At 38.6% G+C, this 111,320-nt stretch overlaps 1 protein-coding gene across 1 annotated transcript; it reads left to right on the forward strand.

Annotated features, from left to right (window-relative positions):
- Positions 1 to 37,189: 37,189 nt before the first annotated feature.
- On the forward strand, positions 37,190 to 109,920 carry LOC149781815 (cytochrome P450 4F6-like). Its single transcript, XM_089935987.1, has 11 exons — positions 37,190 to 37,352; positions 74,628 to 74,775; positions 79,764 to 79,945; positions 80,623 to 80,747; positions 85,837 to 85,899; positions 88,846 to 88,969; positions 89,882 to 90,011; positions 95,139 to 95,268; positions 97,714 to 97,992; positions 105,017 to 105,082; positions 109,667 to 109,920. Exons 1-11 carry the CDS (start codon positions 37,194 to 37,196, stop codon positions 109,764 to 109,766), a joined length of 1,506 nt encoding a protein of 501 aa, XP_089792113.1. The 5' UTR covers positions 37,190 to 37,193; the 3' UTR covers positions 109,767 to 109,920.
- Positions 109,921 to 111,320: the final 1,400 nt, after the last annotated feature.

The following is a 111,320-nucleotide window of genomic DNA, read 5'->3' on the forward strand; positions in this document are numbered from 1 at the left end:
AGGTTGTTTGTTAGGTATAGTCGGATGTTGACTAGATGTTATTTGTGTTCTCGAGGTGGGTGGAGTGCTAACTGGCTAGGTCTGCATTTCTTGCTCCCGCTACTGTTGCGTATATTGCTTCCCTCCACACCGAGTTCTGGGCCTAATTCTTTTAATTTCGTTGTACCCGAACTTACATTATCCATATTATCACCAACAAAAAAACCGCACAAACCTAAAAGAAACACTCACTCACTTTTTTACAGAACATTACTATTTTTTAAAATTTTGATAAGCGATGGAAACGAAGGACTTAGAGTCGCACTTTCTAACCAAGATAAAGAAATCATGTGCTGATAGACTCACTTCTGTATTTTTTCTTCTAACTGACTAACATATCATAGGCAATGGAATGTTATTTCTTTTCGAGAGCATGGGGTAGCCCTGAATTTTTTTTGAACTTGAAGCTATGGCGGTCGCTTAGGTTATAAGATGGCGACCTCCTCTGACGACAGGCTTTCTCACAGGATAAGGTCTGCTTCTTCGGAAAAGAGAAGAAGAACTCTTTGGTGTCGATACAACTGTTGACAAAGCCTCTGTCAGGTTCATGCTGCTGCTGTTGCTGCTGTCTCTGCTGTTTATGAAGTCTGTACTTCTCCATCCATTCTTCTTTCTCCTTCTTGAATTCCTCCTTGAAGAGCTCTTCTATCAGGTCTTCAGTGACTTTTAGCATTCTCACATTTTCTATCTCTTCTGGCTTCGGTATCAGACTGTGTCTGACCCTATGCAAATTCACGTAGGCTTCGTTGAGCTTAGCTAGTTTGGAGCACATCTTCGTAGGAGGATGAGTTAACAATGGATGGTTAGACTGGAAACTTCCCCGGTTCTTAAAGTCAAAGCGCGGACGTGAAGGAAAACATTACTATACGGTTTTCGAGCCGGAACGTTCAAATAGTGTTATGGGAGGGATAGAGAGAAGTCAAAGAGCATGAATCAACATTCCTATAGCCAAACAAACCACAAAGGCATTTTTTTTCTTCAAAACACAACATTTTTTTATTCATACTAAAAAACAACTCTAACATTTTTTTTAACAATAATCCAACATGATAACATCAAACATTTTTTCAAATACCTAACATTTTTTCTCAATTGACAATCTACTTTAAACAGGGCTGACAACGTTGTGAATGAAATTGTGATTTCCACTGTTGGAAATCATTAGGCCATTGATGGACACTACGTTTCCTAGTTAGAGACAAAAGATAAGCATAATGGTCACAAAACCATCGATCTACTTTCACCTCGTTTCTAGCAGAAGAACGAGGATCGAAATGAGTCACTAAATGTTCTAAGGAATAGCCTAGGCTGCGATGATGCAGAAAATACACACAGTATTGTCCACACACGAAGGAATATGTGCCTTGTTATTTCACATTATTGAATCGGGTGGTCTGAGCATTTCTTCTCATAAAGTCGATGATATCGTCTTCCAAAGGGGGCAATCCGTACGAATCGAAATATTCCACACATCCTTCTTGAGGAAAGTAGACGGCTACCCAGTGGGTTCCTGGGAGATGACTGTCGTCCGTGTTGATGACATAAGCTTGATGGTCTTGAGGTTTGCGATGAGGGAGTTCATCTTTAGCACAGACGACAGGATTCCAAGAAGCCGTATACGAACTGTGGTTCAAAAGGTAATAAAGTTCCCAGGTATCCATTTTTTTTTCTTCTTCACAGGTAATGATAAGTGATCAATTCGATCCTGACTTTTTGCTTGAAAATGTCTGACAAGTAACCGTTTCTTCGCCTTGTCTCCCAACTCTGATCCAACAGAGCTTCGATGCGATGGATCTCTTGAGTGGTTAATGGAGGACAATAATGTTCACGCAAGCCTTTATACCACTATTGTAACACGTCTTCTTCTGAGATGAGACTCCAAGCTTCGTCCAGATATTCGTCCAATTTTTCTTCTTGACTCAGCATCAGGCATTTATCGTGTTGAATTTCACTGGGATGATCGTTATGACATCCATAGCAATCTTTCTTGATCAGTTCCTTAATTTTTTTCTGTCAAGACTATAGCATAACAGGAAACTAAATGTGATTCTTGTTCTGGCCATCTAGACTTCATCATGATGACTTCTTCGTCTTTGTCTTGGGGTTCTTCTTCCTCAGGATCTTCACATTCCATGTCCAAAAAATTCCTACTATACAAACATTGATAAAAGTCTTCCATGACTTCTAATAGTCTAGAATGACTTCTCTCAAACTGTTGGTTTATATCGTATTGTCCAATTCAGCATACAGGATGACGTTCACCGTATTATCTGCGCGTAGATTTTCTGCAAACTGAAATTACACACGCATCTGGCCGGATTTTATAGGGTGAAAATGTCCCTCCTCGCTGTCTTGACTTACAATTCGTTAGAGAACCGTTTTCGAAAATGGAGTTTCACTGTAACTTTCCCTTTGGAGAATGGAATATTTTGTCCCAGATCTCCTTTTGTAGCAATGTTGACAGTGTCTAAATACGACTTACTGACGGGCAAATAGTGAGGATGTACAAATTCACGGTGTACGTGATAGGTGTTTGCACCTTCCTGGTCATTGTTTGTGGTACTATCCACTTTGAAAGGAATGACACGCAGTAACGGAACAGAGGTGTGTCCCACCACGTTGTACTCCACCACATCGGAATACACAAAGATCAAATTAAGTCCTTGGTTCAGTTCTACCGGGTTTCCAAAAGCTCTGTAAAAATCCATATTACTTTTGATCTTGGGGCTCATATTGTTTGCGACCATTTCTGCATGTCCACCCAAAATTTCAAACAAACTACCATTGAACCTGAGGGACAATGTGTCCGTATCTTGAAATTTGATCACGAGACGATGAGCCACTTTATGGCACTCAATCTTCACACTTTTTTTGGCTCTGTTCAGTGTTTTGCCAAAGGCTAAGTTGAACCTGTCCGCAATAGTGTCCACCAAATGTTCACCACTAAAATAATAACCTGAAGGAATTTTCAAGGTGTAGATAATGAAGGCTGGATTGCTGGCTGGTCTTGTGTCCCCTAAAAACCCGATTTTGTTGATTTCTTCCTCCAATTGGGCATTCAGGATTTCCACCTCGAAAGTGTTTTGCTTTTCGGTGATGTTTTTGATTTGTGTTGGGTGAATGATTTCCACTAAAGCCACTTCCCAATGGGCTTCGTGATCTAGCTGGATGGTCTGAGGTAATTTGACCGTGTAACAGCACAACGTGTTCTTGGGAAACACCTCCATGGAACTGTCACTGGGTAAGGTTAAGTAAAATTGGTTGTTATTGCTCATAATTCCAGAGTTTTGTGGCTCTCCGAGGCGATACTGGAAGTTAGAGGAGTGTCTCCGCCCAAAATGGGGTTGTTGTTGTTGTTGTTGTGCTTGTTGTTGTTCGACTGGTGACTGGCACTGGCACTGGACACTAGGTTCCCGTGGTTCCCGTTCGAGGAGAATTTCAGGGAGGGATTAGGAAGCAGGTAACCGATGTAACTGCTCAATACAATGGTCCACAAGTGTTTGTCTCCTTGTTGCAAACCCAAATTGGCAATGGATGCACCGATGACACAATACACCACGAAGGTTTGGCAGAAAAAGACGATTTGCGTTTTAGGCACACGTTTTCCATACCATACCCACAAGGGTTGTGTTTGTAAATCTTGCAGAGAAGAATTGGGTGAAGGAGTGATCGCAGTAGCTGAATCTGTGTGAAAGGGCATGATGGTCACTTCTTTTTATAGTGCGAAGCGTCGATGCAAGAATCAAAACTGGGTGGATATCCTTTCCAACGTACTTTGACTTCTTTGACACGTCGTTTGCCCACTTTACGGTTTCTGCGTTTGACAATGCCTTTGATGTCGTACACGTCGTCTTTTCTGGTGACACGACTTGATTTGAAATAAGTACGGGCTAGCGTTTTGTTGAGTACTTAACACCCATGGCTGTCTTTTTGAGCACCTTTTTAAGCACCTTTTTTCCTCCTTTACTACGCTCGGACAGAAAAATGAGTGTGTGGTGAGACTATTCCCACTCATGTTTAAAGCCTTTCAGTCAGGTTGTTAAGGACTAGTTAGTCCTACACCTGAGTGGCTAAATTTAAAAGTAGTCTGTGAGTACATAAAAGCCTGGGGATGAGGCTCTCTTTCCTTCCCCAGGAGTAATTAAAAATCACGCGGTGCGTTATTAAACCAGTGATATATGCTCCATTAGAGCGAAAATCACTTTAATTCAAGTAAGCAAGCAAGCAAGTTCGGGTACCGTCTCTAGCACTCTTGATGACACCAACTGTCTGGGTTATTTTCTTTCTTGCAAGCCCCTATGTTCCACTTCTGTTTGTGATAATAACTTGTGATACTTCACATTTTCTAAAGTGGAAATCTTTACAAGCCGTACAAAATACAAAACTTATATGACTTTGGCTTTTGACACTTGCACAGACTCTTCACTTTATAAGTGTCACGAGAAAATTGTATATCCAATTTTTACCATTTTCAAAAACACGCACGCACTTGCAGCTTGACCAGAAATATGTACATCTTGTTTTGTGGATAAGTCACAGACAAGTCCAAGCATATATAGGTGATTATGAACGTTAGGAATATCCCCTCATTTTTTTCAGAAATATCAAAGCTTGTATGTGCATTTTCCCTTTTCCACTCTATATTAGTGCTTAGATTTGTTCAAAAAAAATGAGAAAAGAAACGAAACAATTTTGAAGAAAAAAAAACTGAATTTTGAATTCAGGTTTCTCTCTGTTTATAATTTTTTTTCAAGTTGATGGTGCATGACAGAGTACGTTCGCCTACCTTTCCAAAGTGAGAGCCATTTCTTCACATGTCACTGCCTTTGTTAAATTCGGCTTCATTGGTTAGTTATCGTTAATCTTTAATTTTTTTATGCATTTCTTTTTGATAGAAGATTTAAGGCTTTCTAGTGTTGTAACGGTATTTATGTTGTTTAGTCTGTTGATGAAATTATCTATAGCAAAGTGCTTAAGATTTTTTCAGGCTTTTTTATTATTTCAAGCCCTACAAAAGGAGACCAAGTTTGTCTTCAAAGAGGATTGAAGCTCTAAATTACACGGGCGTGAAGGAAAACATTGTTATGTTCATTTTAATCATGCTTGCCGTATCTCTTTGTGTTTTAGAGATCATATTTCTTCTTAAGTAAATACACGCATCAATAGACCCCAAATTTATTAGTTTGAAAAAAAAAGATAACATGCCCCTCAATACTGTAACACATCTGTTCTGACTTTACCGATGTGAGTTTGAGTGTTTATGTTAAAATGCTTAAGTGAGATATAAAAAAAATAGTCAGCTTGAAAACGCGAACCAATACTGTGACGCTCAGTATTTTGATGTGGTAAGAAGAAATGGTACAACACACACAAAGAGGGCTTGTAAGTTCACATTTCAGTCTGTCTGCACTGTAATGGTAACAACGCAAGAACATAGGGATTATTATGCCACACAGTCCTAGAACAAAACAATGCATCACCATCATCATTCATACGCAGCAGGTCCCTGTATATAAGGAGAGTGTCTTAGCGTCAGAGTATTCATTCCACTCTCAAACGATCAAGAAGATGGAAGAGTCAGCAGAGATCGACCTGCTGGTCAAATATTTGCTAAAAGTCGTACGAAAGCATAATTCACATGCGAAAGTGGCAACAAAACTTACTCTTTTGGTCGTTGATTTGATGAGAGTCATACGAAAGTGTGTGCTAATGAAGTTTGCTATATCTGCAAAGGTAAATGGGTATTTGTCTCCAAAATACCTGCTTCGTCTAAGAAAGAGAGACAAAAGTCAAGATACCTAATATCGTTGTCAGGAGAAAGGACACTGAAATTCAGAGTGCCCTACGAGAAAAGAGAAGAAACAGAAACAAGACGAAACAGAAAAGAGGGATTCAGAAGAAGAAGAAGAAGAAATTGAAGATGATGAAGAACTTGTGCCAGTAAAGACATGGAAATGGAAAAATTGACAATGTGAGCCGATGCGTTGGCCCTGATGTGAAATTTCATACTACCTTCTAAAAGAGAATAGACCAGAAAGAAAACGTAAGTGTCTCTTGGTCTTGACATTGTATAATAAGGATGGCGTGTTTTGTTTTTACTCACACTTTATGAAATTGTGCTCTTTCACCTCTCTCTATCCCTCTGGATCATGTTTTAGTTAGAATTGAAATGGAAGGATGTTTTCCTTCACGCACGCTCTTTAGGCATGCAAGTCCGTAAACAATAGTCAGTCTATTCATCCATCATTTTGTGTCTTGATGTTTCCTAAAGCACACACTGATGCCATAAAATAACGGGTTAAATGGGTTTTGTAGTGTTGGGAGTGGGGGTGGGGGTGGGGTGTAGGTGTTTGGCAGAGTTGGTCATTGCAGGTGAGGGCTTAGGTGCTTTCAAAAAACTTTTTCTTCTTCACTCTGTGTTGATGGAATATAATGGGTTATTTTCTTCACTCTCTGTTGATAGTATATATATAAAGGGTTATTTCTTCACTCCGTGTGGATAGTGTATAATGGTTTTCTTCTTCCCTCTGTGGTGTGCGTGTGTGTGTGTGTGTGTGTGTGTGTGTGTGTGTGGTGTGTGTGTGTGTGTTAGCGTACGTTGTGTAGATCGTATATTTGGTTGTTTTTTTCTTCCTCCCGAGTGTGGATAGTATATTTGGGGTTTGTATGCGTTAGCGACCTTGTGTGGATAGTTTATTTGGGGTTTGTATGCGTTCGCGTACGTTTGTGTGGATAGTTTATTTGGGGTTTGTATTATCTCCCCTCTGTGTTGATAGTATATTTGGGGTTTGTTTTTTCCTCTTCCCTCTGTGTGTGTGTGTGTGTGCGTGTGTCTGCGCGCGTATGTTGTGTGTATTGGTCTCTGTTTGTCCCTATAAAACTCACTTTATCCCTATCAGATACACTCTACCTACCTACCTACAGTAGCGCGTATTCAGGTCAGCTGGAAATTTTGAGACTATAAATATCGACTTGGGGATTTCCACATTTTGTAGCTATACATATATACTAGAATTCATAAACAGGAACGTCACTCAAGCTGAGGCTATAAAAAGATAGTGGGATTTTCCAAAGGAAAAACCCACAAGTTGGAGCTATAAATAGATAGTGGGATTTCATAGGAATTTCAGCTGATTATAGATACATAGGTATTTATCTACGATCGTCACAGAAGTTGATATTGTAAGTAGTTACTAATTTTATCCATTTTATAGTGTGTGTGTGTGTGTGTGTTTGTTCGCGTACGTTGTGTAGATCGTATATTTGGTTGTTTTTTTTCTTCCTCCCGAGTGTGGATAGTATATTTGGGGTTTGTTTTTTCCTCTTCCCTCTGTGTGTGTGTGTGTGAGTCTGCGCGTGTGTGTGTGTGTGTGTGTGTATTGGTGTCTGTTTGTCCCTATAAAACTCATTTTATCCCTATCAGATACACTCTACCTACCTACCTACAGTAGCGCGTATTCAGGTCAGCCACTTGCAACACTGTTGCCATTTATCCCCTAGTGTTCAGTACAGTGACGTCACTGACGCTGGAAATTTTGAGACTATAAATATCGACTTGGGGATTTCCACATTTTGTAGCTATATATATATACTAGAATTCATAAACAGGAACGTCACTCAAGCTGAGGCTATGAAAAGATAGTGAAATTTTCCAAAGGAAAAACCCACAAGTTGGAGCTATAAATAGATAGTGGGATTTCATAGGAATTTCAGCTGATTATAGATACATAAGTATTTATCCACGATCGTCACAGAAGTTGATATTGTAAGTAGTTACTAATTTTATCCATTTTATAGTGTGTGTGTGTGTGTTTTTGTTCGCGTACGTTGTGTAGATCGTATATTTGGTTGTTTTTTTTTCTTCCTCCCGAGTGTGGATAGTATATTTGGGGTTTGTTTTTTCCTCTTCCCTCTGTGTGTGTGTGTGTGTGTGCGTGTGTCTGCGCGCGTATGTTGTGTGTGTGTGTGTGTATTGGTCTCTGTCCCTATAAAACTCACTTTATCCCTATCAGATACACTCTACCTACCTACCTACAGTAGCGCGTATTCAGGTCAGCCACTTGCAACACTGTTGCCATTTATCCCCTAGTGTTCAGTACAGTGACGTCACTGACGCTGGAAATTTTGAGACTATAAATATCGACTTGGGGATTTCCACATTTTGTAGCTATACATATATACTAGAATTCATAAACAGGAACGTCACTCAAGCTGAGGCTATAAAAAGATAGTGGGATTTTCCAAAGGAAAAACCCACAAGTTGGAGCTATAAATAGATAGTGGGATTTCATAGGAATTTCAGCTGATTATAGATACATAGGTATTTATCTACGATCGTCACAGAAGTTGATATTGTAAGTAGTTACTAATTTTATCCATTTTAGTCTAAACCATTGTAACTTAATTTTCGGGGATATGTTTATTTTCCTTTAAATTCTGGTTACAATTTCGTCATTTTAACGTTACTTTTAGTCACATCCATTTTGTCGTTGAGCATTTCCTTGATTATAGCTATTTATAGCATCATTACAATTATGCAAATTTTTGAACACCCCAGCAAGATTTCAGGTCTTCGTAATGCTTTATATATAAATCCCACGCTTGTACTAGTGTATGTATGTTTCTGTCTCTGTTGTGTTTGACCCTCTACCATCATTGTCCCTAGATAGTCCCACCATGTTCAATTCCCCTTGGCGCTATACAGATCCACCATGTTCAATTTCCATATGTTAAATTTCCTTGAGGCTATATCCCCCAGGGGTTTCCGTAATGTTAAATTTCCCATTGTCCCTAGACAGTCCCACGATCTATTCCCCATGTTAAATTTCCCATTGTCCCTAGACAGTCCCACGATCTATTCCCCATGTTAAATTCCCATTGTCCCTAGACAGACCCACACTATAGTCCCCTGTTCCATTCCCCTTGTCCCTAGAGAAGCCCAAACTCTATTCCTCATGTTAATTTCCCTTGTTCCTAAACAAGCCCAAACTCTATGTTAAATTCCCATTGTCCCTAAAGTGGCCCAGCGTTTTTCTCCATGTTAAATTTCCATTGTCCCTATAGTGGCCCAAGGGGGGTCTGTAATGCTAATTCCCATTGTCCCTATGGTGGCCCACTTTACTACTACTGTCAGTGATCATCGTCAACTATGACAGCGTCAATTTATCTTCTAAGTCAATCAAAGAGAGCAACCGTTGTTCTTGTTTCAGCGATGGAGTCATTGTTTCCATCTACAACAAAAGTTTTGTTCGTTTTACTTTACCGGCATTGACCTCAGCAGTACGCCATATTGCATCATTGTCGGTGGTTTTTCTCACAAGTACTACGTTGATTTTCGCCAAATATAACGGTTCTAACATTTCTACAGAATCCAAATATATGTGATCGTGGATTCACACATGAAAATTCTTCATCTCCGTTCAGCATTGATCGACGTGATTCGAATCACAAGTTGATATTTTCATTAATCCATGAAACTCCAGTTGCAGCTGCAGTTTTACGATGCTAAGCTCGGATTGATCAGTGGTATCATTTGCAAACATCATTGACGGACCAGCTGACCTCAAGTAATCATCGCTGTATCTTATAAGGCTATGTTTCGTCGTTGACGTTGTTATGGTATATTTCATTGTTTGTTTTTTTACGTCGATGCTATTCGCGGCACTGTTAAATAATGTCACGACGCCATTATTAACGAAACCAACTCGATCACCAACTCCGTATGGTGTATTATCTTGTTTCAAGTCTACCATCGATCTCAATTAGTGCTTCAGCAGGTAAGAACTATCTGCTTGTATCCTGAATTTGCTGATCAATTTTTCCACGCATGTACATTACACGAGAATCTGTTTTGAATAATATTGATTATCACGCACCGATTCATCTTTGAGAACTGGCGTATCTATTTGAAATGCGGGATCAGATACAAGCTTAAACATTTTATTGTAGCAGTTATTATCTAACATGAAGCAGCAGAGGGGGCGAATCGGACATTTTGTCCAATCGTTATTTGGTTTAATTAATACTTTCTGCACTCAGCGGATCCGGTGTCGTCAGCGCCTGGTAAAAAAAAAAACGACGTCGTCGTCGGGGGGATCGTCCAATCGTCATTTGGTTTAATTAATACCTTCTGCGCGCCGATCCCAGCGTCGTCAGCGTCTGGTAAAAAAGCGCGACGACCGCGTCGATGTCATCGCCCCCTCTGCTGCTTACAATGAAAATTATTTACAACTAACCGAATATTTGGTCAAGTCCGATACGATATCGTGTCCGAGGGTCATGTAAATTTATCGTTACAAATCCATGTGGGGTCGACTGAGCATGACTAAAAAAGTTTCGGGAAACATTAAAATCCATGTCACCGCCGCACCATGTCTGCCAAATATTTCGTAGCGTGTGTGTATCAACGCCGTTGAATACAGCAAGAATATTACAGTTATCTCTGATTACTTTTGGAATCTGAGTGTATCGTTGAGTGACATATATCACGTCAGTGTTTTTATGCCTGCCTCTGGAAAATATTCTAGCTGGGTTTTTTTGATTGTCTAACATAACATCATCGTACACGACTAGATTGTTAACGTCGCCATCAATATCATCGATGCCTGGTGCATCATTGATATCCGTAATAAACTTAATAACATTTTTTTCAGCGATCGCTGATGCATTCTCGTTAAAATCTTTCAACACCTCGTAGCATCGTTGATCATCTACGCTAGGAGCAACCAAATACAACTTATCCCACTTCATCCATCTCATTATTAAATTGAGTAACAATTGCGTCTTGCCGGATCCAGATGGTCCGATGATAATCATCAGGATCGAGTTTGGTAACGCTGCAACATGCTTAACTGGTTCTCTTGTTTTAGTCGCCGAAAAATCAATTATATTCATATCTCTATACATAAATTATGGATCTATATTGTGTGAAGTGTAGAGTACGTACTGGCACAAATGATATGACAACCGCTACAACAAGAAATAACAGATCGGCACTACTGGTAAGTGTGTACAATGCGGTATAAATAAATTTAGATTTATTTCTATTAGACCCGGAGATGTTTAAAAAAAAGCGAGGAGGTGACATCGCAGCCAAGTTATCAAAACTCCCCGGAACCCCGTGGGCAAAGTATCCAGGAGAAAAACACCTCCCAGGATATAGCTACTGTGGCCCCGGAACGCGATTAGATATCAGACTCGATGATCAAAATCAGCCCAAACCCGGTGAGTATCCAATAAACGCTATCGATAAGGCGTGTCATGCTCATGATGTTGCTTACTACAAAAGTAGCGATCTGCAACAGCGTCATATCGCGGATGTAAAATTAATTCACGCGTTAAATGCTATTCCTGATAAATCCTTTAAGGAAAAATTGGCCTCATGGTTGGTAAAATCGGCTATGAAAGGTAAATTAATGATTGGAAGCGGAGCTTCTCGCGCTGGTAATTGAAAACGCTAGCGTTTATAATAACAACATGGAATCCATCTATTATTCTCCAAGAGGATACTGGAGGAGAAGGCCGCAATTGATAAACTCGCAAGCGCTATAAAAGTAACGAGGGCCGTTGCGGCTAATTGGTTATCCAAACAGGCTATATGGCAAATCTATCTACCACCGCCTAAACAAATCAACTTCTCGCGCTTTGATGTCAGCGTACCTAATGAAGTTCATCAGGCTGATATACTATTTTTGCCGCATGACAACGGTTACAAATACGCGCTAACCGTAGTTGATGTTGCGAGTCGATACAAACAAGCGGAGCCGTTAAAAACAAAGTCAGCAACTGAAGTAGCCGATGCGTTTGAGCGGATTTATCGAAGAGGCCCTCTGCGCTGGCCAAATCTATTACAAGTTGATCCTGGTAGTGAATTTCGCGGCGCTGTTTTATCAACGCTGAAATATCATAGCGTCGCGGTACGACGAGGTCATACTGCGCTACATCGTGATCAGGTAATTGTTGAACGATTCAATCGGACTCTCGCTGAACGGTTATTTGGATATCAATACGCGAAGGAATTCATCCAAGAAAAACGATCTCGTGAATGGGTCAAAAGGTTGCCAGGCGTAATTGCCGCGTTAAATAACGAGATTACCCGAGCAATCAACATGAAGCCCAGCGACGCGATTAAAAAAAAGTATATACCCGGAAGATCAAAAATAAATAGCGTTTCCAAGCCGATTCTCGGCGATGTCACCGTGAGATATCTGTATGAACCAGGAGAGCTTGAAGGCGGTAAAAAAAGAGCTACTGATCCTATTTGGAGTGTTACCACACATAACATATCAACGATAACACGATCAACTGATAGACCACCGATCTATAGACTGGATTCATCTGCCCCACAGCGGGGGTTTACACGCGAGCAACTACAAGTGATACCTGACGATACTCAATTACCCCCGCGTGGTCTTAACTAGCGCCGTTGCGTCTATTGCACTCAAGACAGGTCAACCTCACATTGTTTTTGACATGACCGAGACTGTTATCGATCCTGTCCACGGTAAATTGGCGAGCGTCTTTATCCGAATAACGCCAACGCATTACACAATTACAACTCGCGCAGTGATTATTCTGTTGTTGTCGTAACGCAATTATTAATTCGGCATCAATATCAAAACGCCGCTGTTTTTTTTTATCCTGTTGGCGGTAACCCGAGAGTTTTCTATCAATGACGCTTGCATCGATGATGTCGTTGGTGACTTTGTCGCCGGCTTCGTCGGTGGCTTCGTCAATAACAATTCTTCGAAGCTGATTTATCCTCCGTACTCTGGACACTGCAAGATAGACTAGATTTGACCATTCGATGCGATTATCAACCATCCAAACAATTGTATCCGTGATAGTCAGTCCCTGCGAGGAATGTATTGTCGTTGCGTATCCTAGCGTCCACGGGGATTTATCAGCACGTAGCGCGTCCTCGACGACGCTGATATCAACGAGCACGATATCATTCAGCACGAGAATTTGTTTTTTTGTCCCCGACGCTGTCGGGCCTGGAATTTCAACTTCAATGTTTTGCCGCCGTGTATCCGCGGGTCTATAACACAGCGGCACTGGGCGCGTTGGAAACTTTTCCTTATGCAACGTAAACAACTTCCGCTGAAGTGTGTCTCTGACTATCTTTCTACTCGCTACAATCAAATCGTTTGGTCTCCATGTTTCCCAAAATTCATTCATTGGAGTTTCGGGAATCACCTCGCGGATTATTTCACATTGAATTCTATCCGGCTGTAATCTGATTAATTTCTTAACCTCGCGCAGTTGTTCATCAAGTGCTCGGTAATCAGTATCGGTTTCTTCATAATAGTCCACAAAACCCTTTAACCAATCATGTGGACCCTCGCCGACAAATGGTGGTGGTTGGCCATGGTCCCCGCACATTATCACCGCTGTATTCGCGCGCAGTAACCAATCAAGAAACATTTGTAAAACATCTAACGAAACAGTACATATCTCATCCCAGATGATAACCTCAGGAATAAATTTTTCACCCATTCGATCAGGAGTCCACTCACCACCGCTGTATCGAAAAAAGCTGTGATAAGTAACGGCGTCAACATTTCGTTGTTTTATCTCTCGCGCTAGTCTATGGGTCGGTGTAAGCACGATTATGCTTGCCCGCGTTCGAAATAATTCAATTGCCCGAGTCGTTTTTCCCGACCCGCCACAGCCGCTTAAATAAACTGTTTTGTGCCTACAAATTGGATCAGAACACGGTGGTGCATTAGACCATTCTGATAGATTATCACCGCGTAGGTAATTGTTTTCAACGGTGACATCTGCTGACGGGGAATAATCGCGTCGTATTTCTTTTTTAATTCTCCATGTACCCCAACTCTCGTCCGGACTAGTAAACTTGGCTACGTTTTCCTTATACTTTACGTCAATATAAAATGAATCAACGGCTACTCTAACCGCGGTGTCGGGAAATCTATTTATCATCGAAAATAAATTGATAGCGGCGTAACCCAGCATAGACGCCCTCAAATGCGGGTATGCTGGGCTGTCTCCATCGCTGTAAGTAACAACTGTACCCAACCTTGTTCCATTGGACAAGAAAGCTGTTTTGCAGTTCACGTATCTATTTTTCGCCACTGCGTCCTTGATTACGAAATCATATTCTGCGTCATCTATAATCAGCCGTGAGCAATATCGTTTGTAATCGCAGTTTTTTCCACCTTGTGTGAACTTACCAATTATTCTTCTGCCGAGATCTTTTGCCTCTCTGTTTCGTTGGTTGAATATCCTCCTGGACCATTCGATGATATATTCCTCGTCGGCATCAATGTGTTTTCTGGACTCGTCAATTATGCTATCTAGACGCTCCGGTTCTGGTAACCAGACTTCAGTCTGCGCCCGGTATGATATAATCGCGTCACTGACAATCAACGAAACTAGCATTTTACAATCAATCATATACCGTAACAGCGCTATTGGCAACCACTTCTTTTCAGACATGTGTCTACCGATCCAAATATAACAACAGCGATGAAGTCCTGCCGCGAACTCAAATGATACTATGCGAGCAAATCCGGTTAAATCAAAATCAGGCAGTGGTCCATTAATAGCAACACGAGTCATTTCATGTCTGGGGTGTCCAAATCGTTTAAAGTACCCAGCGGCGGATCCATACCCGAGAAAACTCGCTGGATAACAGGCAACCATATCAACCGAGATCATAGCGTCGCGGTTGTATCCAGTGTTCCATAGTCCACCGTGATAGTATTCCAAACAACTGGATTGTACATCCGGTAGAAATTCCTTGCGTGTTGGACTCCACGCATTTTTCCTTGCTGCAACATAAGCCGCAACCGATGGAATCGTAAAACAATTTGTTAGCAGTTGTTCATCATGCTCTTCAAATTCCATGGCGGTTTTTTTCATCTTGTTGTGAAACGCTTCAGTGCGATATAATTCACTGTTTGGTCTTACAAACTGATCAAAGGTATCCGCATCGTTTTCAGCGCTGCGAAGTAACCACACTGACACAGGGTCGTTTTTACACAAACAAGCAATAGCATCAAATAGTTTCCTCTCCGCGAGAAAACCGTCCTCTTCCAGGAATTCCCTCGGGATATGCTTTACTGTTCTATCCCGTGGAAATATTGTGATCGCGGGCGTCCACGCGTGTTCATTATGATCAATAATTTTAAATGGGGCTCCCTTTGATTTGTACTTTGATTCGTGTAATACTTCACCGGTTATCGTTGTAACGGTTATTGGAAATCTCAGCGACGTTTCTAATCTCGCTATGTCGCTGATGGTTGCTCCTCGCTCGCGCACTGTCTCCTCCCACTGGTTGATTTTGCTACGTCGTAAATCAGTCAATTTGTTTCCTCGACATGCATTTGTAAAATGCTCTATTATTCGTTCTGCTACACAATTTATCCCCGTTGACTGTTTCATTGGCGCTAGTTTTCCGATATCAGGTTTCTTATTTAACGGGTATATTCCATAAACAACTGCTGTTTCAGGATACGCTCGTTCATAGTATGGTCTGTCAATTCCGGTTAACAGCCCCGGCTTGGAGTCGCGGCTAATAATGACTGTTTTCTTGTCGCTGAGAACTGGTTCAAATTTATCACGTATGATCCAATTACCTGATTCCACCCGGACAATAAATTTTACTCTGAAGAAATACTTGCTGGAGCCAAGTTGTGATATTATCGTTGCCGCGCGTTTGTCGTTCATGGTAGCATCAACAACACCATCAATTCGAAATGTTGACCAACTATGAGATGCACCATCACGCTTGAATTCATTGATACAATCACGGATTTTATTTAACAGGGTTTTATCGTTTATTAATGCTTTTGGTGCGTCTTTGAGGACTCTATCGAGATTAAACCTAACATTTTTCCAGGATTTAATTGCTGCTAATCTCTCGAACTCCTCCATATAATTAAAACAAGTATTTAAATAAAAGGATATAGTATAATGAATAAATGCAAATGGTTGATGATTGGGTCGACAACCCCGTGAAATAAATCATGTAGAGGTGAATTCTGCGGGTATCATTTACAAAGCGTTCGTAATGGTTCAAATGGCCCCCTCCCGTGCTTGGTTTGCCACGTTGGTGTAAGAGGAAAATCGCAGTTGTGTATCAATTGTGGCGGCAAACGATACAGGGAACTAAAACGCTATTATGACAAACGAATAAAAAACGCCGTCATCGACCCCACCGCTGACTTCGTCAAGGACAAAATCATCAAAACTCCTCAAGACTACATTGAAAGGTTTATAATTAAACCAAATAATGAATTAGACAAGTAGTATTATTATACAAATGGACCAAGAATTTCAGCCGCATCCTGTGCTTGTTAATTACGAGGCATCTCGCGACGGCGTTGTTAGAAACCGTAGACTAAAAAAACCAGTTGGTACCGTAAATAATCACGGATACTTGCAATTTACTGCGGGAGGAAAAAGCTATTATGTTCACAGGATGGTATTTGAAGTATTCAACGGATTAATCGAGAATGGGTTTGTGATTGATCACATTGATGGATGTCCTCAAAATAACAGACTGTGTAATCTGCAAGCTATCTCGCAAAGTCAGAATACCAAAAAAGGCGGAACTGGTAAATACTCAAAGAAAGCAAAGAGTGTAAAATCATTTGATACAACAACGCACGAAGAAAAAACTTTTCAGTCGATGAATGAAGCCAGTAGATATTTTGATATTTGTATGCCCGCAGTACGATTTGTTGCAGAAAATATAACTAAAACAGCGATCTCAAAAAAGACCGGACACAGAATTCGATTTTCATATTATCTGAATGGGCATCAAGGGAGATAACTCGTTTTGTGATAGCGTCGCATGACAAGAGTTACGTCCCTTGAAGTCCAATTAATGTTACGATTAATTAGTCATTTTACGATGAAAACTAATGAAATACACGCTGTTATCTAATAGCTGTATTCTTTTTTTTAATGTTTTATTCAAATATTTGGTTTCATTTAAACGCTGTGAAACACCATTAATAAGTATTCAAGGATTTAACGATTCAAGGGAATTCAAATTAACACACACCTTGTGACTGACGCGGTTGTACTAGTCACCTTATACATAAGACGACTCGTTATAAGCCTGGGGCTTTCGAAAGCCAATTCAACTAATCAAAACTAACCCACGCTCTTGACCCGGGCGTGTGGTTGTCTTTTGTTCACAATCATGCAACCGGGTTAATTTAATTGGGTTGCTTTTGATTGGTTGAATTGGCCGTAGAGTTCCGCCCCGCCGTTTTATGTTTGTGCCGTCCTATCATATCCGTACATGTAGTGATGTCTCCCCAAGCATATCTTCTGGGCGGTCTACGATGACGTTTGTCACCCTAGGCCTCCCTCCCGGAGATGTATGTTTCGGGGTTCCCTTGGGCTCAGATGGATGCGAAGGCACCCAAGGGGTTCCAAGATGTGAATGTCCTTAATTAAGTAACCGATGGGCCTCTCTGACGTCATAGGGCGCCAGCGGGGTTGCCAAACGGTATTGGTGCCGTCCAATCATAATACTCTCTGTTAACACGAAGATGCGGTGGCAACTTTGTGTTATACGAGTCCATAATCACGCACATATTTCTCTGGGCAAACTGTTCATAGAGTTCATTTTTTTAATTTAAAAACAAGATGTTTATAAGAATATGAATATCGAAGACATTAATAATATATTAGCCGAGATTTCAAAATTAAAAAATCAAGGAATAGATAGATGGTCTCAACAGCGAAAAAATATTATCCGATTATTAGATTATTAACGAACAATCGAAACGGGGGCGTTTTACCCTGGCCCGCGAGTACTTTTTTATAAAACGATTACAACATACGACTAATGAAAACCTGTACCACAATGACGTAAATGCATTCATTGGACTATTCACTGCCGTTGAAATAATACGAAAAAAACTCGGACGTGTTTATGAACGACGCCGGGAGATTTCTAGTAAGATCAAAAACATTAGAAGGATTATAGACGAAAACTCCGTGGAGCCCCCGATGGCACATTAAATGTATACATATTTCCCCCCGCCACACTCGGCGAGAAATTAGAAATTGCGGAGCAATTGCAATAATAGTAGGTGAATCACTTACTACTCGGCTAGCCAGAGAGCGGCTAGCGGCGCTTAAAAAGTTCATACCGTTACGAGACAGGGTCCGAGAACAACTTCAAACGCGGCAACAACTACAAACTGATTTTACTGTTGGAAGTGAACAATTCTTTGCTCCGATAACGAGTGCAACCAAGGATGTGAAAACAGCGATATACGGGGATATTCCCGACGAAGAAAGAAAGAAAAAAGCGCCACTGCTTGGCGTACTTGAAAAGATAGCGGCTCAGACCGAACAAACAAAAAGGTCTTTAGAAACACTTCCTGCGGAAATAGCGGTTGCTACAACACGGAGGCCACCACCACTCGCTATAACCGAACCACAAGAACCTTATGTTACAATGGCCGATGAAGAAGAACTAGGTGCTACTGCAAGAGAACCAGAAGAAGAAATACCCGAAGAAATACCGGAAGAAATACAGAAAGAGGGGAATATACCCCGTAATGTACTTAAAAAGTCCGCAATAGATAAAATTAGAGCCATCGACAGCGATGAAAAATTAATTGATTTTGTTGTTACAACATCACCTAAGAGCCCTCGAGATGAGCATATCAATGAAGGTTACAAGAAAAAAATAACCTCGACGGAGAACTGGGCAAGAATAGTGTATTTAGCAAGTAGATATAAAGACGAAATACCACGTCGTGGTGATCCCAATTACGACGCATTCCTCGAGAAAGTAAAAAGTACAAAACCAAAAAAAGGAAAAGGATACAGCGGTGTGGTTGAAAACGCTTGTCCTGGTAGTGTTCTCAGTGATATATCACGGCTGGAAGTACTAATCGGAGGAAAACGAGCCGGAAATAACTCTCCGGAAATAATCAATGAGGCCGCCGATATTTGCAAGCGGTTATTTGCAGGCGGTATCATGGACATTAATGCATATCGAACGCTCATAGACGAGCTCGTGGATGATTAATTGGAAAACTGGTGTTTTTATAATAAAGATGATCATACACTACAACCATGATAAACCAGTACTCGTCTACGTGGTAAACTCGCGATTGCCTGTTTACCGCGCGTACTATGGAGATGGTCTCAGTAATACCATTGCGGGGTTATTTACAAGAATGGCTCCAAAAGTAGCGCCGTTAGCCAAACAATTAGGAATGAAGGCTATTGATGTTATTCGTGATAGGGGTATTAGTGCTATTGGAGATGTTGCCGGAAAGGCGTTTTCTGCAGCAAAGGACAAACTAATGTCGTTGGTGAGAAAAAGAAAACAGAAACCACCGGTGATGCCATCAACGACAGTGATGCCTGCAAATGTCAGCAGGGTAATAAATAACGCGATGGAAAAAAAACTAGAGTCGATGGCTTCGCCATTGGCGACTCCGCCGTCCACCGATGCAACAACCAGCGCTATCATGAACGCGATAGCTGGAAGTGGCCTTAAACAGAATTCAAAGAATTTACGACGAAAACGACGTTGATGAATTGCAATTGAAAACACTCACATGATAATAATAAAATGTTTGCGCGAACCGCTGATCCCGCGTTTGATATGGACGCTCCGGTGCGCAGGGATGATTCTGTCCGTGATTATCAATTTTATTCCTATCATGCAACACAACCCAACCTACGATCGCGAATTGAACTTCAAGTCCAAGATACCAGTAAATACTTTTTGCCGTGTGAAGCGTTTATCGAAATCGAAGGGGAACTTGTAACAAATGCTGCCGATAATGCACCGTACGCAGATGACCCTCGTGTTCGAGTTGGTTTTGTCAACAACGGTATCATGGCGTTATTTGAGAGTGCCAGATATCTTATTGACGGGCGAGAAATTGAATCAATAGAACGCGAGGTTGATGTTGCAACGACGATAATTGGGTTAGCGAGATATTCCGATGATTATACAAGATCGGCGGGCCCATCTATGATGTTCGCGAAGGATACCGCTAATAACGCTGATCATCTTCAGTACATTAACGTGCTGACACCACAAGATACTTCAGTTGCTAATCAAGCTGAAGCAGCTAACCCAGACCGCAGGGCAAGACCAGGCGCTGATTTCAATATTATAAAAAGTGTTAACGGTAATTTTAATCTAGGCTTTGCAACACGAGTAGGGATGTTGCAAGGACCACGCCGAAAGTTTTCATGCGCGATTCCACTCCATCACATATTCGGATTTTGCAGAAATGTCAGAAAAGTTATCTATGGGGCTAAGCATACAATCGCGCTAACGCGAAGGGGCGATGATAACAATGCAATATGGCATGCTGCTGGCGTCGATAACGGTAAAGTCGTTTTAACTAAAATAGCATTGTGGATGCTGGTGTTGACTCCATCAGTTACCACGGAGGCACGATTGTTATCATTTATGGAATAGGGAGGGAAATCGTTGTTGAGTTGGCTAGCGGTAACAACTGATGCTAAAGAGGATAATGTTGCTGATACATTTACATGGCACTTGGCATCAAAACAAGGCGTTTCAGCCCCGCGTCATATATTCATAGCGCTACAGAGTAGGGATCGATTGGGTAATCAAGAACGCAGCCATATGATATTTGATCAATTAGGAGTTAAGGATGTTTCGCTGAGAATAAACGGACAACAGGAACCATCCGAGGATATACAGCTTAATTACGACAACAACCATATCGCACGTGTGTACCATCGATTGCTGTCATATATGGGTCGTGATCAAAACGTCGACACTGGTTTGCAAATATCACAACTTGATTTTAAAAACCTGTATCCGATTTATTACTTTTCGTTGGAACATCTTGATTTAACGAGACAATCCGTCGTTGATATACACTTCCGAGCTCGTATAAACCCGAGTGGTGCCGATTATAGAGCGGTTCCTGTCATTCTCAGCGATAAATCAATGCTGCTAGAAGGTGTTGGTGGACGAATGAGAATCGTTGATGCGCCAGTGGAAAACATGTAATTGAAAACACAAACGCGTTTACAATAAAATGTCGTATAGTGTTGTCGGCGTTACACTAACTGATGGTCAAGTCAAGAAATTACGATCAAAGTCGGCTAAACAATGCGGGACCACAATAACGCTAAAGCCGTCGCAGATGGCAGGTGGTAATTATAAAATATCGTTGACGGCGCGTCAAATAAAACATTTCAATGATGCAATGAAGAATAAAAAGGGTATTCAAATAGATTTTTCGGCCGCAGCGATTAAAAACATGGAAAAGACCGGTGGGATATTTCCGCTGTTAGCTGCGATTCCAGCGTTGATTGCCGCGGCCGCACCAGCAGTGGCTAAGGCGGCGGTGTTGGGGGCCGTTGGAACCGCGGCGGGGATGGCATTGAAGAAGGCAACCGGAAGAGGCTATAAAAAAAAGAAACAAGGACGATCCGTGGCCGGAAAGGGTCTAAGACTACCGGGAACCCCGTATTCATGGTACTCGGGAAAGGGTCTAAGACTACCGGGAACCGTTTATTAACGCAAGAGTCAATGACTCCTATGTCTAATTTTGATTTAATAGATGCCGCCGACGCGTTAGCGATAAAAAACTTCAGAGGTGTTTTTATGAGGGATCAATTACCGGCGGCACCAAGGAATATTGAAACCGGCATAATTAACCTCGATGGGTCCTCCGGAGCGGGGACTCATTGGGTTGCATACGCGATTGATCCGCGTGCGATCGTCTATTTTGATTCATACGGGTTAGCCCCGCCGAACGAGTTCATGCGGTATATCCGGGCGTGTTCAGCCCCGGTTTTTTATTCCACGCTGCCAACACAGCAATTAAGTGACCCACCGATATGCGGCCGTGAGGTATTGAACGTACTCGCGGCGATTTCATCATCGCGGAAACCACCTCATGTGGTTGTAAACGAATACACTAGTGGGGTCGTAGAGGCCCGGCGGGTTAATTAAAAACACCGTTTTTTTTTACAATAACGATGATTGATATTTGGGGGCGACCGGTTTCGGCGCTGAGAGAATCCACGGAAACGCCCGCCACCGATGACATAAAAAAACTAATCGAGGATGAAATCGCCGATACGTTAAATTTAACCAGTGTTGATCCGGGCGAAATAGTTGTATTTCAAGACCGCCAGGGTAAATTAAAATCCAGTAATGTGTCGCTGGATGACGTTTTAACACGACAGCGTAATGCCGCCGAGAACACTATCGCGTTGTATACCGGCGACGGACGACTCAAACCGGGTGAACATCTATCGACGATAACGAATAGGGTAACATTAATCCAGGACGGTTTTACAAGGTTAGATAGATCGGTGACCGAACTCGACGCGCAGGTGAAAAAATCTGTCACCGATATACAACTCACTACCGCTAGTTATTTTGGGACCCCGACGGTAACCGAACCGAATCTTGCGGGGATAAAAACTACTATTTCGGAGTTTACAACGCTGTCGGGCCAATTTTACGCGTTACGAAAAAATGTTAACAGGGTCGATGACGCCGTTGATAAATTCTTTGGTAGAAAAAATGTCAAGCCGGATGAAATTACAACAACTATAAATGATATCACTGCGTATGGACAGGAAATAAGAACAATCAAAACTGATGTTGCAGCGAACAAAGGAAATATAGACGCGCATACAGGGAAAATAGGAACGATCAAAACTGATGTTGAAGCGAACAAGAATAATATAGACGCGCATACAGGGGAAATAAAAACAATCAAAACTGATGTTGAAGCGAACAAGAATAATATAGACGCGCATGGAGGGGAAATAAGAACAATCAAAACTGATGTTGAAGCGAACAAAAAAAGTACAGACGGGAATACACAGGAAATAGGAACGATCAAAACTGATGTTGCAGCGAACAAAAAAAGTATAGACGCGTATGGAGGGGAAATAAGAACAATCAAAACTGATGTTGCAGCGAACAAAAAAATATAGACGCGTATGGAGGGGAAATAAGAACAATCAAAACTGATGTTGCAGCGAACAAAAAAAGTATAGACGGGTATACACAGGAAATAAAAACAATCAAAACTGATGTTGCAGCGAACAAAATAAGTATGGACGTGTATGAAGGGGAAATAGTAACGCTCAAAACTAATGTTGAAGCGAACAAAAAAAATGTAGACGCGCATACACAGGAAATAGTAACGCTCAAAACTGATGTTGAAGCGAACAAAAAAAGTATAGACGAGCATAAATATGAAATAGGAATAATCAAACTTGATGTTGCAGAGAGCAAAAGGAATGCAGACGTGTATGGGAGGAAAATAGGTGCACTCGTTACTAATACTGCAGTGAACAAAAAAAATATAGACGGGCATACACAGGAAATAGAAACGATCAAAACTGATGTTGCAGCGAACAAAAAAAGTATAGACGGGCATACACAGGAAATAGGAGCAATTAAACTTGATATTACAGTGAGCAAGGCGAATACAGACGTGTATTGGAGGGAAATAAATGCACTCATTACTAATATTGCAGCGAACAAAAAAGTATAGACGGGCATACACAGGAAATAGGAACGATCAAAACTGATGTTGAAGTGAACAAAAAAAAATGTACACGCGTATAGAGGGGAAATAGGAACGATCAAAACTAATGTTGCAGCGAACAAAAAAAAGTATAGATGCGCATACATATGAAATAGGACCAATCAAACTTGATGTTGCAGCGATTAAAGACAAACTACCTAGAATGACGGAGCAACTCGAAAAAATGAAAACACCTCATGGGAGCATCGGCAATAGCGTATACACGGTTCAACACGGATCATTCGATTGGACTCCTACGCATAATACAGTAAATATCACCGCAATTGTTAAGGGCATTTATCGATTGACATTGATTTCGGCGATGCAGTTCAGTATATCATCGTCGAGTTCATCCGGGTTTAACAATACAATATCAACAATCGTTGACAAAAATGCAACCGAGTGGTTTATAATTAAAGCCGTTGATAGCGGTCTATTTAGGACAAACATCACATGGTATGCGGAATTTGTAGTGAATCTAAGTGAGTAATTGAAAACAATAGTTCTTTTAGAATAGAAATGACCACCAAGGTAATTGAATCAGAGGTATCACCGACGTCACATCAATATCGATTCGATACCGTAAAAGAGTTCTCCGCGAACTTGAAAACGCTTTCCGAACAATACCGCGCAAAAATAAAAAAATACCGCCGAAAAATAACCACCATCGACGTGGCCGTGTACTCGGTGTCCGGTATAGTAGCTGGTACCGGTGTCATTTTATCCACGGTGACCATGATGGCCCCGATCGCTGTTCCAATCGCTATCTCCGCGGCGACAACAATTGCTGGAGTCGCCAACGCAATCACTAAAAAGATATCATCGTGTTTTCAGAAAAAACTCAACGAGTATACAGTAAAACATCAAATAATATCCGACGCGTACTCGAAATTATCCGGGTTAATCTCGTTGTCGATCGATAATTCGTTCATATCCGATGTTGAATTCTCCACGATGGTCCAGTTGTATGGCTCCGCGATGTCAAAAATCGAAAATTTTCAACTGGAAGCCGGAAGCCACGTCGCTGAAACCACTTCAATGGGCTTAAAACATCCTCCTAAAAACAAGCAGGTTGTTAATATTCGGTGTCGAAATTAAACACTAAAAACAACGAATAATAATAATGTCGCTAAACCCCGAAGGGTTTCAATTACTTCAACGGATCGCGGAAAACACCACTCCGGTACAAACAAGTATGATATCGATAACGTCGACGAAGCCAGAATTCAGTGTAAACTTCCCATCATTTGTTCCAGTGAAGGAAATAGCGCTGGCAAAATTGCGAGTATATCACAGTTGGCCTAATATCCGAGCGGACGCATTTAACGGACAACAACCTAATAACTCGCTGGTTTTTGCATGGACAAATAAGCCCGATGGGACCCCAGACTGGAAGGAGGTTACAATACCAACTGGGTCATACCAAATAGAACAAATCAATAAAGAATTTCAACGCAGGATAAAATCGATCACAGGAAAAGAATCAAAAATCGCTATTACGGTTCATGAACCGACGTTATCGTCGACGATTGAAATAAGCACACCGGGGTATATGGTTGATATTTATAACAGTTCAATAAGAACCATACTAGGATGGCCTAAGAATCCACCTCATGAAATCTCCGCGGACTTACGAACGAATGCGCAATCATATCATGAAATTAATCCCAGTTATCGAGATGATTTGTCTATTACAAAAAACACGTTATTACCCAGCAGGTTTATATTTCAAAACAGGAATACCATGCAATGGTATTTTCCGTATAAGGAAACTCCTGAATTATCCGCCGTGGTCACAGTTAGTTTAAATGATATCACTGATGCGTTTGCCGAGATTAATCGTAATTACCGATCACAACTAGAACAGCTACGGAAAACAAAAACACGAAAACACGTTGAGGTGTTAAATCAACTTATATCAGACATGGAATATATTAATGAACGAATCGTTAAAACAATATCCGCCAACAGCGATGATAATAAACAAAAATTCCTAACCGAGTATAATATCACAGAAGCCAATTTACCCGATTTCAAGTTTCCAGGATACAACGCACCAGAACTAAGAAAATCTCTTAATGATTTTCTCGCCCCATCAACTATCCTCAGACACGATAACGGAGAGGATGGTAGGTATATTGCTCCATACAACGTAAATATTACGTCTGTGATAGCAATCAATCTAGTGTGTGATGTTATCGAAGGGAGTTACCAGGTGAATACCAAGCAATCAAATCAGGCTCAACAGGGGTATATCCTTTATTCGTTTTCACCAACAGCCCCTCCGGGATTTTTAATCGTTGAGAGTCCGATTAATCCGGTCTATATGCGATGCCATAATCGGTTTTTAACGAGAATTAATTTCAGACTTACCGATCAGTCAAATAACCTAATTGATCTACAAGAGGAAGAGTTTGTGATCACTCTGTTTGTAAGATCATTGTAAGCAGCAGAGGGGGCGGTGACATCGACGCGGTCGTCGCGCTTTTTTACCGGACGCTGACGACGCTGGGATCGGCGCTCAGAAGGTATTAATTAAACCAAATGACGATTGGACGATCCCCCCGACGACGACGTCGTTTTATTTTTACCGGGCGCTGACGACACCGGATCCGCTGAGTGCAGAAAGTATTAATTAAACCAAATAACGATTGGACAAAATGTCCGATTCGCCCCCTCTGCTGCTCATGAAGACCACTTCCCGCTATTAGACTTATATTTCGAGCCTTTTCACCAGCTAATTATTTTCAATCGATCATATGCAACTTGATTTATTTATTTTACTGACATTTGACGGCATCACTTCGGTGCTTGCCAGTTTTACTAGCTGAGGTCGGACCGCTGACAGTCTGCGTATTAATCGTGCTAGTCTATCCTTGATGGCTGAGAATGCTTTGCTAGCAACATCACCAACAACACAAATACCATTATCACGAACAACGTCAATAGCTTTAATTCCCAGTTGCTTTGCATTCGATATTTCTTTAGGGGTTTTCCTTCTGAATAGACCGTGAATAACATAACCGAGTCCATCACCGTAGATCGTTTTATAGGATGGTAATCGTGAATTTATCACCCTGACCACTACAGGTCCACGTTGAGCACGATGTATGATCATCTTATTTTCTTATCAATGATTTAATTATATACCCTCAATCACTGCGGTAATTATGAACGATTTCATCAATAAGGGACCGATACACATTAATGTACATGATACAGCCTGTAAATAATCTCTGACAAAGAGCAGCTGCTTCATTAATGATTTCTGAGGAATTATTACAGGTTCGTCTTCCACTAATAATAATTTCTAGTCTATCAACATCAACATCGGCAAGGACGTTATTGGGACATGAAGTAATAATACTACTTCCTGAGTCTTTGCTTTTTCCTCTCTTCTTTTAACGATGATTTCCTTTCTTGTGTATCTTTTTCAAGTTGCTGATTTTTTCTTCTTCTTTTTGTCTCCTTTCTTTCATAAGTCATTCAATATACTCATCTATTACTTGGTTAAACCATTTAACATCTTCTTCAGATCTGATCTGTGAAGTATCAGTAGCGACGCGATACACATTATTAAGCCAATCGGCTGATTTTAGAGTTTTAAAATAATCGGGTTTTACATACATATCTCTATCACAATATCCAACGTGGCAATATTAATTAGTTGGTCTGTGTCACTGAAAGCGGCAATAACTTCCGGCGTAAATTTATCAATAAGGTTAGGTCTGACGTTTGGCGGAGGTTGAGACTCGGGTTGTGGTCGAACTTCGGATTATGGTTGAGCCAGTTGCCGTGGTGGTGGTCGAGTTGCTCGAAGACGGCTAACAATATCAACAGGTAATGTCTCAACAGCTCTTTGTGCTGCCTCATTTGCTGTAATTATTTTCTTGGTTGGTTCGACAATTGGTTTAAAGAACTGTTCTGCACCTTCTGTAAATTTCACTTGGGACTCCTGACGCGCTTGTAGTCGTTGCTTGACAAAATCACGGACACGGAGCTGTGATTCCATGTTTAGCGTAGTATTGATATAATAATGAATTGATTACACCACCTAACCGCATCACTAAAAGGGTGACGACCAACAGTGAGTGCCTCGGTTTGGTAATACAAACGTTGAGACAAAATTGCACTAACCCAGTTAGATGTCTCGGTTTAACGCTCTGTTCATGTTTTTGGTAAACTCACAATTTCACGAAATAACTGCTCCAGAAACTGGCCTGTTCACCCTCCCTGCTGATTTCGATCAGACTTTTTTAAAGACATATTTTATTCAGATGCTGGATGAGTTTGATTATGAACAAGCTCTGCACATATTAATGAAGTGGTACTCTTGTATGGGATTGACGAGGCTTCTTAACAGTCCGAAAAAAGTATTTCCAATCGGATTTGCTTCACATTTCGCAAATAAGATTATGTTATCATTATTGTAGACAGGTTCAATATTAAATAAGATCTGCCTTGCTTAACGAGATACTCTACATCTGACTCTCTTTGCTTGTTATCTCGCTATACCAAGAGACTATATTACTGACCCTTTTTCTTTGGAAACTGGTAAATAGGTTTATATCAAGGTGTAGTTTAGTCTGGTCCCTGACCTCTCTCCACTACGTTACTCTTCGCTATGAGGGTCAGGTAACGGCTTCCGTCATGTTGAAATTGCGCAATGTACATCGAAGTTAAGCACACATTTTGATCAGCATGGCTCACCCCTACTCCTACATTTGATGATGATGATGTAATGATGATGTTCGTGCATCGGTTGCAATGAGGACCATGCAATGTCATCATTCACTAGGGGTGGGTATGGAGACGGCTGATCAGTCTGATGAGGTCCCGGAAGAGTCTACTGCAGTGGGGACATGGATGTACAGGTTGTTGACTGTGAGTTGCGCAACTGCTGTTAATGGATTTGCACAGATCATGTTTCTTAGCTTCTTTCACCAGTTATTTCTACTCAAAGGCTGCCGCACCGGCATAAACTTGACTGCGTGAAGCAGATCGATCAGCAGCTATAGTTTCCCAGTAGTCAGGATCACAGCCTAAGTTCTTCAGCGACGCCTTGATGGTTGCCTTGCTGTAGATCTCCATAGAAGACCTTCAAAGTAGACGTTCTAGCAGCATGCGCATAATATGGCCAGCTCATTGGAGTTGTGCCTTGCACGGCGTGGCGTGGACACTTGTCATGCCAGATTGGGTGAGTACTTCTGTGTTCGGTACGTTGTCCTGCCATCTGATTTTCATTAGTTTTCTCGGGCAGCTCATATGGTAGTGATTCAGTTTTTTTAACATAGCGGCTGTACATAGACCAGGCCTCGCAAGCATGGAGGATGTTAAGGAGAACAACCGCTGCGTAGATTTTGAGGTTGGGGCAAGCCTTATCCTCTCTTGTCCCATACATTTGAATGAAGTCTGACTAATGCTATGCTGGCTTTGGCAATCCAGGTGTTGACCTCATCGTCTATGTGGACTTCTTGTGAGAGGTTGCTGCCGTGGTATGTGAACCTGTCTACATTTTTGAGCTTTTCGACATTGACAGTGATGGAGGGTTCCAGGTAATATTCTTCGGGAGCAGGTTGATGCAGAATCTTGATCTGACTGGTGAGTCCGAATTTGGTACATGCTATGGAAAACGGTCCATGTTCTGTTTCATGCCTTGCTCTGTGCTGAAGTTGAGGGCACAGCCATTTGCAAAAAGGAGGTCGCGAATGTTCTTAACTTGGACTTCCGATTTGGTTTGAAGCCTCCTCACGTTGAACAACTTTCAAATGGTAGTGGCAGGATTGTCGATTGCCTATGCGTTTGTAAATGTGGATTATGGATGCATCTTTGAATTCTCGTCAAACCAGTCTTGGAGCTTTCGTGCAGTGATGCCAAGGGTTTCAAATTCAGTAGAGTAAACCATCGTTGGAATCAGAGTCTGGTTTTCAGCTGGCTGGTTAGATCTTCAGACAGACCATGCTCAGAATTGTAGACTTTCAGCCTAGAGACATTGAGTCGCTTTGGGACTTTAATTCCCTGTGGACGTCTGGAAGGTTGAATTCTAAGATTCATATTGAAAATCAGTTGCCTGGGGTAGGTGCCAATGCTTAGACCGTACGTTGTTTTATTACGGTTAGGCAGATGGAAGAATGTGTTTGTGATCGTGATTTCATACGGTGCGCACATCCTCAAGAGCAGATGACAATTTCTGTTGCAGTTGCCAATGTCTACCAGAAACGCCTTTACACAAGATGTGGTTAAAATCACCAGTAAAGATCAGCTTGTCTGACTTTGGTACCGGAGGAATCAGAGCTTCCTGATCCTGATAGAACTTGTCTTTGGCTTCCTCCGAGTTGGTCATGGTTTGTGCATAAGCAGTAATGAGTGTGGCCTGCTTGTTTTGGTAAGATGGAGAGCTTATTCACCAAACTCGACGGCGAAACCGACTACAGACTCATGCCATTCAGGTTTATCCAGCTCTAACTTTAGTTTACTCGGCCAAGAGAGTTTCACTCAGGTCTGCTATCCCTATCTTATAGCGAGCACGTTCTCTTGCAATTTGAGCAGTTCTTCTCTCCGGCGGTCTTTCAGCCTCTGTACGATCCATTAGAGTGTATATGTTCCACGCACCAAGAGTGAGTGCAGCCTTTCGGGTTTTCTTTGTGTTTTGACTGCAAGAATGAGATTCCCTCCAGCCGCGATAAGCTGGTAGGGGCAGTTGAATCATGCTATTTTGGGGGGCACATTTTCTAGCCCCTTCCTTAGGCTACGGAATTAAGCAACGCTTTCTTAAAGAGGTGTGCTTAGTCTCTAAGACGGCTGCCACGATCCATTTCTACTTCAGGTCAATGGAAGACGACCCTATGGCCTGAGCCACCTGCGTGCAGGTCGGCCACTACGGCTGCCAGTGCATCCATACCTGCCGAGTCACAATCTTGCCCATTGTCGCAGGACTTGGGCACGGATGATGAGGATGACATGAATGACTTGCGCTTGACTTAGTTTACAGTGAGGGTGTGTTGCGGTGTCTCAGACTCACTCTTTCGTCCAGGACCGACTTTCTCAAGTGGCAAGACGTAGTCAAGACGGATGGAATGGAGACTGAATGCAGTGGATGACCAATGCGACCGTCATATCTTTCTGCGCTCTTAAAGCTTTACAACGCTGGGTTCGCCTTCCTGCCCGTTGACTATCTGTTGGTTCTTCCGCGCAGTCCGCCGGGTCCATTCTACACATTCAAGGAGTGACAATCCCTGGTTCACAGAGGGTTTGCGACCCGTCTGTTACCCTCAACCTGGTTTAGTCGGCCAGTCGAAGCCGTTGCCTGTGGTGTTGACGCTTCTTAGAGCCACAGGTGAGAGTTGAGCGCCAAGTGGGGACCGAACGTGGACTAGCTACCCCCAAGAGAGTACGACTACTACCTCCACCAGAGGTACTACCTCTCCACGAGAGTCTCTTACACCACAGTCCTGTATGTAGGACCTCGACGCTTATATTTCTATTTTGGGCGCCAGGAGCTTACGGCCTTACTAACGCGCTGTGTAGCGTGTTTCGATGTCGACTAAGATCGTAACTAAAGTAAAATTGTCAAGAATTTCTCATACAACTGGCATCCAATAAGACGCTTTTCTACAAAGTGAAGTCATAATGATTTGGTCAGACTTTACTTACTCTGATGTCTTTTCTCTAATAAATTCAAATTCAAACAATAGAAATAGACCTGTTTGAATGTTTCGTCTGCCTAAATTTCAGTTGGCTGGAAATCAACGAAAGCCGGGAAGGCCGAAATCGGGTTAGGTTGAAATAGTATTATTTAACGAAACGAACAAAAATATATTATGCCTTTTTGAATTGTAAGCACTGTTTCGTTTCGTTCAAGAAATGTATCCTGTACATGAACCTACTTGAACATACTTCGTCATGTTTCGACTATTTCGGCATTTCAACAAATTCAAATGTATGTCAACGGAACATGAAAACGCGTCCATTTGCTCATGTCAGAATTTGATTCAACCAGGATATAAACAGCCATATTGGCTGCCAAATGTGAGGTATTCCTGAAATTTTGATTACCCGTTCCGATGTCATCTGACATCAGAACACGTAATACAAGGCCTTTATTTGGGTAGTAAGACGTAACACTATAACATAAATAGCATGTAATACGTATTACACGTAGTCTCACAAAATGAAATATGCTCGCATGGAAGTGGTAAAAGGTATGTCCTATGAACTTTGTGCAGCATTTTAATTTACGAAGCACTCGTATGAGAGGCGGAATGTAAATATCATCTTACTCGACCACGTACATAACTAGGCATGACTTAGTCTTTTTATACTGATTTTATTTTTTGCAACCGTAAAGTTCGATAGTTTGACATCTATCCACGCCTTAAGACATCCGTGATTCTTAAAATATTACTAAGTTTTGAAAAACAACGTTAATACGTCTAGGACAATTTTTGACAAATGCATGATTAATATTTTGTGCTCTTATGTATGATGACGTTGAGCTTTTAAGTTCTATATTTAGAATGTGTTAAAATATAGTTTTGACCTCATCTTTAATATTTACAGCAAAGTTCTTGCAACCTGCATTTCCTAGATTTCACCCTCTGTCCACCTCACTTGTACAATATATATATATATATATATATATATATATATATATATATATATATATATATATATATATATATATATATATATATATATATATATATATATATATATATATATATCTGTGTGTGTGTGTGTGTGTGTGTGTGCAGGTGGCCTGAAGATGGAGGGAATGCCAACATTCTTCCAAAATTCTTCAAAGACATCTAATCATTCAGAACATAATTTGTGTATGCAATCATTTTATATTACGTTATTAATACCATAACTGGTGAATAAAATCATTTTAAATTAGATTATGGGTAGTTATATGGCACATGCATTCAGTTATTTTTTTATGGATTGATTGATTTTAACCATGCAAATACGTAGCATTGATTTTAATAACGATGTGTATTATTTGACACTGATGACTCATAGAAAAGGTTTAGGTAACACTTTAGCTTATTTGCAAGTTTAGGCTGCATATTCACACCAAACATTTTTTTACAATAAAAATAATATTGTCCAATGGCTGTGTTGTTTATTTTATACTTATTACTATTAATTTGAATATTACAAGTATAACACTGGAATTTTACATGTTAACTGTATAAAATATTAAAACCCATTCTGCAACTGGCTAATTAAGTGTACATAAGAGGAGAAATTAGGTGGATAAATATGTTAAATATTTGGAAGTTATTGTTGTAAAAATTGTTATTAATATAAAATTGCTTTTCTTTTGGTTAACTACGATTACACAGTAAGAAGGGTTTAGAGCTTAGATACAATACTTGTCAGTTGACAAAGATTATACAGTAAGAAGGGTTTAGAGCTTAGATACAATGATTGTCGGTTGACAAGATTATACAGTAAGAAGGGTTTAGAGCTTAGATATAATAATTGTCAGTTGACAAAGATTATACAGTAAGAAGGGTTTAGAGCTTAGATACAATAATTGTCAGTTGACAAAGATTATACAGTAAGAGGGGTTTAGAGCTTAGATACAATAATTGTCAGTTGACAAAGATTATACAGTAAGAAGGGTTTAGAGCTTAGATACAATAATTGTCAGCTGACAAACATTATACAGTAAGAAGGGTTTAGAGCTTAGATACAATAATTGTCAGTTGACAAAGATTATACAGAAAGAAGGGTTTAGAGTTTAGACACAAAAATTGTCAGTTGATAAATGACAGCCATCATACCTCAACACGTGATGATGATATTTTGGATTGCTGAAGCCACTAATGATGGTAAATGAAAGTTAAGTTAAACTTCTTGAACAGTATTGCAGAACTCAGATACATTCTATTTTACGTTTGGATGTCAGGCATGTACACCTTCCATAGTTACTCTGAAGTATGTTGATAGTGAAATACCAATAGTGGACTAGGAAGAAGAGCTAGCATCCCATAGCAGTAAATACACGGTTTTGGGGCAAGTAGAATATCTCAAAAACGACTTGGATGACAACTACTTTCAGTTTCATCAGCCTGTTTAGTAAACACTGTTTTGCATAACTGTCATCTAGGAAAAGGGCTTGTATTTGCACTGTGAGCACATGGTGTCACAATGTCAATGACATGAAAATTGCCGGTATAAATTTGGAATTGGGTGCATAAACTTCTGCTATGAACTGTCATTGACGTCTTTGGTCTAGTGGATAATATTCTTATGCTTTTGTTTTAATACAAATATATGGACCTTTTGGACCTCACTTGCGTATTTTATTCTTTATGATATTTTAAATACTAGGCCGCTGATTGCGGCATTAAATTTGCACATAAAAACTGGACCCTGCCCTGAGCACATGTTGCACCGTTTTATGTTTTCGAAAGGAGAGCACATCAGTAAGAAGGAAAATAACTCGTACGACCTTAATATGAGCCGGACTAATACATGTACAGCTCTATGTATGCCTTACGTTAAACTAACTGGACATAGAACATAAGTAATTTTACTATATGTTCTCTACATTTGTTTCCCATTAGTGAACTTTCCACTGTGTGACAATCAATACAAATCATATGTTAATCTAATATACCTTCAAAGATGACTTCACGGTGAAGTTCTTGTCATAGGTTGACCTGCATATTTTTTGAGAGGCTGGACTGTCAACAGAGCAGCAGGTACACTGAACATATTTCACTTCCGGATCATCATCAAGGCTTTATTACTCACTGTTCACTGTCGACGAAATACACACTGAACACCACACCCTGAGCTCATATTCTCAAGAACAAACAATTACCTCTAAATTCCTACCAAAAATGCATAAATATAACTCTTCTGTCACCACCAAAACGAAAGACGAAAACAATGTTCTAAAAATATACTAGAACTACATTCGTGGGTACTGAACTGAAAGTACTAATTGTGACCTGATTCCAATTATGGCGATATAATTGTTCGCCAATAACTTTGAGAACAGAGGAGGATGCAGCTATAACTATGGTATTGAGAATTTTTAGATCACCATCAACGACACAAGACATTAGATACATTTTAATTTCCAAGGTATTCATTCTTTTTACAGGCAATAAGTCATGAATTCATATTTGACTTTTCCAATGAAAACATCTGACACATTTCGATGAATGGGCTCTCTCCAAACTATATTTCAAGGAGCTCGCTGCATTTCATTTCGAGATAAATAAGTGTACGTAAGGAATGGTCACATAAGGTATTCATACAACGGAAACAACCAGATATGTGCTCTTGCCTTTCTTCCGTATGTCAGATTGTCGAGGCACGCTCGTAAACGGTAAGAATCCATGCTGCTGCTGATCCGTTTGTTATTTAAGTACAAATATAATTCTCTGAACAACGAATAAATGCAATTGTTGATGGTAGCTACCATGACAACGGCGCCTGGAATGGTTTTGCCCTTTTGAGAACTTTTTGACTTTCACGTTCAATTGATAGCTTTTCAGATCGATGTAGTCGTCAGCTGTCCTTATACTTTAAATCTGATAGGGACTGAACTTGTCAAATACGACGCAGGATGATGAACTACCCCTTGGAATTATTGTATCGTCATCATCGTGGTTGGCAAGTTGAAAGAAATGCAGACAAGTTAAAAGAAACACAGGGACGTGTAAATGACAGGAAATTTATATACACTTTTATAGGACCAGTAGTAAAACAAATTTATCGAAACCTCAAATAGTCGGGAAAGATTGGTTTTAAACTGATGAGTAAATAAGCATGATGTGTTTGAGTAGCATCGTCATACGCATAATGCAGTGAAGGTGTTCCGAACTGTTTTAATAATACATGCACTTGTGAAATATCTCCTAGACATTTAAACAATACAACAATGGTTCCTAACCTGTGAGCTACGGACCTGCAATTAACAACGGGTGTATTACAAGGGAGCCAAAAGTAGAACTATTTGCAATTTGGGGACATCGCAAAATATTCTGAAGGGATCATCTTACTCGAAATGGTTTGGAATCACTGCAAAACTACATAATGGGTGTACAGACTGATTGATATAATACATTTTGTATAATATAAAATGTAGCAGCATAACAATGCAGCTATAACCAAAGTCTAATCTCTTCTTCAAACATGCCACCGAAGAGGATTGTTTTGTACAAATAAAACGGATTCCCCTTGGCTTTCGTGGATTAATGTTTAAGCCGATTGCAGTTCTTTGTTACACTATACGATAAGTTGTGGTGGAATATCAGCCAAATATGATTTGTGTCGATCAAACGTTTGACAAATTTGATTTTGTCTGAACCACTCGGTCGAGCTAATAACATGTTAAGGGATGGCGAGGATACGAGACCTCCTACTATGACGATATAACTGTTCGCCAATCACTTTGAGAACAGAGGAGGATGCAGCCATCACTATGATACTGAGAATGTTTAGATGACCATCAACTACACAATACATTTTATACATTTGATGCATGTTTAATTTTTTAAAAGATGTAACCCCCAAAATATTTACATTTCATGAATTAAAACACTAAAACAAATAATGCATGGATGACTTCCCACATCAACAAGGCACAAATTAAAATGACTCTCAATCTATTTGTGTCCCTTCAAATCTGTTTACATCCTCTGGTGCTGTTCAAGTCTCTGTGAAATTCATTGTCTCCAATTTTTCAGGGAATGTCATTTCTTCCTCATTCTTTCATATTTGCACAATTGTACTACATTCATCATGCATTTGTAATAGTTCTTCCTCTGTTTCAAGTTTTATACCACTGCTTTTAACATGCACTGATTCTGGTTTCTTTCCTTGATTAGTGACACAAAATGTCTTTGGCATAGTCAGTGCACAGGCATTACATTAAAGCCTTTTCCAGTCACGTACATCTTTCCAGTCGTAAATATGTTGGTTCAACCAACTAGTTATACACGCGTCTTGGTAAATATGGAGCGATGGCACAGCTAGACGAATGCCTTCTTCTCACGGAGTTTCTTCTGTTTCAGAGATAATATATCCAAATCTTTCTTGTATAGTGGTAAATTCCCTTGTGTCGGAGTTTCTTACCGTGGTTTTTCAAGGTTTATGTTCCACCAGTGATAAATATCTCGCGATCAGAAATGGGGTTAAACCCAAAACAACGACAACTAGTATATTAATTGTGAGCACAGTTGCTGTAACAAGTTATTAAATTAACATTATTGAAGACAAAATTTGATGAAGCTCCTATACTGTTTACACTTTACAGTTTTAAGTTAATAATTTAAGCAGTCTATATTACTTAATATGCAGACATTCAAAGATAGAATCTATCAATCCTTCCATACATTCGTACGTCCGTCTGTCCATTTATTTATGTACTCTTCTATTAGGCAAATATAATGCATAGTCTGGTCTAAATTTGTGATCAGGATTTATAGCATTTACTGCATTGTCCAAATTTTATTAAATTGCGAAAAACCTGCGTTCATCCTTTTGTACAGTGAAGTATGCTATATAGGCACAAAGCTGGTTATCAATCACAATTGTATTCAACACTTTTCTGAACTAACCAAGCGAGCTGCCATGTCTAGCTTGGCGTTAAATGCCCTTATCGTTGGTGTCCTAAGCTATATTTTCTACAAAATCGTCGCTTTTATCGTATGGTATAACAATTTACGACGGATATTCAAAGATTGTCCTGGACCCAAGGATGGACACTGGCTTCTGGGAAACATGCACAAGGTATTATCTCTTTCTCTCTCTCTAAATTGGTTGTTCGGTTCTTGACCTAGAGCAAATATCTGTAAGGGATTGAACATTTCTCTATTTAGGGGAGGGGGAATATGCGTGGGAAGGTTGATATTCGAGTAAGGCGACAGCTTTAGGCCCCCACTCCAGTTGATAAAGTAATTGGCATACTACATACAATAGCATCACAGGCCTCGTGCAAGCGTGTTTTTTTTTTTTTTGGGCCTAGCAAACTGGTTGTATTCCGACCACTTAGGTCGTTGATCGACAACATCATGATTGAAGCCGACTACAGAGTACCTAACTACGATACGGAAAGCAGTCAATCGTTTGTCTTGCAACAAGTTTCGTTATTCAAAATAATTTGAGTTCTTCTTACTGAAAAGTGATTTTATTATTACTATGTACGCAGAGGGTACATCGGACCGTGTTGTGGCTTATTCCGACCTATCATATATATAATACCGACCACCATATATGAATCATACATATACCAGTTTCATCTATAAAAGACAAAGATTTTGTTTATCTTGGCAGATTTAAAAGCTTTAATTTTTATTTTAAAAATATTTCAGATAGAGAGATTGCAGATAGAAAGCGATATTGTTATACAGATAAGTGTGGATATTCTTATATAGATAATTGTGGATGTTGTTATATAGATAATTGTGGATGTTGTTATAGAGATAATTGTGGATGTTGTTATAGAGATAATTGTGGAGAGGAGTGACATTTTTTGTTATTTAGATTTATATCTGTGCTTTGTATTTATTTGTTTTTTTTATTATTACTTACTTCTTTTTTTTTCTTCTTCAAAGTTCAATACAAACTAATCCTAATTATTCATTTTCTTTAAGCGTGTGTTCTTGGCCGGAATTGCCCTCTTACGATAAATATCCTGGGGTAAATCCGACCACCATAAAGAACATTGCATACTATTGTTGTTTGCCATAAAATGGTACATTTTTTATGAATGCCGCTTCTGAACTCGCGCGGAACAGAGAATATTGCTGCGATTACGTCATTTTGTCACGCGATGCCCACGTCACTAGGGAACATCTTTATTAATCTGCATACGCATGTGCACAAAAATAAAAGCGAAGAACACAGCAAATTATTTGCAAATATTTGTTGGAAACAGCAGGACGTACATCCACGGTCGGAATTACCCTACTGGTCGGAATATGACCATGTTAACCCTAAGTATCAGGCCTGGGCATGATGAAGGGCCTGGAATCGTTCTTTCGTCTTGTTTCATATTTACCTCAATATAATTCATTTTTTATCAACTAATGTAATATACATAATAAATCCCAAATTCCGCATATACATATTATATGGTCGGTCTTTTACCTACATGATTCACACTGTTTTTGTTTTCTTTTTTCTGTCTCATATATTGAAAACAAGCAAATATAAGTTTATACATGTACTTTACAAAAAGAGATAATTAAAAAGACAAATGGAAGAAATAGCAAGAAAGAAATTGTCAAGGAAAATAAAGAAATTAAATAAAATGAATCTTGGAAGAAAGAGGAAAGGTTGACCAAAAAACAAAACAAAATAAAAGATGAAAGATAAAAGGCTTAATTGATCAGGACCGAGCAAGCAAACATTGTTATATTTATCATCCCAGTTTTCGGCATATTTTGAATGTGGCTTTGAGAAGACTGGAGTTCCTACAGTAACGTCTTAGACAAATCACACACTCTTATTTTTTCCCCCCTCATCGTGTTTCTATACAACAACTGTTCTTGCGGTAAGCCCCGATGCTGGGGCAAGAAAGAGGACCAAATAAAACAAACAATTAAAACAGGTGGTCTTCGAGTCAAGAATGAAAACTGAGGAAAACAAAGTATAAAGTATTGTAGGCATTTTACACGATTCATTTACATGAAAAGATGCAATAAACTGAGATATTGGTGACGATGACAGTCGGAATTTTAAGAGGATACAATATCTAGCACTAAAGCTAATAACCTAAATGGGTCCCATTCAAGTCTATGCAAACTGCATACGTACATACATCTATTGAAGCTCGAGTTATCATTAGTGGCGAGCAATGAGTTAGGAATAGCACAAGGAGTTGAGTTTACATAAAATAATTGCGTTTACACTAAGTAGCTGAATTTACACAAAATAATTGCGTTTACACTAAGTAGCTGAATTTACACAAAATAATTGCGTTTACACTAAGTAGCTGAATTTACACGAAGTCACTGAATTTGAAGTAGTTACATTTGCACTAAATAGTTGAATTTAGATTAAATTGTTGAATTTACACTGAGTGGTTGAATTTCTGATTTCAATAGGAATAGTCGTCCGTAATTTTGGACCTGAAACAGGGCGATATTTATTGAAACAGGACGAGCGAGATCATGGAATAAGATGATACTGTTTGGAAAATAAATGTTAGTCAAGGTCATATATTCGCTGTTTAATAGATAAAATATACAATCAGGTATAAGGCCATTGAAAGTATTATACAGCGTGCAGCCTTTGTGCAATGCAAAACGTTCGCAAACGGCAGTCGATTTGATATCGACCACACACACATCCAGTTTATGTGAAAAAATATCAGTTTTTGTAATTATTTGGCAGCTTATTTTTTGCTATTTATCTCTTATAAGTTTCGGATGTACTGCAGTTGTTCCCAAAAATACAACCATAATCTACGATATATAAAATATATCTGTCACGATATAGCTTAAGAATATTTTCAGCAACGTACTAATTGAAAATAATTTTCATTAGTATAGTCCCTTTATTTGGTGGACCACTCAGTGTGGCAGTTTATAGCGATGTCTAGCACTGGTGTATCATGCCGCATTCTTGTAGCACCATCTCCCACCCAGTCCATTATCCTGACACCAGGCCGACCAGTTCTATCACCAACCTCTTAATGCTGATCGCCAAGTGAAGCAGCTGCCAGTATCCTTTGTTTTTATAAGCTGCTGGTGGGACTCAGCCGGAGTTCGAACCCTCATACGATTGGTATGTTATGACCGACCATGGCCACCGGAGCACTTCTAGCATTTGATAGATTAACGTGTACTTTTTTAACGCACGACATTTTATGAACAGATTCAATACCGGTCTGAAAACGGTAATCAACAGCTGATGTACAGCTGCCGGAATAGTGGATGGTTGTGTCATCAACGAATATACTAAACTTTGAGTATTTAAAACGAAAGGATAGATCACTTAGAACATTAGAAAAAGGACAGGCCCTGAAACCGATCCTTGTGTGATGCCTCGCTTACTTGTTCTAATGCTGATGGTTGGTTTCTAATAATAGCACACTGAGACCTGTTTGTTAGATAAGACTCGAGCAAAGAGTGTGCCATAGTTGAAATTGATAGACTGCTAATTTCGTCAAATGAATATCGTGCTCGGCAATAATTAAAGCCAATCCCAGTTGTTACATTATCAATGTTGTTGTTGTTGTTGTTGTAGGGTTTAGCGCCATTTTCAGCACGCGATAGGCTATACATGGCTTCCAGTATTAATGGTGGAGGAAGAACCCGGGAAATCCCCGGAAAGAACCACCGACCCACAAGAAGCTACTGGCAAGCTTTCTCACATACCCACATTGGCCGAATCCGAGACTCGAACCTACGCAGACAGAGGTGAGATGGCAGTGATCCGTAACGGAGAGTGCTTTAGACCACATGGCTACACTGGGCCCCTACATTATCAATGTACCATTCCGGTTGTTAGGCATATTTGATTTACTTGTATCTGATTTAATACATATTTATTTCAATTTGATTGTTTGTTAGTTTTTTTTATTCCATGCTATAGTAATGTAAATTTATTCTCTAGAGATGATACTCTTTTCAGAAAATAGTTTGACCTTGACTGTTAGTTTATAAACACCAGGTGTTGACCTAAATCCTGACATTGTTTCAAAATTTAAAGCGTCCACGTAAACAAATTCTATTCATTTTAAAATGTTTGGTTTTTCTCGAGGTCATGATGAAATTTCGGGTTTAAGATGCAAACATTTTTAAAAATTTGGTTTTTCTTAGAGTACAATGATTGGTTTTCGATAAGTTCACACTAGGTGTACGTGACCTTTAACAAGTACGTAGTTTCTAGAAGCTTCGAGACGATCACGTGATCCCTTGTTTACGTTTAGAATATGATATAACCTATGCTTTGGAGAATTATTCTCAGTAGAAGCTGGGCTGTTAAATTGGAACTTGTATGTTGTGCTACTTGGATTCAAAAGGATTAATTCTAATATTTTTCTGGAAAATACACGTGCTCATGTGATTTTTTTTCCCTCCAAAGACAGCTCTTATAAGAAATTTATTTTGATTTCCAAAGCCAGATTGATATTTCTTGTTTCTACAAGGAACTGTAGAATCCAACACTACATATTTCACCATACGTCATCGTCTTCCATCTTGGATTCTTCGTCGGGATTCGAACTTGAAATCAGTAGAACATTTTGTTCTTAGGACTACACACATTTTATTCTTTGATTATTCTTTGATAATTTTGGATTTGATTCTTAAAACCGTTAAGTTCATATTTTTCGTTTTTACAGAATTTTCCAGGGAAATAAATTATTGTATTTTTTTCAAAGCTTGTTGTTTTCACTCTTTCTTGTATTACTGTTTGTTCAAGCCTAAACACGTGACATAAGACTATTGTGTTATTAGTTTAAGACGTATTGATTTTAGTGGAGCATGTTCCTAAAGTAAGGATTAAACCCATGTCACACTCAACTTTCAACACAGATACAGAGCTAAAAAATGATGCAGATAGTTCGCAAGGAACATAATGATTGTTAGAACTATTTAATGATCTGTATAGAATATTGGTATGAGTATTCTTTTATAGTTTGTTGAATTGATTGATTGATATACAGACCGGATAATGGTTAGTTAGAGCTAATCAGGGTAAAATGGTTCCGGATATGGACTGTGGGTGAGTAGTGCACATATGATCAATCAAGGTCGATGTGGAATCGGTTAACTATGCTGGTTTATTACCAAGCCGGAGAAAGTTTTAAAACAGAATCATTTCGTCCCATTTGTTTGATTTTGATTCAAAAAGGCTGTTTTAAAGTTATCTATTATGATGACGTTCGGTATTAGACGTGGAGGGATTGGCAAGCTCAGTTTGGTAACAAGAATTCCTATTAAAGTATCGAACTACTTGATTCCTCCCTAATTTTTAAGGAGTTCGCCCAATCCAGTATGATGCATGATGTTTAGATATTGTTGCAAAGCAAAGGTTTGTTGGTGCAGCTGCGACTTTTGCTGTTGCAAAGATAAATTACCATTGCAGATTATTTTTAACTCTGCAATAGTAGTAAGGGGGGCCACCATAGCCTCAATGGGAATTAGCATTACAGAGACCCCTGGGCCACTATAGCCTCAATGGAAATTTAACATGGAGAAAAATCGTGGGCCACTATAGCCTCAAGGGGAATTTAACATGGGAAATAGTCTTGGGCTACTCTAGCCTCAAGGGGAATTGAATATGGGAAAAAGTCTTGGGCCACTATAGCCTCAAGGGAATTGAACAAGGGATTTTTTTTTTAAAAAAATTTTTTTTTTTTTAAAAAGGGGTAGGCAATGGAAAGTCATTCTCTTTTCGAGAAATGTGGGTGGCCCTGAAAAGGGCCTTTGGGTTTATGTTAATGTATCCATTAACATAAAGGGCATCTGCGGCATCTTCTTGTCCTCAAGCTGCGTCTCACTCGAGGGACATAAATCAGTGTCCTCTTGAGGCAACCTTGTCTTTCTACATACACTCTTCGTATCCACATACTGGTGTCTGACTTGTCGACAATGGTCCACTTGAACCGGACATACATGAGTATATCCGTCCTAAACATCATGGAAGACACAAGGGTGGATGATTCAACTGTGGTCCACATCTTGAAGCGACGAGAACAGGTGAATCAATGCAGTGAACTGCGCTTATTTATAGGTAGAGGAAGGATTGAAACGGATTGAGTTCATTCACCAATCCGAACACGCGTTACAAAATTCAGTCAGCCCGCATCCAATCCGAAGAGAGCAGTCTGTGACGTCACGTGGTCTATATAGATTCGCTAGCGCTTGTGTTCAGTCAATTTATGGGACAGTGATTCAACATGACGGAAACTCAGAAAACGATCCATTGGGGTGCACCAGCAGGGGAGACTGCCCAAGGGAACCCGGACTTACTTTCAGAAGAGGTACATTGGGATTTTGTGGATTTTCTTACCTCGCAAGAAGGGGCCCCGAGTGGCCGAGTGGTCTAAAGCGCTCTTCGTTACGGATCACTGCCATCTCACCTATGTCTGCGGCGGTTCGAGTCTAAGATTCAGCCAATGTGGGCATGTGAGAAAGCTTGCCAGTAGCTTCTCGTGGGTCGGTGGTTCTTTCCGGGGTTTTCCGGGTTCTTCCTCCACCATTAATACTGGCCGCCATGTATAGCCCTATCGTGCTGAAAAATGGCGTTAAACCCCACAACAACAACAACAACAACAACAACCTCGCAAGAATTTGTTCCGGAACCTTCGTTGCCTTCTTCATTACCGCAAGTGGAGAATTTTAGACAGAGACAGAAAGAAGAATTGGAGAAATTTATACAATGACAAAAGGAAGCGGAACAAGCTTTTCTCCTACAACAGCAGCAAGAAGAAGAGGTAAGAAAAAAGCAACAGCAACAACAGCAAGAAGAAGTATCAGCAAAGAAACAAGAGGGTGAAAATCAAACGGTCACGTACTGTTGGACATTTTAGCGGAGTTAAGGAGTCTGAAACAAATGTATCAGACTTCTTTATTACGACCGAAGAGAATACGACCTTTCCGAGCTAAACACGTAAACCCTGTGACTAAGCCTACCGTACCACCCTTAGTGATTTCAACCCAATCATCATCATCAACAGTACGCAGTCCAGAAGTAGGCCTTGGCCGTGGCAAAGGCTTAAGGCAGTTAAAGTTGATTGCTTAAACTCACCCCTACACCAAAAAAGGCCCTTTTCAGGGCCGCCCACGTCTCTCGAAAAGAAATACAATTTCAATTGCCAATAACTCAAAAAATAAAACATTTTTACCCCTATAGTACGTTTATATGAGTGCGTGAGTGTACGTTCTTATCTTAAAATCAAAACTCAAAGACACTTACCTTATATCATTAATTTATTTTTTTATCCATAGTTACAATCCAATTCACAATTCACAACAGAACACTGTAATATAAAGTTCATAGACTTCTTCTTTCTCCTTCTTTAGTCTCTCTGTTTTTTGAATTTCTTCACTGTCACAGGCTTTTCCTCTTCTTCCTCCTCACTTTCTTCCCTTCTTCTTTTCTTCTCCTGTTTCTTTTTCTTCACCTGTCTGCTTTCTTCCTCTGAAGAATCCCTCTCTTCCTCTGAAGAATCCCTCTCTTCTTCTGAAGAATTCCTCTTTTCTTCTGACTCCTCTTGTTTCTTTTTTGGGCAATCTGGAGACCAATGTCCTTTTTCTTGACAATAATAACAGGTATCTTGACTTTTGTCCTTTTTAGCCCCTGTTTTTTTTTCTTTTTTGACGGTCTGGACACTCTGAAGACCAATGCCCTTTCTTCTGACAGATATAGCACGTATCTTGACTTTTATCTCGAAAGGAAGGAGAGTAGTCTGTGGGCTGGTCTGAAGAGAATTTTCTAATGACTCCTCGCAAAGCTCTGACGAAACGTTCGATTTGGTTAGTTTCTTCCATCGTTGTACTCAGCTTGAGAGTGAAATGAATAGTGAAAGGACAAGACACACACCCTTTTATATACGCTGGTCTGCCATGACTATAAATTAGTCTATGGTGTTTACACTTGAGTCATTTGACGTTTTTCACTCAAAGTGAAACGATCCTATTCATTCGAGAAGAAAGAAGAAGAAGAAAGTAAGAGGCAGAAACGTGATCTATCGCCTCGTACCAGGGCTGAAATTTTGGCACAAATTCATGCCAGTTATTTTGAAGAGGACATGAGTGAACCAGAATCCGAACCCTCTAAACCAAGTTCACCACCCTTAGTCAACCCTGAAAAATACTATTCCATTCGAGAGACGGAAAAGCGCTCCTCTAGAAAATTTAGAACCACGGCTTACAAATACACAGTGAAGTTTAAAGATTTCAAGGCTGAAGTACCGTTAGAGAAAGCAGAAGTGTTTATCACAAGGGTGTGGGATTCTTTGCTCACCGCACTCAAGCGACAATGTCAACCCAAAGAAGACGATCGCTTGAGACTTTCCATACAACACGACGGTTTGAAATCCCCTGTTTGGATCGAGTTTAGCACCCCTGCAGAATTGACTGCTTCCAAAGTCATGGACAAGATTCAACACGTACAACAATCTAATGATCAGTTTGACATCACCGATGGTAAAGCCACACTGGACATGACCCACGTCTCTCCTCCTCAAGGGACCGGACGCAAAAAGATGTTATTGGTGAACGACCTTCGCAGCATTAAGCGTAGCCTTGTCCAAATTCACAATCCTCAAGACCAGATGTAATTAGCTCGAGCCATCGTGGTGGGACGAACCTATGCCAACAAGAACGACACGGCAGAATGGAAAAGAGCCTGGAAAACTATTCGACAATCGGACCGAGCCAAACAACGAAACGAAGCAGAACACCTGTTGCAACAAGCTGACCTGTCCAAAGACACACCCTGTGGCATTCCTGAGATGCAAAAATTGCAAGATGCCCTAGCTCCACGCTACACCTTGAAAGTGCACCCTCAAGAAGTGCGCGGACCTCTGTTGTTTCGAGGCCAAAATTTTAAGGACGGAAAATACATTCATGTTTATTATCACGATGACCATTTCGATACCATTACCACTATCACCGGATTCCTGGGATACAGATATTACTGTGAGAAATGTGATTATGGTTATAACAATCGAGAGCAACACAAACATTGTGGATTGAAATGCCCAGGATGTTTGGCCTCTCCACCCTGTCTGAGCGAAGGACCAGTGCCTTGTTCAACTTGTCTGCGCACGTTTGTCAGCCCTACCTGTTACCAACAACATTTGAAAACACAAGGTTCACAGAAGAAATGTGCTTGTCAACTGCTGAGATTGTGCCCTACCTGTGGACAAAGCATACTTACCAATAAGGCCAAGGCACACGTATGTCGAGGAAAGAAAAAATGTCACATTTGTCACCACATCGTGGACTTGGAACACCAATGCTACGTGCAAAAATACCAACCCCCACCAGAGAAAGAGGACGGTCACAAGAAGAAAGGCAATTTCATCTTTTTCGATTTCGAATGCATGCAAGAGACTGGCATTCACATTCCTAATTTCTGCGTGGCTCATCGAGCGTGCGAGAAGTGCATTCAAGAACCTATCTTCAGTCATTGCCCTCACTGCAGCAAGATTCCTGGAGGGCGTGAAAGAATCTTTCAGGGACCGAACACGTTAGCCGATTTTGCAAAATGGGTCTTAGACCCCATCGACAAGACGTGGAGCCAAGAGGACATCGAACGTTACGGAGATTGTCATCGTCATGCCACAGTGATGGCTCACAATTTCTCCGGATACGATGGACAGTTTCTTCTCAGATACTATACGGAACATGGCACCGAACGTCCTAAAGTGACTTTGAACGGAGCCAAAATCATTTTCATGCAAGTGGGACAAGTGCAGTTTAAAGATGCGATGAGTTACTTAGCCATGCCTTTGAGTCGAATGCCTAAAACGTTTGGAATGACAGAAATGGCTAAAGGGTAATTTCCACACTTTTTCAATACGGTAGCCAATCAACACGCCGTTCTACCCCATTTGCCCGAGGCTCACTATTACGACCCCGACAACATGCGTACCGAACAACGATAAGCTTTCTACGCTTGGTACCAGGCTCATGCCTCGGACCCTTTCGACTTTCAGGAAGAAATGCTAAAGTATTGTCGTTCCGACGTGGACATTTTACGACGTTGCTGTGGAAAATTTCGAGAACTGTTCATGGAACGCGGGGGGGTCGATCCTTTGAAAGAAGCTTGCACCATTGCCAAAGCGTGTTCCTTAGTGTATCGACAACGATTCATGCCTGAAAACACCGTGGCTGTCATCAGTCCTCAAACGACCCACTTTGTCAAACGTCAATACTCGGTCAAAGCCCTACGTTAGTTACATTACTTGTACGACTAGGAAGACAAGTGGATTCAGCATACCCTCAACGGAGGGGGTGAAAAGACCATCGGAACGTATTCGGTCGATGGCTGGGACTTAGAAAACCCGAAGATCGTGTACGAGTTTAACGGTTGCTTATTTCACGGATGTCCCGTCTGTTACCCTGACCGTAGCACTAAAAATCAGTTTTTACAACGAACCATGGAAGACTTGTACCAGGACACATGTCAGCGGCGCTTAAAGTTGGAACAGGAAGGATACCAAGTGGTGGAAATGTGGGAACACGAGTACGATCACCGTATGAAAACTGATCCCGTGTTTAAACGCCTCGTGGAAAGTTACCAGTTCATGGACCCGCTGAACCCGAGGGATAGTTTGTACGGAGGAAGGACCAATGCCACCTGTTTGCTGTACCAAGCCGACGAAGAGAAAGGAGAAGAAATCAAATACTTGGACGTGTGTTCAATGTATCCCTACGTGTGCAAATATTGTCGCTTTCCTGTAGGGCACCCACAATTGCTGACGGAACACATCGACCTGAAAAACATTCGACAATACGAAGGCTTGATCAAGTGTAAAGTTTTGCCTCCCACGAACCTATACCATCCCGTCTTACCTCACCATTGTCAAGGCAAACTGATGTTTCCCTTGTGCCGTACTTGTGCCGAAACGTGCAACCAAGACCAGCCTTTCCATCACACCCAGGAAGAACGGGCCTTGACGGGAACCTGGGTCAGCGTAGAATTGTTAAAAACTCTGGACATGGGATACCAACTGTTAGAAGTGTACGAAATTTGCCACTTTCCCAAGACACAACAATACCACAAGGGTGACCCCACTCAGAAAGGCATTTTCGCTTACTACGTGGATGCCTTTTTGAAACTGAAGCAAGAAGCCAGCGGCTATCCTTCCTGGTGTCACACTCCCGAAGACCAAATACAATTCAAAGAGAAATACTATGAACAAGAAGGCATCTCTTTAGACCACATCGAAAAAAAAAACGAAGGCAGGCGATCGTTTGCCAAAGTGATGTTAAATTGCTTGTGGGGTAAAATGGCACAACGACCGTGTTTACCCAAGACGGAATATTTGACAGAACCTTCCCGCTACTTCCAGATGATTCACGACAAAATCAAATACATGAAACACGTGGACGTCGTTCGAGAGAATTTGATCTTGGTCAATTACGAAGAAGATCTGGACTTTGTACAAGACGACCCTTTTGGAAATGTCATCATTGCGGCTTACGTGACAGCTCATGCTCGTTTAAAATTGTACGAAGCTTTAGAACTGTTAGGAGAACGCGTCCTGTACTTTGACACGGACAGTTGCATTTACATCCATCACCCGAGTCAACAGCACCCTGACATCGAAGGAGACCGTTTAGGAGCCTGGACAGACGAGCATCCCGACGACAAGATTCTAAGTTTCGTCAGTGGCGGTCCCAAAAATTACGGCTACCAATACCGGGACAAACAAGGAGAAGTGCACACGACGTGCAAAGTGAAAGGACTGACTCTGAATTATCGTACCAGTCGAGTGGTCAACTTTGGGGTATTGAAAGAAGCCTTGCAATCGGGAGAGGATGGAAATTTTAAAGTGACCACCTATCAACCGAACAAGATTGTACGTTTACCCACTCACCACATCGTCAGTCGACCCTTGGAAAAAGTCTATCAAATCGTGCACCAGAAGCGAGTTCGACTTCCCAATCATTTCACCTTACCGTATGGACACGTCGGTATTGGTCTGTATATAAAAAGGAACCCTAGGCAAGACCAATAGTTCATGGTGACTACCAAGACCGAGCGAACAAGATGAATACTTTCAGAGAAACACAAAACAAGTTGTTTAGAAAGGCACAATTCAAGTGTGAGGCTTCTGAAGTGGAATGCGATTGTGAGTCTTGCGATGGGTACGATGCTGTACGTTGTGACCTTAGCGATGCCGTAAAGCATCATGGGAACTTTGTTTTTACGACCCCTATCATGGAAAGTGATGCTGTGCGTGTCAAACCTGAGGGATGCGAAAGTGATGCCGCTCGTCCTCTTGGACATTTTACTGGGTTTCGTTTTAAAGGGGAATGTTCACCTTCACGTCTACCCCCCCTACGGATGTCATCCAGCCCTGAGCAAACTCCTGTTCATGTCACCAAACTCTCATCGAAACGAACCTGTGAAAGACGAATATTCGTTTCCTGTGCGTTTGTCGGAATACTGCGACTTTGAAAATCGTCTTCAATCGTTCAAAGGAAAATGGCCTAAGTATCTGGGAGGACCGACCCCTGAAGAATTAGCCAGAGCCGGATTTTTCTACTTGGGCGAAGGAGATAAAGTCAAGTGCTTCAGTTGCGGTGTGTCACTTCACCACTGGGAACCGCAAGATTCAGCCTACGTAGAACATGCTCGATGGTCACCGAATTGTCATTACTTACCCTTAGTGGGACCGAGACATTGAAGTAACTTACCATAATCTGTTCATGGATACTTTACACGAGAACATTCGTGCTTTGCCTGTGGAGTTGAGAGAACGCATTTACCGAGAGCTGGTCAAAATACAAGTGAAACGTAAAGAACAATTGCATCCGTTACCTCACCGGTGTTTGAACCACTGGTACCTGAATGCTATACAAGGACTGATTGAGTTGAAAGTGTTCCATTGGACAGACATTGATCAACGACCCCCAGGTTTTAAAAAGGAATGGTTTGGTATTGACGATTCTATCTACTACATTGTAAACGTACTGCATCGAATTCCAGAGGAAGAGTTAACGAATTACCAACATCATGTACACAATGTCAACTTGGTGAAAGAGGAAACTTCTGAACGAATTGTAACGTCTAAATTAGTAACTAAACGATTTAGATTCGACAATGAATTAAAACCATGTCTGTGCAAACAGTACATTTCTTGTGTCAGACAAAAGAGGATTTAGTATGACCTATTCATGGATACTTTGCTAGAGAACATTCGTGCTTTGCCTGTGGAGTTGAGAGAACGCATTTACTGAGAACTGATCAAAATACAAGTGTAACGCAAACTCAAAGTTATTCAACCGTTTTTAAATTATGCTCTGTTTCAAAGTATAAGAAGACTGATTATGAGTGGATATTACATCAGGCACAAAGGTAAACGAGGCTATTGGCCACCACCCAAGGATTCCAAAAACAGTGTATATACTTATGGATACTTTACAAGAGAACATTTTGGGCTTGCCTGAGGAGTTGAGAGAAAGGATTTACCGAGAGCTGGTGAAAATACAAGTGAAACGTAAAGAACAATTGCATCCGTTACGTCACCAGATCTTTAATCACTGGTACCTGAATGGTATAAGAAAACTGATTCGTCAGAAATTGTTTCAGTGGTCAGACATTGTTCAAAACTTTGAGGTCGCCAATGATGTACATGTTCATAATTTTGGTTACTTTGACATTCACTTACTGCAACGTATTGAGGAAGACGAGTGAAAGGATTACCAACATTTGTTACGTGGAATCTGCTTAGCGGAAGACGAAACTTCTAAACGAACTCTGACGTTTCGGTTACAGTATGTAACATTTAAATTCCCTACTGGAGAACGAAGATCTCTGGCTACAAAAGTACGTGTATTGCATCCGAAAAAAAGAGAATATAAAAACAGGCTGCCATGCCACGACTTATGTCACATGTCATTGAACAGATTCCGTGGAAGGAACTCAATGACCATATTCAAACCGTGGATCATTACCATCGATTATTACAAGAACTGTATCCATTCAATTTGGGAGGACAAGTGGTGTGTGTCTTAGTGACTTGTTTTCTGGGATTTCGTTTACCAGCCGATTCTTTGTGGACTCTTTACGATCAGTACTTACCACCTCAATGGCCTTAAATGGTCATGAAAAAACTCCTTTTGCTCAAAGCCTTGCGTTTTCATCTGGATACTTCTCGACCTCTACGGGAAAAAAAGATTCGTCAACTTTTAGCTACCCAAGACGTGTATGACGATGTGTGTGTAGCTTGTGACTTACATCCCCATTGGACAGATGTCCGTGCCTTTGAGGCTTGGACCCAAGAAGTGGCCCAGTATGCACGAGAGTTGTTTAAGGAAAAAAGTTACCTTTCAACCCGTGTTAGTGACGGTGCCAGAAGAACCCGTCACCCAGGACGGGACTGTCGTGGACAGGCCTGAAAGACCCTTTCGGGAGGACACTTGTGTGACCTTACCCCCTACTATAGAACTGGTTAGAACATTACCCAAAACATGTTGTTGTACAGACACTTGTGTTTATTCCACGTTAATGGTTATCATGTGCCTTTTATTCTTGTACTTAAGCCTTTGGCTTTTATGTATTTTTGTCTTTCGTATTCATATTTGAAAAAAACATTCAATAAACGTGTTCTGAAAAAGTATATAAACTCTTGTCTTGTTTGTTTTCGTGTCACAAGTGACATTTCTCACACTATGGCTACCTCTGCTGTCTCTGCTCCCTCTTCCTCTACTGTCAAAGTCATCGACGAACACTTAGATCGTGCCTTTTGGGAGGCTTTGTATCTTCGCCATCCCTTTAACATGCTCATTGCTGGACCTAGCGGTTCAGGCAAAACCGAATTCGTCAAACGTTTGATCGAACATAAACATCATTTGATCGATCGGCCACCTCAACGGATCGTGTGGTGTTACAAAGAGTGGCAATCGGCATACAGCCTTTTGCGAGAAAGTCAAGGCGATTCCATCGTGTTTGTGGAAGGCATTCCTAAAGAAGACGACGGCATCGTCTCTGACTCCCGTCAAACCCATTTGGTCATTTTCGACGACATGTTAGGAGAAGACGAAGAAGAAATTAAATTGTGGTTCACGCGCAAAGGGCATCACCGTAATGCCAGTGTCGTTTACATCACCCAAAATTTGTTTCAACAAAGTAAAGCCCATCGCACCATCAGTCTCAATGCACATTACGTGGTCTTGTTTAAAAGCCCTCGAGATAAATCGCAAGTGCAAGTCTTAGCCAAACAGTTAGGAACGCCTTGGCTGACTCAGGCGTACGACGATGCCACTCAAACTCCACACGCCTATTTACTCGTCGATTTGAAACCTACGACCCCCGAGGATTTGCGATTTCGTACCCACATGTTTCACCACTGGTGCCAAGACGGAGGGCCTGTCCTGTACACGTCTCCGTCCTCGACTTAATTTCACTCCACATAAAAAAATCTATAAAAACCTCAGACCCTTTTCGTCTGTCTCACACAACGTCAACATGACGTCCCTTCAGTCGCATCTTCCCGTCAAATTGATTCGTGCCTTGTATGGCATCAGTCGAGAAAAAAATCCACAAATACGAGCTCGTGTCTGAGAAGCTAGTCTCAAAGAAGTCTTACGATGGTTCACTGTGATGGCACGTCAATTACTCCAAGGAATCATTCAGATTCCTCATCAAACCAAACGCTTTTTCGATCGAAACAAAGTCGTTTTGGTCCAACTGGCCGATCCCCGCATCGACACTCAAACTAAAAAACAAATCATTTTGAAACCTGGAGGGAGCGGTACTCTAGGAGGGGTCATCATTCACTCTCTCTTAAGATGGGATCCTAATGCCCCCAAAGTTATACCCAAGAAAAAAGTCCAACGAAGCCCCAAGAAGAAAAAGACCAGGTCCCCAAGGAGAACTTCTCCAGTGGCAGGACCCTCCTCTTACCAGACACCACCCCAGAAAAAGAAAAGAAGCCCCCAGAAAAAGAAACAGAGAAAAAGTCCCCAGAAAAAGAAAAGTCCACAGAAGAAAACTAGTCGCAAGAGAGGCACTTCTTCTTCGGCCAGGACGCAACCTTACACTCGCAAACCACGACCTGCCACAGCGGTGACTGCGTCTCCGGCAGCCTCACGTTCATCCACTTCTCCGTTAATGACACCAAGAACTGAAGAGTACTTGGAGACGTTGATCACACCAAGAACTTCTCCATTGATGACCCCAAAAAGAACTTCCCCAGTGGCAGGACCCTCCAATTTAGTGGCAGTGGCTGCTGCTCACAAAGTACCTTCTCCCAAAATCAAAGTCCAAGAAAGATCGGGCATGTTACAAAGTTTACTGGATTTGTCCAAGCAAGAACTGGCTCGATTTAGTCCGTTACGTACCCCTGCACGACGTGTCATGCCTGTCCTCAAACTGATACGACGTAAAGACAATCAGTGGCGACGCGTTCCAGTATAAAAAAAGGTGTGTGATCAAGTAGGGTATCAGTGTTTTTGGTGCTCCTGAAGACTCAAAGATGTCACCCTCCAGAAAACCCCAAGGAAAGAAAAGGAAAGGACTGCCACCACGTTTAGCCAAACATGGGAACATGTTATCTGTCCTGTCCAAAGCTTCTCCACCCCTACGAAAAAATCTCATTCAATCGGCCTCCAAAGAGGTCATCGATACCGTGTGCGAATGTTGTTTGAACGTCTTGAAAGGCACGATCCCTTTGTCCAAACACCAGAAACAATGCTTAGGCAAACATCGTCACGTTCTTCGCCAAATGGTTCAAAAGAAAATTCCCATTCGTCAAAAAAAGAAGATGTTGGTCCAACGTGGAGGTATTTTACCCCTCTTGTTAGGTCCCATACTGAAAGGAGTCTTGGGAACCATGTTGGGAGGACTGGTGGGAGCAAGATAAAAAGGCCTCGGAAGTCCCAAGATCTCAGAATCGACCCCTGACAACCCCATGGAAGGACGAAAACTGGCTTTAGTGCCTTACAAACGATGGACGGAATATCATCGGTGGCAAGAACAACGCACCCCGCATTTACCTCCCAATCCCAATTTGAGCGAGATGTCCCAATTACAACACGAATTGCAGTCCTTGATGGATCGCCAAGATTTGTCCGAAACAGAAAAATCGCAAAAGTACGGTCAACTCTTGCAACGACTGCAACTCTTTCACCAGAAAGCTTTAGACGAAACAGCTCTACCCACTCTGAAAGATTTTAAGACCTTGATGAAAAGTCCAGCACCATCACCAGTATCAGTACCAATACCAGTACCACCACTACCCGTGACCAAGACAGAAAAAGGAGAAGAAGAAGAAGGGTTTCAAACTCCACCAGAAAAAGTACGCAAGTTAACAACACCACCTACCTCCAGAATTGGATGGATTAAAAAGATGATGGCCACCCCTTCTTCATCACAAGAGAAAAAGAAAGTGAAGACAGAAGTGAAGACAGAAGTGAAACAAGAACCGATATCCCCCGCTCAGACATCCTCCTCTTCAACACCTATTGCCGGTCGCACACGCAAAGCATTGCAATCCAAGAAAATACCCCAAGAGAAAAAGAGTAGCATCCTCCAAGAGTGGGTGCCTTATTAACACACCAACCAACACAAAAAAATGGAAAAAGTCTTAGCCAGCATTTTCTACGATCCCTCGCATCCTGCAGGTTACGCAGGAGTTCAAAAATTGTATCGTGCTGCCAAAACTCGACTGAAAAGTCTCCGTTTACCTCAAGTGCAACGATGGTTACAAGAACAAGCTACCTACACTTTACACAAACCCATTCGACGCAAGTTTGCCAGAAGTCGCACCCGAGTGGAAGGCATCGATCATCAATGGCAAGCCGATTTAGCCGATGTCTCTCATTTAGCCAGCTACAATCGTGGCTACAAATATTTGTTTTGTGTCATCGACGTCTTTTCCAAATTTGCCTGGGTCGTGCCCTTGACTTCCAAATCGAGCAGCGAGTTAGTGCGAGCCCTGCAACGGGTGTTGAAACAAAGCGGTCGTCACCCTCTTCGATGGCAAACGGACAAAGGCACCGAATTTCTGAACCAAGCTTTCCAAAAAGAATTAAAGAAACGTGACATTCATTTTTTTACCACCGAGAATCCCGAAACCAAAGCCAGCATCGTGGAACGTTTTCAACGCACTTTGAAAGAACGCATGTGGAAATATTTTACGCATCACACTCTGATGTACATCGACATCTTACCGCACCTGGTGCAAGCTTACAACCAATCTTACCATCGAAGCATCGGACGTGCCCCGCAAGAAGTGACTCCCGACAACGAAGTGTTGGTGTTTGAGCGCCTGTTTGGTATGTCCCCGACGAGGGCTGTCCCCAAGAAAAGTGGAGAGTTGACCGTAGGAGATTGGGTGCGCATTGGCAAAACCAAACGCACTTTCGACAAAGGTTACTTACCTAACTGGATGACCGAATTTTTTCGCGTCACTGGACGAGTGCATGGCCGTCATCTTACCGTCTATAAATTGGAAGACATGAGTGAGAAGTGCTCAAAGGAACGTTTTATTTGCCTGAGTTACAACGTGTCACCAAAAAAGAAGACGACGTGTACGACATCGAAAGCATTCTCGAACGCAGAACCCGTAAAGTGGGCAAACGACGTGTCAAAGAAGTCAAAGTACGTTGGAAAGGATATCCACCCAGTTTTGATTCTTGGATCGACGCTTCGCAAGTCATCGACTATAAAAAGAAGTGACCATCATGCCCTTTCACACAGACGCAGCTACGTTGACCACTCCTCCTTCACCTAGTTCTTCTGTGCAAGATTTACAAAAACAACCCTTGTGGGTGTGGTGTGGAGAATGTGTGCCTAAAACGCAAATCGTCTTTTTCTGCCAAATCTTCGTGGTGTATTGTGTCATCGGGGCAGCCGTCGCCAATTTGAGCTTGCAACAAGGAGACAAACAATTGTGGACCATTTTATTGAGCAGTTGCATCGGTTACCTGCTTCCCAATCCCTCCCTGAAATTCTCCTCGAACGGGAACCACGGGAACCTTGTGTCCAGTGCCAGTGCCAGTCACCACTCCAACAACAACAACAACCAGAACCCCATTTTGGGCGGAGACACTCCACTGACGTCCAGTAACCCCTCGGACAGCCACAGAACTCTGGAATTATGAGTCACGAAAACCAATTTTACTTAACCTTACCCAGTGACAGTTCCATGGAGGTGTTTCCCCACAACACGTTATGCTGTTACACGGCCAAATTACCTCAGGCCATCCCCTTAGATCACGAAGCCCATTGGGAAGTGGCTTTAGTGGAAATCATTCACCCGACCCAAGTCCTCAATGTCCTTCCCAATCAAAATTTTTTTGATGTGGAAGTTCATGACGAGCAAGTGCAAGAGTACTTGGATAAGAATGTCAAATATGACAAGAAAACCCGTACACAAAATCAAAAGTGGACCTACCACTTGTTCATTCCCCCAGGCTATTATTTTAGTGGTCAACATTTGGTCAGCACCATAGCCACCAGGTTTAATAGCATGTTTCTTAAAGCTTTGTGAGTGTCAGAAAAAGTGTCACCATGGAATACCACAAAGCAGCTCGTCGCTTCTCGATGAGATTTGACTGGAGTAAAATCCTATCCATTTTATTTTGTCATGAATTGTATGACATGTTTGGCGGAGACATAAACATGAGAATGGTCATGATGAAGAAAAACGAATTACCCATCGTTTACGACAACGAGTCTTTTATCAAGTTATTTCGTACCCCGGTAGAACTGAACCAAGGATTGAATTTGATGTTCGTGTATTCCGATGTGGTGGAGTAGAACGTGGTGGGACTCACCTCCGTACCGTTACTGCGTGTCATTCCTTTCAAAGTGGATTCTGCCACGAACGCTGACGAGGAAGGTGGAAACACTTATCACGTCCACCGCGAATTTGTACATCCTCACTATTTGCCTGTCAGCAAGTCGTATTTGGACACGGTCAACATTACTATAAAAGGAGATTTGGGACAAAATATTCCATTCACCAAAGGAAAAGTCACGGTGAAACTCCATTTTCGAAAACGGTTCTCTCACGATTCGTAAGTCATGTATCCAGTGTACCGAGGGGTTGCTCGACAGCGAGGACACGGTTTAGGAGATATGTTAAAATCGGCCTTTCGTTCGGTGGCCCCAGTGTTGAAACCGATGGTGACACGCGGATTGCACGCCTTGAAAGATGCGGCACTGACGCAAGGCAAAGAATTTCTCCAAAAATGTCATCATCGACAAACAAACCCCTAAAGAAGCCTTCATGAGGGCTGGCAAAAATGACTTGCTGCAAACGGGCAAAGACATTTTGGGTCGCCGAGACACACCTATAAATGCCCTGCACGCTACCGAGTCAGGCATTCAGCAAGGACAAGGCAGAAAGAGACGACGAAAAAAACACCCTTTCACCAGATTTCACACGTCTAAAGCGAGAAAGACAAAGAAAAGAAGAACCGTTCGAGACTTAGACGTTTTCGATTATTGAGACACAGAGAAAAATGATGCACCGAGAATCTTGCGCTTCTTCCAAGACGGAACTGGACCTGTTTGCCATGCCCCCCCCCCCCACGATGATGACGATGCAAGAATCCCAATGGGTGGAATTTCACCCCGTCTCCTCTTTGACGGATTCCGCTCCCATCGAGTTCGAAATCAAAGGACAGCCCGAAGATTACATCGATCTGAATAGCAGTTACTTGTACTTGAAAGTCAAAGTTCTAGATAAGGATAATGGTGCAGTAGAAGACACTGAGAATATAGCTCCCATCAACAATTTCATTCATTCCTTGTTCAGCTTAGTGGACTTGTACTTGAATAACAAACTGGTCAGCAGCAGCATGGATACTTACCCTTATCGTGCCTACCTGGAAAATCTCTTGCCAAGAACACTCATCTCAATGCTTGTGTGCTATGGGAACCTGACGAAGCGGGCAAGTTTGACGCAACTGACAATGACGGCTTTGAGGAAAGATGAAAGAAAATCACAGATGGACAGAGTTTAGAACTGATGGATAGTTTGCATTTGGACATGTGGTTGCAAAAGAAATATTTGCTGAACGGCATAGATGTCCGCTTGAGACTGAATCGCAGCAGTGCCGCTTTCCATTTGTTGGCTGATACTGCTGCTGGCACTCCTAAAAGTAAAATCGAGGAGGCCAAACTCTACGTACGACGCGTGGAAGTGTTACCCAAAGTGGGAAACGACATCAGTCAGACGTTGAGCAGAACGACCGCCAAGTATCCGATCCGTCGCGTGGAAGTGAAAACCTTCACCATTCCCAAGGGACAGCGATCCATGATCGAAGATCATCTGTTTCAAGGACAGTTACCCAAACGTTTAATCCTTGGTATGGTTGAGAATTCAGCATTCAACGGAGCCTTCGCTGAAAATCCTTTCCACTTTCGACACTTTGACGTGTCCAAGATCGAAGTCAGTCGCGATGGCAAGACCTTGTGTACCAGACCTTTCGAACCTGACTTTGCCAAGAAGAATTACTTGAGATCGTACTTGTCCCTGTACGAAGCCACTGGACAGTTAGGAACCAACACCAGTCACGGCATTACGTACGAAGATTACGCAGGAGGCTATGCTTTGTGGGCTTTCGATTTCACTCCAGACCAAGGCAGCGACGAGGGACATTTCCACCCTATAAAATCAGGCCAGATTCGTGTGGAACTTCAGTTTACTAATGCTCTACCAGACACGGTGAACGTCCTCCTGTATGCAGAATTCGATAATACCATAGAAATCAACAGTTTGAGAGAAGTCATTCTAGATTACTAGAAACCATGGAAGACTGTTATCCCTCTTTACCTAGTGGAGAAACTTTGGACATGGAATGTAAGGAGACCATGGAAAAAGAAGAAGTGATCATGATGAAGTCGAGATGGCCAGAACAAGAAGCCCATTTAGTCTCCTGTTTTGCCAAACACTTGGTCGAAAAAATGACGGAATTGATCAAGAAAAATTGCTATGGATGTCAAAACGATCATCCCAGTCAAATTCAACACGATAAATGCCTGATGTTGAGTCAAGAAGAAAAATTGGACGAGTATTTGGACGAGGCTTGGAGTCTCATCTCGGACGAAGACCTGTTGCATCAGTGGTATAAAGACTTACGTGAACATTCTTGTCCACCATTAACCACTCAAGAGATCCATCGTATCGAAGCTCTCCTGAGTCAGAGTGAAGAGACGAAACGAAGAAACGGTTATTTGTCAGACATTTTCAAGCAAAAAGTCAGGATCGAATTGATGACTTATTATTACTTGTGAAGAAGAAAAAACAACACAAATCAATGGATACCTGGGAACTTTATTACCTTTTGAACCACAGTTCGTATACGGCTTCTTGGAATCCTGTCGTCTGTGCTAAAGATGAACTCCCTCATCGCAAATCTCAAGACCATCTAGCTTACGTGATCAACACGGACGACAGTCATCTCCCAGGAACCCACTGGGTAGCCGTTTACTTTCCTCAAGAAGGATGTGTGGAATATTTTGATTCGTACGGATTGCCCCCTTTGGAAGACGATATCATCGACTTTATGAGAAGAAATGCTCAAACCACCCGATTCAATAATGTGAAATTACGAGGCACAGATTCCTTGGTGTGTGGACAGTACTGTGTGTATTTTCTGCATCATCGCAGCCTGGGCTATTCTTTAGAACATTTAGTGACTCATTTTGATCCTCGTTCTTCTCCTAGAAACGATGTGAAAGTAGATCGATGTTTTTGTGACCATTATGCTTATCTTTCGTCTCAAGCTAGGAAACGTAGTGTCCATCAATGGCCTAATGATTTCCAACAATGGTAATCACAATTTCATTCACAACGTTGTCAGCCCTGTTTAAAGTAGAGTGTGAATTGAAAAAAATGTTTGTGATTTGAAAAAATTGTTTGATGTTATATTGTTGGATTATTGTTAAAAAATGTTAGAGTTGTTGTTGGTTAGTGTTAAGTGATTTTTGAATAAAAAATGTTGTGTTTTGAAAAAAATGCCTTTGTCTTTTGTTTGCCTATAAGAATGTTTGATTCATGCTCTTTCATTTCTTACTATCCCTCTCATGACACTCATTGAACGTTGCGACTCGAAATCCGTGTGGGGGATGTTTTCCTTCACGTCCGCGCTTTGACTTTAAAAACCGGGATTGTTTCCAGTCTAACCATCCATTGTCGACTACGAAGATGTGCTCCAAACTAGCTAAGCTCAACGAAGCCTACGTGAATTTGCATAGGGTCAGACACAGTCTGATACCGAAGCCAGAAGAAATAGAAAATGTGAGAATGTTAAAAGTCACTGAAGACCTGATAGAAGAGCTATTCAGAGAAGAAGTGAACAGGGAGAAAGAAGAATGGACAGAGAAGTACAGACTTCAGAGACAGCAGCAGCAGCAACAGCAACAGCAACAACAACAACAACAACAGCAACCTGAACCTGACAGAGGCTTTGTCGATTGTCGTATCGACACCAAAGAATTCTTCTTCTCTTTCCGAAGAAGCAGACCTATCGCCAGAAAGTCTATCCTCAGAGGACATCGCATTCTTAGAAACTAACAGATTGCCATAGCAAACAAAAAAAAAAAAAAAACAAAAAAAAAAAAACAGCCCTTTTCAGGGCTACCCAATACTCTAGAAAAGAAATAACTATCAATTTGCCAATGTGTGTGTGTGTGAAGGTAGAGTAGTGTGAATATAAACACTAACTCTTTTTTAATAATGTGAGTGTATGTGTTTGTGTATAAGATTGTGTGTTTGTAAGTGCTCACGTACGTTGGTGTGGATAGTAGATTAAGATGATTTTTTTGGTGTTTGAGGTGTGGGAGAGTAGATTTAGGGTTGGATTGCTTTGCGTATGTGGATAGTCTATTGAAGTGGTTAATGAAAAAATTTTTTTAGAATAGGAATGGGTAGCATAAAAAAGTGAGTGAGTGTTTATTTTAGGTCCGCGCGTTGTTTTTTTTGGTCGTGATCTAGGTAAGATCAATTTTATGTTTTTAGGGGATGTTTTCCTTCACGTCCGCGCTTTCACTATAAATTGAAACTCGCTGGGCAGTCTAGCTACCCTTGTTGATTGATCAACACCACCAGAAGAATGAACACCAGAATTGTGAAACTGCTAGAACTCCAGATGCACCTGGAATATGCCAGGCGCATACTAAATGAACTGGCCGCGGAGGCCATTGTCGAAGAAGCAAGAATGAAAGAGGAGGAGGAGGAAAGAAGAAGAAAAGAAGAGGAGGAGAGAAGAAACAAAGAAGAGGAGAGAGGAAATTTCAGAATCCCAGAGACAGAAAATTGGGATTTTGAAGCCACATATCCCGCCTCTGCACTCCCAAGAAGAAAGGTGAAAGGAGACTGGGGAAGAAGATGCGTGTGTGGCGCCAGGCCAGGAAGGTGCCATCATTAGATAGGTGCATCTGGAGTTTAAAAAAAACAACTAACAGCCCTTTTCAGGGCTACCCAATACTCTAGAAAAGAAATAACTATCAATTTGCCAATTTGTGTGTGTGTGTGTGAAGGTAGAGTAGTGTGAATATAAGCACTAACTCTTTTTTTAATAATGCGAGTGTATGTGTTTGTGTGTTAGTGATTGTGTTTGTAACCGTTCACGTAAGTTTGTGTGAATAGTAGATTATGGTTTTTTTATTGTTTCTTAGCGTATGTGGAGAGTATAGTTTAGGTTTTATTATATGAAATGAGAAAAGTGGGGGATGTTTTCCTTCACGTCCGCGCGTTGTTTGGTCATGATCTTGGTAAGATCAATTTTATGTTTTTAGGGGGATGTTTTCCTTCACGTCCGCGCTTTTCGTATAAGAACCCACAGTATTCGTCGTTCAAACCATTCTACAAAGAAGATGGCTTCGAACCAACTTGACAAAATTCAAAAATTACAAGACGTTTTAGACAATTTAGGAATGATGGAGCAGATGTTAGTGAGACTCAATGAAGACCACTATTCCTATAGTCCCCATCGTGTAAAGATGGAAATTAATAACGTAAGAAAAGTAAAGGACATAATAAGTGGTGTCATGAAAGAGATAAAGGAGGAGAAGGAGGATGAAGAGGAAAGGATAAGAATAAGAAAATGGAATGAAAAAATTGACAAAGAAGAAAATGAGAAGAGGAAGAAAGAAGAGGAGGAAGAGAAGAAGAAAGAAGAGGAGGAGAAAAACAAGAAGAAAAAGAGTGTAGGAGAGAAAATAAGAAGTTGGTGGAGAAAAAGAAGAAATTAGAAGCAGAAGAAGAAGAAGAAGAAGAAACACCAAAGGCCCTTTTCAGGGCCACCCATATTTCTCGAAAAGAGAATGACTTTCCATTGCCTACCCCTTTTTTTAAAAAAAAATTAAAAAAAAAAATCCCATGTTCAATTCCCTTGAGGCTATAGTGGCCCAAGACCTTTCCCCATATTCAATTCCCCTTGAGGCTAGAGTAGCCCAAGACTATTTCCCATGTTAAATTCCCCTTGAGGCTATAGTGGCCCACGATTTTTCTCCATGTTAAATTTCCATTGAGGCTATAGTGGCCCAGGGGGGTCTGTAATGCTAATTCCCATTGAGGCTATGGTGGCCCCCCTTACTACTTGCAATGGTATCCATAACCCGTTGCAACGATATATACACATTGTTGCAAAGATATTCAAATACCAGTTTGAAAGCATTGCGTTCAGTAGCAACGGTTTATTCTCTCTTTGCAACAGTAATATCACCGTTCCAACTGTAAAAGTAACGTCAGCATTGAGACGATAACAATCATTGTTACAGAATTGATATCACCGTTACAACATCAAAAATACAATCGGTAGTTTAATTGAATTGAAGTTAGTATACATGTCATAATTGAAACAAATCGGCTCAAGACAATTTATACAAACAACGGTGATGAAAGTGCATTACCTCGTCGACCATAACACTTTTAGAACCACTTTATTTCCCCATTTAATAAATATAGCTGCCATTTATGTATGACATATCTTTATATTCTTTCTCTCTTTCTCAGACCTCCCTCTCATCACAATGAACAGATCTTAAAATATGACAATGCTGTGCATGTTTGTAAGCTATGATTAGGTGCTGTAAAAATGCAAAAAGCAAACTCCAGACAAAAAAGTTTAAAATAAATTAGTTTTTCACAGGAATCATCAAAGATCCACTGAATATACAGCGTATATGACATGTTTCTTTTATATATTTAGTGTCACTTTAAAAATATCCATATTAAGCCTTTGTAATAAATTTAATACTAAAAATTGTTTAACCAGCGATTTAAACTTTTATCGCACGCGTAATCGTGTTTAAAACGAACGGAGAAATCGGAGATAGACGAGTTTTGATTGCTAACCGAAATTAAGTGACAATTGAAGTTTGGATGCTGCTTCTGTTACCGAACAAAAGAGCGCTTGCCAAGGCCACGTAATCCACCTTTGAATGCAGAATTAAACGTTTTAGCTAAACTTCTAATATTTAACTAACAAGCATTACAATATTTAGTTTAACGAATCTATCTTTTGATGTTTATCGTATTCCACCACTCTGTAATGATTTTACCCTTGCCCCACGGCATCAATCCGCCCCGAAAAATGTGTTAATTAAAATAATCGCTTCATTTTTCGTATGAAATCAGTCAATAATTTGACGAAATACGCAGTTTGAAGCATTAAACGCAGATGTAAATTTATAACAAAAAATATATAAAGATATTTCACGAGTGAAGTGAAAACGTATTGTCACTAATATGTAACAATATAAAATGTCTCCACTTCTCTACAAAAATGACAACAAAAAAAAAAAAAGAAGAAAAAAGGTACTATGGCAACGGTATCCAAATATCGCTGCAATGACAAGCTACCTTTGCAACGATACAATTTACTATTACAACGATGTAATTTACTATTGCAACGGTACAGTTTACCGTTGCAACGATATAATTTACGATTACCACGATACAAATTACAATTGCAACAATACAATTTACCATTGCTGCAATACAATTTACCATTTAAACAATCCATTGTACGGTTGTAACGATACAGTTTACTATTACAACGACGGAATTTACCATTGGAAAGATACAATTTACCATTGCAGCGATACAGCTTACCCTTGCAACGATACAATTTGCCCTTGCAACGATCCAGTATACCATTATAACGATACCGATTATCACTGTAAAGGTATTTTTAACATTGGCGTTGTTGCAACTTTATATAGAATCTTTTGAACGATAATCGCCCATAGTTGCAATGATATTTAAGCACTAGTGTGGCGGTATTTTGTTTATCGTTGCAATGGGTTTTTTTTATTTCTTCTCACCATTGTGATGTTACTTTTTCTTATTGCAACGATTTATATTGCCGTTGCTATGGTATTTTTGGTTTTGCAAAATTTTACCGTTGTATCGGTGTATTAATACTGTTGTAACAACACCAGTTTATAAAAGACCGTTACAACGGTAAATTTAATAATTGCCAAGTAGAACATTACAGCTGCGTCGACATACATTGAAATAATAATTGTGCACGGTATAGGCATTTTTCAAAACCTTTTTTTAAAAAATATTTCATAGCATAGAGTCATAACCATAATAACTTACAAGAACCATAATAAACATTATACCAGTCTGCTATTGACATTTTTTCTTAAAACTAACCGAACTACCATCATAAATTAATATACTCTAAACCTTGATGCGACTTTTTAAGGCAGAAACTAAAATGGGCATTGGGGTTTCTAATGGACAGTTTATGATCAATCAATGTTCGATTCGAAATGCCACTCCACACGACTAGGGAAGGCAAACGCCGCCTTAATTGTATGTACATATTTTCTATTACTATAAGAATAATACTCTAATTTGCTTTCATCTGTGTTGGTAGTTTCTATTTATGTTGGATGCGTATTCCATACGTCTGCAAATATATTTTATGAGTTTGCAATGTGTGAAACTTCAATATTGTAATGGCATGACTTCGTGCTCTAAGTAATTTATTCAGTGTTTAGGAAAGACCACAACAATTTGGATAGTTTTTGTTCATGGTAAAACAACCTCTCAATTGAATAGCTCTTTGCTATCAATATACCCCAGCTCCTGGCTCTGGTTGGTACTAACTACCTTATACCGCTAGGTATTAATCCCACATACTGCCCTTGCAAAATGCAATTGATGTAGGAGCATGTAACTTACTAATCGGTATCTTATTTATATCCTTATCAGTTTATTAGAAAAAGCATTGAAGCCTCAAATTAATAGTTTAACCAGTTTTAGGAATAAACAATGAATACGTTGAAATCTCCTACCAGTTTCTAATTTTGACCAGTCTCATTTATTAATTTTAATTACTGTACATTTAAAGAGCAAAAGAATGAATTGTAAGTTAATAAGCTCTAACATAGGAGACATGTGTTGCTAAGTACAATACCGGTAATACGTTAACATTAAGACACCTGCAATGTAACATTAAGAACCTTATAATATAACATTAAGACACCTACAGTGTAACATTACGACAATTATAATGTAACATTAAGACACTTATAATGTAATAATAAGGCACTTACCATGTAACATTAAGACACTTATAATGTAACATTAAGACACTTGCAATGTAACATTAAGACACTTGCAATGTAACATTAAGATAGGTATAATGTAACATTAAGACACTTAAAATTTAATATTAAGACACTGATAATGTTATATTAAGACACTTGCTATGTAACATTAAGACACTTATAATTTTATATTAAGACACTTGCAATGTAACGTTAAGACACTTATAATGTAATAATAAGGCACTTACCATGTAACATTAAGACACTTATAAGGTAACATTAAGACACTTGCAATGTAACATTAAGACACTTGCAATGTAACATTAAGACACTTGCAATGTAACATTAAGATACGTATAATGTAACATTAAGACACTTAAAATTTAATATTAAGACACTGATAATGTTATATTAAGACACTTGCTATTTAACATTAAGACACTTATAATGTTATATTAAGACACTTGCAATGTAACATTTAGACACTTATAATGTAACATGAAGACACTTACAATGTAAAATAAAGACACAATGAACGTTAAGACACTTATAATGTAACATTAAGACACTTAAAATGTAATATAAAGACACTTGAAATGTAGCATTAAGACACCATGTAACAATATTTACAATGTAACATTAAGACACGATATAACAATATGATACTTATAATGTAACGTGAGGACACTTAGAATGTAATATAAAACAAGGCTGCATGTAAGCTGTTACCAGTTATAAAATTGTGTAAGAATATAATTAGTATATAGTAATAAAATAAAATATATGTCATATAATAATGTCTTATTATGACAACATATGGTACTGTGAAACCAGATTGACAACACGGAAATATGCAATTTGCTGATTCTAGTAACTTAGTACTGATCTATGGATCTTATATAAATCCATAGTAACCTGAAGACGGTAGGCATGCCATGTGTTGCTAAAAACGTAACATCTGATAAATAATTACAATACTCAATTGCAAATGACATTATGTCAGATGGTTCATTTTATTAATAGTAATTGTTTTAATGAATTCTTTTCTATCGATGATGAAATTATCTTTTTTTCTTCTTCTCACAAACCTTTTAATAGTTCCATCATATCTGCATCTCGGGATTTTTTAATATGTTGAAGTGTCTAACGTTTAAATAAACAAACATATCACGAATGGTTTATAAGGGGAATCTAAAATCGAAAATATACCCCCCCCCATAACTTTAACTTTCTCTCTCTCTCTCTCTCTCTCTCTCACGCGTACGTCTTGAGTCATGTTGATATATATCTACATACAGAGTATATTATCAAGAAAAGTTTCTAATAATATAAACGATCACCTTGTAAACTGAATTATTTCAACAATTAGGTTGGAAAATCATTATTGATTTTTAAAAACAAATGTGCATGTGACAAAATCTGCCTTTTCTAAACTACATTTTAATGAGCAATTTGTATCCTCCGTATAAGCAAGACATGCGACGGTCAGTAATGTTAACACCGATGTGATTCATAAAAATACTCGATCGATCGATCGATCGATCGAGATAGGTAATGAAACAACATGAATTGAGATGACAATTTTTCTCTTATTATTGTGTTTTTCTTTAAACACCAGAAAACAATCCCTCTGAACAAAATAAAATAAAATATACAATCAATTCCAATAAGTCCGAATACCACTAACGTGATTATCACTTACATCTGTGCTTATGTGAACCCAAAATTCCCGTGGAGAAGGAAAGATGGAAATCTTTATCCCTTTTACATATATTACCATAGTGACAGTTCATGCAATAAATAAATTGGTGAATTTCCGGCCAAGATGTAAGACATGTCTTTTACTCTTGTATCTCTAAAGAATTATTCCAATCGTGTGAGGTTGTTAAATAGCTCCCGAGCGCCAAATAACGTGTTATGATGAATGAATGAATGACTAAATAGATAAATAAATAATGAATATGTTTACGTTATAAATAGTGTGTAAGTCATTTTACTAATAAAGGTAGATTGAGATATTCAGAGTAATAAATAAGTTACTTTTTTTCTCCGGAAAGTCAACCAGAGTTTGCGGGTAGAATCGGGAATCCAGGAACATTTCTTTCAGGCTCCGAATCTGAAATATGTCTGTTCCGGGGGAGGGGGTGGTGCTTAGTTAACAGTTCTAACAAATGCAACAGAGACATCTTTTGTCATAACTGGTCAAAACTGTAATCTTTCTAAACTTCTAGGTCAATCGTGCGGATCATACTTCGAATGTATATCGATCATTCACAATATCCTTGTTTCTTTCCGATACAAATGATTAACTTCGAATTTCTGAAAGAGACTAAGAAGGAATCGTAGTTATTCTTCCCATATTGGTACTTGTTTGCCGGAGGAAAATCCGGCAAGATTAGGATTGCCTTAAGTCACCTTTTTCCCGAACATGTCATCCTCTTTTCGTACCTTGAATCTCGATATAAATGCATATACACACACTCTCCTGATAGCCCTATATTTTGAAAGTTAAAATCCGGCAAGATTAGCATTGCCTCAAGTCACCTTTTTCCCGAACATGTCATCCTCTTTTCGTACCTTGAATCTCGATATAAATGCATATACACACACTCTCCTGATAGCCCTGTATTTTGAAAGTTCAAATTTGGTAACCCTAGACCATATGTGCTAAGAACAGAGTCTTATAAGATGATAGATCATGAAAATAACACTTCACTTCACTTCAACAATCAACTACACATTTTTAAATTTTATTTTAATCCTGCAACTTTGTGATGAAAAAAAGAAGATATCATTCGGTTTCAATTGTCTCCAATTATTGCTGTTATTGACGACACCATTGGGCACATCCTATTGATTACACCATTGGGCACATCGTAGTCTCGTTACGGATTTGTTGTTGTTGTTGTCTCTAGTATATAACGGAAAAGGCAGAAGACGTGATTACGACTCTTTGGTCTTACAATAAGTAAAGGAAAAGAGTGAGAAGCAACACGCTTTGTAAAATTCAACAAATGATTTATTTCCCTTGAATACAGTTAAAACTGTAATAAAAAGGAACTTAATGCTATTGCTATTTAAATCCCAAATAATCATAGACACGAATCCTAATAATTAAAATCCTGAATATAATTTAGCAGAAATCCAAATTAGATCCAACGCTGAAGGTGTTGATGTATCTGTGTTGACCTTTCTAGTGGTGTCTTACGAACAGTCTTGTGTTGAATCACTGCAATGTAATTCCAGGTTTGAATTCATTATAAATCCCAGTGGATGTCTCTGTCTAAGAATAGGATTTTTTATGAACACTCCGTATTTCCATAGAAAAATCACTTGAATTAAATAATCTGAGCAAATACAATTCCAGCCCATATGGATTTTTGGAAACAAACACTAATACGATTGATTCTGCTCGATCTTAAAGCAAGAATTAATTATTCTTTCAGTAACAAAATTGTATAGTCTTCCACTTGATATCAGATCACAATGGACATATTTACTACTAAATCAACAATTCAGGTCAGGAAGACAGTGAACTTTACTTTCGGACAAGGTCAAGTCAAACATACAATGACCAATGGTATGTATTGAAATAAAAATATTTAAAACAAAACTAGCAAACAATACAAATTAAAAATACAAAACAACGTTCCGAGTGTGATGACACATAATCTGTTCGTTGTGACGTTTTGAAGTAACCGTGGCGTAACAATAACAATGGGTTTGAGGGCAGTTCAAAATGGACGTTATTTGCATCCAAGGCTTTTGGTATCTTGCGGTGGAAAAGGTCTACAATGTTCGGAATGGTATGCCAATAACTGATTCTCGGTCTACCCTGGCTATTCTCGAAACAGAGACTGACCCAGAGACCCAGAATGTGTATCATTCGAACGTATGCCGATATAAGACATTAGGACATTTTTGGTTATTTACGACACAAGCATTGACCAAGAAGTTGAGAATGCATCGAACTATTTATTTTTCATAAGGAACTTCTCGGTCATTGGTCCGAATAAATTGTGTTTTTTTGTGAGGACAAATTTCGTGCCCAAAATATCTATGATCTTTCTTCAAATTACGGACATGCATCTGAGGCATATTTGTGTCTCGCAGAAACAGCCGAGGTAAACTAAATGTACCGTAAGGTCCAGTTATCAGAACGTATGGCACTGATTTACTATTCAAACTTTCATTCCATCCCACTTCAACTTCCATCCTTTGTGGTACATTGTGGTCGCCAGGCTTTTACATTTTACCTATATGGTAATTAATTTTAAAAAAATTACATGCTTATTTCTAATTGGAATCGTATCATCAGTCGGTGAGGCACAGCCTTGTGTAACTGGAGTTTGAGACACACACAAAGCTTGGTAAGCTTAACGTCAGTAAGACCCTGGATGACCCTGGGTGACTCTAATGTATATACTCCCCCTTCTTTATGTTCAGTTGATGTTCAGTTGCTGTTGGACCTTGTTTTTTCAATAGGTTTGGCTGCAAATAATATAAATAGTGCAGATAATGACTTGGGCTTGTCCCTACACGTTCACAAAACATGATGACAGAAGTGAAGTTTGGTTACGAGTTAGTGGATTATCAGCACTACTTGGATATAATCGAACTGAAAATTATTCTCACAATAGGAACGTTCAAGCTCAGATTTAATTTAACAGTTTCCAGCAATGCCAACACTCCAAGTTCCAAGTCCAGAAGAAGAAAAAAAAATTCTGGCCCAAAGTTATGGTCGATGTAGATTTAGAGATTTGAGTGGTTTGGATTGCTTCTAGATTGAACGAAATGGAAGAAGAAACGAAAGTAAACACCATAATTTATACTTTATGGTTAGGTGTTTGTTTATAGCCCGAGGGACTGCAAGACAGACCGAGGGACAGCAAGACTGAGGAGACAGATAATTGACTCAGAAATGATACTGCAAGGTGCGCATGTTTATAGTTCGGCATCAGGGAAGAAATAATAACATACTCCATGATTGTTGCAGCAGGCCACTTTTAGTGACTTCAGTATAGATTATATATAGAAATAAACATAATACAAATGCATATCAAGGTTACTGCTATAATGGCATAGTTTCTATATGGACACACTATACATTCTTTAGCCTTACTTTACATACATAATGAAGCTCCAGTGCTTGAAATTCTGGGCGTGATTATACGCAGCCGAAACAGGGACTGGCTCAATCAACATTCCGTCTTATAATAAGCTATCTGCTGTGATAAAAATAACCAGTTCATACATGTACAGATAATGGTCGGAATAGTTTATTTTACATGTGTAGCACAATGAGAAATAATACGTTTTGATTTCATCAAGCATTATCTTAATATTAACTACTTTAAACTCAAATCGAGATTAATAAAAGCTTGCATCTATACCGGTAAAAACTAAATCTATTTTTGCTATGTCGATAAATACATAAATTAATTGCAGGCGATCACTCCTGCAAATATTCAGTAGAGCTAAATATTTCATATATGCTTTCCTTGACACGGGACGATGCGTGGATATGCATCAATAATGTTATGAGATTGTGATTCAAAATGGCGTAATTCAGAATTGGCTTTTACTGGGAAGATGTACTTGCATGCTTTCCAATATAATTTGTAACTTTAAATGCGAGGTTTTTCTTTATTTGTATTAACACAGGCAGAAGCTTAATCGGTAACACAACCTTGCTTTTAAACACAATATTGCTGGTTTGCGGGCAAGTACTGGAGAAGAAAATAATTGGGGAGACATGTCCGTCAGAGTTGGTGAAATATGAAAACGAAACTGAATATAATTATGGAAGGTTGATGTCAATTTCAGATATGTGGCGAGCTTATCTCTGAGACGCATGTGACTTCCAGTGACCTCTGAGCTTCCTAGTATGTCGTTTGGCATGCCTTGGTGTCATATGGGGTTATATTGGAATCGTAACTGATACACCTTATCTTGACCGTTAGAAACTTCAAATGGAACAGCCTACAGTTCGGACGTAGATATCTCCTATTATATGCTAGAATTATCGTAATATATAGATAATCCAGAAAAATTCTAGGATTGGCACTGATAATATTTTCAGAGAATTTATAGAGATCTCAAATATTGTCATAGTTTTTTTCCAACCACTTGAATATAAAAGATGTGGAAAAACTTAAATCACTGTTTTGTTTAAATGCATCATACAGAGCTGTCAAAGAAAGTTATAAAAGTTAAAAAGCATTGGACGCAAGAAATGTAAAGGTGTATGGATAGGTAGATATGAAATGTGCAGCAGAACATGCCATTATGACTCCTTTATTTTACATTTTCTCGTATATCATGTTGGCACAGTTGCTCGAGCATGCTCAAATGTGGTATTGCAATCAAATCACGTAATGAATTTTGAAGTCCATGTGGATCTGTTCGTGAATATTATCGCTCGAGTCGTCAGATATTAAGCTGAAACTGTTATTGCACAAATACACGTGACCTGTGCACAAACACTCCAAAAGAGACAGATAAATAAATGAAATAATAGCTAGGATTAAGTGATTGCAGTTTCTGATCTTGGTAAAGTACAAATATGAAAACAAGGTATTGATGGATTTTTCAGTTAAATAAAGTTTACCTTTATTCAAGCGTGCCCCCTGTGCATCAGTAAAACAGATTGCACAGCAGCGTGCTATACAAATACCATGCCGTATGCGAAAATCGGATATAAATGTACTTGAGTTATAGAGACCCATAGTTGCAATGGATACAATTGTCCCAACGGATGCTAATGCAACAGTGGTTGCTAATGCATCAAAATTACAACAACTGAAACAAGTTGCATGTGAGCATCATATGCGAATACCAAGAGGTGCAAAAAGTTGACAGACTTGCATTATTGGTGTGTTTGAGGATGCACAAACCGTTCTTCCTTCCTCGTATTACATACGCTATTGCTACTGAGGCTGATGAATATGTTGATGAGAAAGTCATCGTATCACACATGTCGCCCCTGAAAACGAACAACAATTAAAAGTATTTGATTTTAAGTTTCCAAAGTGCAGTAGTGAATTACATCATTACGTGTAAATTACCTCACTTATACAAACCAAGCAAAGACTCCAAAACAATGCACATTAACACACACTGATATCATTTTGATGTTTTTGAAAAGAAAGTCACGTTGGTAACACGCATAATCCACACGATTTTGAGGTGTCTCGCCAGACTGTGGATGGTTGTTAGAATCAAGTCTTATATCAAGCCGTGACTCGTGCACGAAATAACTGTGACCAGGAATATGTTTTACACTAGGATATCTGCTCCATGGTGTTTCTTGTGAATTTGATAATGTGGCAGCGTGATCTTCGCCGGTGATTTCTTTTTTACGGCTTTTCTGATTGACACTAAAGGTCTAATAAACGTGAATTTGCTTGTTCCACATTGAACACAAGTACCCTTGATTACGGCTCCACCATTACTGGTCCAAAAGTAGAGTTGGATTTGCAGTTCGAGTTTTCATGGGACAACGCACACAAAATGAACACATGAATGATTTATACAACAGTTTTAATTATTCAGTGGCATCATGAGAAAGGAAAGTCACATTTGCTTTGAGAAACAATTTCTGTCATTGATTTCTCTGCATTAAGCAGTGACTGAATCATAGCTGTGATAGAACCAGTTCCGTGTTTCCAAACTCAGTTTGTGTGCTAATATTTGGTCCTGCTGCATTAGGATAAACACAATCGTCGTTGAATATGACTTTAAGATGTTTGACATGGAACCGGTAGTACGTGATTGAGCCGTCAGCTAATGATCAACCGTATAATGATGTTCTCCTGGAATTAAAGAAACCGTTGAGTGACAAAGTGTTATTGTCCACCGTTGATTTCTTTTCCACACTCGACGAAGCACCTACCATTGACGAACTTGACGCCAGTGAAAATAATCTTGTCAGGTACTAAGAAGTGTTGTTTGAAAATCAAATTAATAACGTGAGCATATTTCCACGAGGTCAGTACATAAAGCACTTGTGCCTAAATTGATTCGTGGCAACTGTAATATGTTGATGATATCTCGTGTTATTGACGCGCATGGACTTGCAAATATTCATTATACTTAGTGTGCCGCTGATCACTCGTGGGATGTAAATTTCGTGAAATGCTTTCGCGGAACACTGCTTCTCACCTATGTATTGACCTAAAAGCCCTGTCCAGTTTGTAAAATATATAAATATGCGAAGGATATTAACAAAGCAACAAGAGCAACTGCAGAGACTACTTGTATTACACGCTTGCCACAGTCGACTGAGGAAGTCAAAGAAGAAGTCAGAGGCTCAGAGAGGCAAATGGCAGGGTACCAGACGTGCCACTCGATCACAAGGCGTAGATGCCAATACCGGTTGAATACTTTAAAGAAGAAATGCGTCAAGCGGTTGATGATTTTCATTTGTTTATATTTTTTATTATCCTTGATGGATACTCGTATTAATCAGTTTGAAGAAAGAGAATTAATTCTACGACAGGTGCACTTGCCCACGCGACTTTGAAGATAGTCATCTAAACTTTGCTACAACGTTTTATTATCCATTTATTTTAATTTTATTTCATCAGCTTCTTAATGTATTGTCTTCATACTTGAGGTAATTAGTTATGAAGGTAACATGATTAAGTATTTCCTAACCTCATTGATGTATTAATTTCCAACTTTTGACTAATCATTATGAAGTTAAGACAATTCCTTCTATGACGCGCATGACCATCGTCCCTTGACCTTTGAGTCAATGTCAGTTGTAGAAAATTGTTTCAACTGACAACTGTTTCATGTATAACGTTCTGTTTTGAGTATTTGATGTGACCTTCAACTATTCAGTTTCCAAAGCCTGGACAGGAGCTGCTAAATCGACTCCAAGAACTTGGACGACATTATCGTAGATACTACGTGCTATGGTTTGGACCTTTTCAGCCCAGGATCTTCGTATGCCATCCCACGACCGTGAAACAAGTTTTGAAGACATCAGGTAAGTTTAAGACCAAGTCATTTTTGGAAATATTTCTTTCTCCTCTCTGTCTTTCCTTTTCTTCTTTTCATTGAGGAAGATAATAGCCTCCTATCGTCATCATCCATGAAATATTGTACTATCTTTTTGTCTGTTGTTTTTTGTTCTTTATTGTTAAATGGAATAATCCTCTGCAGCTCTCATGTCTTCATTGTTTAATTGTCTCTTTCGCGTCCATCATGTCATAGTTTGTTTTATATGCTCGTCATTCCTTTTTGTCTCGCCAGCTTTAGTATAGACACGGAGATCATTTATTCCTCGGACGGCATCGGCGGCATTAGTAATGGCTAACTGTTTCCCCCGCCCCCAATTTTGTCCCCCATTTATTTTCAGAACTTTTCTTATATGATCATAAGTAATAGTATTTGCAAGTGGACTATTTAGTCAATAAGCAGTCCTTTTTATATTATGAATTAAATCCCAAATTGTCTTAAAAGTTTTATCACAAATCCAAAAGTATAGAGTGTTCCGAATAAATTCCAGTGGTGTTACGACTGAATGGCAGTAACCGTGACTGTGCTAATGTGACAACAGTCTTGGTGTATCACACTGACATAATCTAGATATCCCCGAATGAATCCACAATAATTCCAGACTAGTGATTTAGTCCAAAAGCCAATGTGCACTCTTTATATTTCCAATGAATAAATATATGAAATAAACGAATTCTCCCAAATTAAAATTGAACACAACTAAAATACTGATTACACTAATCAGATGTTAAAATAGTAATATATAATTATGATGTAAATAACCTTAGATATAGAGTGTCACCTGACTTATAACAATGGAAATTTGCATCAAATTTAAATTTGCATCAAATTCATAAACAAGATCATGTTCGTTTACTTAAACCTTAGTAAACTATTTGGCGAAGATCAGATAGACCATATTTTTTCCATAGCAATAACAATTTGTCCTGAGCTCAAATCTAAGTAAACATATTTTAATAAAATGATGTTAGTCAGGTAGGTCCAAACTAACACCCTCAATTATGTACCAACCTCAATCACATAATAGAAATTAAACATACATAACACCTGTCATAAAGAAAAATAAATATTTATCCAATAAAACACATCAGATACTTTAATAAACAAGCTATATTTGGTACATGTCTTATATATGACGCACAATATGCATGACGGAAAAAATATAAAACTTCTATACACTTGGAAGTTCCTTTGCAATTAGGTTATCTTTTCCCTTGATGTGCCTCATGTTAATGTTGTATTCCAACATCATCAAACTCGACCTCAGCAATTTATAATTTTGTTTCTTTGTGTTGTTAATAAGAATAAGGGGGTAGTGATCACCGAATATAATAGGAGCAGAGATTGAACTAATACACACTTCAAATTGTTTGGAAAGTCACTATTAAAGCTTCTGGTAATTCAGAGGTGGCCATGACCTTACATTCTACGGGTTTAACTTGACCGTGTCCTACAATATGTCCGATAATATAGCATTGCAAAATGCACTTTTACTTAAAATGTCAAATTTGCATAACCGAGCCTATCAAATAACTTTCGAATGGACTCCAGGTGATCTTTCCATGTGATCTTTCCATGTGTCGTTGTAGATGATGAAGTTATTGATATAAGCATCACAATTATGTTATCATGTTCATTAAATACTGGAATGTTAAGGTCAATATTTTGTCATACCAAACGGCATCACTTTATGTTGATAAGTCCATGTGGAATCGATAGGTAAAAGTTCTTCTGCTCTTTCCGTGAGAAAAATTGTTCCTGAATATTTTCAAAAGGTCAAAACTTGATGACATATTTTGCATTTCCAATGTTAATCTGTTTTGGTAATACTGTTTTCTTCTCTATACTTATGTACAGGAATACATGGCGAACTCCATTTACTTTTACTTGGTTCAATAAAATACTTTTCCCGCAAATATTGATTGCTTTCTTCAAACGTTCTTACTTGAGAGGATATTGATCATGTACAGATGCTATTTCACAGGTGTAGAATCTACAATGCCAGCGTAAGAGATGTTTTAGTTCACTCTTTTCTTGTGACTGTAGATATGAAAGTTTCTGATCCAGATTGTTCAATATTTCTGAATTCTAAACATTGGTTAAAGAAAGCCACTAAAGTCCGATAGAATGGCATTCTTGAAATCCTCAGTGTGCGGGACAGCTATAACTAAATTGATTGAATGGATACTAGGGCCATCAACATACTTCTTTAACATATTAATACGTCAAGTTGTTTCTGTTTCGTCATCCTAGGAGTATTAGCGATGCAGTTTAAGCCACTTACTTTCTTTTCAATTGAAAATTTAGCCTAAAGAGGATTTTGATGTATGGGCAATATAACCAGAAAACTCTTTTATATTTCTGTCACAACTTAATTTCATTTTTGGCTGAGTACATTGAAGATTAGTTGTTGCCACTTCCCAAGCCTTTGACAACTTATATTTGAAACCAGAGACGCAGTCAAGAAGATTATTTTCTCTCTCTTCGGTTGAAAGAAGTTTCCCTTTTAATAACTTCAATACACCTCAGAAAGTATGTGTGAAAATTAGCTCAAAAGGACAAAACCTACCAAAGTTTTTAACTGATTCCCTAACAACAACCAATGAACACCCTCATTCCAAACGTTTCCTGTATCAAAGCAATATGACCCCATCATATTTTGTTTCAAACTCCCTTTACCTTCAGGGTGATAGGCAGAAGATATAATTGCTGGATGCCTAATTATTACATGACTTGTTGGGAAATTCCAGAGATAACATTTGACACTTGATTTCACTGGAATTTTTTCCAAAGTCCAAAAAGTGACAAACTTTATCAAAGCTTTCACTATTGTTGTAGTTGTAATCTTTCTCAAGGGTGTTGCCTCTGGAATTCTTCCTGATGCACACATTATGTACAACAAGTACTGGTTGCAGTTTACCTTTATTATGATAAGTGGTTCTTCAAATGGAGGTATAGGTTGCATATGAGTCTTAGGTTTCTTCTGCTTGTGTTTTCTGCTCTTTGACACGATGGACAAGATGTACATTATTTGGAAACATCACTTTTATTTTTTGGCCAATTTAGTTGCTTCACTGACCGGTCGTACGTCAGGTAGTCTACAGTTCCTACTAAGGACCCCAGTTATTTGTGTCAATACAGATTCCATAATAGCCCCTTGAAGCAAACTTGAGATTTTATTATCTTGTTCCTGTTTGACGATAGGTGATTGTCTTTTGTCACCCTGATTAGAATTTAGCAAACGAATATTTAACAGAGGATCACCGTGATCAATACCTCCTGACTGATCAATACAAGACATACAGGTGACCTCTTGAAATGAATGACTAATGAATATGTCAGCTAAAGGAATAATTCCTGATTTTCTAGGGCTCTTTTGCATTTCGCCTTTAACTGTACAAGCTGGGTAAATATCAGGGATTTCATTATCAATAGGATCAACATTCTGGCCCAAAGAAGACTTGTTATTTTCAAGTAGATTATCCACGACCTTGTCTCCAGATAGGTCATTGCCTAATGATAATGAATACCCTTGATGGGTTAACAATGCTCTGTTCCTACTGTCATGGGTCCTGAGACTAAGTTTGATGACAAATTTACACAGTGGAGAGGAATAACAAAGCTATACTCTACTCCCTGAATAAGAACACTTTCACTAGAAAAAGACCTTGTAGATAAAGGCAAAATACATGATAATAAACAAATCTTAGTATCTCCTGTGACCCGTAATATTGTAATAGGATAGGCTTGGCATAATGACAATAAAGTGATATAGAACCGTTGGACATGGTTGATAATTCTCCCTATAGAATCAGACTAGTGTTTGTTTGACCCAACCATTCCAATACATGATCATGACCTTACTTTACTTTCTTTATTCTGTTGATTAAGTTTCAATCTTTAAAATCAGAAACATGAGCTCTTTCTTCTTACAATAAGCGCATATAGAAGGAGATAAGGATTTCTGATAAGTCTTATGAGAAATTTGATTTCTAGAAGTTGTGACCGATTGAGATTTTGAAATACTGATGTGAGGTTGAGACGTTATTTTAATAAAATAACTGCTGAGAGGAAGATTTATAGAAAAGAAAACTTTGCAGGTCAAGGAATAATTTTTAGCAGTATGAGCAGCATTTTCTAACGTTTCAACCTTGAACTCATCAAGGTAGCTTTGACAACTGTTGACATACTATTTGAACTCTTCAACTAACATGATATGTTTGAGATTATCTTAATCTTGGTCAACCTTCTTGACTAAGAACCACTTGTTAAATATTTATTCTTTTCTCCTTGCAAATTCGGTATGGATCTGTCCAGCTTTTCTTCTACAGTTTTGATATACCCCAGGTACCAACTCCTAACCGTTCATAATACATTTCTTAATTGCATTATAATTAGCATTCTGATCAAAACATTTTCTTTTTACCAAATACTAGATCATAATGGTTTTTATTTCCTATTTTACAAAGATGTTTTCTTCTTCTTTAAAATAGAAGAATGTCTGGCAAGATTCAGCAGCTTTAACCCTTTCCTGGATAGGATTTGACTTTAGATAACATAGTGAAATATTGCTGGTTTTAAGAAACATTTCTCAAATATGTGAAATTAAAATACTTGGGACTATGAAAATTCTGAAGCAAAGTGAATTAAATTTCAAAACAAAGTGACTATTTATTTATGAATTTATGCATGAACGTGTCTGTCTGTCTGTCTGTCTGTATGCATGCATGCATGGATGCATGTATGTATGTATGTATGTATGTATGTATATATGTTCCATTCTGTCCGTCTATTTTTTAGGCTTTATTTTATTATATTATTATAGCATGAAGTTGATTAGTTTGGTTAGTTGATAGTATAAAATATTATTGCTGAAAGTATTGTATTGACAGTGCATGTTATCATAATTAAGTCATTATATACCAATACTAATAAGAAAATCCTCTAACTCTTCAGAGCCAAAGCCAACTGGATATGGCGGTGCATACAGACATGCTATACCTTGGTTAGGACGTGGTTTGCTGATAGCAGAAGGTGCCCGCTGGGCTCGGGCAAGACGTTTGCTCACTCCCGCATTCCATTTCGACATATTGAAACCATATGTGGCCATTTCTAATGATGCAACAAATATTTTAATCGTAAATAGATTTTTGTCTTGCATGTAAATGTCAACAAATAGATTATGCACTTTTGATGTAATCATTACAATGAATGTGCTTGTCTCTGGAGACCAAAGTTTGATTGCACTATGCTCAAGGTTGGTAAATAAATTTATATTGTGATAGACTCAGAGTTAGGTTCTGTATTAATTGTTATCTACATATATTAATGAGTTAATCTTGCATACAAGCTTCATCCTTGTTTCTAACTTGATATGATCTAGAATTATGAATTATGTCTTTCAGCTTTTAAAATGTTTTTTTAAAAAAAGAAAAAAAACCAGGTAAACTTCATACAACGTCAAAATTGGAAGGTATTTTACATAAGTTTGCATTCTTACAATACACAAGCCTGCTTATTGAAATGGTAAATTTGGAATGCCATGTAAGTGATGTAAGGTCCACCTTGGCCTCTTGTTAATGGTGATGTAATCAGTATTCTCTGTTTACTTATGAAGTTCGTTATTTCCCTATTTTGATGGTAGTGAGACCCATTATTTATCATCATGACCAACACAATACCTGGCATGTTAAGGCCTCATTTTTACAGAGATGGCCACGGTTGTGTATTTGATGAACTAAATTATGAAAGTAATCTATGTTTTGTGTATTTGTTATATGTTCTCTCACCAATGGCAAACACTTTTTTCTTGCAGGAAAAGCTGAAACCTTTTGTAAACACACAAAAATATTTTGAAGTGTTCGATGCAATAAGTCTCTGTACCCTTGATATCATTTTAAGATGTGCATTCTCCCACCACACAAATTGCCAGACGGGCCTGTAAGTATCCTGCATGACTGGTATGTTTTATGTTTTATTGCATGGTAAAAATGTCATGTTTGAATTCTTCAATAGGCAAAGGTCGTTCAACATATTCTATGCATCAAGAACCTCCACCAAACTTAACTATTTTTAACAACGTATTGAAAATCCCTTAGCCAACGTACTGTATGGTAATGCCTTAAAAATCTAAATGACACACACACATATGCAAGTCAATTTGGTAATGTTTTGATCCTAAGATTTGTCAGACATTATCGAAGCATTCATTAAGGCCAGTCTTTGATTGGGTGATTTCCTCTAAGCCAAAACATTTATATGCATCTCATTTCAAGTTTCACTTATTATAAAACTTTCTGTTACTTGACTTTTGTGCATGCTTCCAACAATTTATTTTGAGGCTTTTAATAGGGTACTAAGTTATTTTGCATACTTCGGAAATTGATTCTGTCAAGTTTCCCCAGTTTGTACTGGTTCATTCCATTGCAACATTTCCAAAGTGAAAGCATTTAAGTGTTCATATTGAATATGTCCATCGTGCCAACTACTAGGACATGTCTCTCACACTATACGGTGTTTACTACAGTTTATATTACTTTATACACTTGTTTAAAAATCAAGTCCAACTTAAAACAACTTATACTCTGATCTGCCATTGCATAATACATCAGCAGATCAGGGCCATGTTGTTTGTTCTACTGATTACTCCTAGCAAACCGTAGAGGCCGGAGCATTATGCAATGGCAGATATGGGTCTGTGGAGTTTGCAGTTGGATTCAATATATAAGCGAGTAAATATGGTCCATTGTGGCCTCCTTTTACTGTTTGAAATTTGGTATTAAAGGTAATGGATCTTAAGTAAAAGCGTGTCATTATCCTCCAGATAGGTGACTTTGATCTATATTGTATTTTTCAATGTCTTTAGTAAGACATTTTTGTTAATTTCCTATCTCATTACTTTATCTTATAATCATTAAACGAGTTAGGGATGCTTTCAATGAATCTCTAGGCATCAGTCCGTCTTTGGGAGATGATGGTGTAGCTTCCAGTTGGGTGTCCTATCTGCACCTTTGCGAGTGGCTGAAGAGTCCGACCCTAGAGTGATAATCTCTGTTGCACTTGCTGCAGGTGAACATTGATGTTTGTTGAGGATGTTGTTGTTTCACCTTCCTCCTGGCTCTCTTTGCAGTGAAGTTTCTGTTTCTCACTTCCTATGCTTTCTGAATGCCCTGTCTGATAGCTTGGTGCCAGGTGGAGCAGTCGTCAGCACAGCTCTCTCAGTCATTGACGTTGATGATGGCCATCTTCATGTCCTTCTTGCAGACATCTTTGTAATGCAGACGTGGCCATCCAGTCAGTCATGCGCCTTCTGCTAGCATGCTGTATAGAAGGCCCTTGGGAATTCAGCCTGGATCCATTCTCTTGACATGGCTGAGCAAGCAAAGGTGCCTCTTGCTGAGAATGGAGAACATGCTGTTCATGTTGGTGTGTTCCAGACCCTTTTTGCTGAGTACTTTTTCTTGCCACTGGATGTGCAGAATGTGCTGCAGGCATCTCAGGTGGAAGCATTAGAATTTCCTCTCATGGGGCTTGCAGAGGCGGTCCATGCCTCACTGCTGTAGATGAGTGTGGTGAGCATGCAGGTCTGGTAGACACACAGTTTGGTCTTCTCAGTGAGGTTGGGGTTGTCCCAGACCCTCCGGTTGAGTCTGGCCATAACTGTTGCTGCCTTTGCAATCCTTCCATTCACCTAAGCATTAATGGAGAGCAAGCTGGAAATGGTGGACCCGAGAGATTTGAAGTTTTCAACAACTTTGAGGTTGTACCCATCAATGGCACCAGTATGTTCATTTTCTTCAGACAGAGGTTTGGAGAGGCAGCATACCAGCTGATGTAGTCCATCTTCCTTGTGCGATGTCAAGGCTGCATCATCAACGAAGAGCCATTCATGGATGAGAACTTCTATGACTTTAGTCTTATCATGGAGAAGGGCAATGATGAATAGTTTGCCATCAGCCCTGGTATGGATGTACACTCCCTTCCTGCAGTCCTTGAAGGTGTACTGGAGGAGCATGAATAAGAAGATTGCAAAGAGCGCTGGCACAAGGACATAGCAATGCTTCACTCTGTTGCTGACTAGGAATTCCTCCGATGTTGTGTCAGTGAAACACACTGTGCTGTGTATGTTCTCATGGAATAAGGTGACGACAGTGAACGGTCATGGGGGGCGGGGGCAGCCTATCTTCTGCAGGAGCATGAAGAGGCTGCTCAGACTGACCAGGTTGAACGCCTTCATCAGGTCTATGAATGCAATGTAGAGGGACATCTGCTGCTCATGACACTTCTCCTGCAGCTGGTGTAATGAGATCTTGTCTATAGTTGACCGACTGGTTTGGAAGCCACACTGGTACTGTGGGTAGACATAGTTGGCCAGGATCTGCAAATTGCACCAGGGTGACACGGGCGAAAGCATTACCAAAAATGCTGAGGAGGGAGATGCCACTAGTAGTTGTTGCAGTCGCTATGGTCTCTTTTGTTCTTGTAAAAAGTGACGATGTTGGTGTCTCGCATGTACTGGGTCGGTGTCCCTGTTCCCAGCAGAGGCAGAGGAATACATGAATGGGCTGGATCAGTACAGATTTCCCACTCTCGAGGACTTCAGGTGGAAATCCGTCTCTCCCAGGAGCCTTCTCACAAGCAAAGCAATCAATGGCTTTCCTGAGCTTTTCCAGGCTGGGCGATGTGTCTAAAGTTCCTCCATGATTGGTAGGTCTGGGATGGCATCTAGGGCAATGCTGGTGACAATGTTTTGGCCTGCATACAGCTCATGATAGTGCTCAACACAATGCTGAAGCTGTTTCCCCTGGTTTGTGATGACTTTGCCAGTCTTGGACTTGGGGGGGGGAGTCTTGGAGGTGGGGGGGCCTGTCGCCTTCTTGATACCTTCGTACATGTCTCTTGCATACCCGATGTCGTCAGCTGTCTGTAAACTGGTGCAGAGGTTCAGTTAGTAGGTGTTGACGCATCAGCGTTTGGTCTGCTGGGCATTGTTCCTGGCAGTCCTGAGGGCTTGTAGTGTACTAGGGCTAGGTGCAGCCTTGTATGCCAGGAGGGATTTCCTCTTCGCCTCAGTAATAGGCTCCATCTCCTCCCAGTTGGCCTCATACCAGTCTGCATTTTTTGCGCTCCTTTTCACATAGGCAATGATGGCTGAATTGTACACAGCATCACAGAGGTGGGACCACTTGGAGTCAATGGTGTCATCAGGTGTCTCTTTGGTGATAGCCGCCTGCAGTTTGCTGATTAACTGCTGTGTCTTCCATGGTTGCTTGCACATCAGGTTTTGATGAATGGGCAACCCTTCTTCTTGGCATAGTTCAGCTTCTTGGGTATTATTTGCACCTTGCTGTCCACGATTTAGTGGACCGTGTTGCATTTGGCACTGTGGTAACTGCGGTTGAGGAGAATACTGTACAGTTAAGCATGCCTTGTGATGACAAGGTCTAACTGATGCCAGTGGCGGGAATATGACACCTGGTGGATCTCCTTGCTTTTGAAGAAGGTGTTGGTCACACATTGGCTGTGGGAGCAGCACATTTTCAGCAGTCGCTGACCATTCTCATTGATCTTGCAACTTCCATGAGAGCCAAGACAGGTGGGCCAGGCCTCATGGTTCAGTGTAGAGGATACTGGATATTGTTTGATCCAGAGCCTTTTAGAACTTGTCTTTCTCCTAGTGGGTGGAGCAGAGGGTTGTGGCGTAGATGCTGAAGATCCTGACTGAGCCTGAGGATCTTGACAACCGGAGGGCATGATAAGGGAGGCTCAATGAAGGTGACTAGCATGTTCTTTACAGCGAAGCCAACACTGTGATTCCTAGGTTCATCTGAGGGCTTTCCTTGCCAAAAGAAGGTGTAGTTGTCTTCCCTAATGGTGTTGATGTTGGGCACTTAGGTCTCCTGGAGGCAGGCAATGTTAACGTTCGGTCCAGAGAGTTCTCTGTCAATGATGGCAATCTTCCATGTGTTGTTGATATGCTGAAGATCAGAGGTGAATCAAGGACACATGGTCCTGATGTTCCAACTTGGGAAACGAAAAGCTGGAGTCATCTTACTTCTTCTTTGAGTCTTGCCTGGTGTGGAGTTTGTAGCTAACTTGTCGAGATGCTTCTCTAAGTTCCATGCACCCAGTGAAGCAGGCAGGCCATGGTGGGGCAGCACTTTACTTACAGAGGCTGCCCAGCTTGAGGTGGGTGGAAGCTGTCCAGTGAGACATGGTGATCTTTTCCACCACTGGAAACAAGCTGTGGTGCCAAGCTCTCTACACCAATTGAGTTTGACTTAGAACCAGTAAACTGTTGCTTCCCGTGTTGCGCTAATGCCTGACGACGATGCTGGAGTGTCCTCTGCAGTGGAGTTATGAAGCCTGGGCAGGGTGGCATGCAGAATCAGCCGTTGCCCATGCAGTAGATTCTCCCCTCTCCACATAGCTGAGGAACCCAAGGGAATGACGAATGCTGATACAGCTTGGTACCAATGGCGTCACAGAAGTTGATGGAATGATGTTAACGTCAATGTCAGACCGCCTTAGGGACTCTTGTCTCTGGATTTTCTGTTGGAGTTTACTCCCCTAGCCATTCCCATGAGTGGAGGATCAGAATCGTGAGTTTTCCTTCTCCCAGATGAGCTACCATCCAAGGTTTACAAGTCCTATCTACCCGAAGTGACTGATTTTAAGGTGCCAGTGGACCACTTTCACCCACCCTCCGTTTGTTTAAACATGGTCTGCCTGACTTGGATGCTAAGCCACTCCCAAAGGTCAGGAGCTGGATTTTAATTGACAGAAGAAATTAGAGATGCAAGCCATATGAGGCATTTCTGGAGGAGTGGGGTGTTTGTCCCCCACTCCCACCCCAGCAATGTCAACCTTGGACAACTTTTCAATGAATAGTCACATTAACCTACAAGTTGTTCACATCAGTCTATAGTTTATATGTATGAGCCATGTTAGTTTTCAACTTGCATTGCCAAGAACAGGACTATTTGTGTTTCATCAACACATACTTTTAAATATGTGATTGTATTTCCAGAGCAACACATCCATATGTTGCAGCCGTCCATGAAATCAGTGAGACATTGGCTGTTAGAAGCAGGTGTGTATAATCTATCCTTTTTACATGAGAAAAGATTAATACAAAAAAACTTAACTGAGTATGTAATAAATATTAAACATGTACTTAATGTAGTCTTTTATAAATTACATAAAAATATTGTGTTTGGTTGCAATTTATTGAGATGCATAAGATTCTAGATATTTATTCACAATTTTAGTAGCATACATGCACAATGTGTCATTTGCTAATCAGCCACTGGAATGAAAGTTATTTTGAAATTAGCCAGTTTTACTAAATTAGCAACAATATTATGATTCATTAGTAATTGATGTACCCATCAATGTGAAGCTAAAAGTATTGATCTGATTTACACAACTCCAATTTCTATAATTAGAGTGAAAAATTATATACATTATAACAGGTCATAAAACACAATCCCTATAATGGACGTCTGTCTTTAAAGTTTGCACTGCACTATGTCTCAACATATAAATCTACAGGATCTCATGAAAAACTCTAGAAAAGAAAGGAAATTTACAAAGAAGATAATTAACATGGTTAAGTCTTAAAAAAATTCTGTTAATGGAATTTTCATTATGTATAAAAATCTACCTTGTATCAGAAACATATATAATTCCAACAAAGTACAACACATATTTTATCCCATATTTAATTTCTAAAGTTATGTAAATGACTAAAATTTAAAGTGTTGAAAGTCAGAGCAGAATCATTCACATAGATTGTCCATCTGCAACCAGCAAATGCAGAGAGGTGCACCATTAATTGAAGATCTTGCATGCATGCTTATTTCAAATAAACTTGTTAAACTATTTAAGTCTTTTTCTAGCCTTTGTGAACAAAGAGTGAAGTTATTCAAAAAATGTAATAAACTTATTTTAAAATTAGTATAAACATGTCTCATTAATATAGGGGTTTTAAGACGGATTTCCTGTATCAAATAAGATAATTTGTGTTATGAGTGATTTCCCTATGTCTCATTATATAATTTGGATTAAGACAGATTTCCTCTATCCCATAAGATAGTTTGTAATAAGATGGATTTTCTGTACTCATTAGAAAATGTTATAAATGTTATTAAGACAGATTTTCTGTATTTCATAAGATAATTGTATTAACTTAAAGATCGATTTCCTATATCCCATAGGATAATTTGTACTAAGACAGATTTTCGGTATCCTATAAGATAATTTTATTAAAATTTCTCAGTATCCCATAAGATAATTCATATTAAGATGGATTTTCTGTCTCCCAAAATAAAATTTTATTTAGACAGATTATCTGTGTCATAAGATAATTGTATTAAAACAAATTTCATGCATCCCATAAGATAATATGTATTAACATGGATTTTCTGTATCCCATAGAAAACGTTTATTTCCGTAAGACAGATTTTATGTATTCCATAAGTGGGCACTCTACAGATATTATGAACTTCTGAAAAAATGGTGGGTGTAAGGTGAAGTTGTTTACATTTGCAGCGTGCACAAGGGGGAGAATGTTGGTATACCTCTATGTTACTTTCATGTACTGTGGCTGAAATTTCATTGGATAATTTACTTGTGGAAATTGTAAATGATCTAAGCACACAGTTAACTAAAATGACTGCTCCCTTGTGCTAAATTAAATCAGCCTGAATTAGTCCAAAGTACACTATCTTTAGCTGTTAAAATTGAATAGGGTAAATGAATTTTGCTAGACTAGACAATAACAACCTCTGAGAGTGCAATGAATGAATTACCAAATATATAAAATGTAAGAGAAGTTATGGGCTCTTTTTCTTTGACAAGTTACATTTGAAATCCAGAAGGTGAAAATGACGAAAGCTTGTTTTTTGAGAGGTGCATACCTGGAGTAAGGCCAAGCTGTATACTCTATAACCCATATTGCACCCATCAATCATACACCAAAATAAAGGGAATTAAATGTTCTTTGCATTATACCGAAGATATACAATTTTAGGTCTTTTTTAAATAGCCAGTTTAACCATTGAGGACAGCAGGGGAAATTCTTTTTCTTTAAAATTCTAACCCTATGCAAAATATGAACTGATAAGTGCCACCTAAGATAATTGTATTAAGACCGATTTCCTATATCACATGGGATAATTTGCACTAAAATAGATGTTTTGCATCCTATAAGATAATTTTATTAAGACAGATTTCCTGCATCCCATGAGATAAATTGTATTCAGACAGAGTTCCTGTATCCCATATGATATTTTGTATTAAGAAAGGTTTCCTGTATCCCATAAGATAACTTGTATTAAGATGGATTTTTCTGTATCCTTATGATAAATTGTATTAAGATAAATTTCCTGTATCCCATGTTATAAATTTTATTAAGACAGATTTCCTGTATACCATTAGATAAATTGTATTAAGGCAGATTATATTCCTGTATCCCATAAGATAAATTGTCTTAAGACAGATTTCCTGTATCCCATATTATAAAGTTTATATAGACAAATTTCCTGTATCCCATATTATTAATTGTATTAAGACAGATTTCCTGTATCCCATATGATAAATTGTATTAAGACAGATTTCCTGTATTCCATAATATAGTTTAGATTAAGATGCGTTTCCCTCTATACAGTAATACAGTTTGGATTAAGGCAAAGTTCGTGTATCCCATAGATAATTGTTATGATAGATTTCCTTTATCCAATAAGATAACTTCTTTTAAGACAGATTCCTTTATCGCATAAGATAAGATAGAATTAGTTTTTAAACGAATATCAGAACTAAATGGCGAAGTTGCTTTCTCTTTAATTGAGACCAAGAACTGATGAATGGTATCCCTGCCAGGCTTAGGTTTTGGTTATCATTATAATATTTTTACAGGGCCATTCATCATAGCTCTCACAATATCACATCTTTTTTTAGGCCATTTCTCTTTCCTTCATTCCTTCCTATCTTTCTTAGGATTTATATTTACTGGGAAGAATTTATCTCTCATGACCAGGACACCATACTTGTTTCCTGATTTCATCTTCTACTTGAGTTCAATGGGAAGAAAATTCCAAAAGAACTGCAAATATGTACACGAAGTAGCTGAAGAGATAATTGACAAGCGAACAGAAACACTGGTAAGTTCATCTGTCAAAAACAAAAATGGGTATTTTTATAATGTGCCTTTAAAAAAAATTGTTTTTGCAGGTCTTGTCTTTGTTCTTTTGTAAAAGATCAATATAATTACATCTGTTATAACATACTGTGTACCAAAAGTTTAGAAACTGTTTTGTGAATTATGCAACAATGGATGAATTGTGAAAGATATTGCTTAAAAATATAACCCTTCATATTTGTATTATTTTTTTCAATTCTGGGAGAAATTAAATATTTTGAGGTTATTACGAATTCATTCAATGGAGCTTTGGATAATGCCACTGTGATACATTAAAATTGCTGGCACTTCAGCACATTCAAGGATACTGGTACATCAGCATATTTGATAGCTGGATTTCATTTGTAACACTATTCTTTGTGATTTGTGATAGAACTGCCTGAAATTATTTTTGATTCAATTTTTAATGCTCTAAAAGTTTTCAACTTAGATCATTAAATCATTTGTTACGTTTTACAAAACATGTGGGGTTTCGCTTCTTCCAGTTATTTGGTTTTAAGGGGCCCAGAGTGGCTTAGTGGTCTAAAGTGCTCCCTGTTACTGATCGTTGCCATCTCATCTTTATCTGTGAGGTTTCGGGTCTCAGATTCAGCCGGTTTGAGTATGTGAGAAAGCTTGCCAGTAGCTTCTCATGCGTCATTGGTTCTTTCCGGGTTTTTCTGGGTTCTTCCTCCACCATTAATACTGGCTGCCATGTATAACCTATCTGTGCTGAAAAATGGCATTAAACATTACAACAAGAACAACAACAACTTAGTTTAAGATGACAGAGTCATAACACTGTATATAACATGATTTCTCAACATCTTTGTATTATCTGTATCCAAAAGCGAAATGAAGCTCTAATCACTAGTATTATATCTTGTGTCTGCAGAGGAAAGATGGTTTATCCAGTAGGAAGTACCTGGACTTTCTGGACATCCTATTGACTGCCAAAGATGAAAGTGGGGTTGGTCTTACTCATGAGGAGATCCGGAATGAGGTGGATACATTTTTATTTGAAGGTAATTACAGGATAACAGTATTCTATTGTAAGATGTAATTGTACTGTAATTTATGTAATTTCTTCAACATATTTTGTATTCTAACATGGGATAATTAATTAAATCGAGGTTAATAAAAAATACAAGATGGTTCCTGCAATGTTGTATCCTTAATGAATTTGAAGGAAAATTTAATTGCTTTCTAGAATAATGCATGAAAAACTGAAGAAATAATTTTACTTAACTAGCAATTTATACATATCCATATCAATGAGATCATTTGATTCAGATTTAGCATCTTTCAAAAGTGGCGGACACTTTTTTGAAGATTCTTTTCATTTCCTAATTTGATTAAAGATTAAGTAGGGAATAAACCTGCAATAGCTATGGCAACTGGCTTCCCATATCTGTTTGAAATTTAAAAAAATAATGTATCAATAATCCTGCACAGGACTTCATCATAAGTTTTGGCCAATATCTGATTAGATGATTCATTTCAATTATCAGCTGTGTCTGGGTTGTCTCATCATTCTGTAGCAAGAAGTTGTTATTTAAATATCTCACACATATGATAAAACAGCAGCAGGGAAGAAATCTTTTTCAGTGTCATGTGATAGGAGACAGGAGAGTTTTGTTCTATTCATAGTGTATCCATCTGCAATCTAGTATTTGAATATTGCCTTGAAAGTCTGCAATGACATCACTGGCTCTGCTATGTGGCATTTGAATGTTGCCTTGGAAGTCTGCAATGACATCACTGGCTCTGCTATGTGGCATTTGAATGTTAAATGACATCACTGGCTCTGCTATGTGGCATATGAATGTTGCCTTGGAAGTCTGCAATGACATCACTGGCTCTGCTATGTGGCATTTGAATGTTGCCTTGGAAGTCTCTACAAACTCTCACCAGTTCTGTGACTGATGATGTCTGATTCATATTTTGCTGCCCAGATTATTTCAGTATGCAAGACACCTCATTCAAGGTGGAGGGGTAGGGAATCTGCATTTTCTCCTTGCATCACTCAATTAAGGTGGAGGGATGGGACCTGCCTTTTCTATTTGCTGCATATATGCAAGGTGGATGGGTGAAGAACCTAACTTGTCTACTTGTAGCACTCATTCAATGTGAAAGGGTGGGGAAACTTGTCTTTTGGCACATATTCAAGGTGGTACCTCAAACTAGATCTCTGTTTACTGATTTCTATGTGTATTTATCATTGATAACAGCGTACACACTAGACATATATTTTATTTATATCGCATACAAATACACATATTTGCCTTTTGAATAGAGTTAAGATTGACTACAGGCAATGGTGTATTGTCTGAGTGTTGGAACTTCTCACATCCCAGATGAGTTTGTCTGCTTCAAAATATAGTTATGTGTTTTTTGTGGCTATTCACATTCATCTTTGAAAATTAATAAATTGATTGTTTTCATTTTTGCCTTGCTACTTTTATTCACATTGATTAAATCACTATAAGACACACTTTAAACATGAAAGATGGTTTAATGAAGAAAGAAGAGCATATCAAATACATGATTAGTTTCTTGAACACAGTGTACGCTCAGTCATTCATGTACCGGCTTATGGAAATTAGTGTGGAATAAAAACTAAGCAAAATGACGAACCAACAAGAGGTAATTCAAATAATTTAATTTTTTTCTCCAGTTGATCTAAGTCATTATTCTGCTTTAATTAACATTACGACCAAACATAAAATAGTTTCTCTTTCTCTCTCTCCCTCTCCCCTTTCCCTTTGGTTGATTTAACTTAACTTGTAACATCATTCATAAGTACAGAGACATTATCTCTGTGCTCGTCTTGTCATGGATTTTCACCCGAATCTTGCTAGGATGGTCCAGAGAAAGAGAGAGAGAGAGATAGAGACAGAGAGAGAATGAGAGGGGGTGGGGGTGGCCTTTGAACATTTTCATATTTAATTATAATAATCGATTTTTAGAACATTATAACAGCAATCACAATACATTACAGATTGTGTGCCTCGTAACAAAGAAATTTACCATATAGTGACAGCAGACTATGGCATCTTTGTATCATTATTATATAAACACTGTAGATAAATCTCAAGCAAACTGTACATACACCATTCAATGGATCATATTCTTGAAGGTAACTTGGTGTAAGTTTAGTTTCAAGATTTTCATTCAGCCCTAATTCTTTTTCTCTCTTACTCCAGATTTCTGCTTATTTTGTCCCTTCCCGTACAGAAAAATCTCACCAGTTCACATGAGCTGCTCATAAGCTGCACATGAGAACCTTGTTAGAAATGTATGCAAATTGGGTAGATTTTGCAGGCTCATGTGTGCAGTTTGTTAGATCTTGTGAGCCAAGGAAAAACTAACCCGATTCTCACGTGAGCAGATTTTGCTCACGTGAGAATCTAAATTTTCACATGAGAAAGTAGAACTTAGAAAACATTCTTTTCCATTACAAAATATGCATGAGAGGGGAGAGGGAATGGAAAAAAAGAATGGATTGTGATGATATTGTATACCGTGTTAAATTCATTTAGAAATTGTTGATTATTAATACTTTTTATTCTTATTTTCATGTGCCACTAATGATTAATGAGTGGAAATTCATCATTGATCTATAGGAATAGAATTGACAGCACACAGTTACAAGAATGTTTTTATGTTATGCATATTATTGTGCCATGGACGGATCACATTCTGATATACCATTAGTATTAGAATATCAAATGTCTTTATACCAACAACTTTTAAAACCATGTTATTTAGCTTAATATATTTATATATATATATATATATAAGATAAGATAAGATAAGATAAGATAAGATAAGATAAGAATTATTTATTTCAAACAGCAAAGTCCATACCTCTAAATTAAAATAAAATTATAAAGTAAAAACATTGTAAACATAAAAGAACATGCATATCATACATACAAGTATACAGACACATCTACACAATTAACTGTGCCCTGCATTCTTAAGAATGAAATTAAGTGTCACATTTAAAGAGTAATTTGTTCCATCTACTAATAAAATGAGAATTTAAATGAATTCCATAGTTCCAAAGAGATTTCAATACACAGTTCTTTCTATTAGATATTCTTATCATCATTAGAAAACATACTTTCTCATTACTTCATCCAAACTGAATACATTATAATTTACAAACATGTTGCAGGCATTGTTCCACTTAGGAAGACCTAATAGAATATATATATATATATATATATATATATATATATATATATATATATATATATATATATATATATATATATATATATATATATATATACACTAAGTCCTCAGTATTATTATTATTAATAATTTTATTATTATTATCTATAAATGATGTAATCATCTCACAAAGAGTAATAGGTGAGAAGAGAATGTAGAGGAGTTCTGCTGGTGTAGAATGCAACTTGAATCTTTCTTCAAGCATTACTAGTGTTTACATTTGCCAAGTAAGCGATACATTCTGTAACCTTCTGTAACCTTCTGACCCAGCATTGAAAATGCCTTCGTTTGTCACTAAGTCATTCTTATTTTTACCTTCACATTAGTAGCTCCAACATTTGTCACAAAACTATACTTTATATGACCTTCATTATTAGTAATAGCTACATTTGTCACTAAGCAATACTTTGAATGACCATCAGGATTAATATTAATAGTTCCAATATGAATCACTAAGCCATACTTTATGTGACCTTCAGAATTAGGAATGGCTAGATTGGCCATACATTATATGACCTTCAGATCCTGCATTATTAGTACATATCTGATCCAGCAAAAATTGTGCCTTCATTTGATACATATCCATGGATTATAATACCCTCGGCATTAGTAATGCCAGGTTTTGACAATAAGTCATATTTTCAGTGATCTTCAGCATTAGTATTGCCATCACAGGGCAGTAAGCCTTATTTCATTTGACCAACAGTATTAGGACTGAGATATTTTGATACTAAGTCATGCTTGATATGACATTCAGCACTGGAATGCCAAGATTTGCTACTACAACATCTTTTGCGTACTTTCAGCATTATTAGTGTCAGAATTTGTCACTAAGACATAATTTATGTGGCATTAGGTACTAGTATTGCCTGTATTTGCTACTAAACCATATTTCATTATGATCTTCAGCCTTATTAATGCCTACATTTGCCATGCTTTCTATGACCTTCAGCCTTACTAATGCTTACATTTGTCACAAAGCCATGCTTTCTATGACCTTCAGCCTTACTAATGCCTACATTTGCCACACAGCCATGCTTTCTATGACCTTCAGCCTTACTAATGCCTACATTTGCCGCAAAGCTATGCTTTCTATGATCTTCAGCCTTACTAATGCCTACATTTGCTGAAAAGCCATGCTTTCTATGAACTTCAGCCTTCTTAATGCCTACGTTTGCCACACAGCCATTCTTTCTATGACCTTCAGTCTTACTAATGCCTACATTTGCCGCAAAGCCATGCTTTCTATGAACTTCAGCCTTCTTAATGCCTACATTTGCCACACAGCCATGCTTTCAATGACCTTCAGCCTTACTAATGCCTACATTTGCCGCAAAGCCATGCTTTCTATGACCTTCAGCCTTACTAATGCCTACATTTGCCACACAGCCATGCTTTCTATGACCTTCAGCCTTCTTAATGCCTATATTTGCTGCAAAGCCATGCTTTCTATGACCTTCAGCCTTACTAATGCCTACATTTCCCACACAGCCATGCTTTCTATGACCTTCAGCCATACTAATGCCTACATTTGCCACAAAGCCATGCTTTCTATGACTTTAAGAATTACTGACATATGCTCTATAAAATTCAAATCCTGCATCAGTGATGCCTATGACCATCTCATTGGCCACTAGGCCATACTTTCTGCAACATTCAGATCCAGGTGTAATGCATACATTTTCCAATAAGACATACTTTATATGACCTTCATCATTAGTAGTACCACCATTTGTCATTAAGCAACACTTTTCCATGACCTGCATTATTAGTAATGCCCACATTAGCCACTACTTTGTAACATCCTAATGTGACAATATACTCAACTGACAGCAACATTTAAGCGCAGTAAATCTTGTGCTTGTTATTTACTTCCTTATTATTTTATTCAATTTCTTTTTGTTGAAAAGGCCATGACACAACAGCCAGTGCTATATCCTGGACACTCTACTCCTTAGCTGAACATCCAGAGATCCAGAGTAAAGTTTATGAAGAGATAAACAGTGTCCTTAATGACAGCGAATCAGCTGATTTGCACTGGTACCCACTGTTTAATTTATTTTAAAGATATTTACTTTACTTCGTGCTTATTTGCAACTCTCATAAATGTTTGTTGTTCACAAAATATATCGAATCAGTCCTATCTTTCCAAATTAGAATTTTAGTTCATAACATAGTTCTGCTACTTAAAACCATAGCTCATCTTTGTTCATAAAAGTATGCATGCTGGGGCTAAAGAGAAATCCAAATTTTGCTATTTGAATCTTCACTGAATGTATTCAAATAGGAATTGATTAGTTGTCGATGTCAATAAAGGTGCTAATCCATCCTCGTTTCTTTGCTTCTGTATTTATTGGTTATTCAGAAGGATTTGAGTAGTTGGCCATGTCAATAAAGGTGCCAGTCCACCCACTTTTCTTGTTTACATTGGTATAATTGTTTATTCAAAAAGAATTTGAATAATTGCTGATATCGATAAAGGTGTCAGTCCATCCTCTTTTCTTTATCTACATCAGTATTTATTGTCTGTTCACAAAGGATTTGTTGTTGTTGTTTTTCTAGGGTTTAACGCCATTTTTCAGCACACGATAGGCTATGCACGGCGGCCAGTATTAATGGTGGAGGAAGAACCCGGGAAGAAACACCCACCCACGAGAAGCTACTGGCAAGCTTTCTCACATACCCACATTGGCCGAATCCTAGACTCAAACCCATGCAGACAGATGTGAGATGGCAGTAATCCTTGAGGGTTTGAATAGTTGCTGATGTCAATAAAGGTGTCAGTCTGTCTCTTCTTTGTCAGCATCATTATTTATTGTTTTATTCAAAAAGGATTTGAATAGTTGCTGATGTCAGTAAAGGTGTCTGTCAATCCTCTTTTCTTTGTCTACATCTGAATTTATTGTCATATCTTCTCACATAAAAGCTACATTGAAAACACTGAACAAATTCATCTTAAGCTAATCAAATATTGTTGGGGTCTTTAGTAAATCTCTGAATGATGCAAATGAAAAATCAAAGTAATGAAGTGTTTTTCTTGTCAAACTTAGTACACACATTAGCATTCTTCTAATGGTGTAAACAAAGATTATGGTCAGAAACTCAAATAGATGTTCATTAAATGCATTGACAATCTCAGAAATAAATATGGGAAGTGATTTGTTAAATGTCTATATCACACAGATAAGAGTTCAATTTAAATTAATAAAATTGGATGTGTTGATTACAGGTCTCAGAATTTCTCATATTAATACATCCCTCACATGTCTGACATGTACACTGACTTCTTGATCAACTAAACATTACCATAAAAGACTCAAATCAGACCTTGGGATTTTCTAATAAGCCAGAGGAAACTCACATTCAGACCTGGAAAATAATTGTTTTAACTGAAACCAATACACAGAAAATGATCTCATTTAATGTTTAATGATTTCGTTGCAATAACCTGTGAAATGGTCTTGTGGTTTCTAAAAAATATAACCTCTACCAGACACTGTCACATGGGCCCCGAGTGGCCGAGTGGTCTAAAGTGCTCACCATTCCGGATCACTGCCATCTCACCTCTGTCTGCGTGGGTTTGAGTCCAAGGCTCGGCTAGCGTGGGTACGTGGGAAAGCCTGTCAGTAGCTTCTAGTGGGTCGGTGGTTCTTCCCTGGGTTTTCCAGGGTTCTTCCTCCACCAGTTATACTGGCCGCCATGTATGGCCCATCTTGTGCTGAAAAATGGCATTAAACCCAACAGCAACAACAACAACAACACTGTCACATGGGAAAACTAGTTCCCTGCCTCAACTAAGTTTTAGTAGATGATTAGTTCCCTGCCTCAATTAAGCTTGATTACAAGGTAAGCATATTGGCTATTCAATAGCTGTGTAATGGGTTCAGAACTTGCATTTAAAAGATCAAATGTGGAAATATATTGCAGTTAACGTTCCAAAGTATGATGATAGGTGGGGTGGGGAGTAGTGTTAATGGTTTGTGGGATTAGCTACAACAGTTCCTGAAAGAATGGATGTCCATCAACAGTTAACAAATTTTAGGAGCTCTGGTTGATTGATATTTAAGGCATTGTCAATTTTGGTAGGATGCCTATTTCAAATATGTTGATTTTAATATGATCCCTATTTCAAATATGTTGATTTTGATATGATGCCTATTTCAAATATGTTGATTTTGATATGATCCCAATTTCAAATATGTTGATTTTGATATGATCCCAATTTCAAACCATGTCGATTTTGATATGATCCCTATCTCACACAGTGTTGATTTTGGTATGATCCCTATTTTAAACTATGTTCTCCATCAACATTTCGTATTACTTGTTATCTTTTACTCTCTTAAATCAAGTGAATTATCAAATGTATGTCTCTTGGAAAATCCAATATTTCATGAACTAACATAAAATAAATTATATTATTCAACTCATGAATTCAATATTTCATTGAAAACTGATGTGAGATCCTTGACACATGCATTTCAGGGAAGATCTGCCAAAGCTTGAATACCTGACATTGGTCATCAAAGAAGGCATGCGCTTTCACTGCCCAGTTTTTAGTATACAGCGACAATTTACTAAAGATTTTGAACTCGATGGACATATGTTTCCTGCTGGTACTGTTGTATCTGTTCTACTCCTCAATCTCCACCACAACAAAGATGTATGGGACAATCCAGAAGAATTTATTCCAGAGAGGTTTTCCTATGAGAATTCAGCAACAATGGATTCCTACCAATTTGTGCCATTCTCTGCTGGGCCAAGGTCAGTTCCTTTGTAAAAGTTTATACAGAAACTTAGATACTTGCCATCTTTCTAAACAATGGTAGGGTTTATTTTATTCACAATTATGATCATAGACCAGAAGTGCTTATGGGATGGTTTTCTATCCATCATCTATCATCTTTTCGTCCATTAGCACATGTTTGTTATTACTACTTTTCATAAATTGCTTGGAGGATTGCCTTGAAACATTACAAGACATTCGCTCCATGGTCTAGTTGGACATAAATTAAAATGGTTCTGCTCAGATAATCAGTATGGCTTCCAGTGGCCATCTTTAAAATCATGTTATAAGTATTCTTGAACCATTGCGATATCAACAATGGATCTTTCATTGAAAGTCTTCTTATGGTGTCTAGTTGGTCCTAATGAAAATAGTGCCTATTTGTTATCCAATATTGCCACCATGGCAGCCATCTTGAAAAAATCTTGCTATCATTACTATTCCTGAATATTGTTTCAGCAAGGGATTTTCAATGAAAGACTTCTTATGATGTCTATTTAATTCTAAGTGAAAATAGTGCCAATCTGTTGTCAGTATGACCGCTGTGACAACCATCAGCAAAATCGTATCAATACTCCTCCTGAATGGGTGACTTATTATAGTGTCTAGCTGATCCTAAATAAAGATGGTGACAATCTGACATCTGAAATGGCCATCATGGCAGCCATTTTAGAAATCTTGTTACCTGAATTGTGCTTGAACAGACAGTCATGTTGATGTCGAATTTTAACCTGATATCGTCATCTGATGTCCAGCTGTTCTTACATAAATATGGTGATGATCTAAAGTCCAATATGGTCCTTACAGCAGCCATCTTGAAGATATTGTTATTGCTACTTCTGAATAGAAAATCATATATTGAAAATATTGTTATCTATACTATGCTAAATTATAGGTTCTCAAGAATAGACTTTATATGATGTCAAGTTGGTCCCAAATGAAAATGGTGCCAGTCGTTTATCCACTATGGTTACCAAGATGACTTTCTTAAAAATCTTGTGATCACTACTGTCCCTGTAATGGATGATCATTATGATAGCGGGTTTTCACTAAAATGTTTTTAATGAGGTCTACTTTATTCTAAATAAAAATGTTGTCAATCTGTATTCCAATATGTGCACCACAGAGACTATTTCATAAAACTTGTCAATCTGTATTCCAATATGTGCACCACAGAGACTATTTTATAAAACTTGTTGTCAATCTGTATTCCAATATGTGCACCACAGAGACTATTTTATAAAGCTTGTTGTCAATCTGTATTCCAATATGTGCACCACAGAGACTATTTTATAAAACTTGTTGTCAATCTGTATTCCAATATGTGCACCACAGAGACTATTTTATAAAACTTGTTGTCAATCTGTATTCCAATATGTGCACCACAGAGACTATTTTATAAAACTTGTTGTCAATCTGTATGCCAATATGTGCACCACAGAGACTATTTTATAAAACTTGTTGTCAATCTGTATTCCAATATGTGCACCACAGAGACTATTTCATAAAACTTGTTGTCAATCTGTATTCCAATATGTGTACCACAGAGACTATTTTATAAAACTTGTTATTACTGAAGAATGTATGAAACAGTTTCAACACTTGACAGTTAAAAAGAAGAAATGGTCTAATCTTAAATTCCTGCAAAATTTGTTTTGCCTATTAGAGCATCACTCTCTTGAAAAACTTGTGTTTCACTTTTACACTAGGGATCTTGTAGTAAAAGGCAGGATGGGTTCTCGTTGCATGCAACCTAAGTATAAAAAGACAACACCATTTAATACATTTAAGTTTTTGAAATTTATTATTAGACTTGATTGGATTTTACTGCATCTTTACTTTTAGTAATTTTCAATTTAAGAAAACAACAATGATATTATTTTTTAATTAAAATGCATAAATAAAATCTTTTGACCCGTACACAGTTACAAATATTTCAAACCAAACAAGTTAATATAACATGCAATGTTTGTATGACTATGACTCTCTCATTACCATTTTCTATTTCAGGTTTATTGAGACATTTACATTTTTCAATTTTTTTGTCTGTGATATTTCATTATCAACGTTAGTGTTCCATACTGCTTCAAATTAGGCATTAAAACCTGAATGATTACACTTTAAAACAAAATTTTTGGGATAAAATAATTTATATTTAGTTCAAACATGAATCCATATCATCTTCATGTGCAATGCATTGGAAGAGATGAAGAGGTATTTATCTTGTACAATATATTCTCATTTGGAGGCACATGCCACTAACAGTTAAACACTCATCATAACATAACAGGCTAACATTATAAGTTCCCATGCTACTTGGAAAATCAGAAAAATGTTGGTAGAATGAAAAGTGTGTTCCCAGCCAGGATAAGCCCTCTAATTTTGCAGATTACAATCAAAGTTGGGAGAAAAATTGTGAATTTTCAGCCACCACATAAGTAATAAAAGTACGTAATAGAGTTTAATGTATTGAGTTCTTACTGGTTTTGTTGAAGGCTGCAAAACACTTCAGACATTTGAGGCATAATTGCCACATGGATTATTTCAGTACACTCCCTAAACATGTATATTTGTTTATTCCATCCAAGTGCTCAGGCAGTTGGGTTTGTGAAGTAGTTTGCTTACTCCTTAGTCCCCTCAGTTGGGTTTGTGAAGTAGTTTGCTTACTCCTTAGTCCACTCAGTTGGGTTTGTGAAGTAGTTTGCTTACTCCTTAGTCCACTCAGTTGGGTTTGTGAAGTAGTTTTCTTACTCCTTAGTCCACTCAATTTGGGTTTGTGAAGTAGTTTTCTTACTCCTTAGTCCACTCAATTTGGGTTTGTGAAGTAGTTTGCTTACTCCTTAGTCTGCTCCATAATGGTATCATTCTTTTGCAGAAGACAAGTTTAGCATCACACTGCTAACACACATTCTGTGATGGTAAATGTTTGAGAAAACTAAAGTTTATCTGCCCCATTTCCCCATTTAACATGTAAAGTTAACAAGCTTTTATTGTGTCATCATAATTCTTTGTTTATTATTTGGCAGTTCGCATTCGCTCTGGTAACACGTTGTTAAGTAGTATCATCAGTAGAAACCTTCAAACCTCAACTCTTGCCTTTGCAGTAAAATATGCCATCAGACCTTACTAAATATCTAGAAATCCGCTGGTCATATGAGCAATTTTCACTGCAACATTATGTGCTTTGGGTGTCCTAGACAATGATTACATATACTGATCAATCTATAGACAGAGTGTGCTTTGGGTGTCCTAGACAATGAATACATATACTAATCAATCTATAGACAGGGTGTGCTTTGGGTGTTGTAGACAATGATTACATATACTAATCAATCTATAGACAGAGTGTGCTTTGGGTGTTGTAGACAATGATTACATATACTGATCAATCTATAGACAGAGAGTGCTTTGGGTGTCCTAGACAATGAATACATATACTAATCAATCTATAGACAGGGTGTGCTTTGGGTGTTGTAGACAATGATTACATATACTGATCAATCTATAGACAGAGAGTGCTTTGGGTGTCCTAGACAATGAATACATATACTAATCAATCTATAGACAGGGTGTGCTTTGGGTGTTGTAGACAATGATTACATATACTAATCAATCTATAGACAGAGTGCGCTTTGGGTGTCCTAGACAATGATTACATATACTAATCAATCTATAGACAGAGTGTGCTTTGGGTGTCCTAGACAATGATTACATATACTGATCAATCTATAGACAGAGTGTGCTTTGGGTGTCCTAGACAATGAATACATATACTAATCAATCTATAGACAGGGTGTGCTTTGGGTGTTGTAGACAATGATTACATATACTAATCAATCTATAGACAGAGTGTGCTTTGGGTGTCGTAGACAATGATTACATATACTAATCAATCTATAGACAGAGTGTGCTTTGGGTGTCCTAGACAATGATTACATATACTAATCAATCTATAGACAGAGTGTGCTTTGGGTGTCCTTGACAATGAATACATATACTAATCAATCTATAGACAGATGTGCTTTGGGTGTCCTAGACAATGATTACATATACTGATCAATCTATAGACAGAGTGTGCTTTGGGTGTCCTAGACAATGATTACATATACTGATCAATCTATAGACAGAGTGTGCTTTGGGTGTCCTAGACAATGATTACATATACTAATCAATCTATAGACAGATTACATCCAAAGTAGAGCACTAACCAGATGCAAACAGGACTGCAGAAAACCGCTCCTCCTCCAGTCTAGAGCACTAAATAAAACTGACTGTGTTGAGGAAAATGTTATTACTTACTTGTATCTGGACCAATCAGATGCAGACTCACACCTTGATAATAACTAATTTGCATTTTCAACTCTTATCAAGCCCCAAGGGCCAACATTACTTAACATATAGCATACATCAATTATCATTTACTTTTGCCTATTTTGTCTACTTGTTGTCAGTGAAGAATATGTCACATAGGAAGCTCAAACAGGAACACAGTGTAAACTAATAAATGGGTTCAATCATAAAAAATTATGTTTAGATTGATGACAACAGGTGTGAATACCTTTTTGTTTTCAGTTGTGTCTTAGTAAGAGCATAAATAGTATAGTACTAAGTACGATGAATATACTGTGTCATATAAAAAAAATGAAAGGGACATTTAACCAGTGATCTACATAAGTGTATTTTTGTATTATTAATAGAAATCTTCTTTATATATAAAGCTGTATAATTTTTAAGGCTTTTTGTTTTAAAACAATGGTTTTCTTGAATATTTTATTTATACCAACATTTATGGTTAAGCTTGTAAAGTTATATTTATTATTCTGCAACACTGAATGAGTTACATGCAAATTTATATGAATTTTAATACTTGTAGTAACTTGCTTTTAGCACTAGATGTACATTTGGCCGTTTTTTTACATGGTCATAATTCATTTGTAATGGGAGTGTCTATGAACAAAAACAGATTTTGATTTGAGAATTCAAGTTTTGCCAAAATGGTTATTAATTCCATTGATCAAAGGTAATAGGTGAATCTTGACATGATCATTTTTTGTTGTAAAAAAATACTTGAAAAGACCTGGAAATATTTGTGTCAAAAAGAGTGGAAACCCGTTCATAGGAGTGCATAGTTAATGGTTGTGTGTGATGCTTTCATACTGCAGTACCATGTCAACATAACACATTGACTGTAAATAAGATGAATTATGATTAACTTTTATTTTGGAATGGAGATAATGACTTAATAAGATTTACCCATTTCAAAAGATATTACTCGCTTTGAATACTTCAAGTTTTTTCATAATGCCCTTGCACTAGTGTTTTTTGATAGATACATGTATTTAAAACTTATACTAAGAACAAATATTTAAATATATTTTGAAACACGTTCTTCTTTTAAACCTAATGTGAATATTGGATGCTATTAAATATAACATCAAAATATATATATCTTTTAAGTGATTAATTTTAAATTTAAATATTTAATAATAATAATGATAGTGTTTATTTGTAATACAGGCCACTGGCCCATGATGCATATCCCTACATCATGCAGTACAAAAAGATGCATAGCAGAAAAGCATCATATCTATTAGAAGTGACACACATATATAAATGGGGGCCCCGAGTGGCCGAGTGGTCTAAAGCGCTTTCCATTACGGATCACTGCCATCTCACCTCTGTCTGCATGGGTTTGAGTGTCGGATTCAGCTAATGTGGGTATGTGAGAAAATTTGCCAGTAGCTTCTCGTGGGTCGGTGGTTCTTTCTGAGATTTTTCCAGGTTCTTCCTCCATCATTAATACTGGCTGTCATGTATAGCCTATCGTGTGCTGAAAAATGGCGTTAAACCATACAACAACAACAACAACATATATACATGAAAGTAATTGTTATTCCATTTTTCGAATTGGGTGACAAAAGAGTAAATATTACACCATGATCACACAAATGAATTCTATTATAACCTTAATACTTGCACAGAGCATGTTTTGTGATATTGATATAGAGTCTTATGTAGCAGGAGTCGTTGATAAAACATTTTCTCTCGTCTTTAAGGCTTTTATCGCAAACCTTGCCAAATTAGTCATCATAATTTTACTAGTATCATTTCGTATAAGAGGCCTAAATTTTTCTAAAGTTGGATTTCTTATATGCAAAGGTTGGTAAATATTTTATTTGAATTTCAGGATATAGTGGAAATTCAGTAATAAAATGGAATTTTATTTTTATGTCAACGTTAAAAATTTGTTACTCATTGTAAATACTTTCATATCGTTACTTCAGATTGGCAAGTTCCCCACTCTCATCATAATGATTATATAACAAAGATCACTCTCTCCCAACAATTCTAGATATCTTTGACAAGTAAATTCTACTCCTAATGACCAATAGAAAGGCAATCTTTCCATTGAATTAATCTATGCTGAATCTTTTGTCCAAAAAGATCCTCAAATCTTTGGCTGAACAATCTAAGAAATGTATTTTGATCATTTTGTTCTGAGAACACGAAATATTGCCAAATCCAAATGTAAATAGAAGCTTTTCATATTGTTTAAAAATTGAATGCTAGTAATTGTAAGATTGAAAACAGATTTATATTTATTCACAGAGTTTTTTATTTTCAAATCATTTTTAAAATTTAGAATTGAATACAAGTAACTGAGACATTGAAATAGATATACAGATCAATCAGAATCATGCTGAGTTAAAAATGATTTTTTAAATCTCTTCTAGATGTCTTTGAGAAACAGATATATTGAAAAATGCATGTTTCATCCATGAATGCATGTTGTACGGTCCTGTAAAAATGACATGTTGCATACAAAACTATATTAACAATACAACACTATTTCATCACATATCATTTATAGCTAATTTTATTTCAGATATTTAATAGATATGTTTGCACATTGTACATTTTTTAAATCTTTACATAATTATATTTCTTATTATATAACTTTACCATATATTTTAATACAATATATATATTTTTTCCCAACAGGAATTGTATTGGCCAACATTTTGCAATGCATGAGATGAAGGTTGTCATCTCAAAACTGGTTCACAGGTATGTACTTAGGAGTATACACTCTTTCATAGGTATGTACATACTGGTAGGTTTATATATACTCATTCATAGGTATGTAGGTAGACAGTTGTATACACACCTTCATAGGTAAGAAGAGAGACAGGTGTATACTCATAAGTAAATACTTGCCATGGTGTATACACTGATTCATTGGTATGTAAATTAGACAGGTGTTTACACTCATTTATAGGTAAGAACAGAGACAGGTGTATAGCTGACTCATAAGTAAATACTTACCATGATTCATAGGTAGGTATTTACACTAGAGTATAAACTGATTAATAGGTATATACATATGTGTACAGGGATTCATAGGTATTTAAATTAGACAGGTGTTTACACTCATTCATAGTATGTACTTAGGTTATACATTGATCAGTTTGTACGCAATTAGTCTGGTAAAGACACTTATTCATATATAAGTATTTAGACTGGTATATACACTGATTCATTGGTAATAACTAGTGTATACACTGATTCATAGGTAAGTACTTAGACTGGTAGGTATGCTGATTCACAGGTAAGTACTTAGACTGGTGTATACACTGATGCATATGTAAGTCAGACTGGTGTATACACTGATTCCTAGGTAAATACTTGCCTGGTGTATACACTGATTCATAGGCACATATTTAAACTGGTGTGTACACTGATTCATAGGTAAGTACTTGCCTGGTGTATACACTGATTCATAGGCACATACTTAGAATGGTGTATGCACTGATTCATAGGTAAGTACTTAGACTGGTGTATACACTGATGCATGGATAAGTTAGACTGCTGTATACACTGATTCATAGGAAACTACTTAGACTGGTTCATAAACTGATTCATAGGCAAGTACTTAGACCTGTGTATACACTGATTCATAGGTAAGTACTTGACTGGTGTATACTCTATGTCCCCAATTTTAAGACCACCACAGATAAACATAGACACTCCAACGAGGCGTTGTAGTTGTTATAGTTGTGAAAGGGCAGTGGTAGATGCTGTTTGGACTGCTGTTAAAACTCCTCTACATGATGACATATTAGATAACCTTCCCATCTCTGAATTTTGAGTCACCATCATGCAGGAGACTGGGGCTTGGAGCTGGGTTAAGTTCGCTTTTGATCTCCCACTTTATCTCAAAGGATAAAATTCTGCAAAGATGCCACTGGCCTATGCGATATTTCTCAGGGATGTCTATCCATCCATAGCCCTGTTGTAGGTGACAATTTTCATGTCCTCACCTTCATACAGGGGCCTACCTACACGTGAAAGTGACATCACTAGCAGCATATGTGAATGGGTACGTACATTTTACTAAACATTGACACCCGTAAGCTATCCTGAATAGCCCAGTTAGTCCCAAGCTCCCCCAAACAATCCTAAGTCATCTAAGTGGCGATAAGACCCAGTAAGTCCTTGTGTTATCAGTACGTCCTGAGCCACCTCGAGCACTCTTATGATAATATGATACCCATACCAGACCTAACAGGAGAGCAAGTGACCAAGATCAGGGCCCTGAGAGGTAGCATCCCCTGGGAGGCAGTTACCTCTCCTCCCTTATCAATTTATATACCTGCCTTTTGACATGGAGTTAGAGATATGAGATCGACTGCAGGCTGAATAGGGTAATGCCCAGTCTGATCAGTCAAAACAATGACACAAGATGTTGAGCCAGAGGAAGTAGAAGAGCACAAAGAAGAGATTAATTTCCTGGAAGAATATGTCAAAGATGTGAATAAAGAAGAGGTAGAAAAACACGCTTACTCCAAGAATTTGTATGTAAGGCTAATTTATTCAAGGTGGTAGCTGTTATAACTAACGTGTTTCCTTTTTTAGTCCACGGCAAAGAGGCTGTTGTGTTCAGCCTCAGAAGGGGCTGCTGTATCCCCTGCAACCACAGTTTGGGAACCAGTAAAGCCAATGCCTGTTGGATCCAGGTTTTAAATGGAGGTCTGTGCTTTCTAGATCCCTTTCACATGGAATAGGCATTCTTTTAAGCCATGCCATGCTGCAGTATAGATTGGTAATCTTACTCTATGGAGATGTCCTTTGGGGCTTGCAAATAATCTACACAATGCTGGGTATATGCCTGTTCCAAATGATGGATCCTGATATGGATAGTACAGAGGCAAAAACCTCTACTAAATAAGGCTGCCACCATTGCCGTGTTTACCTAGGGACTAACAACCTCTTGGCTACCGGTAGAATGAACATTCTCTTGCCAAAGCTTTTCTATCGTATGTTTGAGTTTCCATCTAGGGTGACTTTGAGGCTTCTGCATAACCTTTTGAAAGCATCTTCTGGCCTTTCAAAGCAGTTCCCTAAACGATGGATGGCTAGGGTTCCTCCTCCACACTTCCAATAAGTAAGGAGATGGATTCCAAAGTTTAGAAATGGGCTGTATGCACCGCACAATAGGTGTTCACGCAGCTGCTGAAGAATGGGGCTGCTTTACCCAATGGCATCTATGCATAGGTAGTTGTTGGTAGTTGTTCATGCCATGGTGATATATTTAACTGTGATCCTAAATGTCTAATAGGGGAGCCCTTTGCTATACTGAGGCAGATGTACAGGGGATCTTGCATACATGACCCAAGCGGCTTCACGACTAACAATAATACTAGACTCGGCGAGCTTTTGACAACTAACATTAGTACAGGTCCCAAACCAGCCTCATCTTTGTTAGGGTACTAGAACCTGCGAGCTTTTCGCCACGTCCAGTAATACTAGACCATAGGAGCTTTTGGTGATTTGATGACCAAGTGCTATGGTATTACATGCCCTAAAAAATGTTGATGTTCTGTGACTTTGGAAATTTATGCTGCTCTTTGACATAGCAAATAAAGAACATTGTCTCAAACTGACCCATTGCACTGCTACATGACTTGAAGGTAAATTTGGGTTTGCACTGTTAGATTTTTGTACAACCCAGATCTACACTGTTTCAAGTGGGATTTGAATGATACATTCTAAAATGAAGTATTTTCACATGTGCACAAGACTCATACAAAGTACAGTCACAAAATGTTTATAAATTTATGTTAATAACCGAATGCTGGCATGATGTTATAAATGAAATTAGCAAGGATAGTTCTACAATATGCATATAATGAAGGAACTAATTACAAAAATATTTGTTGGAAACATGTAAAATGAATGAAAATTGAAATTATTGGAGATTGGAGAATAGAAAGTGTATGGAATCTGCTGGTCAAATTATGTTTGCATATATCTATCTATCTATCTATCTATATATATATATATATATATATATATATATATATATATATATATATATATATATATATATATATATATATATATATATATATATATATATATAGGAGCCCTGATTGGTCTAAAGCTCTCACCATTATGGATCATTGCCATCTCACCTCTGTCTGAGTGCGTTTGAGTCTTGGGCTCAGCGATTGTGGGTATGTGAGAAAGCTTGTTGGTAGCTTATCGTGGGTTGGTGGTTCTTTTCGGGGTTTTCCTGGGTTCTTCCTCCACCATTAATACTGGCTGCCATGTATAGCCTATCTTGTGCTGAAAAATGGCATTAAGCCATATAACATCAACGTATTTATGGTATGGTTTATCTAGTATCTACTCACTCAACTTTATATTCATCTATATCTGTCTGCTCATTTGTCTCTCTAGAGACCGATCTGGTGGCGTAAGTGGTTAGAGCATCCGCCTAAAATGCGGAAGGTCAAGGGTTCGAACCCTAGTGGAGTCATATCAAAGGCTTATAAAAATGGTACCAGCAGCTGCCTTGCTTGGCGCTCAGCATTAAGAGGTTAGTGTTAGGACTGGTCAGCCTCGTGTCAGGATAATGTGACTGAGTGGGACATCATGCTACATGTCTGCAGCATGATGCTTCAGTGCTAGACATCACTATAAACTGTCACACTCCAGACATAGCAGCGATTTGAGTGGACAAATGTCATAGCTATGTTAAAAATCCAAATCACACACACACACTGTTCATCTATATGATTGTTGTTATTTTTTGTTTATCTGTCTGCTGTATATCCACAGCAATTATTATGACTTTGTCATTGCCTAAAAAGAATTTTAAAATGTAACAAGCATGAACTTTTAAGCCCCAAAGACACAAATATGTGGGTGGAGTATGGATAGAGCACCTATTTAACATACATACATATATACTTAAATACATACATACATACATACATACATACATACATACATACATACGCTGCCCCACATACGAAATGAACTTTTTGTTGACTCTTCATACTTTCAAATATGACAGGCACAGTAAATTTATTGTTATGTGAAAACAGTGCATGGACATTGGTGATTTTCTATTCTAGATATAAACAGGATGTGGCAACATTTAAGTTTGTTAAAAAAAAATTGATTGTTGAAGTAAAAATGCATTTCCCTCAATTTTCTGTTGTTGGGTCTGTATATAAAAAGTTCAATATATACATACAAGTTGAAAGATGGACATATAATTAATAGATACAGTGCAATAAAATGGCACACAGTACTGACATTAATTAATATGTTAGACTGGTTACCTTTTCATGTTTTTTGTAGGTACAAGTTTGAGCTAGAGCCAAATTATGTCCCTGAGAAGAAACCAGCATTAGTTATGAGAACATCCAATGGCATCCGAATGAGAATTTCAAAACGGTAGATGAGAGATGGTCCTCAGTTCTATTAACGCTGCATTTAAAATGTCTTTTAACACTTGCGGTTGAATATGCAGGTTTACTTTTGAACTGACTTGCATAGAATCTCTTGTATTCTAGATATGACATAAAAGCAGACACTGGTCTGAGGAAAACGGATTAACACGTCTCGACTCAATTTTTTTGTTTACACTAGTTTCAGTCTTTCTATTATTCACGAAAAACACATATTTGTTATGTTTCATAAAAATGATTATCCAAATTAAACAATCATGTGATTTAGTTTGCTTCAAATTAATTATCAAAATGGGAGTCTTGTTGTTGAGAAATGTAAAATCAGATAATACTCAGTATGTTTGAAAGGTACATCAAGATGCGGGATTGAAATATATATTAAGTAATGATCTGTTTATAAGGGGCTTTACGTATCCTGCTGAATTCTATTTTATGACCCTCTACTTGCTTTAGTTGACACAGATCTGATCATCTACGGTTTTAGAACATAGCTGAATCAGTAATTGTCAGCAGTGGCGACAGTATACAAACAAGATTTTACTCGTGTTAGATTACAGAATTGATTACGTACTTCAAAAAATGTCGTAATAAGAACAGTATATGTTAGAGCTGGGTACTAACAATACTTTTGTACTGCTGTATATTGAATGTATGGCGATATGTACCACGAAATACTGCCATTATATTAGAGACCAAAATTTCATGTTCTGTGGAAGGGACCTGACTTTTTTCTCTTTTTTTATAAAATGTTCCATCTGTCAATATCAGAACAAAACACCATCTTGCTCTGGTTGAATGCTACTTCAAAGAACTTGGAATTGTTTCCTGAGATGTTCATTGGTAGAAGAATGTCTACCAAAGGTACTTGAAAAGTCTCTTGAGCAGTTTTGAGAAGTATATATTACCCTTGATGACAAATCACATTTCATTTCATTGATTTCACTGCTAGAAACAAATATATGGAAAAGTTTATCTGCCATGATATTTTAACAGGCTACGTTAGCTTGAATATATAAATATTTAATGGAAAACCACCATGGAAGAGGAACAGTACCAACAGATTCACGCTTTACTTGGGTCACCCCCTGTTACGGTTTTGTTGCAAGATATGTAGCTAGGGTGTATTATTGATGATATATGTTGGGGGTACTTTTACTATAGTCATAATATATGTACGTAGGGTGTATTAATAATAATAATAATAATAATGAGGACTTTGTATAGCGTCTAATCTTTAGAAGCTCTAAGCGCTTTAAAACATTAGACAACATCTATAAGATAAAAAAACATATATAATAATATAATTACAAGCACAAACACCATGAAATTAGCAAAAATACATGCTGAGAATATTTAAGGTAGGAAACATTATTAGGTCTTTAAGCTCGTTCTTGCAGTCGAAATAAGTGAGTTTTGAGAGCACTCTTGAATGTAATCACTGTCTTTGTGTCTAAGTTCAGTGGTCAGTTCATGCCATGTTACTGGGCCCTGGGGATGCTGTCCATATGACTTTATTTTCATAGTGGGAATAATGAGTAAACGAT

The sequence above is a fragment of the Sinohyriopsis cumingii genome, chromosome 15, assembly GCF_028554795.1.
Source record: "Sinohyriopsis cumingii isolate HCF-2022 chromosome 15, ASM2855479v2, whole genome shotgun sequence".
NCBI classification, from domain to species: Eukaryota; Metazoa; Mollusca; class Bivalvia; order Unionida; family Unionidae; genus Sinohyriopsis; species Sinohyriopsis cumingii.

What these genes read in the sequence shown, in the direction of transcription:
- LOC149781815 (XM_089935987.1), top strand. Translation starts at nt 37,194, where the DNA reads ATGTCTAGCTTGGCGTTAAATGCCCTTATCGTTGGTGTCCTAAGCTAT. An exon ending in ACAAGTTTTGAAGACATCAG is followed by an intron (nt 74,776 to 79,763) that starts GTAAGTTTAAGA and finishes CTAACTCTTCAG; the next exon opens with AGCCAAAGCCAACTGGATAT. An exon ending in ACATTGGCTGTTAGAAGCAG is followed by an intron (nt 85,900 to 88,845) that starts GTGTGTATAATC and finishes TCTCATGACCAG; the next exon opens with GACACCATACTTGTTTCCTG.